Genomic DNA, 121,896 nt, shown 5'->3' with positions numbered 1-121,896 from the left:
AAGGAAAGGGGTGAAAGGACTCTTGCTGGTGGGCCGTCAGGAGGTGCCACGTGATGTTGGACTAAGAACTGGAGATCGAGGCGGTCCAGCCCATGATGCTGGGGACCTCGGGAGACTTGCCCAGCTGAGCACAGATTATTGGGAGGAACCTGGAGTCTAGCTGGACTACGGACTTCTACTTCTTTTTCTGAGATATGGTACCCCTGCCCAGCCTAGTTTAGCAAGGGGAAGGCAGGACTGTGTGTGTGTGTGTTTGTGGGTGTTTTAAAGGGACTTTGAGATTTAACGGTGACGTTCTGCCATTACTCTAAACCTGTATAACTTCTGAATAAATAGTTCCTCTTTACCAAACTCTGGCATTGAGAGCCACAGTGTCTACCTGGCAGTGGGCCGGACGAACCTAGTACAGAAAGATGCCGGAGAGGGGGCTTGTTTTGGTAACAGTATCTTGGCTCTCTCCCCACAGGTTCTATTTGGTAACAAATTATTTACGTGTTTGTGTTACTAAGTCAATTTTTCACCTTGCAGTACAGTACTTTCTATTTACCTGGAGGCAAGAAGAGAGGCAGAGAGAGGAGCTGGTTTGTGATCATCAGACTCCGAAGATGAACTGATCAGGAGAGTCACAGGTTCCCCTGTCCTTGCCCCTCAGTGTAGGCCAGGATCAGTCCAGCTCTGTTGAGGGCTTTCTACTCTGGGATTATTGTAGCTTATTTTGAAAACTCATGTTACTGTCACATGAGATTCACGTGTAAAACTGAAATCTATCATTTGGTGAGTAAGGTGACAAGCTAGCTGCACAGGGAAGTGTGGGAGAGAGGGCGTCACGTCACTTTTGGTGTGCACAGGGACAAAACAGTACAGCCAACGTCTTCCAACATTTAATCTGTTTTTTATTTGCCATTTATTATAAAAATCGAATCTTTATTTTACACAAAACGTACTTTAAAAACAGTAAAGTTTACCAAAACTAATGAATCTCAGGCAAAGGGATTTACCACTAAAATGCAGATTTACATGGTAAACCTGAGGGCCAAAAACATTCAACTCATCACAAAGTATTACATTTGCTAATTTTGTTGCCAAAAGCAAAAGCTGATTATGTAGATTTCAAAATATGTGACATAGATAAAATAAGCTAACAGGAAAGTGTTTCTACTTAAGATTGGCCCATTATTTCACAGAGAGTGAAACATTTGAAGATTTAAAAATATTTAAACATAAATATTTAGTATCATACACAACACATATGCACAGACACATCCATTCTAATTCTATGCCCCTTTGTGATTTTTAAATTGCACCATCTCTGTTAGAGATAATATATAACATGCAGGAGGCATTCATAATTGTTTTTCTCAGCAGTACTGTATTATTACACAAGTCAAATGCAAAACTTAAATATGAATTAAATTCAACTGGAAGCCATCTCAACTCAGTACTTCAGCTTGTATTTTCTATGTTAATGTTTTAGTGTTGATGAAATTGCGTAAAAATATGTTTGAGAGAATGCAGTCCATTTCCTAAAGTACTTAGTAGGTAGTTCCCAGAGGATACGGAAGCAATGGACCAGCAACAGGAAGAAAGCAGTTACATAGGACTACAGTTTTTCCACTGCTTCGGCTTTCACATCCGGCTGGAATGGGAAATAATCATGCTCAGGGTATTTTGCAACAGTTTTGTGTATACAATGTTTTCATAATTCAAACCAGGATACAATATAACTCTTGCCCTCTCCCACCAGCCTTCCTCTTGTTTCCAGGAAAAACAAAAAACAAAAAAAAACCCAGCCACTTTCTTATGCAATATGCAGTTCCTGAAAACGGACTTACAGTTATATTCTTGTGCTTTGGGGAGGGATGGGGGATGCTGGACCAGCTCTAACTACTCAGGGACGGGTAAAGTGGAACTACTCAATTAGGCATAATTCTAGGCTCTGGCCTCCCCCCAAGGAAACACATGCTCAAGTATCACTGCAAGTTCTCTAGCACAAGTATATTCTGTTACTGCACAAGTGCTGATCAAATTTAAAGGAGGTGGGTGAGTGGAGAGAGATGACCAAATGCCTTATGCGGATAGGACAATGGTAAGAGAACAAAGATGGAAAGGGCATTTTATTAAAACTACAAGGAAATAAAGCTATAAATCCACAGAATAACTGTTTGATTATTTTAATAGTTTCTGAACCCATGGATATTATGCAGTGTTTTAATTAAACATACAAAATTTGAATCATGAAACACTTTAAGAACAAATACAAATATTTCCACTATCAAACAACGTTGTGCAGATAACAGGCTGCAGCCCCGCTCAGCACACGCCTGAACCACGTGTGCCATGGAGCTGGATTCCGAGGGTCTCTATTCACCCTGTTTCACACAAACGTTTGTTAAGTGACCATGAAATATGCTGAAGTCTGAAGGGAAAAAAACAAGACAGGATGAAGAATGAAAACACAGTGTCTACGTACCACAGAGAACGTACCCCGATGGAGGCTGGGGAAAGAACACTACTTACCGGAAATGCTCCAGACCGCCTAGGTTCTCAGACTCAGGCTGAGTGTTCAGTTTTCTTTTAAATATAACCAAGGGAATAGAACGCTCCATAGTTACAAGTAACGAATAAAAAGGAGTATCTTATCATTAACCTCTTGCAACCCTGGGAGAAACACGAACCCATCCGAAACTAATAAGCTATGTTTTGCATGCATGGGGTGTGTGTGTGCATCTGCCTGTGTGCGTGTAAATGAACCCACCCCACTGCTAGCACAGGCCATCGGCTTTGTTCTGAGTAACACCCACATCTATTTTGTTTTGGAAAATGCACTGCCATCATTGGAAATCAAATACCAACTAACTTTCACAAGTGAACAAACTTCATTTTTCTTCATTTAAAATCCTCTTAAAAGAATATGAACACTTATGATATGATCTGCTCCTGCCCCAACAATGTGGTAAAGGTGGCATCAAACTCATGCTGAGTGTCAAGTGGTGGCCTCAGAGTTCATCCCATCAGTGCCCTGTCACTTCCAAAGCTACCTAAAGACTGGTGTGTCAGACGTCATGACATAAAAAAGAAATCTAAAAACTTTGGCATCAAGAACAGAACTTGCACTGGTTACTATATATACCCTTGTGTTTGGAGACACACTTATAATACTCATTATTGATCCTGATAGCAGCCTGTGTCCAGAAATTCAGAGAGGTGATAAGGAAGGTTTAGCCAATGACTTCTGCATGTGAACAAAACCAACGACTAGCCATGGTGAACTTCTAGATTGTCATGGTAACAATGTAAAATTTGTTTTGAACGCTCGTTCAGAAAAAATGGGGTGAAGTTTTTCAGGTGCATTAATGGCTAATTATTTGTCCAAAAGCATTTAAGTTCCAAGAACATTTAAATACCTCTCCATGTATCACGGTCACGTCCAAAACTTAAGATAATCCTACCTAACAATGGAAGGAATACACATCTATCGTGAAACATTCCAATGACCACCAACTCACATAGCAACCCCCACCCCCTGCCCTCAGATACAGTTTTCCGAAGTCCTAAAAGAAAGTTTCATCAGTTATGCCTGGGTCCCTGAGAACTTGAATGTTTTGACTAAAGGCAAGTTTTGGTAAGAATTACATTTTTACACCATTTCTTCTCATTTAGAATAAACAATAAGGTTTAGGTAGCCTTTGGTGTCTTATTTTTTTTATAGCTCATATTATTCCAATTTCATTTGATGCGAACAATTCTTTTCTCTGAGATTTAGTCCAGGGGTGTGTGACAGGTGAGCAAAGCTACACTGTGTTATAAAGACTCACTTTCATCTTTTTGGAATGGGCAAAGCAAGAAAAACAGCGTACATCACAGTTCTTTTTACCCACAGTGTTTTCCAGTTTTGTCTCGGGCGCTTAACAGATTGCCTCATAGTTACACCCAGACTCAGGCGGCATCATTACGCCCAGACCCATTAGAGAAAAACACAGTAAAAACGTACATTTCCCCAAAATGAGTCAGTTCATTTTCACTTTACAACAATGCATGATAAAAGGCCAAACACAAAAGCTCTTTTTTGAAAAGGAGCAAAATGTATTCCAGAAAAGTTCAACAAAGGCGTGAGATAAATTCCAGTTAAATAGATCTATTTCCTTGTGATCTTAAGAACTCATCTTAAACTCTGAATAGAGGCGGTTCTTATAATTGTATCTATAGATCACACAGATGGAGAAGAAAGTAAAGTTTTTGCTTTAACTCAATTTCTACAAGGTATTTTGAAGTCAGTGTTAAAGATCGAAATCTCTACCTCTCCTCTCCATCGGTCTCTGAAGTAGTGAAGAACTGCACCCGTACAACAGCACAGCCACGGGGAAGAGAGAGGCAGATGATGTGGCCGTCCTCTTAGAAGGAAACCCCTCCATGTGTCAGGGCCTGAAACACAGGCTTTTGTGATCCAAAAGTAACCAGTCACAGAGCACAAAGAACACTGTGGAGAATGCACACAAGTATGAGAATCATAAGCAGCCAACACAAGAGTATTCATAGTAAATCCTTAGAGCAATGCATGTGTTCTTCGTACCGTACAAAAACTATTCCTGCAGGTTTGGGATCCATGAGTGAACAATAAAAATACTTGTTTTACATTTAATATAAAAACATACTAGCAAATAAAAAAGGATTTGATGTTTCATGAGAAGAAATTTCAGAGACTACATGAATCTTCGGGATGTCCCAAGGGCGACAAACCCTACGTACCCTGCTCTTCTCCTACGCAAAGGCCAACAGCAGGCACTTTCCCAGGGCTCATCGCTGTTCAGAGAGAACCAGATGCAGGAGGACTGGAGCGAGCTGGGACAGGAAGTAAGAAGCCAAGACGGGACTCGGCCAAGCACAAGGCACCCTGCCTAAAAATAACTAAGAACATAAATCGAAGACAGCGCTGAGTGTACATCAAGAAAATTTATATGAGTTTATGATCTAGGTGATAAACATCCAAACGAAGTCAGTTACAACAAGTGTGCAAATAAGTAATGGGGACTGGGGAGGGAGAAGACAGAATAATCTTCAAGGTAATAACTGCAAAGTAGAGGTTCAATAACTTCATGTTCCCCATTCCACTCTCGAAGTGTACTTCTTACAAGTCAGTAAGTAAAAGAAAGATCAATTTGTTCACAAAACTCAGTTAGTTCCGTGTTAACGTTTTTTACCTGCTTGATTTAGGGCCTGACACCGAGTTGCTTTAATAACACATTTGGTTATAGTGAGTCATAATTATCCCCCATTTTTTAATCTTTATAAGTTAGGACATTTTAGGTCAGCATTTATCCAAGCACGACTGCAACCGCTCAGCCACGGGCAGAGGAAGAGTGTTGAGCAAATTCTCCTCGACAATCAGGCAGCTCCGCTTTAGGGACTGACAGGCTTCCAGTTCAGGAGGGAGAGTTTCCAGGTAGTTACCGACGAGCTCCAGGTGAGTAAGGTTCGGCAGCTCACCCACGTGAGGGGACAAGCTCACCAGGCTATTTTTCCCCAAAAGTAAACACTGCAGCTTTTTGCACTGAAACAGCCCATCTGGCAGCATCTCAATCTAGAAAGTGGGGAGGAAAAAAGGAGCCAGTAAAACTAGTTTTGATGGCCTATTATACAATACATTTACTTATTATGCCTACCTCTCCCTTTCTCCCAAAACAGTCCTTGAAGTTGACATGGAACAATGATGATAAATTTGAAGTAGATGCAAATACAAAGGAAAAGTACGCACATCCATCATGAAGTCAGAATCGACACTACCATAAAGTTCTAAATCGTTGTGATATATAGGTGGGCAACAAATTTGGCTCTAAACACTCTCATAAGCAATTCTCAAAGAAAAGCTAATCAGTTACATACTCATTTTCCCTAAGATAAAAAACAAACCAGTAACTCAGGAGAATCATAATTATTCTTGAGCCGTGGATCAGAAATAAATTGCTCCCAAGAGTCCTCGTAAAGAGTTTACTGTCTTATGTAATGAACAGCAGCCTGAACAGGATGCTGAGATCAGATATGAGGCTGTTTTCTTAGGGTTTCACAGTAGAGACTGAAAATGTCATTCTGTTTTAAAAAAAGTTGGCAGAAGCAAAGACAAGATCTGATAATGTACACATGTGCATCTCAATGCCTTCTACATACACACTCGTGAGGACTTATTTACCCTTCTTCCTGCTTTCTAGATGGTTCAATTAAATCATATAACAGAGAAATAATTTTAAATTTGATAAATGGGCTGCAATTCGATCAACTCCTAGAGCCACTCCGCGGAACTGCTCCCCCATCTGGTGGGCAGGTTGCATGTGAATTTCTATGGGAGCCACTGCGTGTTTATGCAGTAGGGTTTATTATGGAAAGACGTCCAGAGGAGAGTTGAGCATGCTCAATGCCCTCAACTCAGCACGCCACCGAGAGGAGAGTTTGGGCTGGGCAGAGCTGGATAGCACACACCTCACCCCATAATATGCCACGTATTTATACAGGTGGGGACAGGGCATCTTTCTTATGAGGAGGCAGTGTGGCTCTTGGTTCGGAAAGTGGCCGTGTTCGAAACAGGGATGAAAGAGCACTCCAGGGGAGCTCGGTCTGCTCTTCTGATGGGCTGGGGCAGCCCCTCGGAGACTTGCTTTCTGCTGGGACTTCTAGGGCTGTCAGAACGGTCTCCAAAAGGATAAACATTCTCTGTAAAAACTAAAGAATGGCCCTATTGCATTAAAAAATGCTCATCACGTTGGAATCCCCCATCACCCACACATACACTCAGTACTGGATAGCTTTGATAATAATCTAATGATCACCATTGCTAAGATCAGCATTCAATATAGCTCATCACTGCACATCAAAATACTAGGTATAAGCAACGAGAAAACATCTACTCTTATTTTATTCCCTTCTCAAGAATGCAAATGCAACAAACATACATATGTAGGTTTCATAGCAGAGAGAGGAGACTGAAGAAATGCAACCCCTCTGGTCAGAGACACTGGCAACCGGGAAGCAGGGTCGGTGACATATACGGAGAGGAAACAGTCCTGTGCAATGTGCTCAGGGTTGATAGTGCCTGCCGGTGCCCAGGCAATGACTTAGGCAAACTGGCTGAAAAGGGAGGAAGCTTGGCTTATCTGCATTTGTAAATGTGTGCTGAGAGCCCCATTTTCTGCTTAAGCGTTAGGCATAAAGTGCTGAGCAAGGCAAATGGGTCCTTAAGAACCACAGTCTAATGCAGGGTTTCTCAGCCTTGGCTCTGCTGATCTGGACTGGTAGTTTTTTGTGTGGTGGGCGCCCTGTGCACCGTAGGATGTTTAGCAGCATCCCTGGCCTCCACCTACTAGATGCTGGTGCCAACCAAAAACGCCTGCAGGCAATTGTCTCCTGGGGGGCAAAGCTGCCCCCATTTGAGAAGCACTGGTCTAATGGGAAAGAAAAATATTAAACAATTACACAATTAGTCTGTAATGGGTGTTATGAAGAAGAGAGCCCTAACCAGAGGTGCATCAGGGTACCCCACATCTCCCTTCCTCCGTCTGCTTCCAGACTCTGCTAACTCCCACTGATTGCCTAGTGGGTGACTCACACCCGAGGCCACTGCCCTCACTCTCCTTCTGTCCGGCTCCCAGCACCACCACCATCTCACTGATCTTCTTTCAAATCCCTGACTTTGTGATTCAGTGACTTCTCAGCCCCCAGCACCGGAAGGGGATGTCACAGGGCAATGCGACTGGGCCTCTGGGGCCCCACTGTCAACATGTCTCTGCTGCTGCTGTCAGAGTGAGTCAAGGGCTGTGGTCGGCAGAACCACTGAGTGCCAGGTGTCCACGTCAGGGGCTTTTTCTCAGCATCGGCACACCTTCCTAAAGCACAAAGACCTTACCTCACCTGCTTGAATTCAGTTTTGCTAAAGCAGCCTGGGAAGCTGTGTTACAGACTCAAGACAATCTTGATACTCAGCAATTTTATCCTGAAAAATGTACTTACGCCTTTAAAAACGGTTTGCCCCAAAGCTTACAAGAACGCCACACACTTTTTGTCTGGGCCAATAAATTTTATTTTAAAATGTTTGTATAGTATTTATTAATGCTGAACTCATTTAGCAAATTCTTTCTTAGACTTTATAATACATGAGCCAGAAAGAAAAGAACTACCTGGTAGATCACTGATTTCTTTTAAAAAATCAAAAGAAATATTTATAAACTTAAACAGGTAGATGATAAAGTTCGTAAACAGAATGGTTCTACAGACTGAATATACTATAAACTATAAAATAAACAACAACAAAAACTAATGGTTACAACACCACTCACTCCGTACTCTCGAGTTCTCTGGCAACCAAACGTCTTTGACAAAATGTACTGATGCTCCCAAAACACCCAAAGAGGGCGACTCTCTTCCTATACCTACAGCCAGCACTGACGAGGAAATGATCCACTGCTCCCCAGAGGCTGGGACCTTACTTCGCAGTCCTTCTCAGTGTGAGATTCCCTTTGTTTTCTGGCCATTGACACATGCTGTCTCACTCAGGACATGCCAACCAAATACATAAAATCCAATCATTTCAAGAAGCCAAGTGGAATATTTCCATTTCTGAGCCCTGATGTCAGAAACAACGGCCCTGCCACAGAAATAATCTGCATTATACCACATTAATGTGTGAGGTAATGAGGAACTTCCGCATTATCCACCTTCTGGCTAGAAGTCTAAGTTAATAAAAGAAATGCATTCAAGTCAGAAGACCTAGCTGTAAACTGGACTGGTTTTTAAGATTTGAGCGAAGCTGTTAAATCCCCTCCCCTCCCCTTCCCTGGGCTGCACCACGTCCCGTGATCAAAATCCAATCACACTTTGGCCCCGGGACCGAGATGGATGCCCCCTCCTCTCCCATCTAACGCACACCCCTCTCACCCCGTAACACCATTTGGACTGAGGCAGCTAACACGAACTAGAAAGAGCTCTAAGTAGGAGCTGAAACACTTGGGTTCCGTCCCAGATTCATCACTAGGAATCTTCAGATCTCAGTTCAAATTACTCTACGATGAGTCTCAGCTTCAGTTTCAGTAAAAGGAGGGCAGTGGACTAGAACACTAGTCCAGAGGCTGGATAGTAAATATTTTAGGTTTCATGGGCCTATTCAGCAAATCTGAAAATTATGTAGGTGCTTACATAAAAAGAGAGAAAAAAATTTTCATACATATTTAAGTGATGAAAATTCAAAACATAACAATTGAACATCATTTTTAATAATATAAGCCCACTAATGAAAACAATTTATTCACAGAATGAAATTTGAATTTCATATAATTTTTATGTGACAAATATTGAAATTATTCTTTTGACTTTTTTACCCCCAACCATTTAAAAAATTTAAAAGCCATTCTTAGCCCTTGCCAGTGTGGCTCAGAGGATTGAGAGCTGGCCTGCAAACCAAAGGGTCACTGGTTCGATTCCCGGTCAGGGCACATGCCTGGGTTGCGTGGGTCAGGTCCCCAGTTGGGGGTGTGTGAGAGGCAACCACACATTGGTATTTCTCTCCCTCTTTCTCTAAAAACACAATATTGTTTCTCAATAAACACAATATTTAAAAAAACCCCAAACGTTCTTAGCCCAGGCTGTGGGTAGGTTTTGCTCCCAGGTTGCAGTTTGTGGACCTCTGGCCCGCGGTACTCCTTTCAGACACGAGTCTTTGTCTCTGTTTTAGATCTGTATTCCTAACTGCAAATCACAGCTGACTAGACCTTTTCATGGGGTTTTGTTTCTTGACGATTCTCTCCCAAGTCGTGTGTATGCACAACCAGAGCCTCATTTGAAGCTACCAGCAGTTCAAGCTAACTAGAATTTTCAAGATCATGTCTTACCACAGCCACTACCCAATGAATCAAACATGGACTTGACTTGCAGACCTCAATGCAATCTCCATTCCGACCACCTTGCTAAGTGCTCTCACTTCTTATTGCACCTGGGCGTGCGTGTTGCAGGCCTCTGTGCATGACGTCTTTTTGTATTTCCTGCATCCAGTGTTCACAGGATGTGTTCCATACTCCTCCCAAGAGTTACTATGAAAAACAGTGTCTTGCTCAAATAAGTTTGGCAAATGTTGCGTACCCCCCCCCTTATTGAAGAAGCATAATACACACTCATATTTTAAGGCTCTGAAGAATCCTGCTATCAAAATAGAAAAAGAAGTGATAAAATGATAAAAAGGAATGCTTAATGCTTTTGTGATTAACACCTATTACTATCTTGTGGAAGGAACCCTGCAGTGTCCCTGATTGAATGTGTATAATCTGGGGAACGGCCCAACAGCTTTGATATCTAGAGAACGCCCTAACTCATCCTGGTGGGACTCCCGAAAGGAAGGAGAATCCTCTTCCCACCAGAGGAACCGACACCAGATTCTTGTGTTCCCAGCTGCCTTACGGCTTGAGTGTGACCCTTCATAACTCTGCCAATCTGGCGCTCAGACTTGGACTTTGAACTGGTGCCAGTGTCACAAGGCAGCACAAACCATGAAGAACCTATTCTCTGGAAGGGCAAGGGCCGCAGTAGCCGCAGAATCAAGTTGTCGGGGCAGCACTGGTGCCCAGCGTGGGTCAGCGGCTGGGATCTCCACCATGTCGCTTTAGTGCCCTGATCGAGGCTGGGCTCCTTTGTGCGATCTTCCTCTGTGCTTGTTTTCCGAGCATAATTCTTCAGCCTTTTCAGTGATAAGAACTACACAACCTCTTTTCAAAAAATTGTCTTTTCTGCTTAACTTCAGAGTAGTTGTTGCCTCCATCTAGGAATCTGATATACGGCTCAAGGCTTTAGCAGAGGCTTTAAAACATCTTTTGTCAAAGATCTTTACCAACTTCCATTCCAAATGGATCAGTCAACTCACATTTCTGAGCATATGCATGTCTAAATATCTATGCATCGAATTTGTTTTATTTTCTAAATATTTGGTCTACCTCAAAGAATTATGAGAATCTCAGGGTTAGAAGGAATCTTGAAATTAGCTAAGTCCCTACATGAAACGTGAAGTCTCTGATTTCCTTTAAAAACATTCCTATGGTGGTTGACAATCTATATCTGCATAGTCTTATTAACAAGAAATTCTCTTTCCCTTCTCAAATGTTCATTCAATCTTTAGACTGCTTTTTGGGGAAGATGAGAAATTGGCTTGTCCCAGTTCTAATACTCATGCTTTTTTTTTGTCTTCCAAATTTTTGAAGACAGATTTGTAGACTATCCTCTGCCCTTTCTCTATCCAATTCTTCCCATCATTGGGCTAGCCTGTTCCATCAGAGAGGTAGATCACTGTGGTTGCTGTCTTCTGAGTTCCAGTTGCTCTGTATCTTTATTAAGTAAGTCTTTTACTTAATAGAGTAATGGATGATACCATTGTCATGGTCATCATTATGGTTCTCAGTGATAGCCTATCAGACTTTTGAGACAATCCAGACAAACATATCATTCTACTTTGGCCATAAACTGCCTTCAGCATAAAATTATTCATGTGCTATCAAACATCCTCTCTTATCCAAAATAGGATTGTGTCCGATACCCTAATTTCTTGTTCAGACACGGTCAACAAGTCAGTACATTTGATGTCAAAAGTACTAATAATCTTAAGGTTTCATTACATTAAACTGGAAGAATATTAACATGTTTATACATGTAAATAATTCATAACCAGCTAACAATGTAATCAGCTGTGACTTTCAAAACTTCATGTTGTGATTTAACTGTATGACAACTTGATGAAACTAATGCCTCTCAAAATATTTATACTATTATAGATTTAACAATAAAAATATAACAAAAATACTAGTAGTAATCAGTTGCATAATTAAATGATACTAATGACAAATCTCTAGACCCGTAGTCTTCCAAGTATGGTCACAAACCAGCAGCATCCGCCTCATCTGGGACTATTTAAAACTGCAAACTCTTAGAATCCTACACCAGACCTACTGAATCAGAAACTCTGGGAGTGGGGCCCAGTGCTCTGGGCTGGAACAAGCCCTTCAGGTAATTCTGATATGCATTGCTAACTCTAGATCAACCCTAAAAGAGTTTAAAAACCTCATAATCCTTTAGAACCTGGAGATTTCTCATTTATCTTATGGGCTGCAGCCTTTTACATATGTGTAGTCTTTGAGTTCTAAAACTCAGCATGGATTTTGCTCTCTTTCCTATACTTTCTGGCATTTCTCTAACAATCCATTGTTTTCAAAATTAATGCCTGGTGATTAATATATTTATTAGCCAATGATATGCTCATAGCTATACTTAGTATGAGATGTGAATTATAATCGGTCTGGGAGATAACACATTTGTGGGTAGGGTAGAAGACAACAGCTCTCATTTTCAACTAAAAGATCCCTCTCATCCTTTGGCAGACCTGGGTTCCGACAGGTATTTTTTGCTTCTTCCCATATGGACATGGTCATCACTCTCCTGCCCTGTCGGCTAGCATGAATTTTTTCCCCTCTTCCTTCATTTTAACCTAGGAAACCACTCATTTATTCTTTTTTTTTGTGTTTCAAAGATGTTAAGTTTTCCTTAACTTGGCTTTACTGTTGCAAATTATGGTTCATTTTTAAAGCTTGGATGCTGGAAAAAGCTTCTAAGAAGCCCTAGTGCTGCATTACAGAACCAGGCCTTTCATTTTGAATCGCCTTTCCAGATACGCATGGAGACTTCAAATCTCTTACTGCATCACAAAAAAGATGTATGAATAACTCATGATCACAGTATTTTTCACAAAAATTTCTGCTCCTATGACAGATTTGGAAGGCTGGAAAGTTTTATAAAACTTTCTAAGCATAATAGTTAAGACCTTTCCAAAATGAAAAGTAAGTTCTGTCATAACTAACTAGTTTAAAATAGTTCAACTGTAATGTTTATATAAAATATGGAGAAAGAGAATAAAGAGAACATATGTTGAGCAATTACCACGTGTCAGGAATTGTGCCAAGTGCTTACTTATATAGTTTTTCATAAAATCTCTACAACAACTTATAAGTTAGATAAAAAACTTCTGCTTGGTGTTTTGGTAATTTGTCCATGGTTGTCTGTCTACTAAGTGGCAGACGGTCAGACCATTCTCAGAGGATGCTTAGCATGATTTGAAGTACATTTTCTTTACCTACATCACACAGCACGACAGCAGATACTCAAAAGACTGGCTGACTGAATAAAGGGAAGAATGGATTTACTTACATTGTTGTTGGTCACAGCAAAGTACTGCAAATTACTCAAATATTGGATTTCTTCTGGAATGAAGGTCAGGTGGTTATAGCTTAGATCCAAATAATGTAGTTTGGTGCATAGAAAAAGCTGCAGGGGTAGATTCTCAATATTATTATGGTCCAAAAACAGCTGCTCCAGATTAGATAATGCCCCAATTTGGGCAGGAATATAAGCAATGTTATTGTGCCACAGTTTTAAGCAGGAAAGATTTTGGAGATGCTGAAAGCTAATGACCTCTTCCACAGTTTTAAGGTTATTTTCTTTTAGGTCTAACTCATGCAAATTGTTCAGACTGAAAATGGAGTGTGGAATGCGTTCGAGGTCACAGCTGATCAGCTCTAAACTTTTCAGATTGACCATCTTTTTCAGGTTGTTCAATACAACCAGTTTGCTTCCCTCGTTATTGAGGGACAGCTTCTGCAGGGAAGGCAGGAGGTCTGTAATGACTTGTGGGATCCGGGACAGGCTGCTCTTCAAGTAGAGGGTCCTGAGGTTTTTTAAGTCCTGAAAGCCCTCCATCTGCATGGTGCTCAGCTGCTCGGGTAGGACACAACCCGACAGATAAAGTTCCTTGAGATTCTTCAGGTGAAATACCCAGCGTGGAATTTTCCCCATTTCAGTAAATTTCAGGCGGAGAATTTTTAAATTCTCCTCTAGAAAGGCCAGGGCAGGGTGGTCGACCACCAGAGACGAATGGTACACATGAAGCTCCCTGAGGTTGACCAGCTGTGAGACTGAGGAGGGCAGCTTGACCTCAGGAATCAGCTCCAGGCTGAGCACTTCGATTTCGGTTAGCTCGAACACATTGTCTGGAAGACCGTTTAGCATGAAGAGATGCAGCTCTATCTTGTCCTGGGAATTTTTCACCAGCTTGCTTTTCAGTTTCTCAACTGTCCACTCGTTATTGAGGTTGATCTGTTTCAGTTTGTTCTCGCTGACCTCTGACAGGAATATGGAGAAGCGTTTGGAATAAAGAGGATCGTACTGATCAGCCAGATGGAGGATGAAAGCGAAGTCATTCTTGACGTCAGGTATGTCACTGTATTTGCTTTTTTCTCTCAGTGCCTCAAAGGAATATTGCTTCAGGGAGCTTCTCAGCATCCACCACAAGCTGTAGGAGGAGGTGAGGCCATAAAGGATAACCAAAATGACATAAAACGAAGCCAGGACCTTAAATATTTCTGCCAAGGAATAGACACACTGGTACCGCTTATATCCTGTAAAAGCCTGCACATCAATGGAACAGTCAATTTCAAGGGTGATATAGGTTAAAAAATATGGAACATAAGTTATGATGAGGACAAACAAAATGACCTTGACTATTATCTGCTTCAGATAAATCCTGTAAATGATATCTTTCTGCTCCACGTGCATACGGAACCTTTTCACTTTTTCAAAGATGGCTTTGGCCTGTTCGCCCTCCTTCTTGTCCAGGACACTGGAAGTTGGGCTTTCTATGCCAGCTGACTCCAAGCCAGGCTGCGGGTAGGGCAATGACTGCTTATTGGCATCAACATCAGCTGAACACCCTGAGGATGAAAGCAAAACCTTGGACTTGGAGAGTGTCAGGGGCCTCACCGACTGCTCAGCCACGGTCTCTGACAGGGCGCGGGTGGTCCATGGGGAATCAAAGCATTTGTGAAGGATGGCCACAAAATGCTCAAGCCTGGAACTGGTGCTGGGGTAGTGAAGCCAGAAGTTGCTGCAGGCTGCAAAGATCAGCGTGTGCAAGAGCACCAGGTAGGGAAAAAACTTTGCGAACCAGTGGAGCTGTTTTTCATAGCAGACGGCGTCGATGTAGGAGTACTGCTGTCGGTGGAGGTCGTTTTGGATCCTGAGGGGGAGCGGAAGCGGTGTCCCAGGGTCAGAGGACGTGTTCACACTGGCTTTCAGGATGTGCCAAGGCACAGTGCAGTGATTGTCGAATTCCACCTTACACGGAAGACAGCACAGAACCCTGCTTTGCGTGAGCTGGAGTGCTCCGGCCAGCACGGCCACCAGCAGCATGACCAGGGTGATGTAATACCAGAAGACGTCCCACCACGGTTTTAGGATATGATAAGATGACTGGGCGTCTGCTAAACATTTTAGCTCTGTTAGTGTAATCATGACTTCCCCTGTAGGAGTACAGAAACTGGAAGGGAAAAATAGAAGAAAAACCACTGAAGTAAGAGTATCCAAAATAAGCACTTGACTCTAATGCTTGTTCGTACATAATCTACCTAAGTAGGATTTAGCTCAAGGGCAAAACCTTGAAGGCAGGATTGATCAAGGAGTATAGACGTCTCCAGGTTTCATGTGAAAATGTGCACTGTATGTGCACTGAAAAGTAGCTTAGATGGGATATCATTTGGTAATAACTCAACTGGGGCAGGACATGAAGCAACTCTTTCGTTTTCTCCTGGATTTTGACTCCAGGCTAAGCTATTAACAACTAGAATCCAAATTTTCTTCAACTGACACTGGGAAAACTTGTTATCAGGCTACTTGTTCCGAGTTACATTTCACAACAAGCTCTTCCCACATCCCACCCCCACGCCTGGAGCACTGGTTGTAGCCTAAGACTTGCACTGCAGTCACTACAAGGAACCTCTGCCCAGCAAGCACTGCTCTGTAAAATGACCCCAAGGGATGTGCCAGTTCTAATTTCAAAACAATATGTAATATAATTTATCATCTCCTTTCCCCCAGAATCTTGCTTTATAACTTAAGTTTATGTCCAACTTAGAGGATTTAAGAGCTTACAAACAACAGTAATGGCTTAAAAAGGGATTGGGAATAAAAATCCAGAACAACATTTTACTATGGAGACTCATGTTTGATGTTGTCATGGCAAAATACTAATAGAAGAATTGATTAAGGGCAGAGTCTATTATTAAATTATTTTGCCTTCAGAAAAGCAAAATAAATTTTGCATATTCCTATTTAAAAGTATTCAATGTTCCTTATATAAATGATTTATGTAACATTCAGAAAGAAACATTACATAAAACATTTAAAAAATAATAAAAATTTAAAAATTGTTTAAAGAAGCGTTAGTAAAATCCAGACCACCTTTAAGATGGCATAGAGTAAGCAGATAAAAGGAAGCATTTCAATCTAATAACATATTTGGTAAGAAAAAAGAAGAAAATGCAGACAACCGTATCTGAACAATGACAAAATAATTTTTAAAAAAAGAAGAAAAAAGTCACTCGCCATGGTTACCTTTTGCAGGTGGTCCAGTTCTAACTTATGTTCAAGGGCTTCTCTTGTACTTTCTTGACTGTGAAGTCTCAATGATCTTTCCTGGGTCTGAGTTTTTCCTTCTAGATATCCCAGTACTAGTAGTGCTCCAAGGAAGCCTTTTCTGAGGTTATTCATCCCTCTTCTAGGGACTGGCATCCTGCCTTAGACCCCAGAATTCCACTACAGATGGCTCTGCTACCTGTTCATAAGTGTGTTCTCTATTGCTGGTCAGCTCCAACATTTTTCTTATCATCTGACCTTGAACTTTATACCTTCACGCTCGCCCATTTGTTGGATCATGCTCATGATCCCTGATTTTAACTGCTGGACTGGAGCACCACTTTGTACCTGCATCCTCGGTGAACATCTTTTTATATAATATGGATTCAACCTCCTCTTAGGACCTGTTGCTTACTTATACAACTCTCCAGCCTTTCCCTCCTTTAGCGTGTCTATTTCTAACTCTCAGCTCCTCCCATTCTGTCTCATCCAACTGCAGCTAACCATAATTGTGTGTCAAGACAAGACAAAAACCAAAACCAAGAGGACTACATGAGACAAATAAAAAGTCCTCGACTTAGACCCTAAAATACCATAAACATGATGGCAGTCAGGATGGTAGAAAACAATGCTGGATGAACATGTGAAAAATACCTAGAGATTTTAGTTGACACGAATATATACTTTCAGCTAATAGTGCTAACTATAATTATAACGTTACTATTGTATAATCTGGGGCCACATTAATAGGTGAACCCAGATAAAGGGACAATAGTCATTCTGTCCCTGCTGGTGAGATCACACCCCGCAGATTAAATGTAAAGTGGGTAACAAAAAATCAGGAGCTACTGGCCTGTAAACCATTATCCACAGAGAAGCACAGGTAACTGATGATATTCAGCTGAGATTAAAAATGATTAGGGAAGGTGAATCCACGATGGCAGTGCAGTAGGTAGAAACTAGTCACCTCCTCACAGGACCAAACGGGAATTACAACTAAATTACATAGAACAATCAACCTGAATAGCTAACTGAAAACTAGCTGGATGGAAGTCTTATAACCAGGGATTTACAGAAAAAGCCACATCGAGCCTAGGAGGAAGGGAGGAGACGCAGAAAGGGCTGTCCTTGCACCCACATGCAGCAGTTGAGAACTGGGAGGGATATGTCAGCTGCAAAGACCCCTCCTTAGCAGCAAGGGTTTCAACCCCAGGCTGGGATTCCCCAGCCTGGGACACCAGAGCCAGGCAGAGAAATACATACAGCATTTGGCTGTGAAAAGCAGCGGGGATTCTGACCACCAGGGTGAGATGGGAGTCTGCTGGAAACCTAGGCATGGTTTCAGAGGGCCAAAGAAAACATGTCTCATTTGTGGCCACTCACCATGGGCTCTGGGGGAAGGAAGGTGGATCAGAGTGCAGTGGAGTCATTCAGGGAGAGACTGGGTTGTGTACCTTAGGGGAGCTGAAGGGACAGATGCCAACGTTCCCGTGTTGAGTCCCTCTCCAACACCATCTTTCCTGGGCCGAGCACTGCCCTCCGCACCACACCAGCCTGGAGGAACGCACTGGCCCCACTGCCTGACTCCCTGTGGCCAGCCTGGGCCAGCAGTGCTGTTTGTCGGGCGGCTCTCGAGGTGATCCAAGCACACTCGGGGAGGGGGGCGGGTGGTGGGGGTGGTGGTGGTGGTGGTGGAAGAGATGACAGGGAAGGTCTCTAGCTAGGGCAAGGGCCATTTTTCCCTCATACACACAACAAGAGCCACCACTCTTCCTGTGCAGAGACCTCCTTCCACATCCCTACATCTTGGTATGTTTTCACCTGATGAACTGTGCAGCTTCACCTTGGTGACTCCCTGAGACCCTGCCCACTACATGGGTCCCCTGACCTTAGGCCGAAGGCAGGTGGCAGGTGGCAGCTGGCCTTGGTATACACTGACACTTTTGCTAAGCAGACTCAGGCCCAGCACCTGGAGTTTAAATCTGTAGCAACCTGGTAAAGACTACTCACCCCTACCTGGTGACACTAAGAACCTACCTGACAACTCACATACTGCTGGAGACATTTTCAGTGACTGAGCCCAACAGGTAGCTGGCAGGCAGAGGTGTCTTGGGTGCCTAGGCCTTTTTCTGATCTGCCCCCAGGATTGGTGCTGGTAGAAGCTAGGCTTGCTACACAGCTTAGCCCCTGCCACGGGTACCCAGGCCAAGCAGAAGCAGCCACAAAATGCAGATCACTTTATAGTTCCAACCAGGTAACTCAGGGCCGGTCACAGGCATACCTGACATTGACCTGCACTCGCGTCTCTCCCGAGGAAGTCTCAGAACCAACACGGACAGGCTTCAGGCCACATCAGAGAATGACCACATTATTCCATAAGTGGCACAACCAAAGGGGGATGTCAGCAGGTACCAGAACCTTCTGGGGTAAATTTCGTTTTGTGGGGTTAAGCCCCAGTAGACCAACTTATACACTATGGTCAAGGTCAATCCTCATAGTCAGAGAGTCTGAGAGTCAGTACCATCAAGAGAGGCCAATAGTACTCCAGACTCAACTGCAGCAGGAAGGCTCACATAAGCCACCCAAGAGACATTGCTGAAGCATGTAGGTCAGGTAATAGGGAAACTGATCCACGAAGCCCCACTGGACGCCTACTACATGACATCACCACACCAGGACTGGGAGGCACAGCAGGCGTACCTGGTACACAGAAACAAATACTGAGAGGCAGCCAGAATGGGGAGGCAAAGAAACATGTTCCAAATGAAATAACGGGGGAAATCCCCAGGAGAAGAACTAAATGAAATGGAGGTAAGCAATCTACCACCTACATAGTTTAAAACAATGGTTATAAGGATGCTCAAGAAACTTAGGGGAAAATAGATGAACTCAGTGAGATCCTCAACAAAGATGGTAAACATAAAAACCATAAAAAAGAACCGATTAGGCTTATTTCACTTAGCATAATGCTCTCCAGGTCAGAGGAAGATAAGTGAACTTGATGTGGAATCTAATGAGTAACATGAACTAACAAGGAAAATACAGAGACAGACTAAGAGGGAGCAGGCTAACAGCTTTTAAGGAAGGTGGGATGGAAGGCTGGGTGAGGAGGTGGAGGGATTGAGAAAAAAAGAAAAATCTCACGGACACAGACAACACTGTGGTGACTGCTGTGGGGAAGGGGGTGGGGAAGGTGGAGGAGGGTACAGGGGGGATAAATGGTGACGGAAGGAGACTCGACTTGGGGAGTTGAACACACAGTACAGTGCACAGATGACGTGTTGTGGAATTGTGCACCTGAAACCTGTATAAATTTGTTAACCAGTGTCAACCCCATAAATTCAATAAAAAGAAAGAAAAAGGAACAGGAGTGACATATGTCTAATAAATAAAATAAAACACATAAAAAATTAGGAAATACCTAAAATTTAACACATTTCTCCAAAAATACTTCAGATCCACAAAGCTCTTAGACTGGTATATGATTTTGCATTTCACCGATATATTATTGTAAAAATGCTTTGGCTTTTTCCTCAATAAAATCAAATAAAACTTATAATGTATGTTCTTCTAACAAAACTGTTGTATACACAGCTGTGGTAATATTTAGATACGTAAGCATCTTAGCTGAATGAGAAATTTATATGCAACCAACATGTAGTTGACTTTACAGTTAATTTTAATGAGTATGATGGATAACTTAAGAGGGTGTGATTACCAGGTTCATACTCCAAATCTCAGTAGTAAGTTATTTCAGCAGGTGTCTAAATCATGATATGTTACCCAATTAACAGTTAAGGTCAGACTATTTTAGATTTAAAAATGTAAAGGCCATTTTCTGAATTTGGTATTCAAATACAAAAGTGGCTTTGCTATCACTATGAAGTTGGTCTCAAGGACTGCTAATTAGACGACTGTCTAATAGATAACCAATGACAGAGAACCAATAGTTTATGCTGGTTGTTTTTTCTATGGCTTTGCCCCAAATAAAGCCGACTTCAGAGGTATGCTATGATATAATCCTAGAGCAATGATCATTTGTTCGCTGGATCTTTGGACACTGGAAAGAGGAATGCAGGGAAGTCAGCACAGAAAAAAGAATGATAAAGAGGAAAACAAGAACTTATTGAGCACCTACTGTATTCCATTCATTGTGTTCAATCAGCTTGTTTAGTTTTACAGCTGCCTTAAGAAATAGAGGTCTCCATTTTATTGGTGAGGACACCAAGGCAATTAGTGGTTACTTGCCAGAGGCATCCAGTTGATAGCCAGCTTTCTGTTGCCCGAGACCCCTAAGACCATCTCCACACCTTCTATTGCACTATGCAGAAGCAGACAAGTGCAGCCGGAATAGAAGATGAAGAGAGGAAAGGGAGGAAGGAAAAAAAACTGAGAAAATTGAGAGAGAGCTCTGAAATGCTGCTGATAGTTACTCGAGGCTAATTCTATCTCAAGTGAGGGTAATCGTAAGCAAGCCTGCACATTGGGAATACCTTGACCCATCTTCTTCCAGTGTTGGGGTCACGTGGCTCCACCTTGGCCATTTCAGGAGGAACTTAGTTTTAGGAATGTATATAGTAAATTCTCAACTTAATGATCATCCCTCCTAGAGACACTGCTTTATAAGAAAAATTTTGCCAAAAGTATAATGACAATTTTCTGCAAAATGCACTTGAGAAGAGGACATGTATTTGTTTAGTAGGATGATCTAGCTTCCAAGTTAGCTTGTAAGCGGGTGGTCTGGGGTTTATTTTTTTTTGCAGGGACAACTTTCTTGAGTCTTGTTTTTAGTTGCTACAATATTCCATTTTTAGATTCCTCACACTCCGTCACCTTTCACTGGTTTGGAAATCAGGAGGAATTCCTTTCCTGGAGGAAGCCCTTCCCTGTCTCTGTAGCAATCCAACCAGAGATGAAGAATACAATAGCTGAAATGAAAAAATACACTAGGACAAATCAACAGCAGATTGGCTGAAGCAGAGGACAGAGATAGTGATTTGAAAGACAAAGTATCAGAAACCATCTAATCAGAGAAGCAAAAAAAAAAAAGAATTGAAAAAAAATGAGACTAGTTTAGACCTGGCCATGTGGCTCAGTTCCTTGGAGCGTCATCCCATGCACCAAAAGTCTGCCGGTTTGATTCCCAGATGGGGCACAGGTCTAGGCTGCGGGTTTGATCCCTGGTTGGGACGTGGGAAAGGCAACCAGTGGATGTTTCTCTCACTCCCCCTACTCCCCTTCCCTCTCTCTTTAAAATGAATGAAAACACATCTCCAGGTGAGGGTTAAAAGAAAGGATCGTTTAAAGGAAATCTGGGACACGAAGAGTAACCATGTTCTAATCATAGGGGTACCATAAGGAGAAGATAGTGAGCTAGGGATGAGAACCTATTTGAGGAATAATCACTGAAAACTTCCCTAACCCGGTGAAGGAAGAAGATGTACAAGCATAGAAGCTGTGGCGTGTTCCAAACAAGATTCACCCAAAGCAGCCCACACCAAGATATCATAATTAAAATGGCTAAAGTAAAAGACAAAGATAGAATATAGAATGTAAAAACTTAAATGTAAGACTCAAAACCATAAAACTCCTAGAAGAAAACACAGTAAATTTTCTGACATTTTGCCCTGGCAGAGCAGCTCTGTTGTTTGGAGCATCGTTCTGATGCGCCAGGGTTGTGTGTTCAATCCCCAGTCAGGGCACATACAAGACTCAACCAATGAATGCATGAATGGGTGAAACAACAAGTCAATGCTTCTCTTTCTCACTCTAAAATATATATATAAATAAATATTTTAAAATATCTTTGACATTTCTCCACACAATATGGGACTATATCCAACTAAAAAGTTTTGCACAGCAAAGAAAATGATCAATGAAACAAAAAGACAACATACTGAATGGATGAAGATATGTAGCACAGATACATCTGATAAGGGGTTAATATCCAAAATTTTATAGAACTCATACAACTCGATGCTAGAAAAACAAACAATCCAATTTAAAAATGGGCAGAGGACCTAAATAGACACTTCTCCAAAGAGGACACACAGATGGCTAATTAACATATGAAAAGATACTCAAGTGCCCATCTATAGACATGCAGATAAAAAATGCAGTGGTACACATATACAATGAACTATTAGTCACAAAAAGGAATAAACTCTTACCATTTGCAACAGCATGAATGGATCTAGAAGGTATTATGCTAAGTGAAATAAATGAGTCAGAGAAAGACAAACACCATACGATTTCACTTACATGTGGAATCTACAGACCAAAACAAATAAAACTGAAGGAGGCTTATAGATACAGAGAACAGACTGATGGCTGTCAGATGGAGGGGGTTTGAGGGAAGGGGTAAAAACGGTGAAGGGACTGAGAAGTACAAAGTGGTAGTTACAAAGCAGTCATGGGGATGTAAAGTTCAGCATAGGGAATAGTCAATAATATTACAATAACTAAGTATGAGAGGTGGGAACTGGAAATATCAGAGGGAACACTTTGTAAAGTATATGACTGTCTAACTACTATGCTGCACACTAAAATAATATTGAATGGAAACTGTAACTGAAAAAATAAACAACAAAAATGAGTAGGGAAACGATATGGCAAAATGCTCTGGTGGGTGACATTTCAGAAAGTCATATTTTGATTCAATTTGTAGTGGAACATCCATTGGAATGGCAAGTCTGTGAAAGAGTTCAACCCCTTCTCCCCACCAAGGTCTACGTGAATAATACGATCATTTGTCAAGGACACTGCAAACGAATTTCTTGTAATGGATAAAGGGCATGAACCAGAGCATCTCTAAGGGCTCTTCTAGCTCTTGGGTCATGGGTTTATTTGTTCTCTCAAGGGTCCTGAGTTAAATTAATTCAAGATATGCAACTGAAGTTGCAAAAGAATATAAGCTCAAACAGTGCTAACAATGATAAAGGTATTTAACAGAGAATGAATATTTATTCAACAAAGAACATAAGTCAATACTGACCAAAATAATGTGCTTAAAATACTTATACTTACGTCAATAAAAATGATTCCAGTAATTCAACAATGCTTCAATCAGGAGGCCTACACCTTTTAAAATTTCTTAGACACACCATCTCTGTATTTGTCTTCATTCTATGAGAAAGCATAGATATCCTGAAATAGCTGCAGTTACTTAAAAAAAAACTGGAGATACTGTATTCAGAGACCTTCTCCATCATAAGACATAATATGAGAAATAAATTTCATCAGTCAGTTTACTGTTCACTCTGAGGCATATCTTAGTAAAGCTATATATACAGGATCCCAATTACATATCAAATCACACTCACTCTCTGAACTCCCTTAAGTTACAGAAAAATTTCTACGGAAATTTAGATGTAACAGATTTTAAAATCCCATATCCACACACTTAGATGAACACTTAGCTTTTCCCAAGCAGTCTACAAATCTTAATTTCTCTCACTCAGTCTTCATACACAGTTGGTCTTACTTATTTATCAGATGTCCTATTGAACCCTGTAATTTCTGCACCAAATTTAAAACCACACATCTATCCAAATAAGGAGACTCAGAGCTCTTAAAATTTAACCTGCTGATTTAATTAGAAACAGTCACAAGCATATAACTTAAGACACAGCTTAGAAACATGGCTTAAATTCTCTGAAATTATGATATTATTAAATGCAGCTACCCTTTTAAGTTCATTACTTTTACCTTTGAGGTAAATAAAAGCCAATTTTAGCATTCACACAATTATTTGCAATAGTTTATACTTCATGTAAGAGATATGTCCAGAAAATGTCCAGCCATTGTTAATATAAAGAGAATGGTTTGTACCACATCCATGTAACCTGGCAGCCAAGGAGAGTGGACTGGAATGCGCATGTGTGAACAATGGTGACTTCACTGTACTGGTCAGTGGGGGAAGTCGACGATGTTGAGTGAGCATGTGTACTGTGTGGCCATCACATTGAAAAGGACTGAGTGAGTAGAGCAACAAATCTGCATCAAATTTTGCATTAAGTTTGGACATTCTTCAGCAAAAACTATTCTGATGATTCAGAAGGCTACAGCTACGGGCAACTGGTGATTGGCAACTTCATCATGACAACATGACCACTCATGCATCATGTCTTGTGCAGACATTTTTTGTGAAACATCAAATCACCCAGGTGACTCAGTCCTGCTACAGCTCAGATTTAGTGTCCTGTGACTTCTAGCTTTTCCCCAAACTAAAATCATCTTTGAAAGGGAAGTGATTTCAGACCATCAATGAGATTCAGAAAAATACAATGCGGCAGTTGATGGCAACTGGGAGAATTGTGTGAGGCCCCAAGGTGCCTACTTTGAAAGGGACTGAGGCATCATTGTCCTATGTACAATGTTTCTTGTGTCTTCTTCAATAAATATGTCTATGTTTTCATATTACATGGGTGGATATCTTCTGGAAAAACCTTGTGTATTAGTTTGAAATGTGACAACATTCTAACACAAACAATTTTTAAGTTCAGTGTGAAAATATTTTAGTGCTCATGTAATTGCTGAAAGTTTGCTGGGAAGGTTATTACATATTTTACATTTGCCCTGATCATATGATCCTGTTTTTGTTTATTAAGTACTTAAATATAGCTCAGAGTACTGACCCAAATTGTATTTCAGATATCTTTAGCAATAATCTTATAATCTTGTTATTTTTCAAAGATTAAAAAATTGGACATGTCTGAAATTTACTTTGGATTTATTAATTTACATGTAAAGCCTCCTTAATAATTACTTACCACTATTAAATTACTTTGCAGGCCAGAGAGCACAGTTAGTGTGCATGACAACCTAGCTTTATACCAACTCATATGTAGCACCACAAGAGCATGAGTTTCTCATTCACAATTTATTTTTCAAAGGCTTATAACATATAATACACAACTGCATATATGTGCAACAAGCATGATAAAGACATCTGATGTGTGGAACATTTTAACATATATATTCTTCCATTGCATCTCTGATGTGCCAGAAAAGAAATTACTGCATAATTCCAGAATGTGATTTAGCCATGATGATACTTCTGGCATACAATATAGTTTTTATGCATCGCAAATATACTTTCTATTTTAAACACAGTATTTTTATGAAAGCAGAGACACAAATCTCAAATTATATTAATATTTTTATTTTTATTTATTTATTTTATCCTCACCTGAGAACATGTTTTTCATTGCATTTTAGGGAGAGATGAAGAGAGAGAGGGAAGGAGAGATGGAGGGGGGGGAGAGAGGGAGAGAGAGAGTCTGGTTGCCCTCTTTATGTGCCTTGACCAGGGACAGAACCTGCAACCTAGGTATGTATGTGGGAATTGAACATGAGACCTGTTGATTTATGGCACAATGTTCCAACTAACTGAGGCACACCTGCTAGGGCTATAGTAAGATCTTTAAGTAACCACAGTGAGAAACTACTATAACTAATCTGTTAGAGGACCATAACTTACTTCAGATTCACCATATTTATTCTAACTGAAAATTATTTGTAAAGAACTTTTATATTTTTAGGAATTATAAACTTTTCCTCTAATCACCTAATACAGATTTCCTTTGATGAGTTCTTTGTCAATAAAAGAACAAATAAAAATCTAGTATTATTAATAATGTAATATCTAGTTTCCCAGTTTCGAATCAGTTTCATTTATATTTATTTTATACTTATAACAAGCCACTGAGTTAATTATTTTTCACATTTTATAAAGAAAATAATGTAGGCCCAAAGAAGTTACCATGTTTAAGGAGACAAAACCAAGAAAAAATAGATATAAAAAGAACCTAAGTCTTCGGACTCAAATTTCAAGCCTTGTCCACCAGACCACCCTGTCTCATTCAGTCCAATTAACTATGCCAGTCTAAAAACTAAAGAAAAAGCTGAGTATTTAAATCTCTTCTTCAACTGCAATGGCTGAACGTGTGTGTCCTTCTCAAATACACATGGAAAACCTACTCCCCAATGTGGCAGTATTAGGAAGTAATGCCTCTGGGAGGTCATGAGGTCATGAGGTCATGAGGTCATGAGGGGAAGCCCTGATAATGGAAGTAGTGTGCCCACAGGAGGAACCCCAGAGAGCTCTCTTGCCCCCTCTACCAAGTGAGGACACAGCAAGGGGGCTGCAGATGAACTAGGAAGGGAGTTCTCTCTCATCAGACATAATTCACTTTGAACTCAGACTTTCTATCCTCCAGAACTGTGAGAAATAAATGTTTAAGTCAGCCAGTCTGCAGGAGTTTGTCATAGCAGTCCCAACTGATTAAGATATCAATTTATCCCAACATCTGCATTATATCTGGGTTCTATTACAATATTTTGAAAAACAAAGATGAAAACACAGTTTTCTTCAATGTCTCCAGTTACATATTATATAATCTACTTTCTCAGCTAACATTTTGTCCTACCTTTTCACTTATCTAAGAGTGAAATATAAACATATATATAAACATATAACATTTGAATTTAATGATGTATGAAAAGTCCCTAGCATTTCTATATATTAATTGGTGTTAATTTTTCTCATTCAAGCGTTTCACTGGAAAGCTACAGCATAGTGGTCTTTCGTCATTACAAAATTTAATACTGTTTGTATGTCTGGGAAATTTTTTCCAGACCATATTATTGCAGACGAGAGGACTCAATCCAAATCAGATCTCTATTTCTAATATACAAATGCACTAAATCAGTGCAAAGAAACAATGTTAAGAGTGAAGGCTTTTATGGTCCTAATCCCATTTTTTAAGTATTTTTTATTTATTTATCTTTAGAGGAAAAGGAGAGAAATATCAATGTACGGTTGCCTCTCATGCGTCCCCTGCTGGGAACTGGCCTGCAACCCAGGCATGTGCCCTGACTGGGAATCAAACTGTGATCCTCCGGTTCACAAGCCTGACCTCAATCCATTGAGCTACGCCAGCCAGGGCCTAATCGCATTTTTAGCTTTTGAACCTCATTTAAAAATCATCCAAGCTTTTCGAAGCACATGAATTCATTGACAACCTCACCCCCCAAGTTGGAACAACAACACTCAAGTTAGACATCTTTACTTTCCACTAGTCCTTATTTTACTTCGAAAGCATTTCCAAAATAACCAGGGGAAAAATACACAAATGATGATCTAATGGTATTTAGAGTCATTATATACTAAGAACTGAAGGTACTTTGGAGACCCCTGTCTCTGACTCCAGGCAGGGGTAGAGCCTGACAATTCAAAAAGGAGTTCGTCTACTTACTCACACTGAAAATTCATGTGAAAGTCATTTTATACCCCTTCAAAATGTTCAGCACTACTTTGAGATGTTTCTTGGTTCTAACATCTATCTGAAATTTATTTATTTATTTATTTAAATATATTTTATTAATTATGCCATTACAGTTGTTCTATTTCACCTTTCATTCCCCTCCTCCCTGCACACCCCTTCCCCACCATTCCCTCCTTTAGTTTATGACCACGTGTCTCAAGTTCTTTAGATTCTATATTTCCCATACTATTCTTGCCCCCCCATCTATTTTCTACCTACAGTCTATGCTACTTATTTTCTGTACCTTCTCCCCCCTTCTCCTTCTCCCACTCCCCTATTGCTAACCCTCCACGTGATCTTCATTTCTATGGTTCTGCTCCTGATCTAGCTGTCCTCTTAGTTTGCTTTTGTTTTAGGTGTGGTTCTTAATACTGTGAGTTTGCTGTCCTTTTACTGTTCATCTTTTTTATCTTCTTTTTCTTAGGTAAGTTCCTTTAACATTTCATATAATAAGGGCTTGGTGATGATGAACTCCTTGAACTTGATCTTATCCGAGAAGCACTTTATCTGCCCTTCCATTCTAAATGGAAGCTTTGCTGGATAGAGCAATCTTGGATGTAGGTCTTTGGATTTCATGACTTGGAATACTTCTTTCCAGCCCCTTCTTGTCTGTAAGGTCTCTTTTGAGAAATCAGCTGACAGTCTGATGGGAACTCCTTTGTAGGTGACGGTCCCCTTCTCTCTTGCTGCTTCTAGGATTCTCTCCTTCATTTTAATCTTGGCTAATGTAATTATGATGTGCCTTGGTATGTTCCTTCTTGGGTCCAATTTCTTTGGGACTCTCTGAGCTTCCTGGATTTCCTGGAAGTCTATTTCCTTTGCCAGATTGGGGAAATTCTCCTTTATTATTTGTTCAAATAAGGTTTTCACTTGTGACTGTTCCTCTTCCCCTTCTGGTACCCTATAATTCAGATGTTGGAATATTTAAAGATGTCCTGAAGGTTCCTAAGCCTCTCCTCATTTTTTTGAATTCTTGTTTCTTCATCTTTTTCTGTTTGGTCATTTTTTTCCTCCTTCTGGTCTACTCCTTTGATTTGAGTCCCAGTTTCCTTTCCATTACTATTGGTTTCCTGTGTATTTCCCTTCATTTCAATTAGTTTAGGCTTCATATGTTCCTCTAATTTGTGACTATAATCAACCAGCTCTGTGAGCATCCTGATCACCAGTGTTTTGAACTGTGCATCTGAAAGTTTGGCTATTTCTTCATTGCTTAGATTTATGGGCTCTGGGGCTCTGAGTTGTTCTTGAGCCATGTTTTGATCTGTTTGTGCCTGTTAGGTATGAGGAGTGGAGCCTTAGTTTTTCACCAGGGCAGGGCCACCCAGGTTGCTAGTTTGTGATGCTGTATGTGGGGACGGGGTCAGAGAGGGACAATGGCGGTTCCCTCTGCTGCTTCCTGCTGCTGGGACCTTCGAGATCCTCTCACCGCTCGCTCCTTCACCGGTTTATCTGCTCGAGAATGTGTGACTATGGTCCGCCCTCAATGGGTCTGCCTGCTTCTCCACACCTGGGATCCACCCACGGCTGTTGGTGCACCTGGGTCATGGGCCCTGGTTGGTCTGGTGGATCTTTCCTGCCCGACCCCGCTCTGCTGCTGGCTCTGCCCCTCTTACCAGTTTGGCTGAAGGGTTCGTTGTTGTCAGACTTCCGTATAGTTCAATTTTCTGTGCTTTAGCTGCTAAAACTTTGTTGTTTTTAAACTTGGTTGTGCAAGAAGGCACAGTGCTTCCACCTACGCCTCCATCTTGGTGGAAGTCCAAGTGTCTGAGATCTTTGAAGCTCCCAGGACCTGATTGCTCCTATCTGAAATTTAAATTCACCTCTTTGAGTTCTCTCTCTGGGAAACAAAGCATTGATGTCCCTGATTAATTTGCTTCTTTATTTTAAACAATTTTTGAGAGAGATGTCACTAACAAGATACTTGGTGTGCCAGTTTATGTCCCTTACCAATTGTTTCAGATCTTGTCAGTATAGCAACTTTAAATAACACCTGTCCCAAATCTACTTGTAGTTTTGAGACCTAAAAGGGAACTAAGATTTATCTAGGAAAGTGTTTCTCTTACATTGATATCCATGAAAATCAGTGGAGAGCTCGTTATAACGCAAAGTAAGAGGTCGCACCCTCAGAGTTTCTGATTCATTAGGTCTAAAGTAGGCACCAAGGACTGCAAACAAATTCCTAGTTAATGTGGCTACTACTGGTGGAGAGACCACTGAGAAGACTCACAAATCGGTGACAGTGGTTCTCACTTTTGGCTTCACATTAGAACCACCTGGGGCACTAAAGAAACCTAAATCCAGGCCCCTCTCCCACAGAGCAATTCAATTTGGCACAGGAAGGCCCAAATAATAATATTATTACTATAATAATAATAATAATAATTATTATTATTATTATTATTATTACTATTTTCTAAATCTCCTCAGGAGGCGAAAGCCCACAAGACAGATTGGTGATAAAATATCTGGGAGAAATGCCTACCTTTAAAGTCTTGTGGAAGTTTCACTAGATATTAAGGATACACCCCCCCTCCACAGACTGTAAATGAACAGCTACCATCTCCCACATGAATCCCTCAGAGGCTCAGCTACATGAGGGAGTAAAATAATGAGTCACTGAGCAGTAGAGATTTGTGTGAATGGACTTAAGGAGAAGGGATTAGAAACAAGGGGGCAGCTGAAAGGCTATTTCCATCATGTGGCTCGGAAACTGTAAGGAAAAATTTAATGCATTTGAAAAGAAAGCAAAGAATAAAACAGTCACTGTAAATGAAAATTCATACCACCTGCCAGTATTGGATATGTCCATGGAAAGGCAGGAATCAAAAAGATTCACATTTTGATTCTATGCCATTGTAGTATTGTCCACAGTTTCCAGCACACAGTGCACAATAAATATTTGTACAATAACAAACTCAAATACAGAGACTTCCGGCCAAGATGGAGGCATAAGTAGACATACTGTGCCTCTGTGCACAACCAAAAGAAGGACAACAAATTTAAAAACAAAAAACAACCAGAACTGATAGAAAATCAAACTGTATGGAAGTCCGAAAACCAAGGAGTTAAAGAAGAAACATTGATTCAGGCTGGTAGGAGGGGCGGAGAGGGGCAGCTGGCGAAGAGGACTCACAGCAAGGCGGCAGCTGGCAGACCCAGCGAGGTGGTGGCTTGTGGACTGGGTGATCCCACATCTGCACACAGACAAACCAGGAGGAGCAACTGGGGAGCTAGATAGACTGCCCAACTCAGTGTTCCCGCGCAGAGAAGTAACTCCTCAAAGCCATTGATAGAAAACTCCTGTGAGGGTTGAGGCAACCCTGGGAGAAACTCCCAGCCTCACAGGAGAGTTCTTTGAAGAGACCCACAGGGTCCTAGGACATACACAAGCCCACCCACCTGGGAATCAGCACCAGAAGGGCCCAGTTTGCTTGTGGGTAGCTAAGAAAGTGACTGAAAACTGGCAGAGAGCAGAACAAGCGCCATTGTTCCCTCTTGGACACTTCCCCCACAAACAGAGTCATAATGCAGTGATGTGGTTGCCCTGCCCCTGTGAATACCTGAAATTCTGCTCCTAATATGTAACAGGTGTGCCAAGACAAAAAAAAAAAGGCCCAAATGAAAGATCAGATCAAAGCTCCAGAAAAAAATACAACTAAGCAACGAAGAGATAGCCAACCTATCAGATGCACAGTTTAAAACACTGGTAGTCAATATGCTCACAGAATTGGTTGCGTATGGACATGAATTAGATGAAAAAAATGAAGGCTATGCTAAGTGAAATAAAGGAAAATGTACAGGGAACTAACAGTGGTGGGAAGGAAACTGGACTCAGATCAATGGTGTGGACCAGAAGGAAGAAATAAGCATTCAACCAGAACAGAATGAAGAAACAAGAACTCAAAAAAATGAGAAGAGGCTTAGGAACCTTCAGGACAACTTTAAATGTTCCAACATCTGAATCTACCAGAAGGATAAGAGGAAGAGCAATAAATTGAAAACATTTGAAGGAAATAACAAAGGAAAACTTCCCCAGTCTGGCAAAGAAAATAGACTTCCAGAAAGTCCAGGAAGCTCAGAGAGTCCCAAAGAAGTTGGTTCCAAAGAGGAATACACCAAGGCACATCATCATTAAGTTACCCAAGATAAAGACAAAGAGAAAATCTTAAAAGCAGAAAGAGAAAAGGAGACAGTTACCTACAAAGGAGTGCCCATAAGACTGTCAGCTGATATCTCAAAAGAGACCTTGCAGGCAAGAAGGGGCTGGAAAGAAGTATTCCAAGTCATGAAAGGCAAGGACCTACATCCAAGATTACTCTATCCAGCAAAGCTATTGTTTAGAATGGAAGGGCAGATAAAGTGCTCCCCAGATAAGGTCAAGTTAAAGGAGTTCATCATCAAAAAGCTCTTATTATATGAAATGTTAAAGGGACTTATCTAAGGAAAAAAGATAAAAATATGAACAATAAAATGACAACAAACTCAGTTATTAACAACCACACCTAAAACAAAAATAAAAACTAAAACAAATTAAGCAAACAACTAGAACAGGAACAGAATCACAGAAATGGAGATCACATGGACCGTTATCAGCAGGGGAGTGGGGAGAGAGGGGGAAAATGTACAAAGAATAAGTAGCCTAAATGGAAGGTAAAAGACAGACTGGGGGAGGTTAAGAATAGTAGAGGAAATGTAGAAGCCAAAGAACTTATACATATGACCCATGGACATGAACTAAAGGTGGGGAATGCAGGTGGGTGGGGGTGGGCGGGGTAAAGGTGGGGGGAATGGAACTACTGTAATAGCATAATCAATAAAATAGATTTTAAGTAACTACTGGGGAGAAAAAGAACTGAAATTAAAAATGCAGAAAGCTGAAAAATGTATATTGAGAGGTTTGCAAGAGTGTATCTAAAGCCTTTCCCGAATGGAGGGGAAGGATGTTGGCTTTTGTGCATATTCCAAACCTTAAAGGCTTTAAAAGAAATATGGTTTTATTTCTCATGATTCTGTGGGTGGTTCTTTGCTTCATGGTGTTGGCTAGCATAACAGCTGGAAGATCCAAAACGTCCTCAATCATCAGGCAGGGAGTTGGGTCTGACCGCGGGCTGGTACCTCCCTCTGTGAGACTCCACAGGGCTGTTGGAGGGCCCGCACACAGCACAGTGGCTGGGCTCTAAGAGGATGCATTCCAAGTTCAAAGGTGAAAACTGCTGATCTTTTATGGCATAGCCCTAGAAGCCACACAGAGGCACTTTCAACACATTCGGTTGGTCATAGGAGTTACATGGGCGGCCCAGACTTGAGGGGAGAGGAAGCAAATTCCAGCTTCCAGTGGGAGGTGTATCAGGGAATGTGCAGCCAGGTTTAATCCACTGTCTATTCTCTGTCCACAGATTCCCATTCCCATCCACACGGGTGGGCATACTCACCCTCTCCCAAACCCCTGCCCCACCTCGGTGAAGTCTTATCCCACTATGGCATCAAGTGCAGTCTTGAAGTCCAGGATCTTGTTACCTAAATGAGATCCACAATGCTCTGAAACAATACCATTAAGATTCCTTCTAGAGACCTTCTGCCTAGCTGAGTTCTAAGTGGCTCTGCCTTAAATCTCCTGAAATCTTAATACGAGGTCTTAGAGCTGTGCCCTGGTTTTTATTTTTACCTGGAGACCAAGTTTTACAGGCAGTAGTGCTCTGGATCTGATCTTTTAACCTGAGGCCATTTCTCAGAGTATTTGCTGGGTAGGGAAGCTGGTCATGAGAAACAATTTTATTATGACTCTAGAAAGAAAATACTTCCTTAAAGTCTACTTAAGTTCTGAACGGTCTCTTCTTTAACTCATCTCTACAATACTTTGATTATAGGTGGTTAAAAAAAGAAGTTAATTGGCACTTCCAATATTCTGCTGGGAAAATCTCCTACACTAAATCCACAAATTCATTAGGTTCATTTCCTATCTTCCAAGTCACTGTAGGGGACAGTCTTACTGATTTTTCTGTCACCATGAAAAAGCAAGGCTACCGTATTATATTCTCCAATAGCAGTTTCCTCACTGTTCTTCCAGCGAACATTTAATAGCCTTCTTACTGCCCTTCAGGTCATCACAGCCACGATACCTGGTGTTTTGTTATGGTAGCACCGCACATCTAGGTACCAGTCTTTGTTTTGGCTCTTTATGGGATGTAACAAACCATCACAAAACTTTGCAGCCAAAATAATCATTTATCCTTTCTCATGATTCTACGGGATGATGAAGCAGTTCTGTTTCACATGGTGTTGGCTTCCATGCTGCATGGTTGGAAGGTCAGGAATCAGTCCCAGAGCTGGCCCTTGGACGGGCTGGCTGCTGGCCTGGAGCTCAGCTTGGGCTGATGACCAGAGCCCAGCTGCTCCTCCACACGGCTGTGCAGGCTTCTTCATGGCAAGGCAGCTCAGCTCTAGGAAGGAACCTTTCAAGCACGCCAAAGCAGAAGCTAAAGATCTCTTTACGGCCCAGCCTTAGAAATTACTCCACATTATTTCTGCCACATTGGATTGGTCAAAAAAGCAGGGCCACCCTAGCTACACAGGGAAAGGAAAATTCTATCTCCTGTGGGGAAGAATCACAAAATATTTGCAGCCATCTTCAGTCCCCCAGGGGAAGTCACGAGTATTTAAGCAATAAATGGTGCCATTGAAAGGAATTAATTCTTTGAGAGAATGAATTTAGTGAATGAATAACAGAACTTTTCACCTCTAGATAATATATTAAGTGAAGCACTATCAGATACAGAATAAAGGGGGATAGTGAAGCAGGGTCAGTGAAATAAAGGAGAAGCATAGTATTTCTGGAGCCCCAAAGTCAAAGCTTCAAGGAAGGCACTGACATCATAGTCCAATAACAGAGAAACCAAAGGGGAATAGAGATGTGTGACGACCATTCTGCCGCCTCTTACACAAAGCAGCAGAGTGGTAATGGGTCTATGAGACGACCATAAAAAATAATAATATTCTAAGTTTTAGAAAAATAACCTAATCATTTAAAGCCCAAGGAGAAAAGTCACTGAGTATGACAACACTATGGGAGCAACCCTAACACTGCTGATATTCTGATAAAAGCTGAGTTGTTATGGATTTTAAGAATCACTGCTTTACTTTTTCTTGGTTCTGATGGTCATGGAATATATCATATATTTAATTTAGATGGTAATTCTCTTTTAAGAAAAAGACTTCTTAGTCCTTGGATGCTTTCAGTGAACTACCAAATTAATCCAGAACACATTTAAAATGAAAGTTGAAACCACTTTATTATTAGGTTAGTCTCTGAGCGTAAGCCACCAGTGACTGCATAATTCTTAGAGAGATTGTGTAGCCTCATGCCCTTCTCCACCACACTGTTTATAACACTGTTTCCCCGACCCCTACCTCCACCCCACCATAAGCAAGCCATAAAATAGAACCAAACTCAGTGACTATGCAGTCTCCCAAGAATCGCACACGCTCTCCTCTCAGATGACTGGCTGAAAGCAGAAAACATCATTCCATTTGCTTCTCCTAATTCTTCCATAGGTGACTTGCCTTTCACCACAAAAGAATCAAATGGACTATTTACTCCAGGGAGAAGCCACACAGATCAGAGTACACCTCTTCATAAATAAGGAAACTAAAGGTCAGGGGTGCTCAAGTGACTTCTCTTAGGGTCACATAAGGGAAGAACATGGGCTTATGTCCAAGTTTCCAAATCTGAAAAGAACTAGAAGGGTGGCAGCACTGATTCTGGCCATGTAGCCAAATTAATAATAGACCTTTCTAATAACAAAACAAAACCAGAAACAAAACCCAACCCAGGGCTCTGGAACATGACGTTACAAGTATATCCAGAGTGATTCTATGTTATAATTTTTCAACCATAATTCAAAATCAGATTTTTCTAGCTCTGGAGCAGACAAATCAGTGTACTCTGGAAATATTTAAAAATATGATTAAGTGACTAGTCTTAACCCCTTATCTAAAGTAAAGTTTATGTGTACTCGATTATGGAGGCTAGAATTACAAAGGTACACCAAGGAGTTACGAAGCCTTGTTTCTGCCTTAAGAGGATTTATATTGCTATTGTAGAGAGAAAACACGCATACTGGGCACACCCCACCTTATAGGTCACTTCAGTACCAAAGCGAGATGGAGTCTAAACCTAAAAAGTACCACACAAGCCAAATGACCCAATAAAATGGCGGAAACATTACTGAGAACAGCACTTGTCAGAGAGAGGTCAGAACTTTAATCTGTTCTTGCAACAAATATGTAGAATGCCTACTGTGTGCCAGGGTGAGTTCTAAGTGATCAGGGAAGTACAGGTATGTACAACAGACAAGACCCCTGCTCCCAGTCAGACAATAACCAAATATGCAAAACATAATAAAATCAGACACACTATGCTGACTATAAAGCTACTTTAGGTCAGATGGCCAGGAAAGGCCCCTTTAGAGGGACCGATGTTAAAACACAGATCCAAATGGGACCAGACAGACGATGATACTGTGGAAGATCATTCAGGGAGGAGGAGCAAGAAGCTTAGGATGTGTGAGGGTCAGAAATGAGGTCACGTGGCTGGCAGGTTAGCAGCCTTTGGAAAGTAGAAGAGTGACGGAAGGCTTATAGCCAAGGTAAAGAGTTTAGATAATAAACAGTCCAAGAGTGATGGAAAAGCCACTGAGGAGTCATAAGTGGAGGAACAGCTGATGACATTAGCTCTTAAAAATTTATAGTCAAGTGAATGAATCAGCAGGGTAATGTGGATATACTCAGGAAGTCAAAGGATCTATACTGAGAAGAGTGTTCAGAATACAAGGGAACAGACCCATTGTCCTCACTGCTGCTTTGTCTGGACTGTATGTTCAGAACTGGGTAACACACTTTTGAGACACAGGTTGCATTTCAACACTAGAGGGCCATGCTATTTAATGCGGTATAATAATTATCCATTTATTATGTCAAGTCAAAAGCTCTGCCACGGAGCTAATTTAAGATCAGTCTCCCACAGCTGTCAAAGAAGAATGGTATTTGCAGGAAAGCAACAGAGCACAGGACTTGTTTCTGACTTACCTACTCTAGATGGCCTACTAGTTCTACACATTAGAAAGTTCTATAAAAATACTACCTTAAACAAAAATCAGAACAATATAGACTTGAAGTCATGTAGTCTAAATCTCTTACATTTATTATATTCTTTAGATCTCTAATGTTAAAAAATGACAGACATCAAACACAAACGCACACACTTCACTATATACAAAACTGACAAAGCACAGGAGGGTGACATTTTACCAAAGTGTATACAAGATTTAATTTTCTGTTTGATTGGCTTAAAAACATCAAAAGGACTTTACTCAAACCATCTATAAAAACAGTACTATTTTTTACACACTAAGTATTCAGTGTTTGTTTGCTCCAGGCTACCAATATAATAGTAATTATCTTTACCAGGCGCTCATTAACAATTCAGAATGTTAATCTTACCCTGTGAATGCTGGTCAACCGGAACCTCTGCAATTAGTTTCTGTCTGAGATATTCCTAAAGAGAAATCATAAACATATTGTTATATTTTAAGCATCACAGTATTGTAACACAATTCATCGATTTATGTGGTTCTAAAATTTCCAATATCTACAACTTTATAAAACATACAAAAGGTAACCTCAAAAAAAGTGAGTTAAGAGTTCCTGCCAAGATGGAGGCGTAGGTAGAAACCCTTTGCTTCCTCGAACAACAAAGAGGATAACAACCAATGTAAAATCAATAAACAACCAGAAAATCAAACTGCATGGAAGTCCAACAACCAAGGAATTAAAGAAAAAAATCAACCAGAACCACCAGACCAGTAAGAACCCGCAGTGAGGCCATGTGGGCAGGGCCGGCTGAGAAAAAATGGGGGTGGGGGGAGACCAAGGACCAGGGGGTGGGGCTGGCTGCAGCAAGGTGGAGGACTGTGGGGGGCAGGGCTGGCTGAGGGCCAAACAGACTCAGAGAAAGTGAAGAGAGACTTACAAACTTCTGGGACAACCTGAAACATTCCAATATCCAAATTATAGGGGTGCCAAAAGGAGAATAACAACAGCAAGAAATTGAAAACTTATTTGAACAAATAATGAAAGAAAACTTATCCAATCTGGAGAAGAAAATAGACTTCTAAGAAGTCCAGGAAGCCCAGAGAGTCCCAAAGAAGGTGGGCCCAAGGAGGAACACACCAAGGCATATTATTAAGTTACCCAAGATAAAGACAAAGAAAAAAATCCTAAAAGTAGAAAAGGAGAGTTACCTACAAAAGAGTGCCCATATGGCTATCAGCTGATTTCTCAAAAGAAACCTTGCAGGCAAAAAGGGGATGGAAAGAAGTATCTGAAGTCATGAAAGGCAAGGAACTACATCCAAGATTACTCTATCCAGCAAAGCTATCATTTAGAATGGAAGGGCAGATAAAGTGTTCCCCAGGTCAGGTCAAGTTAAAGGAGTTCATCATCAATAAGGTCTTATTATATGAAATGTTAAGGGGACTTATCTAAGAAAAAGAAGATAAAAAATATGAACAATAAAATGACAAATGTGCAACTATCAACAAATGAACCTAAAAGAAAAGAAAAACAATGAAAACAAAAACTAAGCAAACAGCTAGAAGAGGAACAGAATCAGAGAAATGGAAATCACATGAAGATTTCAGTGGGAAAGCAGAAGGGAGAAATAGGGGAAAAAGGTACAGGGAAGAAGCACAATTGGTAGGCGTAAAATAGATTGGGAAAGATAAAAATGGTGTAGGAAACAGAGGATTCAAAGAACTTTCATGTATAACCCATGGACATGAACTAAGCAGGGGGGATCCTGGGGGGTTGGGAGGGCAGGGCGAAGGGGGGATGAAGGGGGAAAAATTAGGAAGACTGTAATTGCATAATCAATAAAAAATACTTTTAAAAAGTGAGTTAAAGAGATCACCTTCAGACCTATTATAAAAGGTGTTAACTAATACCCAGGGAAATAAACAATTACCGTCACAAATTACAGATTTAATCTTATTACCGCACAATTTATAAAGCATAAAATATGAACATTTACCCTGGCTGGTATAGCTCGGTGCATTGAGTGCCTGCCTGTGAACCAAAGGGTCACTTGTTTAGACTCTCAGTCAGGGCACATGCCTGGGTTGCGGGCCAGGTCCCCAGTGTGGGGCATGTGAAAGACAACTACACACTGATGTTTCTCTTCCTCTCTCTTGCCCTTCCCCTATCTAAAATTAAACAACATCTTAAAAAATAAACATATGAACATTAAATTTTTAGTGAAAAATGAGATAAGCATTGTGTCATTTCATAAGTAAAAGATAGAAAACCCCACTGAAAATATATAGCTTCTTACAGAAAATAGGGAAACATGGGGCAGGGGAAAGGTGTAATATTTGAGATTACTTTCTCCTTCCAGGTTTTTTTTGTTTCCTTTGGCTTTTGCTGGACCCCCACTTTTACACAACGGTGCCACTGTAAAGTGCCATGGCACAGTCCTGAGACCCCCTTCACCTCATCACTTATCGTAGGCTTTCTCAACGTTGTTACGGTTTCTGTAAACACAGTTCGTACATGGCTATGCCTCAGTTTACAAAACCATTTTGATACAGAATGTTAGATTTTTCTTTTTATTACTAATGCTGTAAATATCTCTGTACTCTGTTCATATGATTTCCTTTGCACTGACTTCCAAAACTGAGTAATGGGTCAAAAAGCATGAACATTTTAAGGCTTTGATATGTAATATCAAATTGTTTCCCCAGAAAGTTGTACTAATTTTCTTTCCAATATATGAGTAGAATCCTCAGTAGATGTAAGAATCATCATTAAAAAATTCAATAATTCTGAATTACAAAATAATCTTACTATTGCTTTATTTTTTGTTTCTTTGATTGAGTTGCATGCTTTCCAATATGTTTAATTAGTAACAAATTTCATTCCTTTTTTCTACTTAACATTTACCTAAACCAGAGGAATATTTTACTAAGCTATATCAGGAGGGACCCCCCTCAAAACCAGGATTATCTTCTGGAGGATGAGCCCCTTGTAGTATAGGCTTCCCCTACTAGGTGAGTGTTCCAGGGACTCACCTGTATTAGCGTACCAGCTGGTGGTGTTGTGAGAGGCTGTGTTTGGCCTCAGTGAATTTTTTTTTTTTAATTCTCCCAATGTGTTTGCCCATTTCATGATGGGTGATTTACAAGTGCATCTGCTTTCATCATACTGAGTGTTTAGCTGTTTTTGCCCAGAAACAACATGACCCCCATGCCCCACCCTCCCTATTCACCTGATCTCGTCCTGAGTGACTTTTTGTTTCTCTGAATAAAAGAAGTCCTCAAAGGGAAATGTTCTGTTGATGCGGAAGAGGTAAAACAAAAAATGGCAGAAGCACTAGAAGGCATCAAAATCAATGAGTTTAAAAACTGTTTTGAGCAGTGGAAAAAACATCTCAGTAGGTGTACTGCATGAAATGGAGAGTGCTTTGAAGATGACTGAAGTTTAAACACATGAGAATACACAATTTTAAAATAAATTCCAGGTTTTGGGGGGTCCCCCTTCATAAAATGTAGAACTTAATGAAAGCCCTCTCATAAGGACAACTTGTCATCTCAGAATGCAGCCACTGCTGTCAGCACACACACACATCCAAAACTCAGTCCAGTTTCTTCACCAGGGTTAAAAAGCCAAATCACTCTAATTTTAGAAACTAAAGCGAAAGTTATCCCCTTTCTTCCTCCCTAACAGCAAACAAAAGTACAAGTTGAAAGGATGAGAATGTGAAAACACTAAATGGCAAAGCCTCTTAGAACAGAATAACTAGTCCGTGTGAGGCAGGATGAAATAGGACTGGGACGCACCGTAGTTCTGACAGCCCCAGCTGCCCAGCCAGCCGGCAGCAGTGGTGGCTTCTCCAGTTTGCAAGGCTAATGAGTGTTAGAAAGCTGGCATCACCTACTTCTTCAAAAACATTTTCTTTCCCCATAAGCAGGACACGAGACATGTATTTTCACTTAAAAAGTCAATTCCAGAAAGTCATCTCCAAATCTGGAAGCCAAGCAAAATACTGAGAATGCCCTTTCTCAAATGAGAGGTCCTTTCTGAAGGTTCCCCTGAAAGAGATGCAGGAGCAATAGGGGCAGTCAGGCTTCTGAGACAAAAACGAAGGCCCCGGGTTTTCACTGTGGAAACGGAGAAGTCTGAATGTTTTTATTACTTGCTTGTCAGTAGAATAACAGAGACTGACAAAACAACTCTTTTGTAGTAAAGGAAAGAACTACTGTAAACTTTTGGAATTTGGGAATGGCTTTCCACTTGGGTGATAAATACAATTTTAAAATCTAAGATTCAGCAAGAAATTCAGACTCTCCTTTAGTCACTGGATGTCATGTTGCAGGTCATCAGATACGGCTGGAATCACTGCAGTGTCACAGTTATTTACCTCGCTCTATGCAATTCCATACGTTTACGGCTTTAGGTGATGTGAAATTAAAGTCTCCTATTTCATCAATTTGAAAGGACCATTTCATTTTACCATCTGCCCCACCTGGGATCACCTCCAAGAATCGCTTCCCTGAGCCATCCTGACCTCCCCCGGCTCCTCCTCTTCCATCTTTGCTCCTGGGACACCTGACTCACAGTTCGCTCCCACTGCTTTGTAGTGTATCACAGCTATTGCCTCAGTTCCTGGAGGACTGGGACGTTACCCCTGCACCTGCCCCAGTGTCTCTTCCCAGTGCTAGGCTGGGGGGGCCTGCAGAGTACAGTGGCTTCCAGACACCGATTCTTCAACAGGATGTTGAAAACATCTCTGGAAACTTAACTAGATTAAACAAAAATAGCATCTACCAGAACTTTTCTCAGGGGCAGTCCAGAATGCAGTTGGAAGGAAAGATAAGGACTCTGCTATTCTTTCTCTGGCCAGTCGAGAGCCTGGGAACTGGCAGAGAGGAACAGAGGGCCTCTTTGGCTACTCTCTTCCCCCTCAGAGTGCTTGTCTTCATTTCTTAAAAATACATTAAACAAGTGTTTAAAGAACAACAGTTTATGTGGCATCAAATCGTTAGCCTCCCAGGGTAACAAGTAATTAGCTCACCGAGAGACCCCATGCCTCAGCCCTATCCTTGTCCCCAGTATAAAAAAAATTAGGAAATAGCTACTGAGTGAACAAATACCAGATCCGCATGACACCCAGTCAGGAATCAAGGGTATGGAGGAGGAGGCCTGTGAACACCACTGGTGTACTCACACAACGGGCCTGGAAGGGTGGCAGAACAACATCGTGCGGACAGAGCCTCGCTCCGCTCTGTCGCCCCATGACAGACACAGATTCAGGAGCGGAGGCTAAGGGCTAAGCCTTCACCCTTCGGGAAGAAAGGAGAAAAATTCATAGTTGCCAACTTCCCCCCAAATATGACATCTAACAAATCTGAACAGAGTACTGCTGTCAAATGCAGCGTGACTGGCTGCTTTACAATGATGGTGAGTCATTCTGAATCAGTGATGGATTACTGGATAGATGCCACAGCATTCCTGAATAACATTAACATGTTATCAAATTATAATATTACAATTCTTCTTTTTCACAAGTTAACAGCATAGTGAAATGGGAAAAATGCTGGAGCCAGTAGAATGATCAAGTTATCACCCAAACAGGGATGGTGTGTATCATGCCCTGTTCACCCTCCCCCAAGGCCAGGGGCTCTAGGACAGTGAGGACGTTTCTGGTGTCCCCAGGGCCTGCCACACAGTAGGGGCTCTCTATACACTGTAATTCCAAATCCCTGTGAACTATAATCAAACTGACAACATTGCATGTTCTTGGACGGTTTCAGTCTAATAATATCAACAACTTCTGACGACGATCATTGTAAAGACTGCTGCATCTGGTATAACACATTCTTAACCCGATGACAAAAATCAAAGTGCCGCGCACTGCATATCAGCCTAGTGTTTAGGTTGAGCTACTTTAGGACAATGAATTACAAAGGTTTAATGTTTGCCAAGTAGTGACCATTAAGCACAAAAGATGTTTAAAATAAACATTTTTTTTTCATTTTAAACTGCCTGCTGACCCCTTAAAACATAGTTGCTCCATACCTCATGCTTCTTCAGCATTAATGAAGTGCTGATAGTTCTACGATACTTCTATTAAACTGCCTCACAGAGAGCTTGTTAGAGACCTTCCTGCCTCTCGTTATGACCTCTTAGAAGAGTTCAGTGCACAGGATGGGATCTAATACACAAGAGAGTCTCGATAATTATTTGTTGAATGGGAAAAGACGGCAGGAGATGGAAAGCAGATGGCCATGACGGACTGTGTACTTGCTGTGGTGTTATGACCTCAGCTCTAATGGCGAGAAGGCTGAGGCCTGGAGGAACTAAGAAACTTGCTTGAGCTCACAGAGCAAACCAAGAATCCACAGCGCCTCTAAGAGCCATCTGCTACGCCGCCTCTCCAGTGAGCTATATAAAATGGGGTTTTAAATACAATGTGACATCTCTGTTTTAAAAAGTCAGCAATCTGTCTTTTAGAGAGAACAGAAGACACAATCTAAAAAAAGTCAGATCTATAATAGTTTTTCTAGCTCATTACTCAGTATGCCATTTAGTGAAACAGCAAGTGCCCCTCCATCCTGCCGGCCTGTATTGAGTAATTAAGATGGATGGTCCGATAGCGGGAGCAAGGGTGCATCCTGCCCACAGCACTTACAGGGAAACAGTTACCCACCCATGGAATGACACGAGGAATCACTGAAGTTTAATCTGTATGTAAGTCATGTTCTACATGGCTTTTCTTCCTGCCTTCCTATTAAAATGTGGTTTAAATAAATCAATACCAGATCACTGAAATATGACCTTCTTTCTGAGTGACTTAATAAATGAGTATCACGTGATCTCATTTTGTTGTTACTTCCAATATGTTACTGTGTTAGGCCTAGTTCTTATCCTCAAATTCTTATGAATATTTGAGAGACCTGAAAGCAGAATGGTTAAGATCAAGTTGTGACTTTGTCATTGACCACCTGCTTGACCTTAGATAAGCTAAGTATCAATTTTCTCATCTTTAATAGATATTAATGAAGTTTCAAGAAATAAATGAGGTAACTATAAATCAAATGCTTACTAGTATAGCTGCAGGTACCAATTAAGTGTTCAAAATGGTAATTTATTAACAGAGTAGTAGCTATATCTAAAATTAATCCTTTAAAGGTTGGTTTTAAAGTATTATCCTGTAAACAAACTACAGTGGATGTGAGGGTGTTAGGTTCTCCAACTAAATTCTAATTTCCATGCTAGATTTTGCAATATACCGCATGACTGCAGTTACTATTCCAGTGACATGAAATACAAATGTACATTACCTCAAGTATTTAACATATGGCCCATAGGGAGGACAAAGTATTGTGAAGCCAAAATAATACATGGTGATGCAACTTAAAAAAAACATGAACCTGTGCAAGCAACCTCCACGTCTTGATGCAATGCCTGTCTCTCCAGCCAAGACCCACGCTGCAGACAAGACAGGTGCAGCCGACGTCATCCAAGCAAAGGCCATGTTTTAAATGTATAAACCTATGTTTAAATACATAAATCTGTATATATAATCGAGCTGCACAATTATGAAAATATACATAATGCCACATAACTGTATACTTAAAAATGATTAAAATGGTAAATTTTGTTTCATACATTTTAACAAACAAAAGTCTATAATCATGAAAAACTGTTCTGATTGGTTTTAAATGAACATAAATGGATTACACAAATTAAATGTATAGTGAACCTTAATGTAATAAAAACAGGCCAAAAACCCAAACATAATTTTCCCGTGTCAAACTTGCTTTGTCTACGATTCATAGGTTATTATAATAAATACTAAATATTTAAGTATCGATTTTGCTACCTTGAATTAGAAGGATCTGGGTGGAAGAGATATGATCCTCCTAATCTGTCCAAAACAGATGTGGATTTTTTACACTACAAAAATGGCCACATACGAAGTTAACACACTCAAAACTCTTCCTGTGACTGTCTAGGGAAGCACACGTAAGATCTTTTTATTTCCCCAAAATAACTGTGAAAGCACCCACATGTTTTCAAGAATCACAAATAAATTTTGATGAATTTGAAAAGTATTCGATCCTCCTGTTAATCTTCTTTTATTAAGAAGTCAATTTATGAAGTCAGTCAACCCACACAAAGTGTCAGGAAACCCAGTTTCTACTCCCTACTTTACATCTAACTGGGAGTAGAATGTAGGGCAAATTATCTTACCTCACCTGACCTGACTTTCCTCACCTGTAATACCAGAGAGCCAGATGATGGAGAGACCCCCCACTTCCTGTGTTCCGATAGCCTGTAAGTGGATTAACTGCAGCTGGAGCTGTGGGATACCTACCCTGAAGACTCCTCTGGGGTGGTGAGAATTGGACAGGACTTTAAAGAAAGTGACAGCATAGGAAAAGCATTAAGTCCAAGAAGGATGGTGTATGTTTTCCTAGAAAGTGATACAGGGTGCAGCCAAGAGGGGGCCCCCAAAAAGGGATTTGGAATGGGGTCCAGAACTCAAGGTGTCTAGGAATGTTGGAGAGACATATAAGATGTCCTCACCCCTTCCCCCACAGGTGTGAGTTGGGGGACGGGACACATTAAGCAGGAACATGCAGGGCTGTTTTGTACAGCCACAGCCTTGCAGCTAATCCATGGCATGGTCATTTAACATATCTACAGCCTTTGGCAGGTCACTTGGATATGTTAAATGGCTGTAGCCAGGCCTGGAGTAAGGGGGATGGAAGTTGCTCCCCCTCAGGATGTAACTGGGGGAGAGGATCCCAGAGTTACAGCAACTGCGTGGGAGCTTGGAGAAGACTGGCTCTAGGACATGGGGCCATATCTGCCCAGACTCATGATGGGAGCCCAGTACACTTGGAATAATACAGGAATGCTGGCGGGTGTAACTGATTGTGGGAGGAGTCTGAAATGGGGGTACAGAAGAAGACTGGCGTGGGGATTTAAACCCAGACACGGCAACCGTTGAAAAAAAAGGAATACCATGTGGCTTTGCCAGGGTGAGGACCCCTGCGGCCATGTGAAGAGGGAGAACCACGTGCTTTTGGCAGAGTTAAGACCCCACTCTTAGCTCTGGTGGAGGAAAGAACCATGCAGTTTTGGCCGGAGCGCAGACCCCTGCAGCTTTGGTAGAAGAGGCCCATGCGGCTTTGGGGTGCCCCCTTTGGCCGCGTGGCCTGGGAAGCAGGAGAGACTTTGCCTGGAAAATGGGAACAAAGAACTCTTGCCAGTGGACTATGAGAAGGTGCTACGTTACTCTGGATTAATTAGAGATCCTGCCTGGGCGGCAACACAGTGGACAGTGGCAGGAGCCTGGATCTTGGACTTTTGCTCTTTTCCTGAGTTATGGTACCCTGGATTAGGGTAGGGGGAGAAGGGAGCGCTGTGTGCATCTGTGAATATCATAAAGGACTTCGATATTTTAATGAAGATGTTAGGTCACTACTTTAAGTCTGTATAGGATTAAATAAACATTTCCTTTCCTTTTCACAAATCTCTGGCATTGAGAGATGTCTTTCCAATTGGCGGCAGACAGTCGAGCCCAGTAGGTGGTCCGGATGGTATTAGTATACCATCCTCTGGAGTCCAGGCACTTGTGTGTCTGTTCTGTAACAAGAGCACTGAATCGTCTTCCACTGGCAACTAATAAATCGATCTTGCTAAAAAGAAAGGAAAAGTGGGTTGTAGCAAGGAAAAAAGGTCATTAGATCAAGCATATAATTAACAAAAGCAATGATTTTAACTGAAGGTAAAAAGGTAACTGGGAACTATTTGTAGTAGTACAAATCCATCCCTGAAGGAATCGGGTTCAACAGATTCAGTCCTTAGCCAGTAGATGCTTGTCTCCTGGGGCAACATCCTCTGCTCTTAAAGATCATCTGTAGATGATTCCCAAACTATCAGGACATGGTGAGCCCATGCCCCTAATCCTAAACCTCTGACGCATCTCCCAACATCCTTCTGGCTATCCACTGAGATGTGTGCAAGCAGCTGAAACTTAGCATGTTTCCAATTGAAGCTGCCATTTCTGCTCACGTCCACACAAAATCTGTTCTTTTTAGGTCCCTGAATATTGATAGCAACATCAAGACTGATAGCTGAATGATGCTGAATGGTCTTAGCATTATCAAGAGCTCAGGCACCCAACCCAAAAGCCTTCCTGTTCTCCATTCTCTCAAATCAGTAAGGTCAGGTCTTTTCTTAAACTAGCTAGTCCCTTCTTCTGCATTTCTGATACTCCTACTGTAGGTAGTTAGTTAGTTACTGATAAAGAAGGGTAACAAAGGGAATCAGATATTGTTGAGCATAATTAACCAGGGAGCATAAGTCTGCTTGTTTAGGCAGGAAGCTATAGCTTCACACACTCCAGGGGATCCCAGCATTGCCCCCCAAAAGGTATTAACAGCCCTCCCTCCCCAACACAGTGAGGAAGGACAACTTTTCAGTCTCCCTGGTCCACTCGCCCAGACCATGCAGGAAGGTGGGGTAAAAGCACATGTGCAGTGCAGGTAAAACAGCACAGGGAGAGGTGCTTCTACGAGGCATGTGCAACAGGAGCCAAAATGGTGACTATAGAGGCCGGCCATCTAACCTGGAAAAGGGATCAACTGGTCTAGAGTCCAGCCCAGCACAAGCCTGTGAAGGTTTGGGAATTTGACTGGTTATTTTGGAAAAGCACCTGGTCCATTCCAAGCCCAAAGAAGTCCCCTCACCGCCCCTCCTGTCTCCTCTCTCTCCAGGGAACACTGGCGCTCACTTCCTTTGTTTGTGTGTTCTCTCTGTAGTAACCACGTGGGTCTCGCAGCCTCGCAGCCAGCAGCCATGGACCTCAAACGCAGGCTGCAGGTGGAGCCTGGATAGAGCAGCATGGCCAGGAATAGTGCTAAGCCACGTGGATGGGGACACGGGCCTTTGTTTTGGCCTTGCTGAAGACACAGCTGGATGTTTTCCATGGCAACACAGATAGAGATGGGACTTAGGTGCAGCCTTCTATTGCCACCTGAATAAATCTTGCCACTCCAGAATTCCCTGTGCAAGGGTCTTTGAAATACTTTTCATGATCCCATGGAAGAGCTCTACCAGCAACAAAAGTACGACAGCCAACGAAAGTAGTATGGAGCAGGGTGGAGCCTGCTCCATCTTTGAGGAGGATAACTGAAATATCCTCCTCTCGTGCCCTTCTTAGTCCCGCTTCCATATTGCAGCCAGAGAGCTCTTTGATTTGTTCTTTGTTATTATAATGACAAAATAATGTCTTAGGAAGAGGTGGGGGAGGCCTGGCGACGAAACTTGTTCAAAAGAGACCCAGCTTCTCCTGTTGTTTTACTCAGTCTTGCTACTTCCTGCTCAGGAATGCTAGAGTTTGATCCCAAAGGGCAGGGCAGACTGAACTACATATTCTATGGCCACTGTGGCCACCATTCATTCACTTGAGAGGAGCTGCAACAGGAAGAAAGAATGCTTCACCACGTGACTCACTGGGGGCACACAATCTCCCAAGTTAGTATGGCCACCTCGAAACTCAGCTCAGGATGCCTGAGTCATAGATTCTGATAGTTTCGACTACAGGGGAAGGGATTTTTAAAGCCTCCACCTCTGTCTCTACATGTTACTGGCATCTGTGTTCCCAGATACTGAGCATTTTTACAGAGATTTCCTTCTGCTTCCTGGTCAGTACCAGTGATTATCGTGGCAGTCAGTTCTGCGAACACAGAGCAATTGTCCTGCTGATGTGCTGCTCAGGAAATGTTCTGAGCTGTTTCAGGCAAGTGAGAACTGCCCAACTTTACTTTATTTGTATACCATTTGCTTCTCCCAACCCTAGGGGCCCTATTGCTGATGGCGTGAAGCCTTGGCTTCTTCACTCAAGTGTGACTGAGAGGTAGGGGTTGGTTTTCCGTGGTTGCAGGGTGGAAAATGTGCCCTGCCAGGAGTCCAGGGCCTGCCTCCACCGCCACCTGCATGGGCTCGGAGCACTCACGAGCCCAGGCCTTCCTGTCCTCGGCTTTAAAATACGGACCATCATACCAGCCCTAAGAGTTGATTTAGTGGTAAAGTAAATATTGTGGAAGTATTTTGGAATCATGAAAGTGGCACATAAATGTAATGGGGAACTCATAAAGAAAGACAATTCTTTTGCTGATTAAGTAATTTTAAAAGGGGATGGCCTTGAAACATTATCTTAAATGAAAACAAAACAACCCATGAAGTGAGCTCTATTTACCCCTGCTTGGGGGTTCAAGGAAACAAAACAGCAAGTGTTACAAGGTCATTGATACCTCCTAACTTTTAAATCCTACTATGAAGTCAAAAGGAACTTTGCAAAAAGGCCCGGGGGTCCAGGTAGAAGAATGTGGGCCAAACACAGAACTGCACTGTGAGAGGGTAACCTGAATGGGACAATTTCTCCCAAACAACCTTGCAATGGTGGACTGATAAGAGACCATGTACATTTGATCAATTGGGGATTTAAAATGAAAGAAACAACAAACAAAATGACCCACAGCCTTTGGCTCACAGTTCCCATGAAGTGCAGCCTATTTGCCCAAACCACAGAAGACCGTTCGAAACATTCCAGTCAGCCAACGCTGCTTATCTCTTCGAACTCCTATTTCCCCCCAAAAGAATATGTGGTAAGTGAATCACTGGGCAAGAATGCTATAAGAGAAACAGGTCAGTTTTGAAAGAATGGGCTCTATGTCATCTATTATTTCAGGTAAAAAGTCCATTTTCACCTTGGTATTAAATCAGTGCTTTGTATTTGCAGCTTGGTTAATGGCTGCTGGCCAAACGCACTGGTTTCCATTTGCTCCTCTGCTGGAGCAGAACAAAGTCTGGTTTACATTTAGGATAAACATATAGAAGTGTCTTTTTCTCTGGTATGATTTTCTCTCACATGAACTGGGTGTCTTACAGTGCAATCCTATTCTGACATGAGTTAGTGTCAGACTGTACAGGTTTAAGGGTTCGTCCCACAACACTGTCCCCACTTCAGACGCCAGTCATGAGTCCTGGTACCCAGACTACCCTTCCTTCTGTATGACTTGATGACAAATGCAGGAGTTCCCACAACCTCCGCCAATAATTCAATAATCCAATAGAACATAGAGTAACTCACAGAACTCAGGACACTCTACTTAGCATTACTGTTTTACTGAAAACCATACAACTCAGGAAAGGTCAGATGGAAGAGATGCGTTGGGTGGGACGTTATGTGGAGTGGGAAGGGGTGGATCTTCCAGCCCTCTCCAAGTAGTCCACCCTCCTCCTGGCACTCCACTCTGTTCACCAACCCAGAAGCTCCCCAACGCTGTTTTTAGGGGTGTTTATGGAAGTTTCATTATACAGGCATGACTTTAAATTGCTGGCCATTGATTATCAAAAATTTATAGCCCCTCTCTCCTTTTCCGAGGCCGGGGTAGTCTGAAAATTCCAATCCTCAAATTACATGACTGGTTCTTCTGGAGACCAGCTGCCCTCCTGAAGCTATCTAGAGGCCAACCAAGAGTCACCTCATTAGCATAAACTCAGGTATGTTTGGAAGGGGCTTATTATCAGTACAAAAGGTGCTCCTACCAGGGCATTACGAGAGTTTTAGGCGCTTTATGTTGGGAACCAGGGGGGAAGACCAAATACATATTTCTTCTTATACCACTCATAGTATGTCACTGCATAAGAACAGTTTCCCACAAGGGCTAATTCTTTTTTTTTTTTTTATTTTTTTTTTTTTTTTTTTTTTTTTTTTTTCCCCCTCTCTCCCCCCACCCCCGCCCCCACCCCCAACCACCCCCCTAGTTATGTCCATGTGTCCAAGCTAGGTTCTATATTTCCCATACTATTCTTGCCCCCCCCATCTATTTTCTATCTACTGTCTATGCTACTTGTTTTCTGTACCTTCTCCCCCCGTCTCCTCCTCCCACTCCCCTGTTGCTAACCCTCCTTGAGATCTTCATTTCTATGTTTCCACTCCTGATCTAGCTGTCCTTTTAGTTTGCTTTCGCTTTAGGTGTGGTTGTTAATAACTGTGAGTTTGTTGTCCTTTCACTGTTCATGTTTCTTTAACTTCTTTTTTCTTAGATAAGTCCCTTTAACATTTCATATAATAAGGGCTTGGTGATGATGAACTCCTTGAATTTGGTCTTATCTGAGAAGCACCTTATCTGTCCTTCCGTTCTAAATGAAAGTTTTGCTGGGTAGAGCAATCTTGGTTGTAGGTCTTTAGATTTCATGACTTGGAATATTTCTTTCCAGCCCCTTCTTGCCTGTAAGGTCTCTTTTGAGAAATCTGCTGACAGCCTGATGGGGACTCCTTTGTAGGTGATTGTCCCCTTACCTCTTGCTGCTTCCAGGATTCTTTCCTTCATTTTAATTTTGGCTAATGTAATTATGATATGCCTTGGTGTGTTTCTTCTTGAGTCCAACTTTTTTGGTACTCTCTGGGCTTCTTGGATTTCTTGGAAGTCTATTTCCTTTGCCAGATTGGGGAAATTTTCTTTTATTATTTGTTCAAATAGTTTTTCCACTGGTGGTTGTGTCTTTCCCCCTTCTGGTACCCCTATAATTCAGATATTGGAGCGTTTATAGATGTCCTGGAGGTTCCTAAGCTTCTCCTCATTTTTCTGAATTCTTATTTCTTCATTCTTTTCTGATTGATGATTTTTTTCTTCTTCCTTCTGGTCCACTTCATTGATTTGAGTCCCAGTTTTTTTTTCATCTCTATGGGTTTCCTGTGGAATCCATTCATTTCCCTTAATTTAGCCTTCATATGTTTCTCTAATTTGTGGCTATAGTCCACCAGATCTGTGAGGAAGCTGATGACCAGTGTTTTAAACTGTGCATCTGAGAGATTTGCTATTTCTTCGTCTGTTTGTAGCGGCGCCTTAGATTTGTTTTGGTTCGGCGGCTTTGGCCGGCCGTGGCGCGCGGCGCCGGGTCCGTGGTTTTTGTGGGCGTCGGCGTTGTTGTGTCTCCCTTGGTGGGGCGGGGCCCGCCACCCCCCAACTCCATCTGGCGCAAGCGCCAAGCGGCTAATTCTTATGCAAAGCAGTTGCAATTTGAAACTGTGCCAAGCAGTCCACTTAGAAGGTCAAGCTCACCTTCAAGACCAAACAGGGCAGACTGAGCCATTGCCATCCAGAGTCAATGACTTATAGAAGTTACTTTCGAAGGGATGCCTTCTCTGACCACTCCGACCAGGCTGTTCACAACATGCTCTTTTAGTTCCCCATCCCTTGCTTTCGTAGCTCTTATCACACACCTTCATGTAATAGTTGGATTAAAAGTTTCTTTCCCACTGAACTATAAGCTCTGTGAGGTCTGTTCTACATGTATCATGCTCATCATTGTATGCCCAGGGCTTAGCAGGTAGAAGCTACTATTAAATATTAAATGAACACGGGTTGGAGAGGTTGTAGAGAAAATGGAACTCTTCTTCTCTGCTGGTGGGAATGTAAACTGGTCAGCCACTGTGAAAATCAGTATGGAGGTGCCTCAGAAAACTAAGAATAGGGTTACCATATGACCTAGCAACTCCTCTTCTGGGTATCTACCTGAAAAAGTTTAAAACATTTATGTGTAAAGAATATGCACCCTTATGTTCATTGCAGCAGTATTCATGGTGGCCAAAATATGAAAACTGAAATGGCCTTTGATAGATGATTGGATAAAGAAGATGTGGTACGTATACAATGGAATATTACTAAACCATAAGGAAAGATGCAATACTACCATTTGTAACAACATGGATGGACTTGAGAATATAATGCTAAGCGAAATAAGTCAGAAAAAGTTAAACATATGATTTCACTCATATGTGGGACAGAAAACTGAAAGCAACAAATGAACAAACAAAAACTTATAGACACAGACAACAGTATGATGGTTACAAGAAGGAAGAGGGTGGGCGGTCAGTAAAGGGTAAAGCGGACCAAATATATGGTGAAGGAAGATGATTTGACTTTGGGTGGTGGGCACACAATGCAATCAATATACAGATCATATATCACAGAGATCTACACTTGAAATCTATATATTCTTATTAACCAATGGTACCACAGTAAATGTAATAAAATATAGTAAATGAACAGACAAAATAAAAATTAGACTCCCTTGCTTTTAGCAAACACCAAAACACCTTCCTAATATAGCTGCATCCCTTTTACTTCAATTCACCAAATTCTACGTGGTGTGCAAAGGCCCCTAAATCCTTTAGCAAGTAAAAACACTCTTTGAGCCCTATCAGCAGAGAAGAGGGTTTTAGCTCAGCCACAGCAGTAAGAATAACTGGAGGTAGCTCAAGGCATACTGAAGGGGTAGAGTAAGGTCAAGCTTCTAAAGGAACGCACAAACAACTAATAGAAATCAAGAAGAAATCCCACATTCCAAATAAAGTGACAAGTAGGTTTTTCTTCACATTGGGCTTCAGAGCTCAGCAGGATCCTGCAGCTTCACTTGCTGTTAGCAAAGGAGAGAAACCATGTTCTCCTGAGAATTTTAGAGTTTTCATGACTTCCCAGGAGACAGAAGCCACATTCCCCATCTAGAAGCTCAACACGTGACTTCTAAATCAGGGTTGGGCTTTGTCTGGCTTAGTAACAAATTCAGCTGCACAACACGCATAATCGCTAGTCAAATTTAAGTTTATCCTTTGTGCATAGCAAATGGATCTATAGATATTTCTTAGCAACAAAACCTGAAAGGCAGAAAATTGTGCTAAGACAGCTAATGGTGTGTTTTTTTCTGTATCTTTTTCTCCTTATCCACTGCAAGAAATAATATTTTTCTATTTATATTTGACAACACCATCTGTTTTTACTGTGGAAAAATCTTATCTATTCAGGGAAGGCAACAACTTAGCCACTGTTAGTTGAACAGAGTTAGAAATGAAGAGGACCCTGGGTACCATTAATGCGAGTCATGGTCAGGGATGTGGTTCCCAAGAGAAAGTGTGAGAGGAATGTCTTATCTCGCATCCACTCTGACACTAGGTGTACTCAACAATCATGGACTAGCCTCTGATAGATGCAAAAAACTGTCCAAGATGCTATAGGGGATACAAAGGTGTCAAACTCAGGACCCTCAAAAGGAGCTCATGCCTTGGTGAAAAAAAGCATGAATATTAGAAAGGTCAAACAAATAAATCACATAGTTGTGTCTTAAGGCAATATATGCTATAGGAATTATAGTTATGGTATAGGAGTTACGAGTTGGGCCAAGAAAAAAACGTACAGAATTTATGTAGGTGGGAGGTGAAAGGAAAGCAGGTCAATAACAGGGCAAATAATATTTCAATGTGGAGGATGGAGAAACAAACGAAGAAGGCAGAGGAAGCCAAGATGCACTCAAGGAGTCAGTTACGAGACACACAGATGGAGTGGTGTTTCTGAGATAGAAATAATGAAAATAAGCAAGTAGATCAGGCTCAAATATTAAAGAAGGTCTGGAATGTTAGGCTAAGAACTTTTTAAGACACAGCTCGGACCTTAGCATATACTAGGCATCTGAGAAATGATTGTTTTGGAATAAAAATATTACTTTTAGAATTAGTACCTGAATACTCTTATGAGAACAGAAAGGAAATTAGATTTGATCATACAAGCAGTAGGGCATCACGGACAGTATAGGAGCAGGGGTATCATGAAACAATGCACTTAAGGCATAGCGCTGAATATCAGGGAAGTCAGTCTGACAGAGTCGGGAAAGGGATTAGAGAATGAGAGCAGGAAACCTAACTCTGCATTAGGGTACATATCGCATCCCTCCTGTAAAATGGAACATCAATTAAATTCAAAATCCAAGTAGAAAAATAGTTATGCTTAAAAAATTAAACTATCAGATTATCTAGTAAAATGATGTAAGTGGATGAAGCAATTAGATTTTGAGGGAGTGGGTATTTCCAGAGAGTCTTAACTGATATTTTTGAAAGAGAAATGGATTTTATTAGGTGAGGCTTTTGTTTGTTTGTTTGTTTGTTTTATACTCGGTAGTACCTAAATACTTTGGTAAAATTAGATATTTTGTGGTAAAAATATGACTTTTGGAATTAATAGCCAAATATCCTATGCACTGCCATATCGCTCCAGAACAGTCATTTCAAACACACACATGCACGCACGCACACGTGCACACACGCGCACACACACACACACATGCATGCGCGTGCACTAGCTCCTCTCAGGCTCTGTCGAATACACCGTTGTTAGCAAGGTACCCACCCTCTCAAGGCTACATTGGGCCCTTCTTCTGGAACAATCCTCAGGCACTGTCACTCACTGTGCAATCAAACCTCCGTTTAAAATTGAGTTAAAATTACTGTAATTATGAGCCAACATTTCATCTGTGTAACCACTGGTGCCTACTCAAACAGTTCGGTAGATGACTTTACCACAAGATAATTAAATTTAGTGCCAAAGAGTTTTTTTTTTTAATTTAAAGAGTTTTCTCTAAGCAACTGATTTATAAGCTTAGGCATCAGAAATCTTATTTCTATAAAAGTTACTACATGAACTATATCTAAATCAAACCAAAATGCTTTTACCCATTATAAAACAATACTCTTCTCTTCATAAACATTTTATTGAAATACTTCCCAGCATCAGGCTTGTGTGGACAAACCAGGAAGTGAAACCAAATATGATCGCATTGTGAAAGCCAAGTAAAATGAAAGAACACATTTGGAATTAGCTGAGGTGCTATTAAAATGTCATTTAAAAATACACTCCTTTAGAAACATCAATTTCATAAAAGCAGCCATACGAGGAATTTCAGAAGCATAGTCTTCATTTTACTGTTTGGCAATTTCCCCAAAATCTTCTATGCAAATATCTCCTCACAGCCAGGCTGGCTCATCCCAAATGCGAGCCCTCGCCCAGCCTGCTTGCTGGGCGGAAAACAAGGGTAAGCTGTCATTACCATACTAGCAAACCTACTCTTCAACAAAACAATCAAATCTTTAGTGATTTGCTTTAGAGAAATGTACCTTTTGCTTCAAATGTAATAAGCAAATCTCATTTTTCTTAGTTGTTTTGCTGAGGTCACTATCACTCCCTTTATTCTACTGTAAACTGTAAACTCCCTGAAAACAGGAACAAATTTTACTGTTTGATTAGCTTATTATTTTAACTGAGTAGAAAGGCCCAGTGACTCGAAGACAGTAAGAGTTATAAAAAGTATCTAATGATTATTCCTTTTGTTTAGATCCTCATTCGAGGACATGCCCACTGATTTTAGAGAGACTGGAAGGGAGGAAGAAAGAGGGAGAGAAACACTGATGTGAGGAAAAAACTATCAACTGCCTCTTGTAGGCACCCTGACCAGTGACCGAACATGCACCTAGGCATGTGCCCGGACTGGGAATCGAACCTGCGACCTTTTGGTTTACAGGACAGTGCTTCAACTGGCTGAGCCACACTGGCCAGGGCCTAATGATTACTCTAATTGTCCAAGGATAGTTTATCAACCAAAACTTGTCACAATTTACATTACTCTTCTAAGGTGGATACTAGACATTAGATTGTTAGCATAGGTAGCTAGACATTAATAAAGGAAGGGAGCAAAGGGAATCGGATATTGTTGAACCTGAATAATAAAGCTGGGGGACTGTATCAAACACTAAGCTCACTCGCTCCACTAGGAAATTACAGCTTCACATACTCCCCAGGGTGTTCTCCACCCTTGGGACCTAATGCCCTGAAGGTGGCAGGGAAAGAATAAAAACAGCAAAGAAAGTCCTTTGCTGAGCACATGCCCAGTAGAAGCCAAGATGGTGCCAGAGAGAAGGTGCTTCTATTATGAGGCATGGCAGTAAGAACTAAGATGACAACCATACTGGGGAGGTATCTAGCCTGGGAAAAGGTTTGGATTGGATAAGGGGCACAGCAGAATCCCAGAAGATCGAGGATACAGATTGTTAGGGGTAGACCCACCAGAAGCCCATCAAACCCACCCAGGCTGGAAAGGATGCCTGGGCTTTCCCAAGCCCGAGGTGATATAACCCAAGCTTAACAAAGAGCTCTCCCTCCTGTCCCCCTGCCCCACAACAAGTGCTCACCGGTTCTGTTCATGCATTCTTTCTCCACAGCAGCCATGTAGCCCTAACGACACCTGGGGGTCAAGCCTGGTGTCTGGCAGCCTTGCACACTCCAAGTGTGGGCCTGTGCGCAGAGCCAGCCAGAGTGCAGCTGGGAACAGACTACTCTAGCCAGATGGGAACAGACATGGACTGAATCAATGGCACAGAATTTCTGGACCTTGGCCTTTGTACTGGGCTAGAGGAAGACAGGGTTGGACTTGTTCACAGTGGGACAAATGGAGATGAGACATTGGGAAACTGGGGGCAGCCTTATATTTCCACTCAAATAAATCTCACTACCAGATTTCACCCTTCCATGCGGGTCCCTGAAAACACTCTTCTTGAACAACCACGGGGACCCCATTTCCACTGGCAACAGAATCATAAGTTCCTGCATTCCACTACCATTATCCTTTATTCCTAGGGATTGCCTGTGAGAGGGGGCTTAGAAGACACCTGTGCAAAACTAAAATAAATTCTCATTTAATGATTATTCTTTATTTTTAATGATAAGAAGTACTTAAGTAAGTTTAATATTATATACAATGTAGTATTTTATAGACAATTTCTCAGCAATCTAGATAAATAAGGGAGCCCCTGAACTGCCTATGACTTCAGCACATGATCAGGTACCCTCACCAAAACGGCGCAAACACACTGCAAATGTGAACATCACTGCTACTCTGCAAAGCAGACGCACTGCTGCTACACATGAGAACGAAATCTATAAGGAAGGAAGAAACGATGAATAAATATCAGCATTGACAGACAATGCATTGACATGCATATGTGTGTATAAACATTTTGTGTGTGTGTGCGCACACATAATGGTGTGAAAATTATGTGAATAGTTAATTCAACAAACATGTGAGAACCTGCCTCTGTGTAAGAACCATGTTAATTATAAGAAATGAGTCAATTCTACCACCTTTGTCTAGAACCGCTGAAGAAAGTGCCTACGAGGTCTAAATCCTGAGCTTGCCTTTGAACATATAAATGAAGTCGGTATTGTGGCACGCCAGTCCCCAAGTCGGTCTACTTTTCTCTGGCCACCTCATTTTCTTCCTGTTACTGTCTCCTTGTACCAAGTACTATGCTTTCATTATAGAGCTGATACTTGTATGCACTGGATTGTCTTGACAAAAGGGTGTTTATTGAACATTTGCTATGGTGTGGGCTGAATAGGGCAAGAAAGAATAGTAATGAGTGAATAAGAACTGTTTTGGTATTTTACCTTATATCTCCCCTTAAAGCACTTGTAAAAGATGGGAAATACACAGAAAGTGAATAGGGAACAGGAAAATATATAACCAAGGATTAAACTGTACAGTTGAAACAATGAGATACAGCTGCATAACGCTTTCATGTTTATGGAGTATTTCTTCCCCCTAAGTCATTTAAATTTGACTTTATGACAAGAACACCAGCTGAGAGAGAGAGAAAAAAAAAAGCAGCCCAAGTCACATGTCTAGCGATCAAGAGCTCAGCCCCATGACTGACACTGAACACTGTGTTCTTCCCACCACCCCAAACTGCCTCTCACAAATGCCAACAGTGACAGTCGGGGAATGGGGAAAGCAGCACAGTGATGTGCATGTAGAGCTTCTCGGGTACGCAGAGGCTGGGTCAGGAAGAACTGCAGCTGGAAAAGAGCATGAGCAGAGAGGTGCTGAGTGAGTGAGAGCAATGAGGCAGCAGGTCCCACTGAGGACAGAATCTTTATAGCCAGAGGGAGATGACTTCACAAGTAAGTGAGGCAGTGAGGACGTTCAGGGCTTAAGATTTCAAAATGAAGTATATGACTTGACTCACAAAAGCAAACAATGATTGATTCTGAAAGCAGTGCTTTAGGAAAATTAACCTGGTAGGGCCTGTGAGATTCACTGGGGCAGCAGAAGGGCGGGTGCCAGAACGAAGGCAAGGGAACCAGGTAGGACCCAACTCCACTAATTCAGCAAGACAGTAGTGAGGACCAGCAATGAGGGGGGTGTCAGTGAAAAGGACCAGGAATGGCAGAATTTAAAATCTGTTTTTCTCCTGTTAATATTTCTTTTGAGTTATTAGTCCAGATAGGAAAACTTTGAAGGCAGCAGAAAAAGATTTAATTTTTAACCCCCATACATGGAAAAATCTAACAAGTATTGGCTAATGGGGGAGATGGAGAGAGGAGAGAGGAGCCCAGAGGGACTGGGGAAACTGGAAGTCCAATGAGCAATCTGGTAAACTGCTCTTTCACTTTGAATCGAGGCTGACTTATTAACACAATTATGATTTCACATCCTTACTAGGGGTTTGACATAACTAAGTTTTGACTGAGTGATGCTCTTGAGAGTAAACTCAGTAGGAAAGCTGAAGATGAGACGAAAAGGCCATTCAGGGCCAGACCACAAAGACACATGGGCACCATCTATAGAGTCAAAGAAGGTTTTTACGCAAGGGAGCAACAGGAGCTGGTCAGTGTAAAATTTAGAATTTGTCCCTTTGGTAGGAACATGGGGGATTCACTAGAAGGAGGAAATGCATGATGTAGGTAGAAGCCCAGATGAATAGCCCAAGGGACAAAACAAACACAAGGCTGCATTAAAATGTTACTGGGTGTGAGAAGTGGGAATGAAAGCAAAAACTTCTAAGCATTTTTAAGCACCATCACTTTTAAGAACTTTTAGCCGGTACTCTGCTAAACAGCTTCTGGGCATGGATTCTATAGTGACTCACGTATTGATCAGAAGGACTGCTGGCTGTCTAGATGTTAAGGAGAGCCAGGAGTCAAGGACAAGTGACTACCCTAGTTTTGGCCACAGGGTCAATGGTGAAATTCGTCAGTGAAGGAGGGTGATGAGTGTGGTTTTTAAAATGCTGAGTTTGCAATACCTTTGGACCATTTAGGAGGCGAGGTCTAGCAGACAGCTATCGGATAGACAACTGGACCCCTGGGGAGGGGAGACTATGAGAATGAGTTTATGAGACTGCTCCTTTTTGCTGCTGACCCTGGGCCAGTGTTGGGTTTAAAGGTTTGCACTTGGTAATTTGGGGAAAAATAAGTAATTTAAGATAAAGAACTAAATGCAGACTGAAACCATCTCCTAAGTAAAGGAGTTCACCTAATCCCTTCAATTTCCTCAAATTTCCATTTAAAAATGAGACTTCATTTTTTTATGAAGGCAATCAAGTTGCTTAAATAAAAAGTCACATGTTACAGAATGCACACACACACCATCTCTTTGACGGGCTTCCACTTGCCCAACTGGAGGTAAACTGCATTCGGAGAAAAGCTGTCTTTAAATAACTTCCGCCCTCCTTTTGGCAGGTGTTTATTGCTTTCCTGACCGTGAATGGCCAACTCTCTTAACAAACACGTAAGGGACTACTTTTAAATTGTACCTCCGTGTTGACTGGGACTTCTGACCAAGATGGAGTCGTAGGTGAAAATACTGTACCTCCTCGCACAACCAAATTTAAGGACAACAAAGATTTAGAAACAAAAACACAACCAAAACAAACAGAAAGTTGAGCTCTATGGAAGTCCAATAACAAGGAACCATTCATCCATACCGTCACAACCCAGAGCCTGGATTGACCCACCCCAGTGAACACCTAAGCTTTCACCCCTCATACGTAACAGGCATGAACACACCAAAACATTATAGTTCAAGCAGAGGAACAACTTATAGCCTCAGAGCCCATACTTCTAAGCAACAAAGAGATAGCCAACCTATCTGATGCACAGTTCAAAACATTGGTGATCAGGATGCTCACAGAACTGGTTGATTTTAGTCACAATTTAGAGGAACAAATGAAGGCTGAACTAGTGAAATGAAGGGAAATGCACAGGGAACCAACAGTGATGGGAAGGAAACTGGGACTCAAATCAATGGACTGGACCAGAAGGAAGAAAGAAACATCTAGCCAGAAAAGAATGAAGAAATAAGAATTCAAAAAAATGAAGAGAGGCTTAGGAACCTCCAGGACATCTTTAAATGTTCCAACATCAGAATTATAGGAGTACCAGAAGAGGAAGAGGAAGAGCAACAGTGGAAAACTTATTTGAACAAATAATAAAGGAGAACTTCCCCAATCTGGCAAAGGCAATAGACTTCCAGGAAGTCCAGGAAGCTCAGAGAGTCCCATGAAGAAGGTGGACCCAAGGAGGAACACACCAAGGCACATCATAATTACATTACCCAAGATTAAAATGAAGGAGAAAATTCTAGAAGCAGCAAGAGATAAGGGGACAATCACCTACGTAGGAGTTTTCATCAGACTGTCAGCAGATTTCTCAAAAGAGACCTTACAGGCAAAAAGGGGCTGGAAAGAAGTATTACAAGTCATGAAATCCAAAGATTGCTCTATCCAGCAAAGCTATCATTTAGAATGGAAGGGCAGACAAAGTGCTTCTCAGATAAAGTCAAGTTAAAGGAGTTCATCATCACCAAGCCCTTATATGATATGTTAAAGGGACTTATCTAAGAAAAAGAAGACAAAAAATACAAATAGTGAAAGGATAGCAAACTCACAGTTACTAACAACCACACCTAAAACAAAAGCAAACTAAGAGGACAGCTAGATCAGGAGTGAACCATAGAAATGAAGATCACATGGAGGATTAGCAACAGGGGAGTGAGAGAAGGAGAAGGGGGGAGAAGGTAGAGAGAATAAGTAGCATAGATGGTAAGCAGAAAATAGATAGGGGGAGGGCGAGAATAGTAGGGGAAATATAGAATCTAAAGAACTTGAGATACATGGACATGAACTAAAGGGGAGAATGGAGGGGAGGCGTGTTCAGGGTGGAGGGGAATGAAGGGGGGGAAATGGAACAACTGTAATGGTATAATCAATAAAATATAGTAAAAAAAATTGTACCTCAGTGTTAAAAAGCTGCTCCGTCTCCCATGCTACTTCAACTTTAATTTGTGCTCTAAACTTACTGGTTGTAGTAAAAGTGATAATATTTAGTTTACCAAGAGTTAATAAAAATATGAAGGAATTTCAGATATGGTATGTTTTATATTTTAATAAATATCAATCTTTTTTTTGCTGGCTTTGATAAAAGTTGGAAAATGTATCCCTCAGAAATTTAATCTGAAGAATACTTCCTGTTTTGTTTTGTTTTTCTCTATGGAATTTCTCTTTGTTTAATGTACTATATAATTATTTTGTCTATTTTCTGTGTTTACCCACTGGGCCATAAGCTCAAAGAACATAGGACTTTTTTTGAGAGAGAGGAAGAGAAAGAAACATCAGTTGGCTGCCTTCCATACGTGCCCTGGCAGAGGCCTGGTTGAGCCCACAATCTAGGTGTGTGCCCTGATGGGAAACTGAACCCACAACCTTTCAGTGTATGGGGACAGTGCTCCGACCAACTGAGCCATGAGGCCAGGGCAACAACACTGAGCCTTTATCTGTGGGGTTCACCGATGTATTCCCAGCAGATGGCCTACCCAGGAGGGGCTCAATAAATAACGGAGAGTGAATAAATCACAGTCCTGTGATTATTATACCCCAAGACCTTCTATGTTTTTCCTTAACTTAATCATGACTCAGTCTCCATGATCCAACTTAATCTTGAACCATGATTTCTACTTATATACACCAAAGAAATTCTTTCAGGACTGATGTTGCCTTTGCTAAGGGACCCGACAGGACAGTGAAGGTTACAAATACAGAGAAACTAACATGGGAAAAACTGCTGCCAAGTGTCAAAATTTCCCAGGTTCTCCATGTGATTTCTTCGCCTCTCTCTGTCTTATGAGGAATTATGAGTCTTCTCTTAGCCATCCTACTGTGACTTCTGGTTTCCTAGTCTCAGTTACGGTTTCAGTCTCTGTTTCAGTCCAGACTTCTTTTTAGTTAGTATTCTCATCCTGGGTTACCTGAATGTGACACCTGTTGTTTCCACTGCTTGACACCTTGATTGTGTGTGTGTGTGTGTGTGTGTGTGGTTAAACCTAGAGAATGGTCTCAGCCTGAATTTCTAAACAGATCAGAGACTCATAAAACTTAAAATTACAGAAAAGATATTATGGACTACTTCCCCCCTCGAGGTTCTTAATGTCCTTTGCTCTCTCCATTATGAAACTTAACAATTTTCTCACCACCCTGTTTGAAGGGATAATCATGGGGACCACTTGCATTCCTTATGCAACATAAATTTTTCTCTGCTCCGCTGGACGTAGTATGAATTATTAAATAATCAAAGACAAGAAGAAACTATTATAATACAAACTCATGTTAAGAATGAAATTTAAAAAACCTTCAAAATTAGAAAAAGTTTTCTAAATAATTTATGCTGCAACTTTTCCATTTGATATCTAGGTAAACATTAGCAGAAAATACTATGCTTGAGCACTCTTTGTGAAATGTAACCAGTGTGTACATAGGCTATGGTGCGCTTACTCACTCGCTTGCTCTCTCTCTCAATGTCTTTAGCATTTTATTGAATTTATTGGAGTAACATCATCAGTTAATAAAATTATACAGGGTTCAGGTATACAATTCTACAATACATCACCTGTATATTGTGTTGTGTGTTTACCACCACAGGCCAAGTCTCTTTCCATCACCATTTATCCCTTTACCCTTTCTGACCTCCCCTCCACCCTCTTTCCCTCTGGCAATCACCATACTGTTATCTGTGTCCAGGAGCCTTTTTTTTCTGCTTTGCTTAATCCCTTCACCCTTCTCATCCATCCCTCAACCCCCTCCCCTATGACAGTTGTCAGTCTGTTCTCTGTAACCATGAGTCTATCTCCATGTACCCATGAGTCTGTCTCCACTTTGTTTGTTAGTTCAGTTTGTTTGTTAGCTTCCATGTATAAGTGAAATCATATGGTACTTGTGTTCCCCTGACTGGCTTATTTCGCTTAGCATAATACTCTCCAGGTCCATGGCTATGGCTTCCTAAGTCATCGGACTGATCTAATTTAATTCATAGGCCAACAGCACCAAGCACACCAACTCTATCAGTGAGGCAATGTTTAGAAAAGCTCTCATCATCTGCACAAAAGACAATTCACTTGACAGCACTCGTTTCTTGGGCAATGACTCAAATCAGTTAGACTGAAAATAAATCTAAAGGGGACACAGCTGTCATATAGCCCAAAGTAGCCCTCTGAGCAATAACTTGATTCATTTTTCCCTGTTTGTACAACTGGTTCTGCAAACAGGATTATAACCGAAGAAATGTATTTTCCCTCCACTGTGAAGAAAGATCTTCTTAATGTCCTAGAGTAAGGACTTTATTGGGTTCCTTTGCCCTTATGGGTACAGTAAACTGCACGTGGTGATTTCTTGATTTTATTTAATAAGAAACAGACATTTAACTCAATGAGCTATGTGACCCAGTTACAACTAAGGGCACTAAAATTAGAAAATAACATTTTATCAAAATAATGTTAGCATCAAAGTTTGAGGAACAGACATGTACCAGACTGAATTTTTATGTCTACTGGATATAACCAACTTATTTATCTTTTGTAACATTCCTTATTTGTTTAGCTTTATATTATGGAAAAATTTAAATACACACAAAAGTATAGAGTGCGGTGTTATGAAGCCCATGGGCCCATCACTCTGATACGGCAACCATGATACCCACCCCCCCACTGGATATCTGAACTAAATTCTAGATGTCTTATTTTACCTGTCTTATTTCAGTGTGTATCTCTAAAAGATAAGGAGAGTCTTTAACAAATATAGCCACAATACCATAATCATACCAAGTGTTGTGCTGGTCAATTTTAACAAGCAGTTCTTGGGTCAGGGCCAGGGGTCGGGGGGAAGGCCCTGAGGTGTAGTCTTTGCACATTTCCACTTCACCGTGTAAACATTCTCACCACAGCCAATTTCAGGGTACCAGCATGATGCCACTGAACGTGGCATTGAGAAGCAATGTGCAGCACACCATTTTACAGGACTCGCACCATGCAGATACATTAGACATAAATAACCTTCACATAAATAAAAGCAAATTATAGGAAAATAATTAAACAGTGATATATTTTGAGCATTAATTTTAATACTTTAATTTTGGGTATGTATAATTTAATTTTTAATGGCTGTGTTTAACAACTGGCTGGCAAAATTCCTGAAATATAACAGTCAGCTCTCATTACTCTAGCATGCCACTGAATCACATTCAAATATTTAACAATTCCTTAATATAACCAACTATTCAAATTTCTCAGACATGTCTCTTCTCCTTTTCGGCAGCAGTAGAGAAGCCTTTTAAGCACGAATGAAGAGGAAAGTTTGCTTTAGGAAGCTACACCAAAGTGTTAGGCTTTCTAAATGGCTCAGTGCTGCCGTGTATAACTCAGTCTGCTGTTAATGTCTGTTTCTGGGCAGTTGAATTAGATGCAGCATGCACACACACCTTTATGTTACTGGGGAATCAGTATGTTTTTACTTCCCTTTTAATGCCCAGTCCCGAGCCCCTAAGAGAAGGAGTTTGAAAAGGGACAGGGCAGAGAATCTTCAGAAGGAAAAGTAAGTCTGTTCCAGGTAGACGACCTTGAGTTGATGGCGGGTTCTACATAGAAGATTCCTGAAGAGACTTGAGATACCCTTCTGTGCCTGATATGTCCAATCATTGAAACTTGATTTGTGCAAAACCCTCTTTAAATGTGTCTTCCAAAACTTAATACTGCACATCAGACGTGGTAGGGCCTAAGTGGACGGTCAGGTGGGGTAGCTGCCATCCTCGGTGAGGATGCCAGGATACACTGCAACTCCTCCTTGAGCTCAAGTAACACTCGAGTCCAGTCAATGAACCAGTGTCTACCACTGCTCACCCAGACTCCACAGTGTGCACTCACGAACCCCTTCCCACCACCAAATCTGCTCCTAAACTGCCTCTCCAATGTCATTTCCCACTATGCCTTTGAACAAACCCCTTCATTCTAGACAGGCCAGACTACCCACTGTGCAAAAAAATACATACCATTTTTATATTTCAACTTTTTATTATAAAAAATTCCTAACACATACAGAAGTATTAATAATGGATGAAGGAAGCCTCATGTAGCAATTATCAACTCATACCCATGGCCTTGAACTGTTCTGAAGCAAAGCCTGGATGTATCATTTCACCCACAGTTCAGTACCATATACTTTCTTTCATGCATACCTCTGCTCAGACATTTCCCTTCATCCTTCCAAATTCTATCATGTCCTGCAAGGCTCAGCTCAGGTCTCACTTCCTACATTACTTCCACTGAACTTGTCACTTAGTCACATATCTCTTTGAGCATCTCTCTTATTGTTATCCTGTTGTTCCTTACCTCTTACACTGTATACTCACAATGTCAATGGAAAGCAGGAAACCTCTCTCACTACACATATAGTACAACAATAAATGTTAGCAGGGAAAGAACTAAGAATAACAATTTGGCCTTATAAAGTTCATTAAAATTTGATAAAACAATTTTACACAGCACGTTCACCCAATTCCTCGTATGGGAAATGGCTCATGACATAGAACACAGCACGAAGACACAATATGATGAGATAGAAATAACGCGGAGTTCAAAGGCCTGCGTTCTTGACCTGGCCCTTCTGTTTGTGTGCTATTTTGGGTATACTGACTGACTTCTTGGAGTTCACCAATTAAATAAAAATTAAATGCATCCATCCTTTCCCTTTCCCTCACTAGATTATCAAAAGCAAATGTGATTGTATATGAAAAGTTGGCTTTGTAATCGATAGAGCATGTTGTTGATATACATCACTACCTGTAAATGCAGAATGAGTGGCCATATGACTTGACAACAAGAAAAACTATTGCTTTGGATCCTGAGAATATGAGAATAAATATAAGCTCTCAACAGGAAAAATGGGAATATAATAGGTGATATGGAGATCAGATGGGAATCAGAACCAAGAAAATTAACCCTGGGAGGAATATAAGAACATGTCTAAATTCTTTCTGAGACCTCAAACACCAATGCTTTATAATTAAAACAAACTGAAGGACCCCTAAAGAGAGACTGCAAAGGCAGCAAGATATAATGTCAACTATTTTTTAAAATTCCTGTTGTATTAAATAATTTCATGAAAAGACAAAATTCAATATATGATTCCATCCTTCAAATAAAACTGTAGAATTACTCAATAAAATCACTGTGATTCTGCCCTGGCTTGTGCGGTTCAGTGGATTCAGTGCCGGCCTGCAGACCAAAGTGTTGCTGCTTCGATTCCCAGTCAGGGCACAGGCCTGGGCTGCGGGCCAGGTCCCAGTGGAGGACGCACGAAAGGCAACCATACATTGGTATTTCTCTCCCTCTCTCCTTCCCTTCCCCTCTAAAGACAAATAAATAAATAAATAAATAAATAAATCCTTAAAAAAGTAAAATGACTGTAATTTTGAGTTTATGTTCTCTAGGACATTTTCAAAGCCTGTGCCCTTCTCGACTTTGCACTGTTTTGCCAAAGAACAATTATTAATATCAAACTGAAAACATTTACCACATTATACCAAACACTATTTAAATTACAATGGAATTGAGATCTCTTCTTTCTCCAGTAGAAAAGGAAGTAATAGATGGCTTTCTCAAGAAAATACTGTTTTACAAACCATACCACAAGCTGCACTAGTGTCCTATGGAGAGGCAGGCTCAGCCTACCTGACCCATCCAGTGGAATTAATATTATCACTATATTTTTCTTGCAAGTAAATGAAAATTACAAGCATTGGGAAAGGCTTACATTTTGTAAAACTCTGAATAATCCAGGCCAACATAAAAAAAAGGGTTTTTCAACTTTGGACATTAATAAAATTTAGCAATAGATGGTAAAAAACAACAGCTGCCATGCCTGGTAAATCCAAATAAGATTATTAGGTCAAAATCACAGAATTGCACAGAGAACATTTCAAAATTCCCAGCACACTGACAACAAAGCACCAAAGCGGAATTTCATTAGAAAAGAAAACATTTTGTTTAGAAAGAATGTTTTTGTAAATTTCGCCATATGTGGTATCTCTGAAGACTTCATTAGAGAGGAAAAATACAAGAATCAAAAGGGTAAACTTCAGAACAATAGTTTCCTTCCTCTATCTCCCTTCCCCTCTCATTAACCCCCACTCTACGTACGCACCAGGAAATTCTATGTATCGTTACATCTTGTTCTTCATACACATGTGTGTAGAGATTTTTTAAAAAATCACGGTTTTTAAAAAATGATATATTAGAATATACTTTCTTTTGTATAGATCATTTCAAGATTAGGAAAGTACCAGTCAATGATTCTGTTACTTTCATGCACAAGAAAAGAAACAAAGAAATTTTAAGATTTCTAACAAAAATGAGGATTTTATACCATCTAGACATATTATTTGGAGTATTGTTACCTACGATGATCAATTATCAGGAAAGAGTTTCCAAGGGCAGAGTCTACATATCTATTGCAAAGAATCATTAATTTTTTTATTTGTTCATTTGATAAATAAATCAAGATTGTATTCCAGAGGATAGAAAAATGAACAAATTTCAGGCTACAACAGAAATTTAAAGGTCTTTCTGCTCTGGTCGTAGGACCGCTATAAATTCTTCTACTTTGAAGTGTTTCTTTTCAATCAATAATTACACAAGCCTAATTTGTTGGCATTAAGTAATATGACTGTACTTTAAAAAATAGCCAAGAAAAAGTCCATTTAAGCCTAGCTAACAAACTATAAATCATCAAAAGAAAAATCAAGTGAAGCTTTTCCCACTTGTTTCTTCTCAGCAGATACGACAAGAAGGCCAGCGTGAGAACACAAAGACAGACCCTAATAAGTGGCTGATGTGAGGCTGGAGTAGTTGAATAGGCCCAGTGTATTTCAAGTCACAGAAGTGAATGCTCATCACGACATAACCATGTTAAACAGTCTAACCCCTTAATGTCAGTTAACTTATTTAATGTTCCACAACTCTGTGAAGTTATTGCCACTTTATAGATGAGGAGACTGAGAGACTCATGTGATTTATCTAGGGCCTGCACAACTTGTAAGAGTAAAACTAGCATGAATGTGAATAATCGTCAAAATAATTTTTCAGGAAAATAAAAAGTAGCTTAGCTCAATGGAATGAGCAGAGTAAACATACATTCGTTCACTCATTCTTCAGAAATGAGGAGAGTAGGAGGGAGAACTCCCATCCGCCTACTATCTGCCTGAACTTTAGCCAAGCTACAGTCTCTCAGAATGCTAGCTTAATTGTAAAAACAGAAATCATTCTACCTGGCCTACTTTCTACCTTCCCATTGACGATAACATCAAATGCAATGGAAACTCCCTCCACCCTGGAGGTATCAGAGAACAATTGCCCACAATGGAATGAACTCATCACAAATACAAGCTCTGTTCTCCCCTCAAAACCTGCCCAACATGCCCACAGTTTTCAAGCCTGGAAGACAAGGAACTGCCCTGCACGGCTTCCGCAGACCTCTCCTGTACAAAGCGAGTCATTCTTCTGCTGTAAACAAACATGACTACCCCTGTGTCTTTTCTCATTTCCAGTCAGAAGGCGTCATGTTTAGATGCTGTCTTAATGCATTCCGACTGCTACAACAACAAACTACCATAGTCAGGGTGACTTAACAAACATTTCTCACAGTTCTCCAGGCTGAGAAGTTCAGTATCAAAGTGGCAGAAGACTCTGTGCCTGGTGAGAGCTTGCTTTCCGACTCATAGACAGCTGTTCTCCCTGTGTCCTCACTTGGTTGGAGGGGTGAGAAAGCTCTCTGGATTCTATTTTACAAGGGTGCTAATCCCATTGATGAGGGCTTTATCCTCATGACCTACTCACCTCCTAAAGGCCCAACCTCCCAAACCTACAGCCTTGGGGATTAGGTTTCAACATATGAACCTGGGCGGCAGGGGAGACACAAACTTTCAGTCTATAGCAGAAGCTATAGATTTTAAAGTTGTGCTAAATGTAACTTATATTCACTGGTCACCTGAAATTTGAGGATTTGAGGGACCCAATAATAATGGGAGAAATTTAATCCATTCCCTCTATAAAAAGCAACTGAAGTTATAAAGTAAGCATAGTTTGACTTAAGTAATTACTATGGGATCCTTGAGATGAAAGTTAATGGGAATACTTAAGTTTATGACCTCTTTCTCAAATTTCTTTCATACTAGTCTCCTCTGCCCTATCCCCACTGCCCTACTTGGTCTCTCAATATAACCCCTTTCATCTTGAGCACGTCCTCCAAACAGATGCCAGCATCACTTCCCCAAACAAATCTCATGTCACAGTTCTGCTTCAAAACCTTCCTCCTGATGAAGCCATGTGCTATTTATAGGGTTAAAAATGCATCTCCAAGCCCACCCCAGGCAGCAGCTGCGCCAGTTGGGCCGTCCAACTCCCACTTCGGTGCTCTTCCATTCATGCCGCGAAGGGAAGGGCTGACCTTGGTTGGGAGGGTTACACTGGGCTGGTATTTTAAAAACTCGAAGTATGAGTTTGATTCCAAGCACAGTTTTACATCAGTGTAAAAGCCCCTATAGCAGAAAGCAAAGCTGGCAAAACATGGGTCATCAGGCAAAAAGAAGGGAGCTACAGGGCCAGTTGAGAATGTAGAGCCAGAAAGAACTTCAGGCCCTTATGCCCATGCAATGGGCAGATGGAACATTTGGCTTCTTTAGCTCCAAAAATTTTATTCATGTCCCATTTTATTTTTTTTGTTACACGAACAATAAAATGGCAATAAATACATACTTATCAACAATTGAATCTAAAAAACAAACTAAGCAAACAAGAGAAACAGAGACAGAATCATGGATACGGAGAGCATTTTGATAGTTGTCAGATCGAAGTGGGTGTCAGGGAAGGCTGAAGAGGTTAGGGGAGTAAGAAGCACAAATAGGCAGTTACAGAATAGCCATAGGGATGTAAACCACAGTATGGGAAATGGAGTAGCCAAAGAACTTACATGCATGACCCATGGACATGTGGGGATGGCCTAAGGAAGTGGGGGGTGTTGGGTGGAGGAGGGCAAAGGGGGAAAAATTGGGACAACTGTAATAGCATAATCAATAAGATATACAGAAAAATGTTTCATGACTTTTTAGTCACGGGATCCTACAATCCTAAAACATTGTGCTAAATTATTTTACTTTGTATCTGTTCCTTAAACATAAAAATATAAGCAAGGCAAACTTAAAATATAATAAGAAATTTTAAAATAATTATCCAGGAGATGGAACTGATTAACTAGAGTATTTTATTTAATCCTTGGGTATTTCATTAGGGGTGTCTGAGAATGAAGATGTAAACTAGGAAATAATGAACATGCATGCAAGGTTAAACACTACCTATGGCACCTTCTCCCAGATCTTATGCAAAACACAAACTTCCACGAATACCTAGAAAATATTTCACTGTAATTCTAAAATGACTACAAAATAAGCATGCAGTAATAGTTTAATCAGTTACTTAAAACAATTCACAGGAGCAAATGCTGTAAGCTATTAGCAATCAATACAGATTTAATTTTAATTTAATACAGGCTAAGTACATTGAAGGGAGAAAAATCTAAGTTGGCCAATCTTCTCTATTGAAAGCTTAAGGTAAACAACATTAAACCAAGCAATGGGATTCACAACGGGTAAACCTAAAACGCAGTCCAAGATTCCCTCCATCAATATGCTTTAGTACATTTGTCTTTTGTCATTGGTTGACTCCCTCTGTGGCACTAATATTTGTACTCCAGGCTCTCATTGCTCTTCCTTCAGCTTCATGACTCTAGGTAGAGAAAAGTCTGGTAAAGAGCAGAAAAGTGGGAATAGTAGGGCCTGAATCAGCCTGTAACCCCAGTGCCCACTCCCAGCTGGGCTGGTCCAATTCTGACACCAATAAGGGACAAGCCATGCCTGGAAAACCTACATCCCTTTTTAGCGTTGTAAACCACGTAGGAGATGCTTATTACATCCTCTTTGTTCTCCATTTCTCTGGTGCCCATCACCATAGTAACAATGCACACAGATGGAAAAGGCTAGAAATACCCCAAAGTGGGGGTGGAGATGGGAAATATGGAGGAAAGGGCCTTTCACTGATTAAGAGAGAAAAGCCTACTATTTCTTCTCCTGGAGATATCACAGTATTAAGGGGGAATCTAATGGAAAAAAGGTAGGTTTTCTTTATCTTTAGGAGCAACAATAAGAAGCAGCTTAAAAATCCAATAAATATTAATGATTATAGGAGGCCAATTTGCTGGGCTTTGGAAGTTTTAAAGCCAGATGTATTTTATTAGAAAATCTTGGTTGCAAATAGAAAAACATTTACATAGCATCCAATTTTGGAAATCAAGTACTAATTCCACAGTGTGAATTATGACCACTTAAAATTTTAGTTAGTAAAGTACAGCATCAGAAAATATGTCAGGAGTATTATAAGGACTATGTGTGCTCTGTGCGGATACTGGAAATATTGGGGGAACACTTGGTAAAGTACGTGATTGTCTAACCATTGTGCTGTACACCTGAAAACTAATACAAAATAATATAATATAAACTATAACTGAAAAAATTAAAGAAAAGAGTTTTGGTTAAAAAGCAGTATTAAATTTTACCACATAATTTTTGGCCACTGTAAAACTGGCATTTAAATTATTTACTTTAATAACATATGCATTGATTTTCAAAAAATTTGGGGGGGGTGGTTATTTTGTAGTACTAAAAGTTGAGACCTCTGTTAAAGAAGTGTGGCTAGAAAGATAAGTTAACACAATGACTACTTTCCTGAAAGTCACAAGTTTATCTTCCAAGGTCTATATACAATATACCAGGAGGACATCGTTGTGGGTGGATAGGGGTGAGTGCCATTTCACCCGGGGGAGTCACTGCCGCTGTGGAAGCTAGACCAAGGCCTCCTGCGGCTCCAGGCCCCCACTGCCTGCACATTTACAGACCGGCAGAGGCCCTCTCAGTCCCTATTGCTTTCAAAGTCCCTACTGCCCTTGACCTGCTGAAGTTTCACTGTAAGAAAAGATAAATCGTCCCTCTCCAAGATCTCCATTTTCTGTTGAATTTTGTCCTTCCCTGCCACCAGCCTGAGTCATCCTCGCTCAGAATTTTCTAGGACATTGAACACTTGGGGTATTAGTTATGTTGTCACTGGTTAGGAAATAGGAGAAGGAACCCTACCAGCCACAGCAGCTACTGGGGGAATTTCTACTCTATGCAAATAAAAATGGTGGATACACCAAAAAAGCAGGAGATGCTTTATGGACCCTTGTTTTAGAAAATCTAACACTCTAGGTATGTAGATTTTAGTGGAAAAAACAATAAACAACTTTGTGGGGATCTTAAGGTCCTTGATTGAGCCACAAACTAGTTGTCAAACTGTGGACATTCTTCACTTTGCATTTCTCAACCTTAATAACCTATCAGTAAAAAGAAAGGACTAGAATAGAACAGGGTTATGAACTTGAGGTGACCCAAGGATTATTTCAAGGAATGTTCAAATCTTACACATATAAGTCTGTGTGTATTATTCTGGGAAAGACCCTTAAGGATATTCATAATGTAAAGCAGTTAGAAATCAATAGATACTAAGGTCTTTTCCAAATAATTCTAGAATACCATGACTTGAATCGACTTACCCAAATCAACTCAAGGTTTGGAACTCTGACTCTGGTGACCATAATATTCAGATCCTCTCGAAAGTCCCCACCCAGGGAATGTTGTCCCTGATTCCCTCATCTAATTCCCACCACCCACCACTCTCTAGCCCTTTTACCCACTTTATTTTCTTCCGTAGCACTATGCCATATTTAGTATGTGCTTATTGTCTGACTTCCCTCTTCTAGAATGTACGCACCATACAGAAAGCATGGTGCGTACATTCTGGGGGGGGGGTGTTTCTGGGTTGTTTTTTTTTTCAGTGTTGGATTTATTCTCAGTGCCTGGCATGATGCCTGACAAATATTAAGTTCTCAGAAAAGTCACAATGTATTAATTCTTTAAATCCACAGAATAAAGCACGACAGTAAATAAACTCAAATATGTTATTTCTTCTTTTTAAAAAATCTAAGAGCCGCGCACTATACTAAGCATTTTATAAGCATGTCTATCTTACTTAATCTTCATATGATCACTTGAAGTCAAGTTTTCCAATTCTTAGGGCCTTCTATAAAGCTAACACATCTGGGAAAAAGAGTCAGGTAGAATCTTGTAGGAAAAGTTGCTTCATCAAGTGCCAGACTTGTGGGGTTTGCTTAGACAAAGCCACATACCCCGTTACAAACTCAGTTTCTACATTTGCATTGTGAGGATAATACTTGCCCCATCTACTGCTGGTCATCAGGAGGATAAAAGTGAATATAAATGCTTTAGTAAGTTAGAAGTGATGTGCAAACGTGTAATACAGTAAGTGATATTGGGGTCCCCGTGGAGTATTTCAGGAAGGATTTGCTGTGAGCTGTTGGGAGACAGCAAGAAAACAGGGGACATCTGTAAAGTGTCCTTTCACACATGGTTAGAGCTTCCAAGAACCAGGAGGACCCCAGTAAAGGGTCCCTATTCAGTAGGATGCTGGTTAGGCTTAATCCCTCTCCCTGCCAACTGCATTACTACATTAAGAAAGGTGTCCCAAATGTAGTCTAGGACCAAACTTTTTGCTTGCTGTCATTCACAATTTTATCCTAGGAAGAAATTAGCATTTTTTAATTAAATGCAAAAGAAATTTACCTTTCAATGTGATCGAGACATCTTCTTAGAAACCAGTCACTCACCCAGCTGTCAGTCAAGCATCTGGTGACCTTTATCAATGTTTCTTACTTTTTTTTGGTATCTAGTCTAACAATGGGTATAAAAAATTATGTACAATTTCTAACTGTTCTAGAAGAGTTTGTTGGTGGTGTGTTCTTAAAATGGATGGTGGTGATTAGATCAGTTTGGTATCAAATTAGCTTCTTCTGGATATATATATATATATATATATATATATATGATATGCACTAACTCTTTCCCTTTTGAATGTTTCTGCTCGCCAAGAGGAAATCTTTAAATTGGTCCACTAGGGGCCTTTTCTCTTAGAGTTTATAGAGTATAGAGCTAATTTGACTGAAAAGTGTTCTTTAGCACTTAACCAGTTTATCTGTAAACAGGGCTATGGAGTTTGTTTGTTTTGTTTTGTTTGTTTTAGGAAGAGATACTCTGGAAGAATTTATTTCTAGATCATTTGCTAAAAGAATCTGCTTCAGAACACATGCGGTTCCTGCTGGTTCTTCCTAGCCTTCTCTGGTCCTCCCTGCTCACGTTCATCCTTTTCTCACATCCTGAAAGCGAGGCAAAACACCTCACTTGTCAGGAGTCTGCCCATAATGTACTGTCTTGGGGAGTAAAAATCTCCAGGGCCTGCAGCATAGGACCATTCTTAAATACTGACAGGGTTACAGAAGTTAAGAAAGTGAATGATTTTTATGACCGAGAAACAAATCCTTTGGGGAGTCAGGAAAGTTTCCATTTCTTTGCTTGGAGCAACATGGAGGAAGATCCAATTAAGTTGTTAGAAGAAAACTGAAATTCACTTTTATGATCAGTCACTAGATCAATTTTGGCATACAACTCAGGAATTTAAGAAATAGGGTGGTCCTGGGTTTCGGCACACACACACAAAAAGAGTGGAATTGTACTGCCTCCATTTCCATGTACTGATTTATGCAGAAAGATTTCTTAAGCGGCTTACATTTTAAAAGCAGAAAGTGATTTAACCATATTTTTTGGACTATAAGATGCACCCTCCCCCCCAAATTTGGGAGGTACAATGGTTGTTAGTGCTGCAGTTGAGTTGTTTACATTTACATTGGTGAAATATTATGTTACTTATGTTATTTATGTTATTAAATATTTTATCACATTTTTCTTCAAAAATTTTTTTCCTATTTTCCTCCTCTAAAACCTAGATGTGTCTTATGGTCCGAAAAATATGGGTAATATGGAGCCTAGCTTACTCTAGCAATAAGTAATATTTCATTATACATAAATAAACTATTCTTAAGCCCCGGGCACCTCACTGAGAGCTAATTTTCCAACAAAAATTTACCTATGCTTAATAGTGATTCATGAGAATTGTAATATACTTGTTCTAGTCAATTGTGTATTAAAAAATAATAATTCAATCTAAAAGAAATTTTATTTAACAGGACCATATTGTCACAAGAGCTTTAAAAATTAAAGGCATAGTTTACTCTTGTGTGTCACAAGAGTATGATAATGTAATCAATGAAAGATTTTCAAACATAATAATTACTTTGGGATTGAGTTTTATAGGAGAAGAGAACAGAGATGAGTCCCATGAGGGAAACGACTATGCAAAATTCCCCACTTTTCTAAGAGAGCTTGTTCATATGTTTTTTAAATGGATGATATGATAGATAAGGAATCATTTTGGTATTAATTTAACTTCTGTTGGGTATAAGAGTGTTCTATAAAAAATCAATATTTATAATATAAAAAATGCCATTTTTTACTACTATTTAAAATCATGATAAAAAATTAGATATTAACTTTTTAAATGTATGAGTAGAGCACATAGTTTTTTAAAATACTTTTAGGGGATACTGGAAGAAAAACATTCAGAGACACTGTTCTACACTGTCTGAAAGCCAAGAGCTTGTGCTGACCACCTAACACCTGGGCTCCCAGTGAAAAGGCAAAGCCTGGTTTCAGGAAAAGTCAGAAGCATCCCCGGTAAATTGCCAAATCCAGAATTCTGAACACAGTATATGTTCAATAAACACTAGCTCACTGACAAAATATTTTGGCTGTTCTTGATATCTATCAATAGCATAAATACAGTACATCTTTCTACTCCTAACCTTCAAAGAAAGCTTTCAAATTTTAGTCAAATACCAGGCACAAGTATGTTATTGAAACAAAGCCCTGGACTAGGTAATAAGTATAAAGAATTTCGTTCCCACTTGGGGGGGGTGGGCTGGGATGGGAGTAAAAGACAGAAAACTGTACTTGAACAGCAATTAAATAAATTAAAAAGAAAATTTAAAAAAACAAACAAAAAGAATTTCATTCCCCAATTCTTCCCCAGATTCCCAGGGGCATGCCAAGTATGAGGCCTGGCCCAGGAAGCCCCGGAGATGAACAAAATAATCTTTACCGTGAAGGAGGATCAAGGTGGAGGCAGAGCTGTTCCCTGGCAGAGATACTATAATAGGAACACAGCCTCGGAGGCAGCACAGAGGAGGGGATGAGGAGCTCTTGGGGTTGGTAGGCAGAAGGAAAGTGCCTTGAATGGTATTTCAGAGTAGGTAGGTGTGACTGAACTGATTTTTGAAAGATGGGCAGGTGTATGAAGAGGGGATATGAGCCCCCCAGACAGAGGGGAGGAAGAACACCGTGGAATGCAGCCATCTTCCTCCCTGTACAGAAAATAGTGTAGGAGGCTGGTGTGAGAAGGTGTCATTGTGCAGGCTGCACCCACGGTACATGCGCTGATGATAAAGAAATGACAGGGGGGCAAGGGGTGAAGCTGGAGAGCTGCAGGAGCCAATAGAGGAAGACTTTATTATATGGCTCACCGAAGAGTTTGGACTTCATCCTGTGGCAAAGAAAGTCATTAAAAGGTTATTAATCTGGGCAGTGATGGTATGAGATTTGCCTTTCAGAACGATTACTTTCCTGTGGAGTAGACCACAAATGGGAGGAGTGGGGAGGAACATAGGAAAGACTACAAACTCAACTACTGGTTGGAAGATAATTAGCAGGGAGTGATCTGGAAAAGACTCAAGACAGCAAAGAGGCTGTTTAGGGAAGGTGCTGATGGGAGGAACCTTAAGAATATGGTCTCTGGACAAGTAGCTTACCAGTTGTATAAGGAGCAGTATGGGGTGGGGGGGTGGGGAGGGAATGGGGCAAAGACAAGCTTAGAATGAGTCCCAGGTTTTTCTGGATCATGTAATTAGGTAAATAGTATTGTTATTGCAAAATATGGAATCTAAAGATGAACAGTCAGTTTGGGGAACAAAAAAGAATCTTTAGTCTAATAACTCCAGGCCCTCACTTGTTCTAAGAAATTAGTACTGTACGTGCGTATTATTAGCCCCATTTTATTCTCAAAGGGGCAAAATTACTTGTCAATACCACATGCAGCAGTTTGGGAAGCTTACTATAAACCAGGCTTAAGAGCAGGGACACAGGCATGTGCTTTCACAGGACTTACATTCTAATTAACAGGAGTAAAGGGAATAGAAAACAAGTAAGCAAACAATAAAGCGAGATCTGAAGGACTATGATGGGGCAGGTGTGGAGGGTGTGGGGCCTTCACCTGGGGTGGTCAGGGAAGGTATCTCTGAGGTTGACATCTGAGTTGACTCCTCATCAGGGAGAAAGAGGTGGTCATGCAAATTCCTAAAGAAAGACCATTCCAGGCAGAGAACAGCATTTGAGAAGTCCCTGAGGTAGGAACAAGCCTGGTGTGCCACTGAGGGAGGAATTCCAAATACACGGCAAGTGGGGAGCAAAGAAAGTCCCAGGGGCAAGGGCATTCCCGGGAGGGTGAAGGTGAGAGGCTTGTGGCATCTTAGGGTGGTGCTGGCACAGCACAGACTCTGTTGGCGAAGTTGGGAACCTGAGCAGCAGGCACAGCGCCGTGTCTGAGAAACTGCATCATGACTCACAGACACCTTTGGAAGACAAGTCACTGCTCAGCTGAGGACTGCCTATATTTCGGCTTTGAAATAGGGCCAGGAACAAACTCATTTTGTTTTGCCTAGAGAGACGAACTTTAAAATCCTTAGATGAACAGAATTCATCTTAAATTTATCTACTCAGAGCAAGAAGCAACTTGCAGTCCAATGGCAGAGAGCTGGCCCCAAGGTTCAGTCATGCCCTCCCTCACCACGTAAAAACACGGCCTCCCAGCCACCCTCCAAGGCTCTCAAAGGCAACATTTCCCCCAGGGACACCCAACAAGCTCAGCTGGACAGGGTAAAGAGAAATAGTACCCAGCTGTCAATGTGTGGAGCTGGGCTCCTGCCTCCGCAAAGCTTCAGGCCTGGTAGGGACTGGATGTTGGAGCTGCCCTCTGGCCCTGACACAGGCCATCGCTGGCACAGCTCTGGGACACACTGCCCACCCTTCCTGTCCTGTGCTCATTTTTCACCACTGTTTTCTATAAGGGGCTACCAATCCTCCTGCCAACAGCTTTTCACAGGGCCCCCATTCAGCCAAAGGGCTTCCCACTCCATTTCCTAAGGGTGACACACACCAAGCTTCTGACCCTCTCTGAAAAGACCCTACTTTACCACCAACTTGATCAATACTCTTGGTGTATCAAAGAGTATTGATATTCAAAGTTTGCCAATATAGCATGAACACATTAAACTATTCCTGAATTATGTGGCCCCTTTCAGATACCACATTGGGAAGATATATATTATATACACTTATTTTAAAGATGGCTCCACACATTATGAAATGCCTTGTCCACAAGGCTGTTGGAAACCTGTGGCACATTCTGGTTCCTGCCTCAGAGCAGGCACAGGTCATGTCTGAGCTCATTTTAAACCACACTCTGGCATCTTCTCTTTACTTCTCAGCTCACCGGCCAACACTTTGTTCCTAAAGACTCCATTCAACCTCCAAACATAAGACACTCATTTGTACATGCTTTCATCACACTCAGATGTCTCCTTCCTACCAACTGTCGCAGTGGCATTTTTTATTTGCTGAATCCCTTGGTTATCTGCAACCTTCCTGATGGCAGGGAATGCAATTGTGTTACCACTGTACTCCCAGAACCTCAGTGTCTGGCATATGTTAGGTGTTTAACAAATAGCTGATGAAAAGAATACTATGAAATATATTTAATTATGAAAATGTTTCAGCTTCAGAGAGTATAATAGCCCTAAATCATTCAAATCAAGGCTGAGAAAGCATAAGGCTGAGCTATTCTCTTTTCAATTACAAAAATACAAGAAAGATTTTGCTGTTATTTGGGTTTAAACTGATTATGGAGAAAATTCTCAAAAAAGATCGACTAATAATTTAATAACACTCCTCTGCATATGTGTGAAAATGATCACTATTAAAACCTATTTTTAATGGAATAAGAGTTCATTTTCAAAAAGCTTCATACAGATTAGGCCAAATTAAAGAAGAAAAGCTATCACTTAATTTATCAGGCACAGTATTAAAGCACCCTATACATATTTTTAAATTTAATTTTCGTATCTGGTCATTACTCTCAGTTCACAGATGGGGAAAACTGAGGGTGCAAGAGTCTAAGGTTTCACACTAAGTGGCAAAGCCAGAATTTTTATCTAGGTCTATTCGATTCCAATATATATATATATATATATATATATATATATATATATATATATATATATTTGTTTGACTATAAGCCATGTTTTAAACTAAGACATAAACGCTGACACTGAGTAATGATGTGCTGCGCCCTCCCACGAAAGCATACAATCTGATATCACCAATTGGGCAAATGCCCAAGTATTTAATATAGGGTTTGGATGCCAATGGTGTTGCAGCAGAGAAATTAGGCAATTCATGAAAGAAGAAGAAGGAGGAATATGAACTAACATTTGCAGAAACTTTGGGTTATGCCAGATATTGTATTAGATGCTTTCATATACAGTATTTCTTTTAATTCTAAGAATCCTGTGACTTGGGTGGTGTTAGTCAAGAAGAAGAGTTGTAGAGTAACCGTGGTGTTTGGCTACCCCATGCTCATTCTCTCCTGCCTTCCTGAGGGGAAGGAACCCCCGCATTTTAGCTGGGCGTAAGGCTCCTGGGGTGAGGGCAACATAACCATCTCTAGTTCAGCGAGGTGAGGTCATGTGACTAAGTTCTGGCCAATGAGATGTAACAAAAAGTGTTGGAGAGCATCAGGAAATTTCCTTAAGAAAGGCTTTTGCCTTTCCTGTCTACTTCCCTTACTTCTTTCCTCCTTTCTGCTACTTGGAACCGGGATGTGATGGCTGCGCTCCACCTGGGACCATGAAGATGAGAGCCTCACTTAATACATGGTAGGTGTAAGAGGTGACACCAGCCTAGGTCTCAGAAGACTGTAAAATCATCAGCCCTGGATTCTCTCTCTATAACCTTTTTTTCCCCCCAAATATGTGAAAGAGAAACAAACATCACTTTGGTTAAGTCATTGTTTTTTGTGGTCTCTGTAACTAGCAGCTAATCTTAACTAATCCGGCAACTCATCTGAACCCAGACATATCAGTGTGCAAAGTCCATGCTCTTAGGTAGAAGCCCGAAGAACTCCAGCTTATAATTTGCAATACATTGGGGGCAGGGTAGTATGAAAATGCTGCAAAGGAGTTTCACAGAGGAAGGAAGGTTTGAATATGCTCTCAAACTGGCATACTTGAGAAACAATCAGAAGGAATACCCTACTTGACAGTGAAGAATTCAGCCCCCATCAGAGGTGGGCAGAGGAAAATCACAGACACCTGCCTGGTGCTGGAACCAGAAGAGAAATAGAAGCTGTGTAACTGGTAGCGTCTGTGAAAGCTGCTGCTGGCTGGGGAGGAGGCACCGTAGAATGGAGCCCTGGAAATGAACACAGGATGAGACAGACAAGGAGGGTTACAAGAAACACTGAAATTGAAGAAGTAGGAGATGAAGTTCAAAGATACAGTCTGGAAAAGGACAGGCAGAATCATGTGACCCATATCAAAGCCAGCACAAAGGTCAAAAGGCAAAAGGAAAGACCAAGGCTGAAGCTCTGACAGCTTTTTATTCACTTCCTCTCTCCCCAGTTCACAACAGCACTGAAGTCAATTTAAATTATGTTGGAATAGAGAAGAATTCCTAAATGAAAGCCAGGAAGTTTATTATTATCCTTTGTTGAATTTCTAAATGAACAGCAATGATAGGAAATTAGAAGAGAAATTCAGTGACTGGAGTTAGGACCAATTTTATTTAACATCTTAAAGACCCAGAAAAGAGGGGAAAAAAGGAAAGAAAAAAGAAAAGCAAAAGCAAAAATGTTAGTTCAATATGAAAACAGACATGACATAAATAAGAATGCATTTGTAACTGGTTAAAAAAAATTCTGTGCTATAACTGGGCCTCCAAAATTCCTTTCTGAGTCTGAATTGCTCCAGGATTCTGTACTCTGGAGTCAGGACAACAGGGAGAGATATGCTTCCCATATGAAAAGCAACATACATCATTCCACTAAGTCTGGAATAACATGACAAATTCAGTATACATTTGTTGCTGAAAATACCAGTGTACAAAAATGCTGGAAAAGAGAACAAAAATAAAACTTAGAACTTCATCTTGAGAGACAGTAAGTAAAAATCAGGGATTAGATTAAATAGGATATTTTTAACACAGGCAGCAAAAAATCAAAAAGGAACATAAAAATACTCTTAAGCCATCAAAAAGAATTTGAAAATTAAAAAATAAAACTCGTTTACAAATAAAAACTTTAGTTAAAGCAAGAATTTTCTAAATGTTATAATATTTGCCCTCTTCAACTTCAGATAACAGAACAAAACAAAAAAATCACGAATTTCAGGTTACTGCAGGAAAACAGCCACACAGTTTAAGAAAACTTGGAGGGATAGTGGAATATTATTCAGGACTCAAAAGAAATTAGCTATCAAGCCATGAAAAGGCATGGAGGAAACTTAAATGCACATTACTAAGTGCAAGAAGGCTATAGACCCTAATGATTTTAAGTATGTGACCTTTTGGAAAAGACAAAACTGGATATAGTCAAAACATCAGTGGTTGCCAGGGGATAGGGAGAGAGAGGAATGAATAGGTAGAAAATAGGATTTTTTTAGGGCTGTGATACTATGATACAGCATCATAATCTGATGATACTGCAATAGTGGATACATGTTAGTATACATTTGTCCAAACCCGTAGAATGTACACCACCAAGAGTGAACCCTGACGTGTATACTGTGGACTGTGGGTAATGATGACATGTCAATATAGGTTCATCCACTGTAACAAAAGGACCACTCTAGTGGGGCATGTTGATAACGGGGTAGGCGACACAGGGGGCAGGGGGTATGTGGAAAGTCTCCGCACTTCACTCTCGATTTTTCTGTGAATCTAAAACTGCTCTAAAAAAATAAAACCTATTAAATAAAAAAAACTCAGATGACCGGGTATTCTTTTCAAGTTATATTGATTAGGACTTTTTTTTCATTTTAATTATTGTTGCTTTCATTATGAGGATTCTGAAGTATGAAACAGCAGTCGTCTTTAAAAAGCAAATGAAATCACTCCAGATGAAAAAATATTCATGTTGGAACAATGGAAGAAAAAAACAATAAGTTTCAAAGAAACTTATTTACTATTTCAAAGAACAATAATTTTTATTCTAACACATGTTTTCTATTATAAAACATTTTGTGGGGATAGTAGGCATGAGAAAAGTGCCATGATTCAACTGTAGACTCAGGGACAACTCTGCCCCCTTCATTACCTGAACTAAGAGAATATCAGACTATAAAGGCTTCTATCCTTAAATCACACTTGCCCAGTTACGGAAGAAACCAGCTGTCATTTTACATTCTCTTCAAGAATGAAGCTTTGAATAGGTATGCCATGGGCAAAGGAAAGTCACCTTGGCACCCTCAACTTAAAGAGCATTTGGGGTTCTCAGGGGTCTTGGAATTGTTACACAATTATACTCTACCGCAGTTTGGCTTCTTTCGTGTGCTTCAACCCTACATTTAGGGTTAGAAGACAAGATGGTCTGACAAAGGCACATGCCATTTAATTTCTTCTTAGAAAGAGGTGCACAAATTTCCTATTTTAAGTTAGCTGCCCATTTACAACTTAAAATGTTCATACTGGTATCTTTTTACAGTTTTAAAAAAGTTTTAAGGCAAGGCAAACTTATTCAAGGAAGTTCACTCATATGTTGTTTTTAAATGTAGGTTTGCTCTTTTCATGGCGTGGGTGGAAGGGGGTGCTAAGAAGGCGTGTTTCTGATCACAAATGTCATCTAAGGACAATCTTTGGACTTTGGGGAGTCAGTTGAGGACACAGAGTAAATGACCCAACACTGTACCTTCTCCCGTCTGACCTCTCACCACCTGCTCAACTGCACCCCAGGAGGAAACTCAGCTTTCCTCCCTACCAGGGTATTTGGTTGCCCCCTTCTCTAACAATCGAGTGCCAACACCATCAAATTGTTGGCGAACAATGAATATCCAATGAGCATAAAATGTTTGTCAACAGCGCAATGGCAGAGGGCAAAAGAGCGAGCAAACCCGTACACCCTCCGGAGAGGTCTAATTACCTAGAGGGTAGACTTTAGCTTGGAAAACCAGAACCCTGCTCCCGCACCGCCGCAGGACTCACACTCAGGTGCAGCGCCCAGACCGCTGGGTAAAGAGAGGACCGCCTCGTTGCGGCGGGGGATGAGGGAGCAGAGAGGCCGTGACTCATCGCTCTGGCCGAGCCCGCTGCCCGCAAGCCCGGTTCGCAAGCGAGGCGCGGACAGGTAACCGCACCTGTTCGGCCAACCCCACCTGCTGCGTCCCCTCACGGCGTCCTCCACCTCCGCCACCTGGGTCGGCTCAGCCCCTCCACCGAGAGCCGTGAACGTCCCACGCCGACCTACCTGCGTGAATCCAGCCCCGGACGCCCGCGCTCGCTGCGGCGTACACCCTGCGCCGCTCGGGGCGCGCAGGCGGCGCCCTGGCGCCCGCACTTTGTCGGCTGCCGGCGGCTGCGGACTCAGCGGGAAGCCCCAGCGCTGGCCGGCTCGCCGCCTCCGACCGGCTCCATTGTGACGCGGCGCCTTCCGCCGGCCAATCGCGGCGCAGCGGCGCGAACCGCTGACTAAGTTCGCGGGTGGAGGAGGAGGGAACTGGGCGGAGGCAGGGGGCGGAGGCGGTCGCCGAGGGGTGGCGGTGGCAGTGGCAGTGGCCGAGGGGGAAGAGGAGGAAGAGGTTGCGGCTGCTTCGGTAGCTGCTACTGCTGTTAAATTTACAGCAGCCTTAGCCCGAGTGTTTGCCCAGCTTTGAGAGTGCGGGGGGCAGTGACTCATCCCTTGCTGATGGAAACAAAGCGCAGCTGCCATAACCAGCGAGCGCGCCATGTGGCCGTCCCGGCCCGCTTTCTACCGCCTTTCGTCCCCCAGCGGCAGCGCGCAGCTACACATCTCCCCGGGGAGCTGCGGGGGGTGGGGGCGCTACAACGAGCAGGGACTTCTCCTGAGACTGGAGGGAGAGGCGGGCCGTGTGGGATTTGTACTTCCAAATCCTGCACTTTGGAAGTACAGGATTTCCGAGTGCCGCCCCCCGCCCCGCCCCCGGTAACTTGTGATTTACATAACGAGCGTTGGGCCCTAAGGGACGGCTCCGTTGGAGCACGCGGGAACCTAACCTGTTAGACGCAGTTTCTTTACCTTTCTCTACATTCGGTGGTTGGAAAGACTGCAGGGCTGAGCTTGGGGAAGAGTTTACAGTTGAAGCAAACTAGCGCCTTAAGTTAAAATTTGGGGCCTCCAGTACCACCCATCCCTCAAATGTCCTTATCCTCGGGATGGGGGAGAACAAAATGGTAGAGGGCCATCCTAAACTCATAACCAGCATTTAACAACTGTAGGGCTACCCCATCTACTGTTCCACCGTTTCCTTCTGCAGTTAAGTGGCCCTGCGTTTGAATAATACAAAGCTGGGAATTTGGGAAACTTAATATGTATTTTTATCATATACATTCTTCCCTAGTCCCATCTCAGGTTTAATTCAGTGTTTTTGTACGAACTGTCATCTTCAACAATGATTCAATTAGACAACATTTGTATCTCTGAGTTGCTATGGCGACCACATTCCCATTTAAAAAAAAAATGTTTGTACAGGGACCTCCCAAAAGTAAAGGAAGACTACTAAACGCTCAGCATCTGGGGCATATCTGATCAGTCTGTGTAAATGGGAGTAGAGAAAATGTCAGCTGAGTTATGTGAGACTGAGTTGTGTCCCACAAAGACTATGTTCAGATTAGCCTATAATCTGAATTACTGGGAAAGGGATTAAGAAGGCTGTCTTCATGACACTGCTCTTACTATTTTCTTGACCCTGCCATTCTGGGCTGGCAGCTGTCTTCTTAGTGAGTCTTAGAGGAAAGGCTGAAAGAACCTTCATTTGGTCGTTGACATAGTTTATTGAGCTTACATGTGAGAGACCCTGTGTATGTATAGATCTATTAAGCTGATTTAGATTTGGGTTTGATCCTTGGAGAGGAAGATTAAAAAACACACAAATATGAAACAAATATGAAAAAAGTGAGTGCTAGAAAAGACACTAATTGTAAAGTCTTAACATTAAAAATTGAGAATGTCTGATTTTCTATATATATATGTATCTTTGACTGTTTGGAAAACAATGTTCTCTTTCCTTCCAAATCCATAAATAAACAATTATTCTTCTGTTATAGCAGTGTCACTATCCATGTGATTTGGGGTAGTTATTTAACCTCCTTGGGTGCCAGTCTCTTCATCTAAAGTGAGATCTTACAAACTAAGATCTGTTAAGATTCCAATTCCAAAAGATGGTATGAATGAAAAAGTGACTTCCATGCTTGATAACCTAAGTCACCATTAGCAGGAAGTTAAACTGATAAAATTCATTAAAACCACATTAGAAGTGCATTTATTTTATTATAATTCTCATTTAAAAAATCACACTTCATGGTAACAACATATTAATGAAACTGGAGAAAGTGGGTTTCTAAATTTGTGATATTGCTTCTGGGAATACTTCTCTGAAACTGTAACATCAAATAGATGTTTCTCTTCTTTCTTCTTCTGAGAGGCTTCATACCAGCTCCTGCTTGCATGATAGTGAAGAGGAAGATAAATAACCTCAGAGGCTGTTCTGAGACCATAAAGGAGAGAGAAGAGTATTTTAGTAACTACAAATGATTTGCATCTCAGGATAGCCCTTAGAGTGAGAAATATAGTGTTTGGCTTTTCATGCCTGTGCTTAGTCAATCTCTTTGAAAATGGTACCTGTGGAATCTTGGAAAATATGCAGTCCATATTGGAGTATCTGAAATTCTCTAAGGAATTCTCTAATCAATTAATTTTGGTAAAAATTTTAAAAGACTCCATCCCTATTTCCACACAAAAATTCATTGAAGTCTGTAACAGTGATTCAAATTTGCATCATAGATATTAAGCAAATATTATGTGTCTATCAATCTGCTTGACATCAGGAGTGATATCAAAGAAGCATCAAACTTGGTCCTGGTCCTCAAGCTCAGCCACTCACCACTTAGACGAAGGTACAGAAAACAATCAAGTGCTGCTTACTCTGAAATGAAGAGAAGGAATAATGCAGGTGGTAGTAGTCAGAAAAAGCCTTATGAAGGGGAATTATAACTTAAGTATTGAAAGAGAAGCAATATTTGGGAAAACTAAATTCTGTACCTTTGCTTTATCTACCCCCAGTATTGTCTAAAAATGATTGACCCATCCTCAGGACTCAATCTCTTTTTTGGTAAACTGAGAATCACTCGAAGAAGCAGTAAAATGATTTTACTCTCTACACATCCCACTGAGTACAAAAAGAGCTACTGGGGGGGGAGGTCTTCATGTTCACGTGACAAAGGGATGACTAAACAGCACCTGTGGCACGTTTCTTCCCCCAGTGACGCAAGCAAAGTCACAAATAATAGATATGAAAGGAACAGCACAATTTGGTCATCTGGTTGCTTAGTTCCATGACTTTGGAATGACTTCATGACTTAATTCACATGAAGTAATCCACTAACACTCAGGTTTGGTACATCCCTTTTTAAATGATTCCCTCAGTTAGGGGTAGGAACCTCTGAGTGACATGATTGAGCTACGCTTCATCTGCCTGCCTCAATAAGAGTTTAGTTTTCTCTGAGTCTTAAGAAAATTTTTATGATTAATGGGAGAGAAGATACTATCTAATATTAACAGTTCTTTTCCAATGTATTCTTTTAAAAATTATTCATGTTAAAGAAAAATACTCTGCTACTTTAAATTAATCAAACATTTAAAGCCTACAGTGTATAAAAGAAAGCAATGGGGATCTGACAGAGGGGAGGGAATATGCCAAAATAAATATAATAATTCCTTTACTTAAAGACATAGCATGCTCTCTTCGGAAGGCATTTCCAGAAAGCATGCACCTTAAAGGGGAGATGAGGTCAGTGGGCCATGTAGAACAGGAGAAGAATCATACTGAACACGGGTCTGAGGACGTTTGGCTAGCTTTAAGTTTCCAACTCAAAATATTACTTTTAAATATTGTCTCAGCATCATGATTCAAATTGGTTAGTTCTATTGCGATGTCAGTTCAGAAGAAAATAACAAAAGAAGTCATTCACTGTTTTGCATTCTCAGAAAGTTTGCCAGAGTCCCCCTGATTCAGCTGTGTAAGATTGAGCATATCATCACTGATGAGGAATTTTATTTATTTTTGGTCCCTCGGCCGTGTTTTTCTACCCGTTTCAATTTCTGGGCTGCAGACATTTAACACGAGCTTTCCTAGAGCCTGGGGAAAGCTCTGAGAACGATCCCTGAGCACAGTGATGAGAATTCTCAGAACAGGATGAGCAAGATATTGCACATGTGTTTGGAATAACGTAGCTTGGCCTGGGAAGCCAAACTGTAATTGTGTAAGCAGACCAGCTGTGCATTTCTGCGTGCGTTGATCTGTTATCATGGTTGCAGTCTGAAACTTGCATGACTAGTCGCCCCGTGTTCTCATCACCCACCATGTTGATAGCCCCTCTGCTTTAACTGTACACTGCCCCCCCCCCCACGAGACAGGTGCTAGGCAGGTGACCTTCGGCCTCTTCTCCGAAGGAGAAGCACCAATTCCTGCAGCAGGGTGCCTGACCTCCCTAGTTGATCTGGGAAGTTGTCCAAATATTTCTTTGAAAGTTCCCCATGCCTCACATTAAGAGAATATATACTGTCATCTGGGTCACATATTGGAATCCACCACACGGTAGCCAGCTGGTTATTAACTCATGTCCATGAAAAGGAGGTGACTTCTAAGAAAATACCCACATGTGAGGCAAGACTGAACGCCTAGAATTAAAAGCAGAGCCGGTGTTCCTCAGCTTCTGCAAAGTGGTCTGATGAGTGCTGCCAGTGACTAAGGCAGTGTTTGCTGGGGTCCCTTTGAGGATGCAATCTGTGTTCCCCGAACCATGTTGCAATCTGGGCAAGAGGTTTCCCGGTGCTGGTTTCTGAAACTCCTCATACTTAACCCTTTCATTTCTTTGGTTCTGAGTAACACAAGGCCAGCAACAGCCAGACCTTGATTTTCCCCTCAGCAACTCTTGTGTGTGCATGTGTGTCTCTGTGTGTGTTTCTTGACCTATTATAAAACTATCTATTAGTTACAATTACACACCAAATACTAAACTTTAGTACTCATCAAACATGATTTGCTAAGAGCAGGAGCTAATACACCTATGGCTTATTAAGAATTAAAAAAATCAGAATGTTTTAAAATAACAAGATTCAGAATATTTTAGAGTTGGAGAGGAAATCGATATGTGCCAAGAAGAGCATCGGACTTGGAGTCTTGAGTTCTAATGGTACAGGCATGAGCTTCGATTTTCCAGTGTGTTTAATCTATCCTGGACTATATAGTAAAGGAAGACAGGTGTAGTTCCTGTTTCAGAAGTCTCAGACTTTATTTCACTCATTCATTTATCATACAAAAAATATTTATTCTACGCATTCTATGTGCAAAACACTGTGCCGGATTGGGGAAATACACTGGTCCGTGTGGTGAATGGGGCCTGTGCCCTCCCTCCAGAGAGTGTTAGGCTGGACTTGACAAGTCAATGTGGACTAACAAAATGCCAGCCTGTCACCACAACACGATCCTCTTTGGCTTTGTCTCCTGATTCCCACAAGCCCAAATGCAGATGTTGGAGAAATCCCTCTGTGGGTCTATTACCCTATGATTCTTTTGCCCACCGTCGATAAAATGGAATTAAGCAACCAGATGACCAAATTGTGCTGTTCCTTTCATATCTATTATTGACGTTGTTGGGGGGGGTGTTTTGACGAGACTGCTCTTTGACTCTGGGTGCAGAGTAAAATCATTTTGCTTGAGTGATTCTAGTTTAAAAAAAGAGATTTCTGAGGATGGGTCAATTGAGAGCTAGGGTTTGGTAAAAAGGAAAGGAACTATTTATTCAAAAGTTATACAGGTTCAGAATGATGGTGGAATGTTGCCATTAAACTCCTTTTAAATCATCCAGAAACAGACGCACACACAGTCCTACCTCCCCTGGCCACACCAGGCCAGTCAGGGGTACCATATCTCAGGAAAAGAAAATAGAAGTCTGTAGCTCGGCTAGGCTCCCGGTCTTAATCCCAAACTGCATCCTCATGGTGGGCTAGTGGGAGTCCTCCTGCGTCCTTTCAAACACGTGGCCAAGACCCTGCACTGCTGCTACAGGGTCAAGAGGCTTCTCCTTCCCCAGCTGCATGGTCAAGAGCCCTGCACGGCTGCTACATCCTGCTTTTCTGCTTCTCTCTAAGCTGTGCAGTCAAGGGAGCCCCCTCTCCACTCCCAAAACCACATGGTTAAGCCCCACCATAGCCGCCATGCCCGGGTTTAAATCCTGGCATTGATCTTCCTCTGTAACCCCATTTCTGACTCTTCCCACACTGGGTTACATCTGCCAGCGTTCTGATTTCTGCTTTCTCAGTTGCCATGGCTAGTGCTGGCATTGGTGGTCCTAGGATGTAGGAGCTGCCTCCAGGACACTCTGGCAGGCACAGGAAATCCCTCTGGCTACATTCCATCATGGGTTAGAGTCATGCCCATCTTCCTAGCTCCGAGCAGGCACAGGTACTTAACATTACTAAAACACTGGCCAAATTCTTCAGATATGCAAAGTAGCTCTCAATGGCCTGCTCAGATTCCTTCATCCCCCAAGTGATCACTATGGGGTTTTTCTTCCTTTGGAGGATCTTCAGCTCAGCACCCTGTTACACAGACACGCCTAGCAATTACCTGCTTATTCTACTAACTTATCTCTGAAAACTTAATTCCATTCCAATTCATGACCTCTACCAAATGGTGTTTTGTGGTGCATATAAAAGCAATAAAACACTTGACCTCAAGAAGCTTAAAGTCTTTAAAACTTAAAAAAAAAAACAGAGGCAAATATGTAGCCACATATGTGAGCAAATATGGGGGCCCAGTAAAATCCCCTGATACAGAATATTAACATGGTTCAGAGCCCATGACTCAAATATGCTTTACATTAGCTTAATATAACCTGATTACTTTAACAAAAAGGGCAATAAAATAATAAACCAAATGTTCTTTATCTCATTACAAAGTTGAGGGCAAAGGTAGATGGATCTTACATTGATAGACATGAGAGTGGGTTCAGGTAGCTAAGACTACTCAGAGAACTTGAGACCCGATGGGTGAATTAAAGAACTTAGGGCTTCACAGAAAGCCTGCTGTTATGGAGAGTTGAATGGCTTTTGGTGGCTGACGTCAACCTCTGTACAGGTGGGAGAGTCACAGACAGCTTGATTACAAATGAAGAGAAGGGGACGCATACTGGAGGATTAAAATAGACATATAGGTGAGTGGGAATTTGACAACTGTATCTTCATCTTTGAATGAACTCAATTGTCAAATAAAATTCCTGGATACATTTAATTTACTTAAGAATTCAATGAGCAGATATAATGCTTTGCTATTCGTGGCCTTCAAGAACAAAAAGATGTGTGCATTCTGATTAAATATATTAGTAACTCACTCAAATAACATATTACAGTCATTTCTAAACAATATGCACTTACATCTATAGTCTGTATACCAAAGAGTGATGTCATCTATTAGCAGTCTCTAGTCTTATGGAGTTACTTTGTTAAACTTCCTGAAGCTCAGCCATTGCTCAGAGGCAAATGGGTGGGAAGATGGCACTTGGCTAACCACAGATCCCTAATGTGCTGTGGAGGAGCCTGTGAGAGTGTGGACCTTAGGAGGGCGAAGGATACTCCCATTACATGGACTAGTGCATCACCAGAAACCAGTACAGTGTTTTTTGCACATAGTAGTACAGAATAAATGTTTGCAAAATGATGAAGAAATGAAATAAAATGAATTCTCTGAGACTTTTAAAACACACACCTTCTCCATGTTGTATATACCAGTGTCAACTCAGAATTAAAACCCCAGCTCTGTTTACTTTAGATTTCACAGTTTAACATGACCTTGAAACTGGAAAAGTCAGCATTTGTGCTGCCTGTCACTACCAGAACCAATAAGGAGAGACAAGAATTGAATGTTTAAAAAATTTTTTTTATATTTTAAATATATTTTATTGATTATGCTATTACAGTTGTCCCATTTCCCCCCTTTATTCCCCTCCGCCCTGCACACCCCTTCCCCCACCATTCCCCCCTTTACTTTATGTCCATGTTTCACAAGTTCTTTAGATTCTATATTTCCCATACTATTCTTGCCCTCCCCCCCGTCTATTTTCTACGTACTGTCTATGCTACTTATTCTCTGTACCTTCTCCCCCCTTCTCCTTCTGCCACTCCCCTGTTGCTAACCCTCCATGTGATCTCCAGTTCTATGATTCTGCTACTGATCTAGCTGTCCTCTTAGTTTGCTTTTGTTTTAGGTGTGGTTGTTAATAACTGTGAGTTTGCTGTCCTTTCACTGTTCATCTTTTTTATCTTCTTTTTCTTAGATAAGTCCCTTTAACATTTCATATAATAAGGGCTTGGTGACAATGAACTCCTTTAACTTGACCTTATCTGGGAAGCATTTTATCTGCCCTTCAATTCTAAATGAAAGCTTTGCTGGATAGAGCAATCTTGGATGTAGGTCCTTGCCTTTCATGACTTGGAATACCTCTTTTCAGCCCCTTTTTGCCTATAAAATCTCTTTTGAGAAATCAGCTGACAGTCTGATGGGAACTCCTTTGTAGGTGACTGTCCTCTTATCTCTTGCTGCTTCTAGAATTCTCCCCTTCATTTTAATCTTGGGTAATGTAATTATGATGTGCCTTGGTGTGTTCCTCCTTGGGTCCACCTTCTTCGTGGGACTTTCTGAGCTTTCTGGATTTCCTGGAAGTCTATTGCCTTTGCCAGATTGGGGAAGTCCTCCTTTATTATTTGTTCAAATAAGTTTTCCACTGTTGCTTTTCCTCTTCCCCTTCTGGTACTCCTGTAATTCGGATGTTGTAACGTTTAAAGATGTCCTAGAGGTTCCTAAGCCTCTCCTCATTTTTTTTTCAGATTCTTGTTTCTTTGTTCTTTTCTGTTTGGTTGTTTATTTCTTCTGGTCCACTCCATTGATTTGAGTCCCAGTTTCCTTTCCATCACTGTTGGTTCCCTGTGCATTTTGCTTCATTTCATTCAGTGTAGCCTTCATTTTTTCATCTAATTTGTGACCAAATTCAACCAATTCTGTGAGCATCCTGATCACCAGTGCTTTGAACTATGCATCTGATAGGTTGGCTATCTGTTCATCGCTTAGTTGTATTTGCTATGGAGCTATGATTTGTTCTTCCATTTGGGCCATTTTTTTGTTTCGACACACCTGTGACTATAGTGAGGGCCAGAGCCTTAGGTGTTCACCAGGGCAGGGCAACCCAGTGGCTGGGTTGTGACATTGTATGTGGGGGCAGGTCTGAGAGGGAACGATGGTGCTTGCTCCACTCTCTGTTGAATCTTGGTCCCCTCCGCTGCTTCCCCCAAGCAAACTGGGCCCTTCTGGTGCTGGTTCCTGGGTGGGTAGGTTTGTGTACATCCTGGGACCCTGTGGGTCTCTCCAACGAACTCTCCTGTGAGGCTGGGAGTCTCTTCCTGCACGCCAGCCACCACAGGTGTTTTTAATCAGTGTTTTAAGGCTTTATTTTCTGCTCTGGGACCCTGGGTTGCACAGTCTGTTTCACTCCCCCATTTCACTTGTTTTATCTGTGTGTGAATGTGGGATCGCCCAGTCAGCCACCTTGTGCACAGTGACCTGCTTCACTATCGCAGCCTCGCTGGGTCTGCCTGTTGCCACCCTGTGCCCAGGGTCTGCCCGCTGCTGTCTTGTGCGCCTGGAGTGACTTTTATGCCCATGCCACCGCTTTTTGTGCCCTGACCCCTCTCCACACAGCTGCCTGCCTCCACCCTGCTTACTGGTCTGGATGAACGTGTCTATTTTATTTTCTTGGTTGTCCCACTTCCATACAGTTCAATTTTCTGTCAGTTCTGGTTGTTATTTTGTTTCTAAATTGTTGTTGTCCTTATTTTGGTTGTGGGAGGAGACACAGTGTGTCTGTCTACCTATGCCTCCATCTTGGCCGGAAGTCTCAGGATCAAATCTTTATAAAAGTTTTATTCAGTTGCTAGTGATCTGAGAAGATGGGGGTTATGTGCCTTCAAAAACCATGTTCACATTTCATATGAAGCCAAACATTTTATAAGAAGAAAGAGTAGGTAAGGAGTTTGGAAAAGGTTAATTGGATAAGAGTTGCAATCAAGAGGTGATTTTTCTAGTACTTCTTTATTTGTTGATCAAAAATTCTTTATCAGCATCACTGACCTTCCCTCCCTAGAACACAATGGCTCAGGCACCAACTCCAACTCTTGCAGACTCCCCAGGGCACAAAGGGTGAGTTGCTTGTTGAACTCCTGGAGTCCTGTAGGTTATGCATTCCGGTTGCTGGAATAACAGCTTTCCTTATGCATTAATCACTTAAGCCTATCAACTGAGGCTAAAATCTTTAACTCTTGAGTTCCTCTACCATTCTTACTTGATGGAAGAATCAACAAATTTAAAAGACTGGGATTTGGAGGTGGGGAGAAGTGCACAGTGGTGAGTAGAGAAGACAAGGGAATTACACTAAAGTACCAACATTTGTCTGTGTTAGCTTAAAACTAATCATATAAAAATTATTATAAGATTACTTACTGTATTTCTTATGGCTATGGATATATTAATCTCCTCTTTCTGGTAACATACATCCACATTGTAATTGGGCCTTTTTTTTTCCAAGTGGAAAAAACTTATGACTTTGAAGCGTCACAACATCTTGAGATTTTTTTGATACTTCTTTATTCTAAGTTTTAATTGCAGTTTAGATTTAATATTATTTTGCATTAGTTTCAGATATACAGCATAGTCATTAGACAATCATATACTTTAAAAAGTGTCCCTCCTTTAATATTTCAAGTACCCACCTGGCACCATACTTAGTTATTACAATATTTTAAATATGTATTTATTTATTTATTTTTAGATAGAGGGGAAGGGAAGGAGAAAGAGAGGGAGAGAAACATCAGTGTGTGGTTGCTCTCAGGTCCCCCCAGCTGGGAACCCGGCCCACAACCCAGGCATGTGCCCCAACTGGGAATCAAACTGGAGACCCTTTGTTTTGCAGGCCCGTGCTCAATCCACTGAGCCACATCAGCCAGGGCTAAGATATTTTTGACTATATTCTCTATACCATACTTCACATCTCCATGACAGTTTTATAACTACCAATATATACTTATTAATCCTCACAACTTTTAAAATCCAATTCCCTAAATCCCCTCCCTTCTGGCTACCATTAGTCTGTTTTCCGTATCTATGAATCTGTTTCAATTTTGTTTGTTTATTTTGTTCTGTATATTACATATATGGGTGAAATCATATGGCATTTGTGTTTCTCTGACTTACTTATTTCACTTAGCATACCATTTTCTAGGTCCACCCATGCTGTCACAAGTGGTAAGATTTTATTCTTATTTAAGGCTGAGTGATATTCCATTGTATATATGTAACACCTCTTCTTTATACATTATTTATTGATGAGCACTGGCCTCCATATCTTGGCTATTATAAATAATACTACAGTGAATACAGTGATGCATATAGTTTTTTGAATAAGTGTTTTGGGTTTCTTTGCATATGTACCCAGAAGGAATACTGGGTCATAAGGGAGTCCTATTTTTAATTTTTCGAGGAACCTCCATATTGTTTTCTTTCTTTTTTTAAAAAAGATTTTATTTAATTTTCTTTAGAGAGGAAGGGAAGGAGAGAGGGAGAGAAACATCAATGTATGGTTGCCTCTCATGAGTCCCCTGCTGGGAACTGGCCTGCAACCCAGGCATGTGCTCTGACTGGGAATCGAACCATGATCATGTGGTTTGCAGGCCCATGCTCAATCCACTGAGCTACACCAGCCAGGGGTATTTTCTTTCTTTTTAAAAATATTGTTTTATTTTATTTTTTTAGAGAAAGAAGAAGGGACAGAGAAAGAGAGGGAGAGAAATATTTATGTGTGAGAGAAATTGGTTGCCTTTCATACGTGCTGCATGTATCCTGACCAGGGACCAAACCCACAACCTAGGCATGTGCCCTGATTGGGGATCAAATTGGTGATCTTTCACTTTGTGGAAGGATGCCCAACCCACCAAGCCACACCACTCAGGGCCCTCCATACTGTTTTCCATAGTGGCTGCACCAATCTGTATTCCCACCCATAGTGCATGAGAGTTCCTTTTACTCCAGGTCCTCACCACACTTGTTGGTTGATTTATTGATGATAGCCATTCTGAGAGGTGTGGGGTGGTGATATCTCACTGTGGTTTTAATTTGCATCTCTCTGAAGATTAGTGATGTTAAGCATCTCCTCATATGTCCTTGGCCATCTCTATGTCCTCATTGGGGAAGTATCTATTCAGGTCTTCTGCCTATTTGTTAATTGAATTGATTTTTGAGGGGTGGTGAGTTGTACGTATTCTTTATACATTTAACCTCTTATCAAATGTATCACTAGTGAATATGTTATCCCATTCAGTGAGTTGCCTTTTCAGTTTTTTGATGGTTTCTTTTGCTGTGCAAAACATTTTTAGTTTAATGTAGTCCCATTTGTTTATTTTTTACTATCATTTTTCTTGCCTCAGGAGATATATCAGAAAGATATATTGCTAAGAGAGGTGTCAGAGATTTTACTGTATATATGTTTTCCAGGAGTTTTATGATTTGGTGTTTTACATTTGTCTTTAATCTATCTGGAATTTATTCTGTATGTTGTTAGAAGGTGGTATAGTTTAATTTTTGCATGTATCTGTCCAATTATCCCAACACAATTTATTGAATAGCCTGTCTTTACCCCATTATGTGTGCTTTACTCCTCTTTCAAATATTAATTAACTATATAAGCATGAGTTAATTTCTGGGCTCTCCATTCTGTTCTGTTGACCTATATGTTTTTCTTTTCATACCATCCTTTCTCCGCTACTATAGCCTTATGGTGTAGTTTGATATCATGTTTTGGAACATGATACCAAAGTTGGTGTGATGCCTCCAACTTTGTTCTTCTTTCTCAAGATCGCAGTGGCTATTCAGGGTGGGTTTTTTTTGTGATTCTATATAAATTTTTGGAATATTTATTCTAGTTTTGTGAAATATCCCATTGGTATCTCAATAGGAATTACACTGAATCTATAGATTGCTTTGGATAGTACGGGCATTTTAAGGATGTTAATTCTTCTTATTCATGAGCACCATATATGCTTCCGCTTATTTGTATCTTCTTTAGTTTCTTTCTTGATGTAGATTCAAACCTGGCACTAGTGCTACATCTCAGGCCACTCAGCAACATTCTCAGAGTACACCAAAGTGATCTGCCACCCTCCAGGTGCCCTGGGACCTTTGTGATGGGGTGGAGTCTTGGAAAGTCATCAGGGTGAGGCCATCAGAATTTATCAGGTCGAAACAGAACAAGATTTGGTTGTGTTTAGGGAGGACTCTGCACAGGAATGGGTGTTGCCAGCTGAACCAGTGAGGGAAATATGGCCCCCACCCACGAACCACACAACTTAGTTTTTCCCAGAGTTTGCCCGAGCTTCCTGGAGAGTCTTCTGCACCAATTACCAGGCTTGCCACAGCCTGCTGATAATGTTGCCCAAGCTTGGCTGGGAGGGCCATTGGGAGTGGGGAGGGTGGAGCTAGTGGTTCTCTTGTGGTGGTGCTATTGGGTCTTCTGTGGGGGATGGGGTGCTGCTGGTCTGGCACTGGGGGACTGGGTGCTGCTGGTCTGGCACATGGCTCAGGTGGGAGGGGCAAACTGCCCCTGCCCCAGAGCCGTACCAACTCAGTCTCTGACCCTATATAAACTATTCCTTACGATCCCTTCAACAAAGTGTACACCACAGACTCAGGCAGCAGACTCTTTTGCAGGGCATGAGCTCAGCAGGGCAAGGTGACAGGGAGTTAGGAGGGTGTGCAGGGGGTGAAAAATGACCCATAGAGCCACACAATGCAGTCTTTATCTTTGTATCTCTGACATTCCCTGAATCTGACTGGGTTGCCTCAAGAGCCTTCCAAGAAAGCCTGCACTGCGTGCCCAGGATGGCCATAGCCTGCAAACTCCTCCATAGTGTGATCTTGGAAGGACAAGGCCACAGGGAGTCAGGAGTGTGGGGCTACTGCATTCCCACCTGGATGGAAGGGCTGGACCCAGGAAAGATGGTGTCTGTGGGTGGTGTCAGGAAGAGAGGCTCAGCACAGGGACATTGATGGCTGTGTCTCCAGCCCTCTCCCAGAAGCCATGCAACCCCATTTTTTCCTGTTTGACTTCAGTCTGCCCTGAGCCTCCTTCATTCTGCTGAAGCTCAGGGTGACTGGCTGCAAATGTGATGTGCACTGTTTTTTTAAGAGGGCATCTGGGTTTCTAGCAGTCCCCTGTGTCACCGTGGTGGATGGAATCCCCACTGATTTTCACAACCTGATGGTATGTAGGCTTCTTTTCCTGCCACTGGTGCTTTGAAATGCTGAGACTGGTGTGGGATTTGAGACCACCCCACCCCAGGCTACACTCCTCAGGGGGCACCTTTGTAGCTGAGATATTCCTCCGGATTCTCAACCACTCCATGTGGGTGTAGGGGCGGAACTTTTTGCATCTCCACCCTTTTTAACCAGTCTGGATGTGACTTCTTTTGTAAATCCTTAGTTATAAGACTTCTGTTCAGACTGTCTTCAGTTTGTTCTTCAGGTTGATTGTCCTATAATTTATTTGCAATTTTTTTCTTTGATAATTCTTGACCAGAGAATTGGCTTTGGAGATACTGGAAACCATGACTATTAACATAAAATAACAAGAAAGTATAAAGACATGAATCAGAAAATTATTACTACCTTCAAAAATAGCTACCTAAATATAGCTAAATGCCTAAAACCATGGATTCCGGAATAAGACTACTTGGGTTCAAATCTTGGCTTTGCCTTTATGAGCTATTTTATTTTTGTTATTACTTAATGTTTATTTGTCTTAGTTTTCTATTTGAAAAAAAATGAGTGTAGTGAGGATTAAATTAGTAATACAGTTAGAGCAGATCCTGGTACATAGTGAGTCACCTATTAACCTTAGTTCTTATTATGATCTTGGGTAAATCACTTATCCACTCTGGGTTTAGTGTTTCTATGTATAAAGTGAGAGGCTATGTTACCTCTAAGCATCTCCTGAACTTACTATTTTCAACCAAGAATATACACACACACACGTTTCTGTGGTTAGAGATAGAGAAGTAAACGATTAGTTATTAAATGTTCTCCTTGATTGATGGAAGAAGAGGCTATTGGGAGATGTAAGTAAACTTCTTCATTAAACTCTAAATTCCTTGAGGGTAGGAAGTATATCTTTTCTTCTTTGGCTTACCAAGGACTAACATGGTACCTGGGGATAGAGCATGCTCAACAAACTATTAATGAGTGTGGAATAAATGCCCTATATCTTATGTTGCAAGGTGTGTGGGAATGGGATAGGATGATATGTGCTCCTTAAGCCCTTTCTAGCTTTAAAGCCACCTAAACAAAATATTCAAAAAACATTACTGCTCTCTACTGGAGATATTCATAGCTGATTGGGTTTTTACTGGCAGATTCTGATTTGAGTTCAGAAGGACTTTAGAAATAAGATGTGGCAGATATAATTTTCTGTGTTGCAAGTACAGTTATGGGATTGAGGATAACATAATTCATATTCAAAGGCCAAGTCTCATTTCTCTGACTTCTATTTCTGCCCTTTTGTAGAGCACTGTGTCTGTACAAATTTTGTATTCTTTTTCATTCATTGTAAATAAAAAGAGAAGCACAACATTTATTAAGATATCAATGTTAAGTATGTAAAAAAACAAGCCACAGAATTATAGAAAATACTTGAACATCATATACCTCATAAAAGATTTGTATCCAGAATGTATTAAAATATAATTCAACAATAAAAACAAAATGACCCAAATATAAAATAGGCAAAATATTTGAATTGACAGTTCTCGAAAAAAAAGATATACAAATGGACAATAAACACATGAAAAGATGCTCAAAATCATTAGTCATTAAAGAAATGCAAATAAAAGCCCTGGCTGGTGTGGCTCAGTGGATTGAGCCTATGACCCGAAAGGATGCTGGTTCAATTTCCAGCCAGGGCACATGCCTGGGTTGCAGGCCAGGTCCCCATTTGGGGGCATGGGAAAGGCAACTGAACAACGTTATCTCTTGTACATCGACATTTCTCTCTCTCTCTTTCTCCCTCCCTGCCCCTTTCTCTAAAAAGAAATAAATAAAATCTTTGAAAAAAAAAGTGCAAATCAAAACTACAGGGGATACTACTTCAAATTCATTAGAATGATTAAAATAAAAAGACTATGATAGGTCTCAGGGAGAATGTGGAGATTTTGGAACTTTTATAATACTGTTGATGGGATTGTAGAATTGTATGTATATTCACTGTGAAAGACAGCTTGGCAGTTTCTGAAAGTGTTGAACATAGAATTACTGTATGACCCAGCATATAGGCATAAAAAACCCTGTACATAAATGGTCATAGCAACATTATTCATAATAAGCAAAAGCTAGAAATAGGCTGAACGACCATCAACTGATGAGTGAATAAACAAATTGGGATCTATACAGTGGAGGTTTTTTTTTTCAGCCATAAAAAGTAATGAAGAATTGAACCCTAGCTAGTGTGGCTCAGTAGATTGAGCACTGGCCTTCAAATCAAAGAGTTGCTGGTTTGATTCCCAGTTAGGGCACATGCTGGGGTTGTGGGCCAGGTCCCTGGTAGGGGGCATGTGAGAGGCAACCGCACATTGATGTTTCTCTCCCTCTTTTTCTCCCTCCTTTCCCCTTTCTCTGAAAATAAATAAATAAAATCTTTAAAAAAAAGTAATGAAGTGTTACAACATAGATAAACTTTGGAAACATGCTAAGAGAAACCAGTTGTAAAAGGTCACATATTATATGATTCTATTTCTAGGAAATGTCCAGAATAGGCAAATTTATACACAAAAACATAAACCAGTGGTTTCCAGGGTTAAGGATGAAGGAAGGGGCAGAGAGCAACTGCTAATAGATATAGAATTCTTTTTAGGGCGATAAAAATATTCTGATTGTAGATAGCAATGATGGTTGCACAACTCTGTGACTGTACAACTCCCATCGAATTGTACACTTTAAAAAGGTGAATTTTATTCATTACATCTCAGTGTAGCTCCTATTTAAAAAATCAATGTCCTCTAAATATGAAGTCTGTCCAGAAAAAGTTCAGCCTTTGTTAATATAATGAGAACAATTTGAGTGACATCACTATAAAATTGCAGCCAAGGAGAGTGGACTGGAATGTGCATGTGTGAACAGTGATGACTTCACTGTACTAGTCAGTGGGGGTGGTAGATGCCATTGAGTGAGCATGTGTACTGTGTGGCCATGGCATTCAAAATGACTGAGTGAGTAGAGCAACAAATCTGCATCAAATTTTGAGTTAAGCTTGAACATTCCTCCATGGAAACTATTAGGATGATTCAGAGGGCTGTAGCTGTGAGTGACCGGTGATTGGCAGACTCATCAAGACAACGTGCCCATTATTGTATCACGTCTTGTGCAGAAGTGAAACATCAGATCACCCAGGTGACACAGCCCCTCTACAGCCCAGATTTGGTGCCCTGTGACTTCTGGCTTTTCCCAAAACTAAAATCACCTTTGAAGGGAAGAGATTTCAGACCATCAGTGAGATTCAGGAAAATACGACAGGGCAGCTGATGGTGATTGGGAGAACTTTGTGAGGTCCCAAGGTGGCTACTTTGAAGGGGACTGGAGTGTCATTGTCTTATATACAATATTTATTGTATCTTCTTCAATAAATTTCTCTATTTTTCATAGCACATTGCCTGATACTTTCTGGATAGACCTACACTTGATTCCACCCTGGCTGGTGTGGTTCAGTGGACTGAGTGCTGGCCCGTGAACTGAAAGGTTGTTGGCTCCATTTCCAGTCAGGGCACATGCCTGGGTGCAGGCCAGGTTCCCAGCTGGGGGCGTGTGACAGACAACCAATCAACACATATCAGCGTTTCTCTTCCTCTCTTTCTCCCGCCCTTCTCCTCTAAGAGTAAGTAAATAAATACACCTGATTCCAATAAACATAAGATAAAATTTCAGGCTTTGGTGGATTTTTTGAACCTGAGCTTTGCTCTCTAAATATCTTCTGGAGAGCCAAGCCTGTTAAATGGTTTCTGTTATTTTTTTCTTTTTCTTTTCAGCTAAAGGAATAATCTGAGCTTGTGTTTGTATAACATCAAAAGCAATCTAGCTGGTTAGTTTGGTTTTATTGACTTTATATATATTTGCCTTTAGTTAGGCAGACTATTAGGTATATTGCTTAAATAAAATAAAAAGTATTTCACATTTAGGTACTTACAATAAATGCTCTCCAGGACTTAATGATGATATGGAAGGGGGTACTTTAAATATATATTTCTCCCTAATTTTGTCATTATTTTTCATATCTTTGGTGCTCTATTGATAGGTGCACATATATTTGTTAAATCTGCCTGATGGATTAATATAATAGTTTTATCACTATAAATGTCCTTCTGATGCAGGAATTCTGGCAGTGTGGAGAACCAAGGATCCATTGCTCACTGTGGATTCTTGGCTCCTTGCAGAAAGGGGTTCAAATGACAGCCAGCCAAGAGTTTAATGTGAAAGAGAATTTATTAGTGAAGCAGTGGGACAGAGAAAAGGCCATTCCACAGGTAGAACAACCCCTCCCTAGTGGGATTTACCTCTTTTATGGAGGCTCATCTAATCAAGGAATAGGACATTCAATAAAAGGGAGAAGTATTTAGGGTCTTTCTGGGGGCAGGGGAGGAAGGGGTAGAGACTCTGAGAAGTGCTCCACTGGCCATTCTGTGTCCTTATACAGGCCGTTTTCAATCATGGCAGCGTGTGTTTGGTATGCCGATGCAGGGGTTCCCAAACCCTGGGGTGCAGGCTGGTCGGTACCAGTAGAGGTCCACGGCCTGGTACCAGGCCACACACCACACGGCAGGAGGTGCAACAGCCAGCAATGGAGGGGGCTTTGCTTGCATTACCACCTGAGCCCCACCTCTTCTCTCTCCCAAGGCCTCCCCTCCATGGAAACATTTTTTCACGAAGCTGGTTCCTGGTTCCAAAAAGTTTGGGGACCACTGTGCTAACATATTATAATGAGCATCTGAGGCTAGAGGATACCATAAGGTTAAATTAGTTGCCATGTTGGATTGAGCTGGTCTCTGCTGATTCACAGCCATTAATCTAGTCTTGCTATCTCTTTGACTGTCCGTGTAGCCTTATCAGTTATAGCCACATAACCTATCTCACCTCAGCTTAACTGCTGTTTGTTTTGCATAATGTGTTTTCCCCATCTTTCTACTTTTAACTTACTTATAATTCAAACAGTAAACTATGTCTCCTGTAGCCAGTGTCTAATTGTGTGAGTGGTGAAACAGCACCATGTGTTAACCAGCAGAGTGAGACAGGGTCATGATCCAGCAACCTCGGTACTTGAGTTCACCTGGGAAAGAATTCAGAACTAAGAACTAAATTACAAGCAAAAGTTTTTTTTAATCCTTGCCAGAAGAAATGTTTACTGACCTTTTAGAGAGATAGGAAGGAGGAGACAGAGAGAGAAAAAATCATTCATCAGTTGCCTACCATATGGGCCCCAACTGGAGATAAAACCTACAACCTTGGTACCTGCCCTGACTGGGGATTGAACCCATAACATTTTGGTGTATGGAATGACATTCCAACAAACTGAGTCACCTGGCCAGGGCCCAGTGAAAGCATTTTTAGAAAGTCACAGGGACGGAAGAAGTGAGCCATGAAAGAAGTAAGCCTGAGATGTGTGCACTCAGGAAACAAGGTACAGAGGTGAAGAAAGGGTCCTTGGAGCTCAGGAGAAAGACAGGTGATGAGGGCAAGTCTAGGGAAGGAGAGTGGAGAAAGGAGTAGATGTGCTTTGGAGAGAGAGCACACTGAGTCCTTTGCCTTCAGGGTTTTAAAACAGTATATATTTTATTGATTATGCTATTAACAGTTGTCCTGATTTTACCCCTTCGTCCCCCTTCTACCCAGCACCCACCACTCCCACAGGTAAACTCCCACATTGTTCATGTCCACGGGTCCTAAGTATAAGTTCTTTGGCTACTCCATTTTCTACACTGTACTTTGCACGCCATGGCTATTCTGTGACTAGCCGTTTGTACTTCTTAATCCCTCACCTCTTTACCCATTCCCACACACACCCCTCCCAATATGGCAACCATCAAAATGCTCTCAGTATCCATATTCTGTCTCTGTTCTTCTAGTGTGTTTAGTTTGTTTTTTAAATTGTTGATAGATATGCATTTTTGCCATGTTATTGTTCATAGTTTTGATTTTTTTCTTGAATAAGTCCCTTTAACTTTTCACATAATAATGGTTTGGTGATGATGAATTCCTTTAGTATTTTCATGTCTGGGAAGCTCTTCATCTGCCCTTTGATTCTAAATGATAGTTCTGCTGGGTAGAGCAATCTTGGCTGTAGGTTCCTGCTTTTCATGACTTTGAATATTTCTTGTCAGTCCCTTCTAGCCTGCAAAGTCTCTTTTGAGAAATCAGCTGACAGCCTGTGGGTTACTGATTGCTTTTCTTTCGCTACTTTTAAGATTTTTATCCTTAACCTTTAGCATTTTAATTCTCTGTAATAAATATTCAAAAGTAGGTGAACTTAAGACTCCTCTAGCAATGTTTTAGCATTTTCTGTTATTGCAAAATGTCTAGCTATTTGATAAGTTTTTATCAAAATTCACTAATTTAGAAAGAAACAGCTGAGATAAGTTAAATTGATCTGCTCAGATATCTAAAGTTTTTCCCTTTTGATGAGAATTATCTCCCAGAAAATTACATTTTTTTAAAATGGCCCAGTTCTTGAAGAAGACCAGGTATTTATATTTCAAAGGTACAAGGAAAGAAATAAAAGTTCCTCCTGGAAGAACTTGGGTTTCGCAAAGCCAGTGACCTACAAGATCTTTGAGATGAGTGGGGGAGGTTTTGGGAAGGCAAAAGGATTTGGTGGGAATTGTTTCTGGAGTCACGCATCTGGCTCTGTAAGGACTAATTTGTAAACAAGGTTTTTAATACCTTCAAGAATTGGTTTGCAACCCAAATGTGGCAAAGGGCTGTCAAATCCATTCACCCATATTTGGATTTCTTTTTTCCATCTGGTACATTTTTCTCATTTTCAGGTAGTACTGTTACCAAACAGCAGGGGGGGTCCTGCTGCCCACCGCCACCTGCCACCCTCTCTCTAGGCAAAATTCCAGAGGCAAAGGTTTTGTGATAAAGTAAGGGAGTCTTTATTCAAAAACAGTTACTTAAGCCTATCAAGTCACAGCTTTAACCACTTAAACCTATCAGTTAAAGCTAAATCTAATACCTGGGTTCTCTGAGCATTTTCCTTTACTAGGTTTTAGTCTTGTGGGGTTGACTAAGGGAAGCTGTGTTCCGATAACCTTGAAGGGTCCTGATAAGTAGTGTTCTCATGGCCTTAAAACTGGGTCCAATAAACTGTTTCTATAACATGAAGTGAGCTCACATGTGCAGAATTTTGCTATGTTATATAATTTTCTGGCTGTTTGCCTCTAGTACTTAAGACAGTAGGGGCTCCTTGCTGGGTGCCATGTTGAGGAGCAAGGGCCATGACATGTGTCATGCAGAGACATGCAGGGAGACATGCAGGGAGACATGCAGCTTGCAGCACATGTGGCGTGTGGCTCTCCCACCCATGAATAAAGGCATGTCAGACATCCCTGGAGCTCTGTGAATATTTTTCCTTCTGCCCAAATACTGTGAACCTGTCAGGACTCAGCTAGTTGCAACACAGTTATCTTATTTCTATAGGGTTGGTTTACAAACTAAAACAACATAAGACACAAACGCCAATACAATTTTAGAAGAACAGCAGGCTTCTGCCTCAGATGTTGTCCCCTCTAGAACACCCAAAGAAGAATAAACCTGCCACCTTCTGCCAGGCCAGACCAACCCCAGGCTGTGTGCGGAGTTCCTTCCCATCCAAAATGCCATCCATTGGTAAACATAGGCAGCTGTAGCATGATCATCCAGGTATGCTCAAGGAAGAGAGGCCGAGAGCCAGAGCCAGCCAGTCCAGGAACAAGAGAGCCCAAGCCAGCCACTTGAGAGCCCTTCTCTATTTCAAATCTTCTTGCCCACAACTCCATGCGCTCTGGAGGCATTTGGTTTCTCACCAGTCCCGTCCTGGACTGTTTACCATTGCCTTGGCAAACTCCCCCTCCCTACTTCTCCCCAGTGATCTGATCAGATCTCTCTGCATTAGTACGTAGCTTAGGATCATCCTTGAGAGCCATAAAAGCTTGGATATATGCAACTTCTACCTATTTTCTCTTGTGATAGCACAATAGATCTAGCTGCAAAACAGTATTAAAATTAATGATGCTATTAATTGGCCAAACCTCTCCATGACCCAATTTATACTGGGGCCAGGCTGTGTTGTAAAAGATTAGCCTTTTTTGTAAGGGACTTAGGATCAATATTCTCCCAGTTGGTGAGTGCATGCCCCAAAATGGGTCTCTCAAGGCACTGTGGACTGCTTCCCTATCTGCAAAGATACAGATGTGTAACAGGCCACGAGATAGAGGCATCTCTCCAAATCGCTGAGTGTAGATTTACCGACTGTCACAGTGGTGATCAGGCATGGTGACAATGAACTTACTCTGCTCAGACAGGTGAACATGACTGTACATGAACCTCCTTTCCTCAAGTGAAGCATCCCTGCTTGATAGTCTCTGACCTTAGCTGACCTTACTGGAGGTCTTCCATCACACCTAGCATCTCTGCTTCTGCAGGTGGAAAACTCTGACCTTCAGTCTTTGAGCTAGTGGCCTGTTTCATGACTTTCATGGTCCCAGCAGCCCTGGTCTTTGAAGAGGCTCAGGAGGTAGAGGGCAGCAGCCCTTAAGAGGGAAGGGAGGGTCCCTGCTAAGCAGTTCCTCAGTCTCTCAGAGAAGTTAATAAGGAACAAAATGTGGTTAGCAAACATTCAATTAGTCTAAAGATTCGTTTTCTTTTGTGGAGGTTCCTTTAAAATCATTATTTTTCCAGTTGGTCCAGCATCTGATTCATTTAGTTCTAAATGTATTTCACCCTCATGGAAAAAGGATACATGGGCACCACTGATTTCAAGAAAATCTCATCCTATGTGGTGATTTGAGAGATATATGTATTTCGGGGGAATATATAACGTTCCCTAGTTGGAAGCGAACAGGTTCTGATTTAAAAGCAGACATTGGTGGCCTGCTTCTGTTTCTTTTCTCCCTCTAAATCCCATTTCGGTTTTCTATAACCCTTCTTAACATGACCTGGCTTTCTACAACAAAAACAGACTCCTCTACAGAAGTGTTCCCGCAAACCCTATTTAGTTAATTCTGTTGTTTTTCTCCCAGTAGGTATATTAATTGGAATATGTCCAGATAACCAGGATCACCTGTTCTCATAGTTAAATTCCTTTGTGAACGCATCAGGGTTCTGGAGAAAGTTGAGGAAATCTCTATAACCACTGGTTTCCCTCTGCCTGAGATCAGCTTTTCTCTAAATGAAGCTACTGTAAATTTTTTTCTCTAGTCTATTCTGGTATGGTTTCCCACTGTGAGTGTTCCCTAGGTCAGCAGGGAGCTGCATGGAGGGTTTGAGAAGAGAAAGAGGAGAGGAAAGAGGAAAGAAGAGTGCGTCCAAACAGCAAAGTAAAGGGTACAGCAGGGCAGTTGGAGAAGAGGGAAAAGGGGGGGCGGGCGGTGATGGCACTGAGCAACTTCAGAAGCCTTCCGTAGTTCAGACAGGCTCTAACAGTTCTTACTAACTTCTTGCAGAAAAGAGAATTTATCTGTGCTCCTCCTAGAAGTGACTAACTTCCAATGAAGTTAAGCTTCCTATTTCTGTAAGTACTTGTAAGTAAAGGCTTCCTCTTTATTGAGTATCTACGGGAGTAATAATGGCGGCTAGGGTCTGGGAGTTTTAGACTTGGAGGTGTGATTTCCCATGTTAATTTTAGTCTTATTTGAGATCTGTAGAGTCTAAACAAAATTTCTAGGGATACTCTGTAGTGGGGTGAAGTGTGCTGCTTTTGGGCCGAGCTCCAAGGGGCTGTCACTTCCCGAGTCGTCTCAACCCTTTTATGCCATTACAGTTGTTCTCTTGGTTTCTCTCCCCGGCTGTTGGGTACAGCTGTGCGAGCTGGGAGTGCTAAGTAACCAATCTTTACCAGCACATCCCTGGATGAGTCAGTTACTTAATTACAACTGAGTTGGAATTCCCCATGGGCCTTCTGCACATCAGGAGGGATACCCTCTGACACCTCCACAAAGACTCTTGGTCACCTGAGAATACCTCAGTTCCCAGTTTCAAGTTTCCAGCTAGAGGGAGGAATGTCCCTTATCTTAAGAATCAAGTAAGTTCAGGCTCTCATTTATTCAGCAGAGGGTTTTGTTCAAACTCTCAGGAAGTAATTCCAATCGAAAAGCCAAACTTAAAAAACAACCACCCATTTTTTCCTCTCGTCCTAAATTGTCTCAATCCTTAACCTTTACTTTCACCTTAGAGATTAAAAAAAAAAAGCTTAAACAAAGTTGGGGTCTCCTACCTTGAAAGAAGGAGGTCTGGAATTTCAAGAAAATTCCCCCAAGTTAACCTGATGCAAAGCGAGGAGCTGGCCGGGCACAATGGGACCCTCCTGGTAAGGAGCATGGGTCCGGGTCGGCAAGGTCATCCTGATGGGCTGCTTTGGAATCCTGCTGCACTATGTCGTGCTAGGACCATCCAACCATCCAAGTCGTGGCACCAACTGGGTCCCTTTTTTTTTTTTTCTTTAAACTGGTCTGACAATCTGGCCTTTTGATTGGATTGTTTAGTCCATTCACATTTGTTATTTATCCATTTGAATTTACACTTGCCATGGTAGTTATTGCCTTCTACATGCCTCAAGTTTTTTCAGTTCATTTATTTCTTCTTTATTGCTGTTTTGTATTAATGAAATATTTTCTAATATTGTATTTTAATTTTTAAAATGATTTTATTACTAAATTTTTTTAGTTATTTCCTTAGTGGTTGTTTTAGTACTTATCATATTCAACTTAATTATCAAAAATAGTTCAGAATTACATTAACAATTCTAGTGTGATGATAGAAACATCATTTCCATGTAAGTCTATTCTCTTCTTATTGTGGTTTTATTGTTATATGTATTATCTCTATACATGTTATAAGCTCAATAATACATTGTTATAATAATTATTATTTTGTACAAGTTTTTTGTCTTTTCAGGAAGCTGAGAGGAGAGAGGAGACTGAGCATATTTATAGCTTTTGTTATATTAGCTACCTTATTTATTATTTCAGGTTCTCTGCATTTGTTTCTACATATTCAAGTTAATATTTAGAGTCGATTCTTAGCCCAGTACAGTTTTGTTCTCACTTACCTTCTTTTTCTGTTACTGGCAAATATATTCTAGTGAAGTCTTCTCCCCACACCCCCACTGTTTTGCAACTGATCAGGGCGGGCAGATCCACTTTTGCCTCCAGTAGACAGAAGAAAATGCACAGAGCCGTGGGGACGCTTGACATGTCTTTATTTACGGGTGGGCATGCCACAGGCTGCGCGCTTTGGTCTCAGCTTGCAAAGCTGAAAGAAACACCCAGCCCACAGACCCCTTGGCCACACAGGTACTGGGCCGCTCCAGGGTCTCCCCGACCCCCTGTAAGGCTTTCTCCACATGTCAGGTGTGCTCCTGACATGGGGCCACTCCCTTGGAGGGGTCCAGGAGGCCAGGATGCTCGCAATGCCCCCTGGGTCTGTCAAGCCAGTGAGACTCTCCTCGGAAGAACCTGGGGTCTCTCCCAGGGTCTCACCCATTTCCCTACGATGGGGATCCTGCCAACCACGCCAATTGTGTTGCCACCCTTCAAGGTCAGGCAGCTTCATGCTATTCATGCAGACAGAAAAATATTCACAGAGCCATTGGGATGTCTGGTATGCCTTTATTCATGGGTGGACGAGCTACACATGCTGTAAGCTGCATGTCTATCTGCATGTCTCATGTTGTGGCCCTTGCTCCCCAGCATGGCACTCATCATGGCACCTGTCCCCTTGCATGTCTCTCATCATCATGACCCCCAGCAGGGAGTCTCTACCTGTTTAAGTACTAGAGGGGAACGAATCCGGCAAGATGCCAGAACATTACATAAAATAACATAATTCTGCGCATGCGAGCCTACTTCAGGTTATGGGAACAGTTTATCGGAGCCAGTCTCAAGGCTATGAGAACACTGCATCCCTTAGTTATCCAGACACCTCGGTGAGGAAGCCAGACTGCCTCCACTTACCCTCTACCCTCCACCTTCTATCCTCTCGCACACACACAATGAAGAGGCCTGTCGCTCTGGGAGAACAGTGACTTTTGTAGGGCTCTCTGTCTTTCTGGTGAGCTGACCACACCCACCTGTGAAGTTCCACTAATTGCTGGGTGATTGCTTTCTGTAAAAACGCTCTGGGGAATAAAATGCTTCACAGACCAATCCAGTCAAATTCAGGCTCCTTTACAGGGACAGTTCCTGAAGTCACTGTCCGAGGTTTATTCAGACTCTGGGAAGGCTCGTCAAAGTGTTTCCTTTCTCATTTTTATACAGCAGCTAGTTGGCTTACTGTCTGGCCTAGATCTTCAGTGACTCTATTAGTCTCCTCCCAACTGCCTTTTACCCAAAGTTCTGTTGTTTCTGAAAGCACCCTTTGGCTTAAATGTTATATGCTGTTGCAAATGAAGTTGGTTCTTTCAGGGAGAGATTTTGAGTGATTTTATGGCCTGCTTTTCCTCCCAGGCAAAATCTCTGAGCCACAGCTCTGGTGCTGGGAGAAGGTACAATAGGTCACTTCTCTCTAAGTGACACCCCAGCTTAAAGAATTGAGCCCTTAGTGGATGTGGGGGTAATGGCTCTAGGGGTCCTTGGCTTGTCTCCCTGCCCTTTGAGCTGAGGCAAGTGTGATTGGGACCTCATTGTTCTGTACTCAAGGTAGAGCTTTTGTCCCATGAGGCGGGGCTTGGTGGAAGGATAAAGTCCCTACCTCTTGGTTGCACTTGCCCAGAACTTCATCTCAGCAGCAAGTATCTGAGGGAAGAATGAAAATTCTAAAGCCTTGTCTTTCTCCAGAAGACAGCCCTCCACCTGAGAGCTGGGGTCGGAGTTAGGGGGGGAGTCAGAACTTTGTGTTTCTGTCTGTGCCAGTCTGGTGGAGTCCCCATTTTGTGGAGCTTGGAGTGGAGAGAGAGAATTTTGGTTCAAATACCACAAACTCTTGCAGTTTTATGGAATTTTAGAAAATATTTTTAAGTAAATGTTTCCTCATATGCTGTAGGACCATACATCAAACCATTTTTTAAAAGATTTTCTTTATTTATCTTTAGAGGGGAAGGGAAGGAGAAAGAGATAGAAATATCAATGAATGGTTGCCTCTCATGTGTCTCCTGATGGGAACTGGCCTGCATCCCAGGCATGAGCCCTGACTGGAAATCAAACCGCGATCCTTTGATTTGCAGGCCCACGTTCAATCCACTGAGCCACACCAGCCAGAGCTCGAACCATTTTTAAATGATTGTTTAAAAAGTAATTTTATTAGTTTTGCTAAGAAGTGAGTGGGTTGCACTGTCATTCCTGGAGTGGAACCAGGCAGAAGAAACTTTGATTCAGTAGAGGTCAGCATTGTCTTTAGCCGAATGCTTGAAGTACTGCTGGTTTCTAGTGGAAGGCTTAAAATGCGTTTGCAACAACAACAATAATAGTTTCCTTAGATTAGCATCCCAGAAGTGAATTCTAGGATGGAAATTCCTGTAGGTGATTCTTTAGGGAGTCCTCTTAGAAGAAAGCTTTAGAGAAGTAGTGACTTGGGAGGACTTCAGATGCCAGGCTTCTCCTGGGGGAGGTGGTGTGAGCCTGTAGCAGCCGACACCATGGCATCTGGGGAGGGATACTCCGTCCTAGAAAAGAGATTCAGGGTGAAATTCAGCAGCAGCTGCTGCATGAATCTGAGTCGATCTCACAGAAGTAATCGTCGTAATAGTAATATAAATAATGTAACAGCTACTTTTATGGGCCAATTTCTACTTTTTAGAACTTTACACTATTATCTCTAACTCTCCTAACAATACAGTAAATTACATATCACTCCATTTCTATAGGTGAAAAGATTAGACCTGAGCTGGTCTAGCTCACCCAGCTTGCTTATAGAGCTTAGTCTCATAGATAGCCTGTCTGACTCCAAGGCTGGTCTTCTGTTTATTACCTACAAAAACCATCCAAGAGGAATTAAAAGAGAGCAAGAAATAAAAGGAGAATAAAGGAAAGAAAAGAATAAAGTAGTAAGCAAACAGCTGGGTCGTGCTTCAGAGTTCCCAGACAAGACCGATTTTCCTACTAGCCACTCAGTGGAACAAATGCCCTTGACTTTGGCCTAAGCTTTCTTAGATTAGCCTTGTCAGAGCTCAGCAATGCTGAACTATCTTGATTAATATCAACTAAGGAGTGAGAATTTTGCAAACATTGCGCATGGGCCCATTTCCCACTCAACATACTTAAATTACTTGGTTTAGCAAGGAGTAAAGCGATTTCTCTAGGCAAGATTCCTGTAGAGCAAATATTTACCTTCAAGTTAACTGGCCATGGAGAGGCTTCGAGTGGTGCTACATAACCCCTAAGCCTTGTTGTGGTTCAAGTGCTAAATATTCAGGTGTCACATAAATATCAATTTAAACAGCATCCTGATGCAATTTCTTCGGGAGCTATGTTTTTGTAAATAGAGTACGCATGCACCTGGTCTCTCTTTAATAAGTGACAATGTCATATTTCTTAATAAGAACAAAGTGAAAGAAGACGTATAGACTAATCTATACTCATTGTTATGTGTTATAAATGCTTTCTTCTGTCGCTGAAGGGGCTGCATTCATGAAGTAGATTATAGAAACCATTTCAAAACCTTCACTTTTAAAAATTAGGTTAAAGAGAAACTTCCATTCATTAAAAATAAATTTCCAGCTCTGGTGGGTGTGGCTCAGTGGACTGAGCACTGGCCTGGGAACTGAATGGTTGCTGGTTCTGTTCCTGGTCAGGGCACATGCCTGAATTGCAGGCCAGGTCCCTGGTTGGGGGGAGGGGTGTGAAAGACAACCAACCTATGTATCTCTTGCACATCAATGTTTCTCTCCCTCTCTTTCTCTTTCCCTTCTCTTCTCTAAAAAATAAATAAATAAAATCTTTTTAAAAAAGAATAAGATTCCACTTGTTAGGTGCCTAACTAAACAAATCTATGCCAGTAAACCCATAGTTAGAGTTGGATATTACTTTTTTGCTTTGTCATGCTAAGTTAAAATAAGCTAGCAGATAAACAGCTCTCTCAACCAGCACCTGTGACTCCAAATGGTAAATACCATAGAAATATTTGAAAGTGGTGATTTTAATCACAAAATAGTAACTCTCGTATTCTTATAAAACAGAAGTTATGATTTTAGATCTAGAAAAAAGCAGTGCAATCTGACAAGCTAATAACTCCAAAAATAAAACTCACAAAGATCTCATTGGCATATGAATATTGTGAGAGTTAGAACAAAGAGAAAAACTTAGAGCTGTTATATTCAAATGGAATACTTTCTAGCGTTTCCTCTAACATCTGCATTTTCAGTGCCAGATGAGGTTGGTGATATGACTGCACCACATTTTTAATCTCTTGGGTTTCACATTGTTTACATTTGTTATGCCAGAATATTTTTAACAGATGGCATTTCAGTATTTTTAAGGCTTTTTACACAGTTTCTGGGAGAACTTAAAACTAAATTCTCAAAGAATCAACTAATGAGAGTCCCAGCCAAGTTGGAGGTGTAGGTAGAGACTGTCCACTTTCTAGCACAACCAAAAGGAGGATAACAACCAATCTGAAATCAATAAACAACCAAAAGTGCCAGAAAACCAGACTGTATGAAAGTCCAACAACTAAGGAATTAAAGAAAAATCAACCAGAACAACCAGATCAGTAAAGCGGGGGGCCACTCTGGCGGACTCAGAAAAACCTAGGTGATGCAGTGGACCTTGGGGGCAGGGTTGGCTGCTGAGTTTGGTGGGCTGCGCAGGAGGGGCTGACTTAAGGGGACTCAGAGGTGGCTGTGGGCTATAGCAGTTGCAGTGGTAGGAGAAGATTCCACTCTCATATGAGAGTCCATTAAAAAGTGCCCTAGAGACTAGCAGGCGAGCTGCATTCTTCCCTCTCTGGCCCCTCCCACACAGGCAGTGCAGCAAAGAGGGTTGCCCTGCCAGGGTGAATACCCAAGGTCCCACCCCCTTACAACTAATTAACTGGGCCAAGACAAAGAAATATGGCCAAATGAAAGAACAGAGCAAAGTCTCAGAAAGAGAGCTAAGCAAGGAGAAGATCGCCAACCTATCTGATGGAGAATTTAAAGCCCTGGTAATTAAAATGGTCACAGATCTGATCGAGCTTGGTTGAAAAATAAACAAATGAAAGATACCCAAAGTGAAATAAAGGAGAGTGTTCAGGGAACCAACAGTGACAGGAAGAAAACTAGGACTCAAAGCAATGATTTGGAACAAAAGGAACAAATAAACATTCATCTAGAACAAAATGAAGAAACAAGAATTTGAAAATGTGTAGAGACTCTTACAAACCTCTGGGACAACCTGAAACATTCCAATATCCGAATTATAGGGGTGCCAGAAAAAGAAGAGGAAGATCAAAAAATTAAAAACTTATTTGAACAAATAATGAAGGAAAACTTCCCCAATCTGGCGAAGGAAATAGACTTTCAGGAAGTCTAGGAAGCTCAAAGAGTCCCAAAGAAGTTGGACCCAAAGAGGAACATACCAAGGCACATCATTATTAAGTTACCCAAGATTAAATATAAAGAGAGAATCCTAAAAGAAGCAAAAGGAAAGGAGAGAGTTACCTACAAAGGAGTGCCCATAAGGCTATTAGCTGATTTCTCAAAAGAAAACTTGTAGGCAAGAAGGGGCTGGAAAGTATTCAAAGTCATAAAAGGCAAGGACCTACATCCAAGATTACTCTGTCCACAAAGCTTTCATTTAGAATGGAAGGGAAGATAAAGTGCTTCCCAGGTAAGGTCAGGTTAAAGGAGTTCATCATCACCAAGCCATTATTATATGAAATGTTAACAGGACTTATCTAAGAAGAAGAAGAAGAAGATCAAAAATATGAATAATAAAATGACAACAAACTCACAACTATCAACAAATGAATCTAAAATTTAGAAAAGAAAAACAATAAAAACAAAAACTAAGCAAACAACCAGAATAGGAGCAGAATCAGAAAAATGGACATCACATGGAAGAATTTCAGTGGCTAGGGTGAAGAGAGGAATAGGGGGGAAAGGTACAGGGAAGAAGAAGAATGGTTGGTAGGCATAAGGTAGATGGGGACAGATAAAAAATGGTATAGGAAACAGAGGACTCAGAACTTATTGTACAACCCATGGACATGAGCTAAAAGGGGGAAAATGCTGGAGGGTTGGGAAGTGCAGGGCAGAGGGGTACAGAGGGGGGAAAATTGGGACAGCTGTAATAGCATAATCAATAAAAATATAAATATAAAAAAAACAAAACTATATTCTCCTTAGGAAATGATTTCTTATCTGTACCTATAAAAATAGATTCAGAAATCACAGTTGAATTAAGTGGAACCTATGAAGCAAGAGTACTAATTAATGACTGGTATCTATTGATAGATGACTACTTTTGATGTTCGATTCCTTACAAAGTTAGATTAATCTGTAATTCACCTGTTATTATATCAGCATTTTGATTTTATGGTACAACTAGAATAGTAGACAGTACTTTATGAGAATAACAATATAATAGAATAATAACCCCTACTTTGCATATACCAATTTTCAATATTTCTGTTTGTTTTCTCTGAGATATATTTCATCTGCAGTGAATGTTTATCCTCAGTAGCCCTATCTTCTGCTTCTATGCCCCACAACTCTGGACACAGTCAAGTCATAGGGAAGGGGCTCAGACTCCCTCCATGCTTCCAATCTCACGTCTGCTCTTGTTAGCCTTTGGGACTCTGCCCTAGTTACATCCATTCAAGAAGTGTCTGTCAGTGGCTGATAATACTTAATATTTGCAAAAATCAACAAACTGCCACAAAAAGTCATTAAACATCTCCTACGTACTAGATGTAGTATACACTTATGTTCTGTGTTTCAACACACACATGCACACACGCACCAATCTTACCACAGAAGACTGAAGTGTAACAATAGTCCCCAGATTTTGAGTAGATCAAATATTAGTATTTTCCTGATAATGATATGTTTTCAGATGTGAAATATAAACATAATACAATGCTCTTTTTCAAAGTCTACTTATGAGTAAGTATGTAACTACTGCCTCGCAGGGAACTAAGAAGAGATATATCCAATTTTATGCAAAGTTTTTATATAGCATTCAAAGAATTCATATTATAAAACAGATTAATTGGGGTGGTTACTTATTTTAAGAAAGGGCACTTCACTGAATCTTTAGAAGTGAACTCTGATTTCACCACCATTATTACTAATTAGATCTGAACAATTTGTGCAGTGGCTGTTGGTGTGTACCTGTTACTACAATAGCTGCCTAGATTTACCTATCTGAGCTACCTTCTGAAAAATACATCCATTTGGGCAGAGTTTTAAATTCAGGTCAAATTATTTTTCAAAGATTTATAAACATTGTGTTCAACCCTCTTGTACCATTCAGGGTAGAGAAGAAGGAAGCAGAGGTAACTAACATTTATTTAATACATAATTTCTCTGGGCTCTTCTTCCTCTGTGCCCCACTTAGCATCAGAACAATTTCTCAGGCACGCATTCCTGTCCTCACTTTGTAGAGCAGGAAGGGAGGCTATGGTCATGCAGCCAGTAAGGACTGAACAGAAGTTTAGAATCCAGGTCTTTACATTAAAATCCTTAAAAAGAAAAAAACCCCATATATCAACTATAAAAAAAGCAAATAAAAAATCCCTTACTTTAGAAAGGAAATAACAACTAAATATTTTTGGATACAAAGGGCCAGATTGTTACACTTAGCTACGTGTAAAATAGCTTTTATTTTCTAGTTGGCTAGCTTTAAGATGAAACAATTTAGGTCCTTGTAAATTGTGGGGTTAGCCTTTTGGAAAACACTGCGAATTTACTGTACATGAAGAAAACAATTCACTGGACCAATTATAGATAACTGGCATATTAAATGCTCAGTTTTTATGAGTAAGCTATGCCAAATATAGTCATTTGGCAGTTGAAATCTGCCTTTATGTAAATAGATGTTTGCTCTCATTGGTACCATCCCCAGCAATTACAGATGAGCCATTTGTTGGGTGGTGCCAGCCTGTAGGAAGATCTCAGAGTACCACAGATTGGTCAGCTGTTTGAGTTGGATCTGAACCAACGACCATATGGCTCCAGTCATCCATTTTGATAGTTAGGACTCTTCATTAGTCTTCATTTTTGTTCTGGGGATTCAGTCCCATGCAAAGGGTGGGCCCCTGAAAGCATCTGGCTTCCCCCTTTCATGTCTCTGGTCTTGGGTATTTTATTAATTGCAGTATGAATTGGCATCATTTACTAGTTTCAAATGCTCTTCAAATGTCATCAGTATAAATACATCTTTGTTCCCGCTTTATGAAAGGATCATGAGGTTAAAAATCTCTGGGCCATTTTGAGGCTGTATTTTATTTCATTCTCAATGTGGAGTAAACATAGCCAATTTCTCAGAATGTGATGAAAGATTTTTGGTGCATCACTAGGCATTTTCCTTGTAAGATTTCATTCTAAACTGACTTCCCTTTAATCTGCCCTGCCTACTCCTGGACTCCTCCTGTTGCTTCTTGTCAACTTTCAGTTCTTTTTCAATGTAATAGATGTTACATCTATGCCACTAAATGAATATGGACCAGGAGGTACTCAGGCAGCTGAGGGATCTAAGCTATGAAATGACCCTTGATCCTCTCAATCTCCAGGATTGAGTGGAAAACCTGGAAACACACTCTGTAGACACAGGAAAAATCTGAAATGGCAGATGTGACCTCTATTACTTTGAATAAATCCTATATGCTAGGGAAAAGCATTAGAGCATCCTACAGCATCCCAGAATGACAGCAGTCCTAGACCCTGCCTCAGAGCCTGCGTGACACAGAAGCCCTATGAGGCATAGAGAACGACACATTAGGATGGACTTATCAGATGTCAGCACAGATGCTGCTTCTCTACGTCAGCAACCATATTCTGGGCCTTGAGATGACATCGCTAGGATTCATTCGCTCCTTGTTTTACTCTTCCATTCACACAATAAATATTTATTGATTGCCTGCTACGTGCTAGGAGTGAAGACTACAGCTCACAATACTTTCATTGGCATCGGGTGGTCTTTCCCCTTCCCTCCCCAGGAACCATAATGATACCAAAAAGTATTTGCCAAGCATTTGTACTGTGCTAAATGCCATGGTGGTTATTTACACAAGAATACCTCATCAACATCATAACTTTGCATGGTAGATACTAATATTCCCATTTTATAACTGAGGAAACTGAGACTCAGAAAAACTAGGTGATCATTTCAAAGTAAGAGGTGGAGCCTTGATGCTAAGGACCCGAGTTCTATTGGAGTCCAAGCTCAACTGTATTACTCTTTTTCTAATGAGTGGTAGAAACCCTTCCGGACAGAGAGTTAAAGTGCTTGACATGCCAGACCTAACAGCCTCCCGCAGCACTTTGGAGCCGTCCCAGCTCTTGTCCAAATGACTGAGTTCAGGCTTCCTTCCCTCTCCTGGGCTTCAGCTATCAAAGGTTGTCCTCCAGAAACCAGTCTTTTTCTCTTGTGTCTTTTGTCAAATGTTGTCCAGTTGCCCAGTGAGTAGATTCAACTATTTTCCTCTTTATTGCTCTTCTTACCTGTGTGTCAACAAATTTAATGCTGTTAGTTCTCACTGGTCTTTCCTTTTCCTAAAATACACTTAGCTTCTTCTTCTATACATGGCTTAAGTTTTCATGCACCGTATCTTGGTGAATGTGTCTGCATTACATTATCAATTGTCCTACAAACTTCTGCAAGGCTGGTCCAGTCTGTTCTCTTCTGCCTAAAAGCAATTAATATTGGGCCACTTATCTAACCCGTATAGGCCTCAATTTCTTCATTTCTATAGACAATTAGTGCTTACTTCATAAGGTTGTTGTAAGAACCAAATACAATAATATAATACTTCACATAGTGAGTAGAACTTAATAATATATTAAGTGTTAACTCATTAACATTGGGGTTAGACTAGGACTTCCAGTACAATGTTAAATAAGAGTGTGAAAGGGTACGCCCCTGTCTTTTTCCTCCTCTTAAGAGAAATGCTTTTAGATTTTGCCCATCAGTATGATTCTGGCACTAGGTTTTCCATGTGTGGTCTTTATTATATTGAGGTGTGCTCCCTCTATCCCCACTTTGGAGAGTGGTTTTATCATAAATCAGTGCTGGATTTTATCAAATGCTTTTTCTGCATCTATTGATATGATCATATGATTTTTGTCTCTCATTTTGTTTATGTGACAAAAACACAGACAGTGAAATGTCAGATTATCTTGTGTAGCAACATTTTTGCTAATGTATCTCCCAAGGCAAGGAAAATAAAGAAAACATAAACAAATGAGACTACATCAAATTCAAAAGCTTCTGCACAGCTGAAAAAACCATTATGTAGCTGAAAAGGGAACAGACTGTGTGGGAGAATGTACTTGCCAGCAATATATCAGACAAGGGTTTAATCTCCAAATATATAAAGAACTTACACAACTCAACACTGGGAAGACAAGTAATCCAACTGAAAAATGGACGGAGGACCTGACTTCCCAAGGAGGGAAGACACTTCTCCAAGGAGGATACACAGAGGGAGCAGACACATATGAAAAAATGTTCAACATCACTAGCCATCAGAGAGCTGCAAATTAAAACCCAAATCACTTCACACCTGCCAAAATAGCTATCGTTAATAAATCAACAAAAAGTAGGTGCTGGTGAGGATATGGAGAAAGGGAACCCTAGTGCACTGTTGGTGGGAATGCAGACTGGTGCAGCCACTGTGGAAAACAGTATGGAATTTCCTCAGAAAACTAAAAATGGCACTGCCTTTTGACCCAGTCATTCCACTGCTGGGAAGATACCTGAAGAATCCCAAAACACCTATACAAAAGAATTTGTATGAGCCCACATGTTCACAGAAGCACTATTTATAATAGCCAAGATTTGGAAACATCCTAGGTGCCCATCAGTAGATGAGTGGATAAAAAAAACTGTGGTACATTTACACAATGGAATACCATGTAACAGAAAGAGAGAATTCCTACCTTTTGTGACAGCATGGATGGAACTGGGGAGTATTATGCTAAGTGAAATAAGTCAGTCAATGAAAGACAAATACCATATGATCTCACTTATAGGAAGAATCTAATGAATGAAATAAACTAATGAGCAAAACTGAACCAGAGGCATAGAATCATGGATTAGACTGACAGCTGTAAGTGGGGAGTGGGGAGGTGGGGACTGATTGAAAGAAGGTGAAGGGATAGTCGAAGAACATACATGAAGGACACATGGACATGGACAATGGTGAGTGGACTGATTATGGAAGTGGGTGGTGGGCTGGATGGAGGAGGGCAAAGGGAGAAAAAGTGGGACAACTATAATAGCATGATCAATAAAATATATTAAAAATTAACATTGGGATTTGTTAAAGCATGTCAGTCACTTCCATCAGAACAGGCTCCTAGGAGGCATAGGACCTGATCATAAACCCGCCCACAGGGAAGCTGGATCCTGATGCAGGTGCATTTTCCAAAACTTACAGTCAGGTTCAACCAGGCAAATAGATGGCAAGAGGAATGACAATGAAATAGTAGGGAGTTCCCACATTTGAGCAAGACACAGCAAAGAAGACTTGAGAAAGATTTTGTGAAGAGATATGAAGGCTATTGTCTAGGCTGATTTCTCGAATAGGCCTTCAATCATTCAGAGTTAACCTTGGAAGAAGTCCTGGGAAGGAACAAGAATATAGGCAAGTGATCAAAAACTTGAGGATGAGCAGAAGCCAACTGTAAGCCCCAGAGGTTGACACCCAAACTTGGAAGTGCAGTGAAAGCCCAGAGAGCAGAAGTGGAGATAGACTCAGAATAAGGGGAGTCACATAGAACCCTAGGCTGTGAGGCTAAAACAGCCCCAGTCCAGGCTAGGGACCCAGCCAGCTGGTGAGGGCCTGGATCCAGATCCAGTGATTGTGGGTGGAGAGAAATATATATACAGGTGAGGAACTGGGCTGACCTCCACTTACATAGGCCCTTCATTGTGGTACTTAATATCTTCTGCTACTACTGTGAAGCACTGTAAAGATAATGAAAAATAGATGTGAAGGTGATTTAAGTTTTTTAAAAAATCTTTTAAATGTGAGATGTTGTGGTTGTTGCTTATCATCATACTTTTTCATGACAGCAATGCAATTTTCCATTTAAATTCTTGTGTTCTTTCATAATTT

General features: G+C 41.1%; 1 protein-coding gene across 1 annotated transcript; it reads right to left on the bottom strand.

Annotated features, from left to right (window-relative positions):
* Positions 1-2,155: 2,155 nt before the first annotated feature.
* LRRC8B (leucine rich repeat containing 8 VRAC subunit B) lies at positions 2,156-84,631 on the bottom strand. The gene is made up of 5 exons (XM_037154395.2): positions 84,540-84,631; positions 37,302-37,356; positions 23,503-23,601; positions 13,219-15,382; positions 2,156-5,578 (listed from the first exon to the last, which is right to left on the bottom strand). Exons 4-5 carry the CDS (start codon positions 15,355-15,357, stop codon positions 5,306-5,308), a joined length of 2,412 nt encoding a protein of 803 aa, XP_037010290.1. The 5' UTR covers positions 15,358-15,382; positions 23,503-23,601; positions 37,302-37,356; positions 84,540-84,631; the 3' UTR covers positions 2,156-5,305.
* Between the last annotated feature and the right edge of the window lie 37,265 nt (positions 84,632-121,896).

The sequence above is a fragment of the Artibeus jamaicensis genome, unplaced genomic scaffold (genome assembly GCF_021234435.1).
Source record: "Artibeus jamaicensis isolate MK-2021 breed Jamaican fruit bat unplaced genomic scaffold, CSHL_Jam_final scaffold_1019, whole genome shotgun sequence".
In the NCBI taxonomy this organism is placed as follows: Eukaryota; Metazoa; Chordata; class Mammalia; order Chiroptera; family Phyllostomidae; genus Artibeus; species Artibeus jamaicensis.
Note: the sequence above shows the minus strand (reverse complement) of the source record. Positions and strands in the feature narration are given on the sequence as shown.

Excerpts from the sequence above, each read along its gene's own strand:
- LRRC8B (XM_037154395.2), bottom strand. The coding sequence starts at position 15,357 with ATGATTACACTAACAGAGCTAAAATGTTTAGCAGACGCCCAGTCATCT. Across the intron at positions 5,579-13,218 it reads TTGCTGTGACCAACAACAAT|ATTGAGATGCTGCCAGATGG; the intron begins GTAAGTAAATCC and ends CCCACTTTCTAG.